Here is a 134,289-nt window from a genome sequence, read left to right on the forward strand (position 1 = left end):
AAATAAATGAAGACTGAATAGCAACGAGAGGAAGACCGGACAAGCTGCTTATGTTACAGCACGGTACGACGTTGGTGCGTAAAGGGGAGTTTGATCGCGGTAACTTTTTTTCAAGCTGCCGAAGAGTCGGAGACTAGCCCGACGTTTGAGGCGAGACATCGGTCAGTTTCAAGGAACAAACGTTCAACAGCAATGCAACACTGTTGCCCGGTGCTCCATCAAACGAGAGGCCGATGCAGCTGCACCGGGCGGAAAAAAACGCCAAGCCGACTTCAACAAAGGAAGCTGTAGTAGCGTTCCCTAAAAACCTTCAGTGTGACAAGCTCGGGAAAGAACATGCACACTCCCCCCAGATGACGCGAGTACGGATGTGGCTCTGTCTGGTCAACAGGCAGAGATCCCTGAGAGCGTCGGTCGGCGTCAACGGTGCGGCACAAGGTAACTGGATCACGAGTGATCCTGAGAACTCGTGCATTATATACAAGCGTGGCCGCATTTGAGATTGTTGGCTGTGTCATGAATACGTAAAAACTTAACTCCTGGCGTCGTGTCGATCGGAAGCGGGGCTAGACCCTCAGCCCAGTCACGCGTCTCCTCTGCATCTCTGGTCGCGCGCCCCCAGGGAAGAAACACAAGTCTCCGTGAAGGCCATCACCCTCTCTAGCATGACCATTAGCGGAGCCAAGATTTGCAGCAGACTGTTCCACGGAACTAGCGGACGGGAAACCCTGCTGGCGCAGGGAAAGGCAGCAGCTGACACGCGGCGCGCAGAGTTGCGTGAAGATGGAAAAGATACAGGACCACCGAAGCGGGTACATCCAGGGTCATGTCCACGGAAAAACGATTGCATCCTTCACGTGATTCTCACCATAGAATGACAAGCTTCCAGATACTCGAAGATAACGTTGTGTACGGCCGCTCCCCCCTGGTGTGTGCCGCAGTCACGTCGGAAAAGCCTCGCCAGCGCATGCACAGGAGCAGCTAGAAAGCGCAGAGTCCGCCGTTCTTGGTCACAAAGGACTTCTTCCTGCTTTGGGAAGGCAGACTAATTTTTGCTAGTGACTCCTGACCGCAGATATCCAGGCGGCAGCGAGGGCAAGGACAAAAGAGTAACGGGGCAATGTTAGCAAGGAGCGCCAGCGGGACGCGCGAACGGGTTTGATACCCCGAGAAAATCAAGGGGCCGCATGCGGCCGGGAGACACTCGAGAACCTCTTGAAGGGTTGTGATTTGGTTGTCAGCTGTTCAGCTGGATGCTGAACAGTTGACAACAAAATGGGCAATAGCCGCTAACTGTGATCATGACACGCACAACACAATTCCACAAAGCGGTTTGCTGAGGATAAGCTACGCTGAAAGCGGTGTGTCTGTTCGAGCCACAGCGCATCCTCCCTCGGCGGCTGGCTTTCGTGAGCAGCTTCCTGGTGCATCCTGTCGGTACCTTTTCCCGTTGGCACATGCCAGGAGCAATGAATCCACCGATATCCGCTTCAACAGTCCACCCAGGCGTAGACGCAGACGATGTAAAATCTCCGTACACACACACACACATGTAGGACACCGGGAGGCGCTGACCCGTTTTCCGAGAACACATACTTCTGCGTAAAATCGGAACACAAGCAGCCACAAGCTCGTGCTTCGGTTCACAGGCGTCTCTGGTCAGTGTCACAAGACAGGGACACACTCCGTACAATTCTGTCCACGAAGTCAGACACAGGTGGTGCACCGAGGCCCCACCCCGGGCTTCTCCATCTGTGTCACGGGCTCGCAGATTTCTTCACGCAGAAGGCCTCCCTCAACGAAGCGTCTCATATCCGTGCACACAACCGGATTACTAGTCATCCTGGAGTATATGCTCGCCCATTGTAACGTGGTACGCTCTGATGGTTCGTTCGCTCGGTGGTTTAGGCCGTCCCCTTGTACGGACCGGCAAGCCAATAAAGAGACCTCGGAACTTCTGCCACTCCCGCCGTTCCAGACTCTCACCCGTGAGACCTTACAGAGCACTCTGACTGTTAAATCGAATTGCATGCACGTCTGTCATTAAGATAATTGTAGGCTCAGCTAGCAGCGCTCTCTCGTGGTGGCCTCTGCAGTGGCAGCACGATAAGCAGATACGCTCGATTTCAAAAGTTGCCCTCCTCGCGAAGCTTTTTCTAAGTAATTTTTGCTACATGATGCGATGAAAGAAATGTTTGCACACTGAGGTGTGCAGGTGTTGTTGCCTTCCCCTCTTGAGCGGATGTCACTGCTGCGAGTTCTTCGCAGCCATACTCTGCACAGCATATTTTTCCGATACATGTCCTCCACGAAGAATCGGTGAGGGTGAGTAGATACTGAATTCCGTAGTGCGTACGTCCCCGAAGCTCACTGAAGCTTCCAGCACAGCCTGAATTCAATACTGTTCCACAGTGACAGTTTTTCCTCGCTGATCCGGGATGAAGGATTATGTACGGTGGGAAACCACGATTTCTTCAGCGTTACCTTTTTGAGAACGCGAAATGTGAAGCACTGGGGAATCTTCCACGCACGACGGTAAGTCCTTGTCGTTTACATATTCCTACTAAAGATTAGCTGTATCAGGTTAGCTCACTGCGTACCTAAGCCTGGACCAGAATAGTTCAATAATGGTGCTAGGAAATAGGAGACCGTGCTAGTTCTTGGATAAACGATTCCAAACCACGACTGTACGCTGGCACAAGGAAGTTACCACATCCTCCGCACAAAGCAGGCAATCAGAACATAGATCGTAGCAAGGCCGCGTAACATTCCCGTCACATGGTAGGAAGATCTGTACAAATGATCCGCGGACTACAGCAACTAGTCTTGGAGTACAACAGACGCTTTTCTTGTTCCATTACCTGTCCAGAAGGCCGCCTCAGGAAAGTCTGGAGACAATTGGTTCCCTATGTACCATACTTGAGTTGTTAAATTACGAGCGCTCTTTTTGACTGAATTATCGCACCTAGGTAAATCCATACCTGGGAACGACAGAGCGACAAAGTCTGTTTGCCCGCCACGCATGCCTCACTAAAAAACAGTTCCCCCGAGCGAGAGTATGCGTTCCTTCAGGATGGATCTAATGCTGTAGTTTGTCCGCATAGTCTTCCCGTCTAAACACGCTTACCGGATCGAACACTTTCCACACTGCTACTGCTGGAGAGACCAAATGTAACCTCTTTCTCGCTGATTCACAGTGAATTTCCTGCGATACCGTTCATGCTGTGTTGCACTGACCAGCACACTCGGCGTTGGCTCCCGCGAGGCTGAAATACCATCGGGCCGGGTGGAACGAGACATGACTACCAGTGTTGGTGGTCAGCCGCTGAACCAGAAACCGCGAGCAGTACTTCTGCGTCCCATCTTGATATGGCAACGAGTCTGAAGTTACACCTGTCGACGAGAAAAGCCAACGCCTGCAAGCCCTCCTACCTTGCCCGCGCGATACACTCCACTAACCGCCCCCCCCCCTGCCCTAATAGGTAGTAATCGTAAACGTGAAAGCAACCGAAGTCAAGTAAAAATATTATCGTACTGAGGTTAACGCCCGAAATGAGAGGTCGGGCAATATCCTAAGGGGCAGCCACCGCAGGTCCAGTATTGATATACCTGAGGCTCTACGGTGTCGATTCCTAATGCACTATCGGAGTGAATCACCAGCAAGGTGGTAAGCACTATTCCTGACGTTTCTGAAAGTGCTATGGCAGCGGCGGCAGGATACCCCGCGACAGACGCGCGAAGGAAGTGAATCCCTCCGGCCTGCGACGCGGCAGATTCCCGTTGAACACATTAAACAACTAGGAAGATCTCCGGACGAAAGTTGAAAGAAAGGGTTCATATCCCACGTCTTGGTAAACACCGAGCACCTGAAAAAACGAATTTTCCAGTTCAACATTACGCAGTCATATGCAGTGGGACGGGATTGGCGTCCGTGAGCATAATGACACAAAAAAACACACCCCCATCGCCCGCGTCAGAGATTCCCCACACTGCTTCCCCGCTGCCACAAGAGGGGGACAATACATTTAGTATTCGTCACCGTAGCCCTCTTCCTCGCCTTCACCCTCGGCAGTTTCAATGCCGACCTCCTCGTAGTCCTTCTCGAGAGCAGCCAAATCTTCACGAGCCTCGGAGAACTCACCCTCTTCCATACCCTCACCCACGTACCAGTGGACGAAGGCCCTCTTCGCGTACATCAGATCGAACTTGTGGTCCATGCGGCTGAAGACCTCCGCGATGGCAGTGCTGTTGCTGATCATGCACACGGCGCGCATGACCTTGGCAAGATCACCACCAGGGACGACAGTGGGGGGCTGGTAGTTGATACCGCACTTGAAGCCAGTGGGGCACCAGTCGACGAACTGGATGGTGCGCTTGGTCTTGATGGTCGCGACAGCGGCGTTGACATCCTTGGGGACGACATCACCACGGTACATGAGGCAGCAAGCCATGTACTTGCCGTGACGGGGGTCGCACTTGGCCATCATGCTAGCCGGCTCGAAGGCGGAGTTTGTGATCTCTGCGACGGAGAGCTGCTCGTGGTAGGCCTTCTCTGCGCTGATGATGGGCGCGTAAGAAGAAAGCATAAAGTGGATACGGGGGTACGGCACCAAGTTGGTCTGGAACTCGGTGACGTCGACGTTGAGGGCACCGTCGAAGCGGAGGGAAGCAGTCAAAGACGAGATGACCTGTGCGATCAGCCTGTTCAGGTTGGTGTATGTCGGGCGCTCGATGTCTAGGTTGCGGCGGCAAATATCGTAGATGGCCTCGTTGTCGAGCATGACCGCGACGTCGGTGTGCTCAAGCAGGGAGTGCGTGGACAGCACCGAGTTGTACGGCTCGACGACGGCAGTGGACACCTGGGGCGAGGGCCACGAGCAGAAGTTGAGCTTGGACTTCTTGCCGTAGTCAACGGACAGACGCTCGAGGAGCAGGCAGCCGAGACCGGAACCGGTACCACCACCGACGGCATTGAACATCAGGAAACCCTGGAGACCCGTGCAATTGTCGGCTAACTTGCGAATGCGGTCGAGGGACAAGTCGACGATCTCCTTGCCAATGGTGTAGTGGCCGCGAGCAAAGTTGTTGGCAGCATCCTCCTTGCCGCTGATGAGCTGCTCAGGATGGAAGAGGTGGCGGTAGGTGCCAGTGCGGACCTCATCGACGACGGTAGGCTCCAAGTCCAAGAAGACGCAGCGGGGCACCTGCGAACGAGGAGGAGGCAGAGTAAGGAGATTTTTTAGAATCGGGAGAATATGCAAGATTCAGCTGAACATTTTCTACGTGTGTGTATGCGACTTACGTGCTTGCCCGCGCCAGTTTCGGAGAAGAAAGTGTTGAAGGCGTCATCTCCACCTCCGATGGTCTTGTCGGAGGGCATCTGCCCGTCCGGCTGGATGCCATGCTCGAGGCAGAAGAGCTCCCTGAAGAGAAAGAAGAGAACTAGATGACCACTTGGAATGAACATGTGGTGGACGTCGACAGGACAGTACAAACAGACCATCGCAAGACTCTAGAAAACGGCAATGGAAAAGCCTGACGCAGACGTGCGACCGAGAGCAGCCTGTGTAGGCGGCGCTTCCCGTCGGGCGTCTTCGGTTGAGGGTAGTGTCAACAGACACGCAGCAAGCATTCAGGAATGAACACCGGCGAAAAAATGAGAAAAAAGAAACCAGCGAGCAGTCTACACCGCAGAAGGACGTCGAAATGCTGGTCTACAAATGAGAGGCGTGACTGACGGGTGGCTGTCGAAACGTGGGCCAGGACACGATGCTGGGTGTGAGACATAGCCTTACCAGCAGGCGTTACCGATTTGGATACCGGCCTGGCCGACGTGAATGCTGATAACCTCCCTCATTTTGTCGAAAAAGAGGAATTAGAGCAGTAACTCGGAAAGAATTTTTCTTCCTCGGCAGGAAAGCCTTTCACACAACCGGGTGGTGGCGTCGCAGGGAGTGCCAGACGATGGTGTCTTCTGCGCACGGGGTGTAACTTGCGTCGTCGTCTTGGAAGACGATGTCGATTCCGTGAACGATTGAAAAAACGCGGAAACGGAAAAGAGCGAAAGGCAGGAGAGAATCCAACAAGGAGGATCCTCTGCTAATCTTCGCCTCTTTTGAAACACATCTGAAGTCTTCTTCAGAAAGAACAAACAAACAGTTTCTGACGCATCATCATCGCCTTGGTGCTCACGCATCTCCCACGGCCCAACCGCATCGCCACCAACTGCATCCGAACAGGCACCACCCATCCCAGTCACTGCGCGCGCTGCTGCCGGCGACCAGCGCGCGCAATGACTCACTCACGCATCTGGGTCAGCTGACGGGTCGGCTGCCCATCATCCCACTGTCTGAGACGATGATCCTTGAGCACCACTGCAACCACTGGGGTTGAGCCCCGACAGGGTTTCAACCGAGCAAAAGGAAACATTTCGCAGGCTAGAACTCCAGAGCTGAGCTGCTGGCAACGACATCAGGTGTGGGTCACCACCACCCAGATGCACAGCAGAATTCTCCGGGCGCCTTTTTTTCCGGCCTGAGGAGAGGAAGTCCGCCCCAGAGGGAAATGAGGAACCGCAACACAGTCGTTGGGTGTCCGGCGTTTTCGCCGACGTTTCGTCTGGAAGACGCCCCCCTCTACACAGGTGACGGTGACGTCCCTTGCTGTCTAAGGCGCTTTCGAGGAAAAGGGAGTGTGCATCACCTGCGGAGAGTCCACAGTAGCAACGAGCCAGCTGTTGCCTCATAGAACTGGTATCCGTTCGGCGCGCCTAGCCAGGCGCTCGGGAGCAGACACTTCCAACACTGGCAGAGGTCCCACGTTGCTTGGCGTTGCGAACTGAGATGAGTCAAGTTCGTTCTTCTGTAGGCGATGGCGCTGCTAGAGAAGACAGAAGCTGGCGAGGACTCCCGTGTTGCGGAAACGGAAAGGCTGTAGAAAAGGCGTGCACGTTCATAGTGGCTGAGGCACCCCCACCTGCATCTGCGATAGTCCCACATCAGCGCCGGACCACTATCACAGGTAGGGGAAATTGCACACAGAGGCAACGCAATCTCGAAACTGATGCTTATGAGCTGGCAGGGCATGCCTGACAATGACGCAGCTCAAAGCACATATTCGCTTTGGAGCGGATCGCAAAACACTAACTCCAGGAGTGTCCGGCTTTCGTTTACTCGCTAGTCTGAGCGCAAAGCCGATACTAGTATCTAAGTTGTCCATACCGTAACGTAACTCCTTTACGAGAGATTTGGTTCGAAATTTGAGTGCATACAATGGATCCACATTTTTTCTGGCTACCGTCTCCCTTGTACTGCACGTAGAATGCTAGCACTCTCGAGAACCTCATTCTCTGACTGAGAAATAAGCTGAACAACACTGTTGGCTTGGTGTCTGGGGCAGAGAGAAACGATGGATCCTCTGAGCGTTGAGATCATCGGTGATGATAACTGGTGGAAACCGTGAACTTGACTGCCTGTGGGCCTCGTGACAGCACATCGGGGTCACTCCAATCAGTCCTTGTGCATTATGACGATCGATCGCTGTGGAAATCTCATATTCTCGGACGGGCTATGTTCTTCATATGCCCGCCCCGGAACGACGTGGGAGCGTAGCCGCAGAGTTCCTTGGTCGCCGTGATCTTGATTTCTGTTTCCTCTGCAATTTGAACATCATTCCGCCATGTCCAACAGCACTCGTCGTCGTGTCGTGCGTCGTTCAGCTGGACCATTTTGCGTAGGCATTACTTGGCCAGACTAGAGCAGTACGCACACAATGGCAAACGATAGGTCATCGTCTTCCCCTGCCGTGGCGGGTGAAAAGCTAAAAACGGGTGTATATTCGCCCAAGCAGCAGGCGCTGTCGGATCCCTGCGGAGCAACTGGAAAGAACTATCAGCCTGACTGGAACAAACTGCAAGAGTTACTCACTTGCAAATACACACAGGACTTGGTGGATCGGCATGTCTCGACATTTAGTAAACTTTGCCGTGAGTACTTGCTGCACTACGGTGGACTACCTTGGACTGATTTAGTTCATCTCACGCCGCTTGTGCGCTCTCTGATTAAAAAATTCCACGCCGGAACGAAGGAGTACGCACCAGCATTGCACGATCTATGCAAGGTAGCAAGTCTCCCCTTTGTTTCTCGAGGTGCTTCAGAGCATCTTGTTCATGCTGACGCGGCTATTCGCTTCGTTCTCACTCTCAGTGATGCAGCTGTTCCCCGTGTCTGGTCTTCACATGTTGTAGCGGCTACCGGTGGAGCCGAAGATGCTGCCCGGGTACCCGGCAGAGATGACGGGCAGGTGTACCACGAGGCACTGCCTCCCTCCCAACCATCTGGGGTCGAGGCCAAAACGCTTTCGTCTGAAGACGTTACCTGCAAATCACGGTCCTCAGCATACCCCCTGTACTCCACTTCTTCCTCTCTTTCGAATCTGCCTCTATTTCTTATCCCTCCTGAAACACCACTGCAGTGCCACATGGCAGAAGACACGTCTAGCACTCAAACTGGGAGAACTACGGGAACGGGTTTCCCCAATGTGGACAGAAGAGAGGAGGCTCTCGAGCGTATCGTACCCCCCTTCAGTGGGTCTGGTGGCGTACATTTGCTGTCCGTGTGGGAAAAGCGGAGTAGTGATATGCCCGACAAGGTGCCAGCAAATGATGCGTCAGTGCTAGGGGGAGACCAGCGAAACCTTTCTCTGCATTCGGCTTGCGAGACTACTGCGGACGACAGACATTTGCTGAGGGCACCAGCGCTGCCTGCGAGTCCGGATGTAGAGGCGGAAACCGCCACAGCCCAGGGAAGTCCAGTTGCCTCCTCGAAGAGAGAGGTCATTCGTTCCCCTCTACTTCACCGTGGCAACGATGAGTGGCCCACACTCGCCGATTCTGTCAGCATCGCCTTCTTCGATTTCCTCACGGCTTTCGCTAAACAGTGGCAGCCTGCAGGTGGTCTGAACTCTGCAAGCGGCGATATAGCAGGACTGTAAGCGAAACTTGCTGGGATGAAAATTCCTCCTTGAAAACTACAAGCAACTGCAGGTCTCAAGACCGTACTGCTGACATGGTTAGGCCGAGAGGGATCACTACGCTGGTGCAGGCTGTGCTGTTTTGCCAGCTCTACGTTGCGTCGGCCTAGGAACAGCATTTTCCCAACACTCTTAGCAGCATCGCTTTTGAACACTGAAAGCAGCTTCATGTCTCAATCATGAACAGTCGCTTACGCACGAGAACTTGCGCGCACCAAGGGTGGCAAAGACAACATTCCAAACCACATGTGCCTTCAACGGGGAGAATCTCTCTGATATCGCAGAATGCTTATGCTGAGAGTCGACCGTCTTGCCGGAAGTATTTAGCACACGACGGACAGTGATGGCGCTGTAATTCAATAACCCTTCCGAGCGGGTTAACACAAGCCTCTGTTGTACCGAGAAGTTTCCCACCACCGTTCCGGTCGGTCGGAGTAGCTTCTGCCGGGTTCAGAGCTGCATGTGTCGCGTGCCTGTCAGGTCTTCCCAGCCTGCTGCGGGAGTGAAACCGTTCTTGCCGTTCGCGCTTCCCGAATTCCTCCCGGTTGTAAACCTCTTGAAGAACGTCTTTTTGGACCCGCGAACGTCCCGGACTGTCCGGTCTTCAATTGTGCAGGCGATGGCTCCACTGTCTGCGTGGCCGCTGGTCGCCAGTCACTTGTGCGAGTGCCGCGTCCTCACGTCCCTCCTAGGCGACGTACGGCTGGATGCTTCTAAGTATGCACTCCGGTGTGCAGCCCCAGGTGTCTCCGACGAGGATCGCATCGCGGTGATGGATGTACTCGTCAACCTGGCTGACAGCGGTGCTGGCGACGAAACTCTCGTATTCCCCGAAACGACGACCACAGAAGACGCGCGAGCTCTTGTAGAAAGTGCCGCAGTCTCGGCTAAGCAAGTTTTCGAATCACGAGCCTGTCCCCACCTCGAACAGACTACGAACAATCTACTCTGTGTGATCATGCTGCTGTCTACCCACAAACGCCTCCTGCCTCTTTTCGCCTCTTCTGGGCTGCTGCAACGAGTGGTCGAAGAATGCTGCGACCCCGTGAATGACACAACAAAGGAGACACGCGCCAAGCGCAGCTCATCCGCTTTTGAACAGAAACCGCCTGCACAGTCCACGAGCGCGAGAGAATACGCGCCGCCTTCATTGGCAGCAGACCAAGTTGAATCTCCTATTGTTCCTTCATGTCGAGGCCGCTCCGCGCACCAGGCATTCAAATCAGGAGTCCAGCAGAGCACAGCAGACTCCCCACCCTGCAAAGGAAGAATCCATTGCCCATCAGATTGCCTCGGCCAGTCGTCGAAGGTGAATCGTGGAGGTGCGGGCGACGGTGCTAATTTACGCCTTGACTCTGCATTGTTGCAAAGGAGCCAGTCACGCTGTCGCGCCCTGTCCACACCGTCATTCCCGTCCGAACGAATGGGAGATGTTGACACCACGGAGAGGCCGGTGAAGAATTGTGGAAGCCACGTCTTGCGGGAGAACCGTTCCCACTCCCTGTACCATGGAGCGCCAGGCCCGGGACTGCAAGAGGGAAACGATCGAAGCGGCGAGAACCCTGCACCGTGCAGAGATATTCTTTGCTGGCAGACTGGCGAAGAATGGGAGCTTACGTCATGTACGCAGCAGTCACGAGGCCACCTGTGTCGCGAAAGCGACGACGACGTGGAAAGACTTAAGCTCGGCTGGATTACGCTCGCAAACTGCCTCTCCGACCGAGACTGTCAAGAGGAAGTTCGAAAGTCACCTTTCCTCCGTACCGTTCTACATGTGTTGGAGGCCGAAGTAATACCCAGGCGGGTGAAGCAACATCAGTTGAGCCCACGACATCTCAGTGGTAAGGATGGTAAGGACGTCTTACTAATGACATACACATGCATATATAAAGACCCGCAGAGTCGATGCCCGCATTTCGGTCTTACTCGGCACATATACAAGCACGCATGGCCAGAGTACAGGGTAGTGATGAACGCGAACCCGATATATATAAATATATAAACATTATATGACCGTCACAGGCGACATGCAGGTGAGCCATGGGTCTCCTTTCTCACTCGCACAGCTGTCTGACCTGTTTTCCTCTTTCATTCAGTGGTGCTGGTCCGCGCCACCAATCCGTGAGAAAGTACTCTTGATCAAATGGATTCAAGGTGCGAGTCCACCCTTCCTGTGGAAACTACGGATAGATGAAGATGCACCGCGTGGCACTCAAAGATGCACACGGAGGATTGGTGCTGGCGGTGGCACTCCTGCAGCTACCTGCCTGAATTGTGGGGCCGAGGAGGCAGAACCAGCAAAATACTTTGGTTTTGCCAGCAGACAATGTGCCACACCGACCTTCAGAGAGGGAAGCTGAGGCACACAGAGAACACTTGCTTTGGCTGCCGTCCTTGTTCCGCGTTCTCTTTCTCTTCTTCATTCTCAGAAACACAGCATCGGATGCTTGTTGTCCATGCCGTTGAATGCCTCCGCGCGGCGCTAATGCACATGACAGCTGATTTTGTCAACTGTGGAGGCCTCTCTCTTCTGCTCCAGCTCACTAGCTGGAGGTGCTTCCCTAAGCTTACGAAGGATCTCCTTAATCTAATGCTATTCGTCTGCGTGACGAGCCCCGATGCTGCGAGGGCCTGCACCACCCTGTTACGACCGGCCGGAAGCCACGATATTCACAGTGGTGCTGTCGGCACCCTCGTCGACTGGCTTCGATATTGCTCCTCAAAGAAGGAAGCCTCGCATCTCTTTGAAGAGTTTGGAACGGAAGAAAGGTACAGCCTGAGTAGTCAGCACTCAGCTGTGCTTCTCATCGCAACCTTGGGAGCGAACAGCAGTGAAGCTCGTGCCCAGCTTCGCCACTCGGCTGGCCTTTGCCTGCTTGTTGACGAGTTCCACGCCATTTTTTCACTGCTTGGCTGCATCCAAGACTCCGTATCCCTGACCTACTTGCTCTGCCTCGTCCAGTGCATTTGGCTTGCGGTTGTTGGGGATGCTGACAACGAGGAGATCTTCCTTCAAAACAGTGGACTGGACATCATGTTAGAATTTCTCCAAACCGTACCACGGACTCTTCAGAGGCATGTAAGGATCCTGAGAATAAACCCCTTGTTGCCAGGAAACCGTTGCCGACTCTGAGTTTGACACAGACCGAACGCGGGAGAGGCTGTCTTCCCCCTGCGGCCCTCGTAGATCCAAACCATATACAAACCGCCATCCGCTTCAATGCAGAACCATCTTCCCATCTCGTTTCTCCGACTGCTGTCTGCAACTGAACTTGGAGCAGCGGCTCAAAAATCTACGGTCCCTTAGGGACCGACGCTAGCGACAGTTTCCAGTTTTTGCAATAATAGCATAGCAGGTATAACGAGGCGTCGGCTACAGGTGACTGTGCCAGATGAGGCATGCCTGGTCACAGGACCTCTGCCGGTAATTTTTCTGGCAAGCAGAGGAGGGATGACTACGTGCTTTATCATTCAAAGCACACGGACATTTCATTGCTCGTATCAAGTGGTTCCTGCCTCCCAAGGCATCGAGTGCGTCTTTCTCCATGTCTTGACGGTGTCTGCAGTTGCTCGGCTGCCTTACAGAGCTGCTTCAGAATTCCCACGCAGTTCACACTTGCCGGAAGTGGAGATCGAAGGCAACAGGCAAAACTGTTATGCAGATCCTTCTTCATATGTGGTTGCAAGAACAGCAACGGTTCTGTAGTATTACGGAAGGAGAAGCCGTTCAGGATATCAGGAGGCTGCTGAATCCTGGGATTCTGGCTCCAAACAGTCCGCTGGAAGGTGGTACTTTCGATTGTTCCCTTTCGGATGCCGAACCTTTCGACAGGGCACAAAGGAGGCTGGCGAAACAAGCCGGCTCACACCACATCTCCACGTGGTGTTCTTCCGCTCAAGGGCATTGCCAAGGTGCCTCCTTAGCCGCTCCGAAAAAAGAGCGCTCCGCGTCTTCTGGATGCTTCAGACACTCTCTGCGTGGCTTCGGCGGGATCGCGGCGCCACACCGTAGGCGCGTTCGCCAGCCTCTGGAGCTCCTGCATGAGAAACTCGATGAACAAGAGCCAAGGGTAGGTGCCCTGGGATACGTGAGGTTTCTCTTTGGCTATCTTTGGTCCTTCGGCGGAACAAGTAACGCTCGAATTCCAGGGGCACGTCGGGGACACAAAACAATAGTAGCGGAGTGGTGCAGGTATTCCTCAGCATCCGCGAGCAAATACTACCAATCTCATGTGGACAAGCGAATACGCAGACAGGCAGAGGGGTGGTTTTTGCGGAAGGCGACAGGTTGCACGAGTCACACGGACCGTCAGGCAGATTCAGCTTGAGGAATACAGACACTCAGTACTGCAAATTATGATACGCAGTGTCAGATTTCAATGATGTTGCTTTGTCTTTTTGACGCGGGGAGAGGGAGCTATTGAGGGCCAGCGAATGTGCTTTCACTAGAGTGTGCATGGGTGTGCCTAAGCATTCTGCACTTCTATCTGCCGAAACAGGTTTTGCCAGTCTTGTAAAACGGATGGGCCACATTGCTTAAGGAGGGAGAGGCACTGATCTGACATTTTGCGGCTGTAAATGCGCATCAGGACCTGAGGCTGGATCTCTACTCCATGGCCGCCGCCCTTTCGGATGACTTTCAGGTGTTAGACGAAGAGCTGACGGTGCTAGAAAAACAACAACTAGAATCGATGAGATGGTACCCCGAGTGCCGTCTTCTGGAGGCTTGGGGAGAAGTTAGAACCCGGCTGTCAGGTGCGTTGCACTGTAGACTGCTGTACATCAACGTGAGTCTTCGTCGGATGGGACCAGAGAGACCGAGGTGGAATATGGAAATCCTAAATTGCACTTGCAAATGGCCTCGTTGCAGACTCCTTTGAGCTTGCAGGTAGCACAACCTGTCATACCACCTAAAGGTCAGAACCATAGTGGTGAAACCGCTCAATTACCATGTGCGGGCAGCGTTCCACTCCCTTGCTGGACCACAGGATCACAAAACAGTGGGCAAGGCCAGCATATCCTACGAGCAGCGTAGGTGTCCCCCCAGATCCACACTCGACCAGAGGCACCGTAGTGAAACTTGGCCGTGAAAATGCGGCAGGCATGACTGCCCGCGCCTCTTAGCTCATGGACCTGTCACTACTGATGCCTGGGTGGATGCTCGAATATTTCTTCCGGGTTGTAGGACAAGATATTTGTCCGGTCGACTCTGACAAGAAATGGATGGAAACCTCAATTGACAACTTGGTTTCAATCTGCGTGGGAGCAAGAGAAAAGCAGGAGGCGTTGGCCAAGGCAGCAAATTCCAGCGGCTCTGCGCTACTTGATCGTGGCCTAGGAGATGATTTAACAACTACGAGCGCAGCGATGGCTACTACACAAATTCGAAACAGAGCCTGCCCCTCTTCACTCGCCTCTCGCGAGCCGAAAGAGAACATCTGCTCCGTCAACCAGACAAAAAAGCAGCAATAACAGGAAACGATCCAGCTAGATTTTCAGCCTTGCCCCGGTGAAGAACCGCGAAGCCGTCTCTTAATGACCGTTGCTGTGAAGCGCGGCTACCATTCACCTTTTATCTTCTTCGAAAATAAGTATGTAAGCGCATTTTCTGACGTAGCGTCGGTTCACGTGACGTGTGCCATGAATCCCTTGAAGTCTCGAGAGGGGACAGAGCAACTGCGGTCGACTACGCTAAACCAGCTTCAAAATATACTCTCAGGAGAAACCCAGCAACGCACTGCTTCTTACTGGAAGGATCACACCCTCATTGGCCAAATGAGGAACAGACGCCCCTCTCCGAGATCTAGTTCACACGTGCAACAACGACAGAAGGCGAGTGTCACATAAGGCCGGCCCCATCAGATCACTTCAGAAAAGCAAGTGGACTAGAAAGACATTCGATCCATACCTCGCAGCTGATGAGACGGTCACAAAAGCGCTTGCAGAACGCATCGTTACTCCTGGCATCATTTGCCATCCCGTGGAGCCCGCCGGCAGACAACACTGCAGGCCACCAATATGGCAACAGTAGTGCACGTGCGCCTTTTTTATGTGAACATATTCTCTCGAGCCACTAGGATTGCTGCCACTACTGCAGTGCGGTCTCCGGTATCTGCTGACAGCGAAGCTGTCACAAGGAAAGATGGAGAGGTCACAGTCCCGGTGCGGAGGACTCGAGAACTGTGTGTTGGCTGCGAAACCGACTGTATGCATACCCACAGAATACCGTGCCTGTAGAACTAATCTCAGACGTTGCCGACCTCCGGCTCCCGCAGGGCCCAAGTTAGGGCTTTCTAATTGCATGCTGCATTGTTTTGTACAAGCAACTTTTCCTTCTGACCGGAGACTGGTCACTACGCGAGTTCCGATCTAGGGTTCGTTTGCCCTCTCCCACACGAAGACAGAGAGCCGGGCGGGAGACGCCGCAAGAGTCTGTGCAAAGATTGCCTATTTTGAGTTGTCATACACAGACGCTCTTTACGACAAACGTCGGAAGAAGAAACCTTCTGCGACGTCTGGCAAAACAGTCAAATACATCTTGACAGAGTTCGGATACCAGAATGCGATTACCTGATCGGAGCAGCAAGAATACTGGATACCACGGCTGCATACTTTTTTCAGTGCTACTCAGTGCGAAGGAGCATGGGCAACTTCTAGCGTGGGGCCGACAGGCGTTTTTCGACTCAGCGGGAGACTCCGCAAGACTGTCGAAGGAAATGGTCGTGGTTCACCATGCCGCGCCATAGATCCTATCGCCGACCTGGCAGGCATCCAGGTCGTCGATGAAACCTATTCAATTCCCTCTCCTATGAGGTCGTAACAAAGTGTGGGGCGTGCCTGCGGGAGGTGTAAACAACGCACACATGAACTCTGAAAATGTACCACTGTAGATCCGACCCAGGTGCGATGCGTCACACTATTGAGTACGGCAACGTGGCCGCCTCTCCATCCCTTACCGTGCCCTCTACCCTTTTTCCAGCGACAGTGGGAAAACTCGTTGAAGAGGGGCCCGGCAACTTGCGTGAGCCGGAGGATGAGCGGGGCGGTGTGCAACGGCAGCCCCGGAATTATTAGACTGCTGACACAGGTTATCTGCAGGCCTTCGGAAAAATTGGACTGTGGAGCGTCCGATCTTCTGCAGTCCGTATTATAAGTCGTAGGAAAACAGACTACGCGGGAATGTAGAATGGCCCACCGCATGATGTAGTTCAGGCCCGCAGAGCACATGGGAGACTCGTGCTACATGTTGATGCTTCGGCAAACGAAATCTGTGCATACTGTTCCTACCCTAATGCGAGCCGTCGGATTGCCAAACTGCATACGGACAGAGCGCGATAACACGCTCAATGGACGCAATGGCAGGCATCGCAGACCGCCCGACGCAACGGGCTTCTTTGGCCTCGTCTATAGACAGCGCCCCTTCCAGAATTTTTCGAACGTCTTCCTCAAACGTCATGTCCAAAGGTCTACGAGCAAGCGATCTCAGAAAGCCGCGATTCTACTCGTATGAGATGTACGTGCCCACGAGGAAGCGGGTCCACGTAAAGGAAAACAAGTGGTCCGACCCCGCGACACAAGTGTGGCCACAGAACCTCTTTCTGTGCAAGTATCTGGAAATGCGAGCGGAGGGCAACGGCCTAGAAGCATTCCAAGGAACTACTGTTCTGGAACTGGGGTCCGGTACGACTCTTTAATTGCTGGAAAATGAGTAATCCGCAGGCAGCAGACTACGTGGCTGGATTTGTTTCCGGTTCCTTGGACAAGGGACCTTCAACAAACTCCCGCATAACGTCCTGAATTCGTTGCCTGCCGTGCTACGTGTACTTCTTTGCCTTTGAATTACGAGGAGGTCACCGGCGACCGGCACCTGCTGATATAGCACTCCCGTGGTTTACGTAGAAATGGAGGATAGTTCGTCCGGCAGTGGAAGTATCGGGATGCAGAAACGAACTAATACCGACCTGGCAGTGCTGAAGCCCTGGAAGGAATGGTTAGAAAAACACACCCAGGATAACCAGTACACAAATACACACTCTTACAAGGTGGACAGTTCGCCATGGACAGAAGCTAAAAAGCACACTATTTACTTCAACGAGGCATATCCACGACGACGTCGTGCAATTACGTTGAAATACACCATACGAGACGAAGTATCGCTTCCTCTGACCTTGAGTGTCCTTGTGACTGTCAAGTCGAATGCCCCACGGCAAGGCAGAGCATCTGAAACAGGTTAACTGCCCGGAGACCAGCAGGCCAAATTTTTGCGGGCGTAACCGTGGCTGCCGGCGTGCTCACCCGAGTCTCGCTCGGGGCGCCCAGCGGAGGATTCTAGATGACGTAACCCGTATGCACTGTTATACCCCCGTCATCAAGGGATCCTCAAGTCGTTGATCTCTGTTTACTTCCAGGTTGTGGACTGGTTGGGATGGTAGCGGCGCTCCTAGGAGCCTCGGTGACAGTCTCTGACTTGGGAAAAGGACTTCCATTGCTGCAACATAACGTTGAGGCTTTCAGAGCGGAGTGGAAAAACCAAGTGCAGGTCAGAGAAGTTCCCGTAGCATCGAGCTCTGGATTGCCGGACCCCTGATGGCCCTGCAGTTCTCACGTTGCACCGGGGTTCCTTTGACGAACCCAAAATCTGAAGGTGCGAAAACAGGAGAGCTGACACGCTGTAACGGCAGCACCACACCCCTCGAGTCCAAATCAGTGCAACGGTGGCTGGTGCCATTAATCACGTTGTAAACTCGTGACCGGAGCCTACTCGTCGCCGGACAAACGTTGATCGTTACGGCGAAGCTCGCATTTGAAATATGCGCCTATACTTAGACAACACGAGACGAAATGCACACGCTTGCCCAGCCTGCTCTTGGTTTGACACTTCAGGGGACTTTCTCGTAAGAAGCAAATGTCTCAGTGCAAGTCGCACCCGATCACCAGACCTTTAAATGTGCCCCGCCCGACCGCATAAAGATGGATGTGAGTACGGCTACGCGCAGGTGCAAACACACAAGCGTAGGAAACAGGAAAAGGGGACAACAGGACACCGTGAGGGAGGGGAGATTTACGCCGAATCCTCTTCTGTATCACACCGTGTAAACGTATTAGTTAGGTTTTGGCTGCCTGTATGCCTTTGCTTGCACTGGAACTGCAGATCGGCTGTGACGATACTGCCACAATGGAGTCAAGATTCTCCCTGGAGGAGAGCGGAAGAGGCCCTCCTTTCAATATCGTCATCTGCAGCGATGTCTGGGCAGAGCGAGAACTTCGGCGTTCTTTCCTGCTCCTCCTTCTCAAGGCCGTGGCGGCTGACTCTGTAGGAAAGCCCCTTGTCTCTTGGTTCTTAGAAGAACACTCGAGAACCACAGAACATGGGCGTCTTTTGCCAAGTCGCAGAGTCCACGTGTTCGCGGGCCGCTGTTGGCTTCTGTAGTACGCGTGTATGGCTTTCTCTCGTGCCCGAACGTGGACACGAGGCAAAAAGCCAGGACATCTCTACCTTCCACTCCACCAGGTCTACTGACAGATTAGTTCCTCCCTTCTTCAAACGTTACCGGCCCGAAATTGGAGAAAGAAACAGCGAATATTCTTTTGCTGCTCCGCTAGCCTGCCAATTAGACCGGCGGCGCATGCAATATGGTCCTACGGGACACAAGTACATCGAAGCCCATCCCAGAAAACGACGTATTCATGTAACCGCTTTTGTGTCCAGTGCTGTCTAGAGGGCCCTGAGCTTTGAGAGTCGCTTGTTCAACGACACATTCGCACGGGTCATCCATTCGAGGCGTGTGATTTCGTCCATATGACATGTGCACTGAGAATACTTAGTCGCCACGCAACAAAATTCGCTTATCTGCCTTGCCGCCCTGTTGGGCCTCGTCTACTCTCTCGATGACTGATCCGACCTGCGGTTTAAGCGCCGCAGCGGACCAATAGCTTCGTGCTCCCACAAGACGGCCTACTACAGCATAATCAGTTTCCTGCTCATGCATGCGATTCCGAGAACAGGCTGTGTTGTGGTGCTCTCTTTCTCGCAGGAGGTGCTGATGTGCCACACGTGGCGCAATCCAGACAGCAACAAAACCGGCCCTGGCTCGGCTGTGCAAGAGCAGAGGGATCTTATGACTCGCCTTTCACACATTTTTGACGTGGAGGAGATCGAGACAGAAGATACGATCAGGGCGTACTGTAGGCGATTGCACGGCGGGTCCTACTTCCTTCGCAGTCAGAGCACCATCGACATTCAAGAGTCATCCGACGCGGTCCGTGGGAACAGAACAGCACCGGTCGAAGGCATTGGCGCACCTTTATACGAGCGACACGCATGCACATAGTTTCTATATGCATCAATGTACGGCAACAAGACGAAGCACTCGCGTAGGGAGGCCGCATGCGGCAGTGCCATGGATCGCCCCCTCGGAACCGCATCTTCAGTGGTCTGCGATATGAGCAAAGACTCCACAAGCAGTTGATAACGCTCTGGCGCCACTACTGTGTTCGACGCTTGCCCTCTTCATTGAATCGACCCGCGCATGCCGTGGATACAATCCATCCTGGGTATCTCAGCACTAGCCACTCTCCTACAATGGCAAGACGTGCATCTATCCATTTAACTTTGCCTCGGGGTCGATGCATTCACACATACTGACGCAGTTAAATACTATGCTTACATACTTGCCGTATAAAGCCCGGCCGCCGCGTCGCTCCCTACGACACTATGCAGCACCTTGTAGGCAACGGCCAGTTTCGCAGGATTTTCATGGCAGCACTGCTGGGCGCACTGTACCACGCATCCCCACGCATCCCTTAATCTTTTGCTCCGGTCCAAGCTCGCTCAGGAAGGCCGCATCACCATACTACGCCTGACTTGTAGACAGGCGATAAAAGACAATCCTGCACTTCTAGAGGAGGAACTGAAGAGAGAGATTGCTCTGCACCGACAGAGGTCAAACACCGACAATAAACAAGACCAAGCGCGGCCTTCCATCGCCTCAGGTAAGCCAATGGAAAGACTGTTCGGACATTTTTACCACGCTTGCGTTACATGCTTCGGGGGCATTCAGCAGGGCAAGTAGCCGACCTCGAAGAAGGAGCCCTGTGCTGACCGGTCCTCGGGCGCCTGTAGGAGGACACTGCTGCGATTGTGGCTCATGAATAGGTGCCCTTCCTCAGCAGATCCTAGCGCCTTTACGAGAGAGCCGTCCCCCGACTCTTAAAACCCCGATCCAGTCTCCTCAAAAGTCGTGTAAAAGAGAGATGCAGTCTCAGTGGGCTCGAGACCTACTAGTGCGTTCGGGTTGTACGGCGCTGCTTCTGCGTGCTCCCCTTCCGGCTAGAAGTCCATACGGTTAGCCGGTTTGTCAGTACTCTGGTCCACACTCTTCTCTTGCTTAACTTCCACCGAATTCCGGAGCAGACAGAAAGCAGCTACGCACACAAAGGTGACGAGCTGACATATCGTGCACGTTAATCATGACGCCTATGACACCGAGTGTCCACGCCACGGTCTCGCATGGACGTTGCCATTCGCGAGATCAAACGGCGTCATACGCAGGCACACGCCGGCTGCCTTCAGGGCGAAGGTGCCAGTTGCTGCCGAAAAGTAGAAATGGCGGCTCCTAATTCTGTGCGTGCGGTTTTGCTGTGCTAGCGCCGGTCCCGGCTGGTCTCTGTACGACAGCCGCTCAGCTGGTGGAGGCAAAGAAAAGCGACAGAAGCGTGGACTCTAGTCCAGCTGGGACAGCTCTCCCGCAACTGCCAACGCAGAAACGCTTGCTCTCAGTGACTTACAGCAGCGATGACCCTACAAGGTCTGGACGTGGGCGTGTTCTCCGCCAGCGCGTGAGTTCCACGGTAAAGGCTCTGAGTGTGTCTTCGCGTGACATATCTACAAAAGGGGTACCCCCGACCGTGGCAGGCGGCCCTGGAGCGAAAAGGCCCGTAACTGCTTCATCTCTTCGGACGAAGACCAGTAGACCTTCAAGCAGCGTTCGGAAGTCAGTGGGTGGGAGTGGAGACTCTCAGTCCGGATCTTCCACAGCCCCCGCGAAAGAACCGCTGACATCGCTCTCCACGTCCAGTGTTGGAGGGGAACTGGCCATCGCATGCGCGCCATCACCACACCGCGCGGCGTCAAGGCAGCGAGCAGAACCTGACCGTGGAGAAACGAGGCTGCGACCTGCTTCAGGTGCTGGCTCCCCACAGCGACTCATGCAGCGGACTCCATCAGCAGCCTCTCGAGGGATTCCTTCGAACGCAACGGGGCCCCAGCGCAAAGTCGAAGGAAGACCGCCAACTGCGGTCACCAGCACGGACGCCACGCTCGTACCCTTTGCAAACGACGCAACGACTATCGCCAAGTCTCCAGTCGCTAGAAGAAGTCACCCACTTCCTCAAGGACGGCAAATTACAGCTGCTGGAGCTCGAGGCAAAGCGAGTGCTGACACGAATCTGCCTGGGCGTTCGCATGTAGCAGCTGGCGGGGACAGCTTGGGTGCGGCCGCCGACCACCAGAGACCTTCCCCCTCCTCCGCAGCAAGTCGATCTCTCTCAATCGCTTCCCTCGCTCCATCAACGGGGTCCGGAAGACGCTCATCTGTGGACCGATATGCAGCTGCCCTAGCCCAAAAGTGCACAGCAGGCGCAGGCGAGCAGAATGGGATCGCCCCAACCGCGGTGCAAAGTCCGCTTGCGATCCACCTGCCTCCGCGCAGTGGATCGCCCTCCGCAGGACTGACTCCTGCGCAGCGCACGTCTGCGCTCGGTGCACCTGACGCGGATACAGGACCGGATTCGGCCTGTCAACTGCAAGGCGCGCATGATCTGCCTGCCACGGGAATCGAGCACCGCTCAACCTCTAGCCGCAAGGTATCAGGACATCCTGCACTCGCGGCTCAAAAGCCAACCAAGACGGGACTCGTCGGCAGGCTGTCTTCGCTCCTCCGCCGCCCCGACAGAGCTGCAGCAGCCACAGGACGCGGATTCGGTGACGGCGCTGGCGCGGCAGGCGTGGAGACTGACAATGCAAAACTGAGGAGACGGAGCGCGAGCAGAACTGGGGGGCACCTAAAGAAACCTAGTAGCAGTACCAGTGCGCCGGCCAAGCCATGAACTTTTTTTTGTCGACCGAAACTTTGGTCAAGTGGCGCTCAGCGAACTCGCCGTTCCGTCTCCACTTGCGTCGAAGCGACACAAGACTGCCACAGATATCCAAACGCACCCAGACACCGTACGGGAGAACTGGGTCAAATCTTGGTGCAGCGACTACAGCCTATTGATCAGCATCGTTTTATACAGAAACGGATCAGCTCCTGTCCAACTCATCGTACGGCGTGCGTGGAAGGCCTTTAGATTATGTGCTTTGGACTACGCAGAGCCCACAAACAAGCAGAGTGGGAAACTCTGCCGTGATCGCGACTGAGCAGCACCACTTGCGTGTGTAGTCCCTGCAACGGGTGGAGACATCCAACCTTGTTCACCATTGTCCGCCCGTCGCTTGAGGAAATTTCCGCCTTGAGATCACCTATACTTGCATGAAATCAGACGGAAGAAGTCCGGTGTTACCTTGCAGACGTGGCTAGCGCGCGTATCGCCGACAGATAATCTCGAAGGGCAAGCGTACGCTCATGACTTCGATGGACCAAAAGAAGCGTGCGTGCTAACTCGAGTGCGACAATGCACACAACCTATCACAAAGTCTGCTAGACTCTGCAGACCCGTACTCGCGGCAACGAATGCCGCACTGCACTGCCTTGTGGGCAACACTGTGGCTTTTTCTCCAGAAAGAAGCCGTGCTTTCAACTGATAGAGCGAAACCCAAGACGAAGAGAGCTCGATCGCAGGCATACAGTAGTGGCTGGGAAAACACACCATCTTCAGAAAAAAAACGCCCGCTGCTGTTTCAAGAAAATAGGTTGGCACTGTGCGGTGACGCTGTAGCATTGCTGCGTTCTGGAACACACGCCGCGGCCGCGGTCCACTGCGAACTGCGAGTGACCTATCGTGCACGGAGCAGCAGGAGAGAAGGGCATCCATGCATCACATTCGCCCACTTACGCCCCCTTTTGTTGATGAAGTAATCTGCCAATCAAATCATGGCGCTATTTGCCGGCTGAGTGCCCCAGCACCAGGAAGATGACTTGCGAATTCGTAGTAGGTAAGCGAGGAGCCGCGCTGACGAACTGTACGACCCCGAGGCAGAGTTTTCGAGGTGAAACGAAAGAAAAAACACGTGAAAGAGGGTATGGACAGGAGAATTGACGTTTTAGTCCCATGACCGAATACCGAGAGAGACCCGCCGTTTCGGCGGGACAAACACCGGCACTTACTTGTTCCAGGACGGTCACGGCCCGTTTCAGAGTAACTCGAGACTCTACAGACCAGGAATACAACGCGAACAGCGCGTACGCCTAATACAGCACCGATCCGAAGACTCAATAAGACCCCAACTGAGTGACGCCCACACGCCCTTCTATACACATAGATGACAACTCGGAAGAACGGAAGTCGCCCTGCACTTTTACGTTGCGCAGCGACAACCGCGGGACAAAGTAGAACCCCGCAGCGGAAAACCAAATTATGCGTATACTGTCCGTTCTGGAAACACCGCTTGCACAGCAGAGCAACGCTTCGGAACTAAAACGCGGAGTGTACGCAGAGTAGCGCTACCACTAATAGGCTCAGTCCGCGTCTAATAAACCAATCAAACAGACACCAAACTATTATGATTACCTCAAAACGGTGCGGTTCGTCTGCCCGCCATGTTCCTTGCGCGTGACACTATACCGCGTGGGTGTTTATACGCATGCAATGCACTCAGCAACCTTTGCACGAAATGATGTACGATATATGTATACATCCGTTCACTTTCCCCTCGTACAATAATATGCGCGACCCCGTACACATATGCCAGTTGAACGTCCTTTTGCTTTCGCTGTGTTTTTCCACGAGACAGTTCGGTTCTGGAAAACCAGCGCATCTGTTTTCCTCTAGATCTGCAGAAAGCATCAACCTTGCAGAACTGGAGGACTACTTTTTCTTTTTACAATCCCGCAAACGGCAGACCGTCGTCCGCGCAGCTGTCACCGAGCTTGGCCGCCTCCCCGGTGCTGCGCGGTCCGCAGAAACTGCTCATACAGCGGAGGGACGGCGACGTGAGGTACGATGCCCACTGCAAGGCAGACAACCACACATCCCGGTCAACACATTTGCGTAGAATCTCCGAGTCTTCAGAAAGCTAGGATCACACAAGAGACTAGCGTTTTTACATCACTGCGTCCGCGCACAACTGCGTCGCATGCAGTCACGTGGGGCGGCATGTAGGCTCCAGGTGCCTGCGGCAGTGGGAGGCCCCGCCACCGCCAAAAGAACGTTGTCACCGACCGAGGGACAGGGGATCTCACACCGTGCCCTTCGCAGACTTACGATTGGAATGGAAGAAGCTGATGAGCTGAGGAACGATGCACGCACTGACGAGAGGCGGAGCGTACGTGGTCAGCGCGATGAACGGCTCCGCGTCCGCCCCCACACCCTGCAGACAGACACAAGACAGCGAACAAGACAGCGCCGCACACATGAAGGCGTCTGTCTCACTCGCGTACGCCTCCTCGGGTGTGCAGAACGAATGTGCTCATGACAGGGCGAGCTGGTGCATGGACGCGGAAAACAGCCAGAAGGTCCTGCTGAACTGGTACACAATATGTGGCGAACTCCGCTCCACAGGACCCATGGAGGTGACCGCAGTGACGGAGCGGTACTAACGGTGACACATCTTGCGCAGGCGAACTCAGTTCAGAGCCAAGCTCGGGAAGCACCGACACCCTGAGGCCCCTGTGCTGGCAGACGCAAGTGACCACTTCTTTCTCCTTGAAAGGCATCATGCTATACTCGACAGCGAAAAGACTGTCTCCTCTCAAAGTGTGAACACGTCCGAGACAGTCTTTGCTCGATAAGAGGGTCAGCTTTTACCAGCACTCAATACTCTCTGCAAACAGCCAAATCCCTTTACTGCACCTGGATTCCTTCCTGGACTGTAGCATCGATCGAAACCTGAAGACGTTTCCACTGAAACCACGAGGTGTCGTCATCAGCTTGGGAACAGTTTACCACAGGCGCGAGCCGGACATGCCGTTCCTCAGCAGGGGCTCGCCATGCTGACTTTCTCCAGCAAGCTTACCTTTACCAAGGCGATGCCTTTGCTGTTTTCTCCAGATCCTCGCCGACCGTAGACAAGAGGCGGCTGAAAACTGCGCAGAAGGCGGAACGCGCACAAAAGCAGCTCATACACGGAAGAGATAATCACCGACAGACTTGTGTTCCCAAGCTCTGCGCCATTACTAAACCGTAAACTGCCGGGAGGTGGGGGGGGGGGGGGGGCGGGGAGGGGTGGAGGGAGCGTCTCTTTTTTTTGTGGTTTCTAGAAAGCGTCTCACCAGTGAACTTCGTATCGCTCGCCCAGGAACAAGAGTCCCCTCCCGACAGCCGTGTCGCGGTCTGCCTCGAATAGAGCCACGAGGGCTCTGTAGCGCAACACCCGCACACATGAACGGAGCTTCATGGATGCATATATGTATATATTGAGATATGTATGCATGTACGCACGTATGTATATATGGGAGTGGATAACGCGGCGCACAAACGCGCAATCCATCGACGCCTTTCATCAAACAAATACTCGCTGAGCTTGCTGATAGCTCACGCCAGCTGAAACGTGAATATAACCACGCAAAAGGCGTCGCTCACGCTCGCAGGAACCTGCCGTTGCCGCGACTCAACGCTGAAGCTGCGAGACCAATTCAAGACAGTGAATTCACTCGCTACCCCGTCGCGAGCCGCACCGTCCTGCAAACAAAAGCGTTCTTCACCAATTCATTTACTCACTGGCTTTCTTCTGGGGTCAGTGGATGCGTCGCAGCAAGGACTGCCGCATCCCGTCCGCGCAGCACAGCGGATCGCTCCCAATCTGGCTGCTGCAGAAGCCTGCTTAGAAGCTCCTTTCCCGTGGGTCTAGCTGCAGGGACTTTGGCAGACGAAACTCGTGTGCCGTCGTGAGCGGTTCCGGACGTGTCTGAGCCAAGCACACTGAACGTCACGGCGGTAGACGATGCGGCTGACGGACTCGTAGCCGCAAGAGTGGCACTGAAGGCTGCCATGGGGAATGAGGGGAGTGACGGAGGGGGGGGGGTGTGCAGCGCGAAGGAAGTAGTCTGTGCAAACGGACACACTGGCGCCGAGCTCATTCGCCTTCGGTTGTCTGTCACTTAGGCGATGTCTTCGACCCTCATCACGCACTCCGTGGCTGTAGGGATCAGGGCAAAACCACCCTTCCGCTTCAAAAGAGATTCGCGGGGGTCCAATCCTCACGTCTCAGGACAAAGTCAAGACTCGCACGACAGGCGATGAACCGCCAGTGTTGTCCACGCCTTCTGAAAAACTCACGGAGCCTGCTCAAGACACGAGGCACGCCATTCGCCACCCTGGAACCACAGTCGTGACGCCGCCTCTTCTTCGAATCCGTTCGCTCTTCAGCGTGACTGGCATGTCTGCTTGCTTTGCACAGAGCATCGCATCTGGCCGTGCTGGCAGGGACAACTACGTCACTTCTTCCAGACGACACATGCGCACCCGTGGCGGCAGAAGAGTATGTAAGCCACTTGAAAATCAAACACAAAAGCAAAGATACACCAGTAACTTCCGGCTGCGCGCCAGTCGTACAGCGGCAGCGGGGAGAACTCGCCGCGACACTAAGTATCTCTGGCGAATCCCCAGGTCTCGCTGTCTGCGACTGGTACGCGGCAACGCACGCTTGCCGATGGTTAGTATCCTGCTTGACCCGGCACGCGAGCGGACGGACTCTGGACAACACGACAGTTGCTTGGCACCACCGCTGCTGCCCGTGTTCGGACGCATACACGGAGAATGGAGGGGGCGATTTCGTTTCAGAGAGAGCTCTACACCCAAAAAGCTGGCGCGGGCGCGGGCTACCCCGACTACGCCAGGAAAAAATGGTGCAGGAGCGTCGGGATTCCGACAGACACGCCAGCTGCGAACGGTTCCACAGCCAGCCAGTCCCATTCCTCCTCCGGAACAAAGGATGCGTAGTGCAACGGCGACAGGTTTCTTCGTAACGCGCTGAAGACACACAACACCCTGACGCGCCAGCACATCACCGCGCTCGCATGGTTAGCTGCTCTATTTCCAGCATCTGATGCATGTACGCGTGCATGCGCGCGTTGCTGTTTTTGCGCATTCACAGAACTGCGCCTTCACACAGCAAGTCATGTGGGGCCCACGGCAGAGTAAAAAGAATGGGCTTGCTTTCTTGACGCCGCCGGACGTAGAAGAGGACGCCTTCTTTCTTTCGGGCGCGCTGCCGTTGTGGCATTGTTTTTTGTCCGTAGGCCTCAATATTTTTTTCGTACAGTGGCTGACGGCGCTGGCGGGTCCTGGCTGCCAACATTCAAGGCTGTGGCCTGGTTGCTCGTCTCGCTGGAACCATGTGAAGCTGCGTTGAGATCTCGTCATCCGTCTGAATACATGATCGCTCTTGTTGCCAGGATCCTGGCTCTGCGAGTCAGCCTGCCCAGTCCGTAAAAGTTGTAAGGGCGAACGGGGGATGTGCGCAGGCACTCGCCATTTAGGACTGAGTTGCCCTTGCGCCTGGCAGGTCCAAACTGCATCTCCGGCCTTTTCCCTGGCTGATCCATCCAATCTCCCGGTACAGGGCTGCCATCGGATTTGCTAGAAGCTGCGCAACTGCCCCTGCCGGCGTTTGCCGTGACCTATTGACGGCCGCTCCAGCCTTTCCGTCGGTCGCCTGTGGACTTCCACACCTCTGTCCCTGCTTCAAAGGCGTCTCTCTGAGTCTTCTCCTCGTCACCTGTGTTTCCGCCGATCCTTGTCATTCTCTCTTGATTACCGCCTTCCTCCTTACATGCGGACACAGCTGTACGCTCCGGGATTCTGGGCTTTCCTTAGTTTTCCCCGCCGCATCCCCCGCGATATTGCGTCTGGTTCTTCCGCATGACAGCCAGGGAGTTGTGGTGCGTTTCTGAAGCCATGGCAGCAGAGGCGTGGAGTCCCGTCGCGGGACGGGTGCGCGTGAAGCGCGAACAGGCAGAAGAGCGGGCGCCAGCGAATGGCGCCGCCTCTCCGTCTGCGCAGTCCTGCCCAGGAGCGGGCGCCGCGGAGCCGCAGCAGAGCTGCCGGCGGCGCCGGATTCGAGAGTTGGCGGTGCACTTTGGTGGGGAACTGGATGAGCTGTTGGCGATGGTTCCATTCAGCGCTCTCTGCAGCGGCGAGGAGGAGGCCGAGCCCGTTGCCAACGAGCAGCCCGAGCCACAGAACAAGGCAGACGCCGCGGCGCGTTCGCGCGGAAAACAGAAGAAACAGCTTAGACAGAAGCGCTACCACCCACGCGTGCTGACGACGACGCCCCTGCGCCTGCAGGCGCACGTGGCGGCTGAAGAAGAACGATCGCGAAAACGGCAAGGACCGCGGCCAAGTCTTGCCCACGGGCAGCCGAAGCACGCGGGGCGCGCCCACGCCTCCTCTGGAGCCGTCAAGCCTGAAAAGGGAGACGCTGTGGGCGGTGCAGCAAACAGTCGCACCGAACTGCAGCAGCGTCTGCAGGCGAAGATCGAGGCGCTGCGCCGAGTGAAGAAGGAGGGGAAGCGGGAGAGGAAGAATCAGCGGAAGAAGGGACAGAACGAGCAAGCAAAGTCCCCCAAGGCTCACGCGTCCGAACACCAGGCGCAGGGAGGCCGTGGGGACTCCACGGAAGCCTCAAAGAACAAGCCAGGACGACGCGACGGCGAGGCAGACGCCGGAGACTATTTCGAGTACGGCGCCGTCACATGCCCGCGGGATCGACTCGAGGCGCCTCAGGCCAACCGCTCCGGATCCAAGAAACGCAAGCTGCGACGAGCAATGAAGTAAGCTTGAGCTGAACCGTCCGTTCATCTTTACCTCTGCCGCGGGACTACTGTCCGTGCGTGAGGCGATGCAAAACACGCTCTCTCCACCACCACAGCCTCGCACAGTGGCGCCTCTCGTCAGTCCTTTTCTATGAAGCACACGCGGATGCCTGCCCCTTGACTAACTGTATCAAGCGCTTGCGGATTCTGGGAAGCCTCTTAACTCGCGTAGTGTTCATTTAGTGGAGCCGTTGTGAGACGCGTCGTCGCAAGTCGTCCCCCCACTGAGCATGTAAGCACTGGGTTTACTTGTGCTCCACTTTGTGCGCGCGCATGCTGAGAGCATCCTACGTCTGCTAGAAGGGTGGCTTTCGCTGCGCGCCGTATTCTTGCACGTGACTGCATCTGCATTCGACGCCTGCGTTCTTTTCGGCGCGTGTGTTGAAACTTGCAGGGAGATAGAGGCCAACCGGGAAGTGTTGCAGAAGTGCCAGTCTGCGGCCGAGAGGCAGCAGATGCAGCTCCAACAGTCCATGGCGAAGGCCATGAAGAAACTCGACGGAGAAAAAGTTATGGTAAGGGGGAGGTTTCGGTGTGGGGATGGGTTGCCTTTCAGCCAATTCCCGCTTCAGCTGCAGTTTGATGAACGCGCAACACACAGTTCACCTTTCGTCCCGGAGCTCCACCGGGCGAGTCTGCGTTGGTACGCAACTGCGTGGCGTGGCAGTTCGGATTTTCGACAATGCGTCGCACAAACTCACGCGTGCGGACCGCGCAAGTCGTGCTTGCGAGTGTCGGAGACACAGAGTGCTTTCTGTGCCGAAGGGAGATGGATGGCTTCCTCTTGGTTCTAGTCTCGGCGCATGGGAGCTAGCTCGCTTTCCCCCTCAATGCTGCAGGACGACATGCAACGGTTGAAGAAGAAGCAAAAGCTGCTTGACAAAAAGAAGGAGAAGGCGGCGGAACAGTGGCAAAACCGACTCAAAGAGGCGAGGGAGAAACAGAGGGACGCAGTGGAAGTAAGCGAAGAGTTCGCGAGCAGTATCAACTACACGCGTGAGCGGAGAGGGAAAAATTAGACACAAGCAGACAAGTGCGACCACCATTGTGAGGCCGTAGCCACTTCCATCCGCGTACACGCGATTCTGTGGCGACCTGATGAGATTCTCTGCGACGACACTTCACTTTAATAACCTGCCGCAGTCCGGGCTACTTCCCGACACACAATCAATATGAGCGTTTTGCTGGCTGTATGCCCTCCACAGGCCAAGAAACGTGCAAAAGAGGAGCGTCAACGCGAACGTGAGAGACGGCAAGCGTGATACGGATCTTTTCACTGCTAAGCCTGGGAGCAACAGTTCAGCACCACCTGCCGTCATATCCTTTATTCTCCCATGATGACTCCCGCTAGCGCACAGATAATTTGCTTGTGTGCGAGGGTGTCCGTACCCAGGGCTTTTGGATTTATACCCACGGCGTCGGGATTCAGACAGATGCATTTTGAGTCGCAGCGCTCCGCATTCTGGTGCAAATCACTAATTCCATACAGAGCTCTCTTCTCGGCTCTAGTGACTGTGGTACCGACTATCGAATCAATGTGACGAATGCGTTTTCGACCCTGCCGCATCTCGCCTCCTATGGGAACATGTACTGCCGTGTACGAGGAAACTTTTTGCTGATTTCTGCGGAACTGTCTGACGGAGGAGGCGTTGCAGCAAGATGCAGCCTGTGCCTTCATTCCGAACTTGGCGAGGTGTGAAGTCAATAGACTATTGAGATTCAAACTTCACCACAGCCTAGCACAGCCCTGGAACTTGAAGCAGGAGCGGTCTAGCCTTTACGCTAGATGTCTGAATTCGAATTGTTTCAGCGCTTTATGTGATCAAGAGTTGGGGATGAAACACAAAAAACAAGACCGGAACGCTGGACAAGCAGAACAAAAAAACTTCGAATCGTACGCGCGTGCACCACAAGGCAGGCAGGTTTTGTTTGAAACAGGCACTCCGGAAGCAAGGCGTGCTTCGCAGACCTATCGACGTCGTCATGACTCCCTGCTGGTAGGTGTGCACCCTACACCGCTATACCTGCCAACAACTGATTTCGCGCCATGATCCGTTCAGTGGCACAATGGCCTGTCCACTTCCTCCGGTAGTGGGAACAGAAGCCGTCGTCCTCTAGACCCGGGGAACGCCGTAGGGGTATGCCGTGTACGGGTAGGCCTGGTTGTACATCTTGTGGGCGGATCCGTCGGCCGGCTCGAAGACGGCCTTCGGATACGGCAGCTTGTCCATTTGGAAGGTGCCATTGTCCTCCCCTGCGCACAAAGAAGAAAAAAGCCCAAGCGCCAGTGAACACATTGGCGACCAACGCCTTTGACTGCGACAACGAGTTCTGTGAATCCGACTGAGGTGGGGTCGCCTAAGTTTTCTGCTTGCTACAAACCCACAACCACGGATCCACGCTGCAGGTTAACCCCTCGAACGTGATTGAATCCCCGCCCCGCGCGGGGCGAGTCCGACTTACAGTTGAAGTTGTATGCCTGCGGCTTGAAGTTGGGGTCTGGCTCCCAGTGAGGGATCCAGGTGGGCGGGAACACAGAGACCTCCGGTCCGAGCAGGGGGTCGCGAGGGGGCTTCTCACCCTTGGTCAGAACGTACTTGCAGAGGCGTGGCTCATAACCCGGCAGCGAGGTGTGGAACGGACGGGGCAAGTCTGAGAAAAAAGCAGATCACGCAAGAATGCCTTATGCTAGGGGCCGTGCCGGGAAGCAAGTCGTGGCTTGAGAGGGTAGCAATACTACCTAGCCGGCGCGCTGACAGAACGACCTGTTTAACAATCGAAATCCCTCTGCCATGCACTTGTTTTGCCTCACTCGGGTCGTTCTTCTCGTAGGGCTGGACCATGGGGTCGGCGATTTCTTCGGCTGCCCACGTGCGAATGCTCGCTCGGCTCTGGAAGAACTGCGAGGGAAGTCCGAACATCTTGCTTGTTCCCTGACGCGACTTGAGGAAGTCCTTGGTGTCCAAGTGGGTGTAGTCGCCACTGCCAGCAGCTGACTCTCCAAAGCTCACCATGGACTTGACGCCAGTGAGCTTTCCGGTCATATCCTCGTCGGAACTCTTAGCTGACTTGGCGAAGGACACCTGGGACTTCATCGATGCGGGAGGAGTGCCCTTCTCCTCCTCTTCTGACTTGTCGGTCTTCTGGGGCTCTTCCTCTGCACTAGGCAGGGGCTTTTGCTGCTTCTCATCTCTTGAATCCATGTTGGCTGCGGAATGCTAGGAAGTCACGAAAATGAGGAAGTCACGAATGTTCCTGATGGCACGGACGCCTCCTTTGGCTTGCTGCCCCAGTTCACAACCGAAATCGTACGAGTGGTGAACCAGCAAGGGAGCCAGCGCTAGCAGTTGGCGGTGTGCGAAGGAAGTGAATGCAAAAAGAAGCGACAATGACGACAGAAAACCTATCGCGACACGACGGCAAAATGTCGACACTATGCTGGCCTTGGCGAGCCCTAGCTTTATCGAGCTGTACACGCACAGCAGCTGCACAAGGCACCGAGGGCCCCCGATTGGTGAAGCCTCGTTTTATAAGGCAGATCACGTCTGCAAAAATCGCGTTTTGCTCACGCATAAATGAAGTCAACAATTTGAAGAGGGAAAACACAACGATGAGTAAATGAAATGACGTCATGAGCTGTTGTTTTCGGCGTCGAGTCTCGATACAACCGTACTCGCAACTCGATTTCGACCCCGGGGCGGTGAGCGGCACGCCTCGCCGGTCTTCTGAACAGTCAGGCTGTCGAGCAGGACATGGCTACAAGACTTGCCCCACGGCGCACCCTGTGCCGCCTGACAGTTGCACAGCGGCCGCTTCAAGGCGGAAGAGGTGGTGGCGCGCCTGCAGCGATTGCGAGCCAGATCCCGCAAGACCACGCGACAGCTAGCGATTGCGAAGGCATATTGTGTCGCAGAAAATCTGCGACACCCCCTTCTCTCACCTAGCTCGCCCCCTCTCTCTACGCTCTCATCCCTCTCGGGAAGGCCGCACATGCCCGAGCCGCTATGTGACGCTTCGCCACCGCGCCCGGCCTCGAAAAAGACTGGAACGATCCGATTTATTGCTCAAAGGAGTGGAGGAGTGGACTTGTGTGCCTCCCGTCCCGGGTACGGGTAGGCAACCCCCCGCCCCCGGACGCGACGTTGCCAAATTACGAATTCCGGGACTTCTTACCCCGGCAGCGTGGATTGCTGCGCGTGGCAGCCGCTCGATGTGACCAAAGTCACTAAGCGCATACGCCAAGGAGCGGAGGCGGCGCTCTCTCGCCTCGCGCCGACTCGTCAGCTTCACAGTCGAAAAAAGCCTCATAATCACTCAAAAGGGTTGGCTCCCTGGTAAACACGGCTCCACAATGCGGCAGAAAAACGCGGAAATAAATAAAGCTCAGCTCACCCTACTGTGGCTTTCGCACGGTGTGCGTGGCGCCCAGTTCACGCGCACGAAATGCCACCCGCAGAACATGCGTAAGCGGTGAAAAACATGTAGTTCGCTTCTTCGCTGCCCGCAGAACAAATTGCTGTCGAACCTCGTCAGTACGGAGTGTTTCTTGATTGTTCACGTGTCTGGCCTCGTACATCCCCACATTCTGCATGGGTATTGTCTCTGTATACTGGGCAATCATGTCGCTCACAGCTTTGCTAGTCCCGGCACTGCGTTTGTCTGCCGCGCTGGCGGTGGCGCCAGTAGGCTTGACGCTGGAGACAGCCGCTCTTTCGGCGTCTCACCTTTCCCGTCGTACCGCATCCCGATTTTTGCACGTATTTCCCGCTCCTCTGTCGTCTTCCCTTGCTCAGAAGGCTGCACAGTGTGGAGCTACACACATGCGGTCGTCCTACACTTGCCTGCGGCACGCCCGGCCTTTTGCCTCCTCTGGCACAGCTGCCTTCGCCCTGCCTCCTCTTCCTTATTCTGAAGATGCATTAGCGCCCCACATTAGCGCAGAGACTCTCCGGTTTCACCATGGAAAGCACCACGCTGCTTACGTCAGCAAGCTGAATGGTACGAGGGGAAGCAGGCCAGACATGTGCTCCCCACTCCCTCGTGCCGCACACCAGCGGATTCGTACAGTGCTGGACGCGGCGTGACACGTTCGTATCAGATGGGATTGTCTCTTCGTCTCAGCACGAAGACTGTGTACAACTACGATACTCCCGCAGCTCAGGGGAAACCACCCGCAGCCAACCTGAGGAAGGGCGTGTAATAGCATGTGCGGTCCGATGCCTCATCCTGCTTCGTTCATGAGAGTATTGGCGTGGTGGTCCTTGCCTCACAGGCATTTGGCTCGTGTGTTGCCTGTATTGATTCAGGTTTCGTGGAGGGGACGCCTTTTGCCAATCAAACCCTCGAAGGTGAGCAACCACCTTCGAATCTGTTGTTTAGGTTTATTCACTCGCATGTGCGCATCTGTGGTAGGCCGCGTTGGCCAGGTCGTTCCGCTTCGTATGCGAACTGCTGCATGGTTAAATAGGGAAACGAGATACCTTTAGGCGTAGGTGGAGTATGTGTCTTTTACGCGGTCACACAGCACCGCAATGAAGTCATAGTAAAAAGCGCTTCAAGACACCTTTGCGCCAGGTCGCAGGGAATTTGCGCGTTGACGTTGGAGCCAGTCTGCTTTCTCAGGCTATCAAGACGGGTTGTCGCCGCGCTGCGAATAAACGAAGGGGGTGGCTCGTCCGCACGAACGGATTAGAAGCGCGCGGGGGGGTGGGGGGGGGGGGGGGGGGCGGGGCACCTTTTCGCTTACACACGAGCTCTCATTCGCCGCGCGCGCAGTGGCTCTGGGTGTGGACCTCCAGATATCGTCAGGGGTTCTTCGGGAGCATTGTTCAACAACGCGGCACAAGCGTGGAATCACGAGTTCTACTTCAAGTCCATGAAGCCCGTGTCTGCTGGCGGAGGGGGTGAACCTGAGGGGCGACTTATGGAGGAGATTGTAGCAGCCTTTTCCAGCTTTGCCCAGTTCAAGGACGAGTTCTCGAAGCTCGCAACGGGTCACTTCGGCTCGGGATGGGCGTGGCTTGTGTGGGACAAAGAGAAGAAAAGGCTAACCCTGGAACAGACGCACGACGCGGATACTCCCATAACAGACAAGAACAAGGTTCCCCTTCTTTGCTGTGACGTGTGGGAACATGCATATTACATCGACAGGAGGAACGACCGACCGGCATACGTTGATGGTAAGCCTGTGACAGTGTGGTGCTGTGCGGCTCCCCAAAGGGGGACAACGTTGTGACCCTGCGTCACTCGCATCACAAACGTTTCACTGGAGGGGGGAGATGTGCATTTCAGGGGTGTGTCGGCTGCGGTGTCAACCAAAAGCTTCGGAGGAGCTGCTGTCGTAAAATGATGCGCTACGGGCTGATTTTGTTATTTCCAGGATGGTGGAAGGTCGTCAACTGGAGCTTTGCAAGTGAAAACCTGGTGAAGGCCCAACAGACCAACTAAAGAAAAACAGACAGATTGGGAGCTACTCATAGGCGCTGTTTCCTCCCGGTGGTCACGGAACGTAAGGAGTACGGGCGCAAAGTCGTTGCTTCCTTGAAGATGAGTGGATCGCTTATGCGGTGTTGTCGGGGGGGTCGTCACACGCTCGTTCAGTACGTGTCGTACTTTGACCACACAGTGCGTCTCTCGCTGCTTGGATCTGGCAGCACCATTTCATGCTTTAGGCTGGCGACACGGGTTATCAAAGCGCGCAGAAAGTTTAGGCATTTTCCTATGGTTCCGACGGACATCCATTTGATGCTGTGCTTAGTTTCATGTTACAGAGTGGTGGCAATTTCGTTCTGCGATCGTGAATACGTTGCCCTTGATGGCCCGTCATGCTACCAGACACTGGTCAGCGTAACATCCTGGATTCCTCGACACTACGCGGTATGCCGATCTCCGAAGCCGCAAAGCCAAGAACGTGCACCGACGTCACACCTGTTCGTGGGACCATGACTGCGGCGCCGCAGTATCGTCGGAATTGCTATGAGCGAGGAGAAACCGAACTGCGTGCTGCTCTCCATGCTGAATGTATGACGAAGTCATGAAATTTAGAGTACCCGCCTCGACGTCTTGCCGCAGCCGACGCGGCAGAGAAAAACACGTCGCTGCGGCGGAAAGGTCTCGGCATCCTTAGATGGGCAAACATCGGAGGCACCAAAGGCAGTCTGTGAATTCCGGAATGTGATGATTCATGCGGTCGCTGCCGCGATTCTACCACAGCCTTGATCAGATTCTTGCCAGATATGCGCACACGAATGGGTTTTCATGCGTCCGTCGGTAAAGAGGCGGCCTGTTTTCAATTACGATCACCAGTTAGCTTCGGGTACTTCAGGCAACAGGAGCAAGCTGAATCGACTGGAGGTTTGACAGGCAGAGCACGGAGACCGCGAGAAGGCATTGCTGCCGTTCTAGCTATACGAAGTCACATGTGAACCATGTGCTCAGTGAGAATCAGGGATCGGTACGCTCCACCTTCTTCTGTCATAAGTGAATCGTGATTTCCTTGCTGCACAACCACGCCGCGCTCTACGACGTAGATTCGGTCACAGACCTTGGCGGTTTCCAGACTGCAGGGATATACACGGCGGTCGCCACATACGCGTGCGCGAGAAAACCATGACACACGGGAGCACGCGGAGGCGGCGGCAGGCTACCTACCAACCAACCCCCCACAGCGGTGAAACTCGCACTCTGCGGCTTCCTGAACGTGCCTCTATGCGAATACAACGGTGAGCACAGAATTGCTTCTCAAGATGGTATGGATATGTTGAATACGCGCATATTATACCGCTATTTCTCGGAACAGCAACTTCCTGTTGCGAAGAGTGTTTCTGAGCTGACTAGAGAGATGCTTGCGAGAGATACAGAGTGATTCCCTTCTAGCACTGACATTTTCTTATTACGTTGTGGTGGCCATGAACTGCAATAGGACAAGCTTCTCGTGGACGTCCGTCACCCACGATTGCTTTTTCCTGGAGGCTGCGCAATTGGTCATGCTCAAACGCACCTGCGGACTATCACCACTATCGTAACGTTGCCTCTCAGGGCCTTCAACACATCCTGTAACGATGTGTCGCCTGCTGCAGCGCCCAGTTGTTTTAAGGGGTCGTCGACAAGTAGAACACGCGGCTGCCGGTTGAGGACACGAGCGAGCGCCAGCCTGCAACACGCCATCCCGGACATCGTACACAATTGCCCTTTTCGCGACGACGCCGCCATGCCAGGGCAACACACTGGAGAAGAAGAATGTGCCTCAGGAGCAACGAAAGATTAGGGGAAATTGCGCGGAAAGAGACGGCTGAGTTTGCCCCCAGTTAGCGGTATGATCAAATGACGAATGCCAGTGTCGCGCAGCGCCGTGCGAGACACTCGGGGCACGCGCCGCTCTCTGATATCCCAACTATAGCACTCTTCCAGAGGGCACCTGAGTTTCAGCCTGAGCATGTTGAGCATACTCTGACTGACATGTTGCGAGAACTAAGAAGAAGCAGAGTACGGTATGCCGCACCCCAGCCAACCTGGACGTGTAGAGGGCGTTTGACGAACGGATGAAAAAATGGCCCACGGCAAGCAGATACTGCCAGCCATGTAGAACCCCGTGCTAAGCAAGTCAACGTACGATATCTACGCCGTACCTCACTCGTTGGCCGCAGCTCAGTTTACTGCCTTTGTCTCCCACTTCTGTGTCGTATCCTGCAGGGAACTGCGGGAACAACCACACGAACGATGCAACTGTGGTGCAGGAGTGCCCAGGACGCGTATGGGGGTAAGTTTACGCCGGCTGAGCTTCGAAAGGACAGAAACCTTCACCCATTATGTTCGGAAGGAAGTTCGCTCATGACGGTGCGTTGGCGTAACCGCCCACGAGAGAGGTATACGCTCGTCGGTGTACGCTTACATTTTCGGTGAATCGTAGCTCCTTCGCTTGCATACAAACCTCGCTGCTGTAGCATGGTAGCGGGGCCTGCGTTTCGACGCCGTAGTACAGGTTGTCGTTTATTGTCCCCGAAAAGACTTCAGGGTTTTGCCAGAGAACCCCAACTTGCCTGCCCAGAGCGAGACCCTCACGCCACCAAGCACAATGCCAAGAGAATAACCGTCGTGCTGGTGAACTGAGTGCGACTGATGTGTAAGGTATGCCCCAATGCAGACAGCTCCAAGGCAGATTATTTACGTTCCCGCAAAAGTCGAGCATATCGCTATCACGGTCTATAAAGTGAAGCAGAGTTGCTCTTGGCAGCCACAGATTCCCCTACACAGGTTGCAACGTGTTGCCGGGCTTTCACGGCCTCAGTCTACGGCTCGGCATTCGGTTCAGTGGATGCATACTTTCGCAGCCAGGTCGGATCGAGTTCCCGAATATCACTGCCGTCGAAAGCAACAACTCCTTGGTCAGCATGTACGAGACCCGCAATCAGCCGGAGGAGAGTCGTCTTGCCGCTGCCCGTTGCTCCAGCCACCCCCACAAACTGTAGCAAGGGTCCGAGACACGACCACAAACCCATGCTTTTCACAGGTTGTGCTGCGGTGGCTGTTCATGAGGAAGTAAATCACGGAAAACCGCCGGTTACTACGTTTGGTGTTGGAGTACTAGCCTAGCAGGCTCCTGCATAATTGGTCCCTCAAGTCTATCGTCGCTCAACCACAGTTATTTTTGTAAGAATTGCCCTGTATCCCCGCCCCAGCGGAGAATGGCAGTCTACAGATGCGCAGCGCCGCCACATTGATGAACATTTGAATGAGACCTGCGGTGACTGGTAACTGTCATGCCATTTCTATAGCGTTGGCGGGACGAACCTCTTTCGGAGCAACATGGAGACTAACACCGCTAAGGATAGGGACTGCTGGCCTGTCGGGGTAGGCGAAGGTTACGTTGTCGAGAGTTATGTCGCCTTTAACTTCAAGCGTGTCCCGCTGGGACTGCAGGTTGACATACGTATGCTCTTCAGCTCTGTCTTTTTCGTTTCTGTGGCATCCAGTACGTCTGACGGGCTCCATGTGTCGCCGTCTCTTGGAAGGCGACCGCTCATCGGAGCGTCGCAGTTCTCCCGAACTGGGCAGCGAATGAAGGAGGCAATGCTCTACCTCGGGGCGGACCCTAAGGAGAGCGATCACATATTGGGCGGCTCCAAATGCTTCCATAAAGGTGGAGTAGACGTTACCGACATTGGTAAACGCTGAAGCGAGCTGCTGTTGATAGAGCATGAACGTAACTAGAGTACCCGCCTGTACTCTGCCGTGTTTTACCAGTTGCTCTCCTGCCAGTAGTAGCACGATAGAGCACAGTTGCGGAATTGTTGTGACGAGCAATTGATTAAAGCCGTTGAGGAATGCTTTATGCTTTTCGATTGAAAAATATCTTCTGGTCCGGTCACCAAAACGCTGGAGCTCTTGGAATTCGCCCGTGTTGGTTTTCGTCGCCATTACGCTGCATAACCCAGATCGCAATGAGGTGGGGTTTCCGCATAATACCCAGCATTAAGAAAAGATACATTGCCTGGTCTCAGTGTGTGTATACCTGAATAAAGACACATCTTAATGAAAGAGAACCGCAACGAAGCATTTCGCATGGAGCTCATGGCCGAGTGCTTGTTCATGTTCCACAAGCCCTCTGTTGACCGAAGAAGGAAGGAACGCCTTGTATCACGGATACGCACTGACGGCGCCTAGACGCTCCTTCCCGCGCATGCATCTGCTATGAACACGATAGACGCGCGTACACCTCAATGTGCTTTTCGAAAGGGAGGAAGTGTGGCTATGCACATAGCGCCTACTTTGATAGAACATCTTGTACCACTTTGTTGGAGTCGGCAAGTCGTGCCTGTGCCAAAGTGGAGAGCCGCTGCGTGCGAATGCCAATCTGGTGGATTCCGAGAAAGAATAGGGGAAGACTGAAGATCACGACTGCCACCAGCTCCTTGCTCATTCCTGCCATGAACGCCAGAATACCTGAAACGGACTCCGGCAGCACAGAACCCTCGCAGGCTTTTTCCTTTAGCCCTTCCGGTGCCTTTATCCGTTTCCCACTAACGAGCGTAGTGTCGCAACCGCGACTCCAGAAACACCTCCGTTAGCATACGAAGTCTTCAAAACATCCAACAAAAACTCCTGTACAGTATGCCAACCAATAATAAAGAATAGCTGTATATGTATAGCAAATATGCAGTTTCAAAGCGGGGCCACGCCTAAGGGCGACGTAATAAACCTAAATCACGCGGCACCCCTAGGACAGTCACCCACAGGTGCACCTGTACATATATACACAAAGAAGGTGGTTGTCTTCGTACGAGGGTGCCTCCCTCCGCGACAATTTTTGGGCGCCTTGAGCCAATGAATACGGCAAAGCTGGGAAAACAAGGAGCTAGGACGGTGTAAGCGGGATGAGACACTTACGCGTATTCCGTACATTCGGCGCACAATACGGACAGGACAAATGCATCAAAAGTTATTTACCGACAATCTGCATAAGCGCTTTGAGGAATATGTTCAGATTCGTCAAAAAGATGTCGCAGACTTTCGAGCAATCGACACAAAGCCTCGCTGACAAGGTCCCCGTAGAATGCTGCTGCAAGAAGTTGAAATCCGCCAAGAGAAGACGCGAGAAAAGACGCTTTTGCAAGCGAAGCTTGGAGTTTACAAGAGCCAGGTGAAGCAGCCCCGCCCTTAGAGCGTTTAGCAGAACGTGGACAGATGCTGCAATGACGAGGCAGATGATGGAGTGTTTGACCTCTGCTTGACTTTCCGTGTCCACCACGATACCTACAAAATGCGGAATACAAACCTGCCAATCAAGTCACAAGGCAAAGGCACGAGCACATCTAAGGCAGCCAATTGTTACGTGACTTCTGGATTCCCTTGGGCAAGTGACAATTCATTCAGGCAGTCGGATCCTACGGAGAAGTACATAATAAAAGTAACACTCACGAGTTCAAGCCGTAGTTAGGCTATCGTGGACGAACTCTGGGTCTCACATCCTCGTTTACACGAGCTTCGTTTTCCAGGACTTAAAACAGGCGGAATTCATTGTACAATATGGGGGAAGACCGACCTTCTCTGGCGGTGCGTCCCTGCTGGGACCACAAGCATTGACGGAAAGACGTCGCTTATTTATTCCCTTGCGCGTTGCTGGCGCGCTACAGTTTGTAAGCATTTCAGTTAAATGACCACACTGTGCAGAGGTAACAGTCTGTCGAAGCACCTCAACAGCGTCCCGACGTACTTGCGCAGCGGCAGAAAAGACCATACAGAGTGCTGCAGTTGCAATAAGATGCCTGTCGGGCCCGGTGAACGCCCACAGCTGCTTCGCCAAGCTGATTTGGCGCCAAATCGTGGGCGCGGGTAAGGCATGAGCATCACTGAGTCTCGGAGGCGAGGTTGTGAGCTCTGCTTTTGAAGATGCTTGACCGTCGCCCGCAAGCAAGAGCTGCTCCGTCTGGCTGACGGCGAAAGAATCCCAAGCGTCCTCGTTCGATTCGCACGGCCACTCGATTCTGGTGGCAATGCCACCCTCGTGAGCGGAATCGGCTGAATCCTCGTTACTGTTCGGCCAGCTGTTCCAGCTGATACTTCCGATACTGGGACAGCGCGGCAGACGCACAGATGGATCCCAATAGGTTAGATGCCCCGTAGGGTGAACCTGGTTGAGGCTGGGGGACCGTCCTGCAGGCGTAGCGAACCCTGCGTCGAGATACACACCAGGCAAAACAGGCATGCTCTAGTGAAGAGTTGGACGCGTCCTTTCTTTTAATGTATCCCTTTTGATCACGTGCCGTTATTCAGGCACCTATCATATGCGAAATGTTTCTCTTCATCCATGTAAGGTTTGCCTCCGGCCACTTCACGTGCTGGTCGCGCTGCACACTGCAAACTACAAAACGCTTCAGTTTACTCGTTTGCGCGATTGGTCTGGGTAAAGCTCAGATACGGTCGCTGCGTAGCCACTAGTTAAAAAGGAGGCTATAAAACAGAGAGTAACAGGAGACCCAGGGTGTCGGTCTGTAGCAATGCACGAGGTGCACGGTCAGGCGGCCTTTTCGATGTGAACGGGATTACCGTGGAGCGAGCCGTGATAAAAGAGCAAGCAAGTATCATGGTATACCGTTTTCTTCCGGAGAACTGAACTCGTAGGTACGAGCACCTCGGTGAGTGGGTTCCGTACTGGCGAGTGTCAGGTCACGTTGGTAGCCTTCCTGGTTTCTTCTGTCTCTCTCGGATTTCATGTTTCCGTGCAAGGCCATCCCGGAGGCCACATCGGTGGCGTCCAGGGCCTGTGAGACGCCGCCGGACGAACGGTCGCTACCAGCCTCTGACCGTGGCGCGAGCCTGGAGTTACCAGGCTCACTCTTCCGGACAACGCCAGGGCTCTCTGTTCGGCAAATCGGAGTCCGACGGGCTTCGCTTGCAGGAGACAATCGAAATGTGGAGAAAGGGGGTCCGGCGGTTTCGCTTCGTCCTGTGAAGGCGATCCAGCTTTTGGTGCTGCCACCCCCATGGACCAAGTCAGAAAGGGATCCACACGGAGACTTGACGGAGCTAATACAGGAGCAGGAACTATCCGTTTCCCGCAGCTCTCCGAAGAGAGTTACATTAGCAGTAGTGGGGACTTCACGATACCTGCCCGTACCTTGATCATAGTCTGGGGAGGAAATCTTCGGCGGCATGTTGTTGTCCGCTAAGCATTGCTCTGAGACTGTCAGATTATCAACAGTCGGTTGAGGGCCCAACCACTCTCGTTTCTCAACTGAAGGACTGGTGCTAGGAAGAATGCCCACGTGAGAAGATTCGCTTTCGAGCCTGCCAGCGCCGCCACCGCGGCATCTGTGAGCGGCATGACGATAGAATGAGCTTTTAAGGGAAAGCGTATGCATTTTTAGAGGTGCCTTTTACTTCTCAGGGAACCATAGAGAACTCTACGTGAGAGGACAGCAGCCTGCCGCCTCGTACGTTCAACGCCGTGCAAACCGGCAAAGAAGAGTATATTCCCTACCACATCGGAGGAGATGCAGGTGCCCAGTCCTGAGAACGTGCTGGACATGATACACACCTATCCGCCAACAGCGGCATAGACGAGAATGAATACTCGTCAGGGACGAGATACGACGCAGAGTTAAGAGCACACTACTCAGCGGGACTGCTAGTCAACATATTTCTTTCTTGTGGACCGCGCTGGAAGGCTTCATCAGGAGAATCGCTCCCAAAATGGCTGCCAACGGGAAAAAAGTATCCAAGACGGGCACAACTTGCATGGAATTTTGTCGTGCAGGAAGTTTAGATCTCCGGCTCTGCGCCGCTACAGAGCCCACGTGGACCAAAAAGAAGGGTGATTGTGCGGAGAGCGCTACAGATCAAATCCATCCGATCACTATCGCAGGAAGCACCCCTGGGCTCGTCCTTCTTCTAGTTGCACTAGACAGATGGTACCTGCTCGGCGTGCAAAAAAACAAACGGCGCTACCGACCATACCCTTTTTACACTAAGCAGCTGTAACGCGTCCGTCAGATGCCTTCCGTCTCTCTGCCATGGGTCGATAGCCTGCGCGTGGGGCGGGGAGCGACCGGCCCGAGACAGCGCCAGGGCCGATCGAGTTTGTGACGGCTGTTCTGAACTGTATGCCGGACACTGAATCACACCTTCCAGAAGTGGCGGAAGAATCCAACCTCGATTGCCTCATGAGGCAACAGCAATGTCCTGCTGGTGACAGCTCGCGACACAAGTCTGCCACAGATGACGTGCAAGCCATGCTTCTTTTCTCTCATCCCCCGGTCGGAATGTCTTTTTTATTGTCGCAGGGCCGGATATCGCGGTCTATCCTGCTGGAAGGCTCTTCAGTGAAGTGCGAATCTTGGTTCATGATGCGTGTTTTGCTCTACTCAGCGGCAACCACCCAGCAACCCAAACGGTCTACCAGCCTTCCGACCGCTCGTAGGACTGTCGCTCAATAGGAAGCCTGTCATCGAAACCGATTAAACGGCCTCCCGCGTCTTTGGATCTGGTTAGTACTGCGGTGCAAACTAATAGAAACTAGTCATCGGCGTGGCCCACTGGCGCGAGACGCACAGGCTAACACATGAAGGTGGTGATGGTCGACGCGTCGGCACTCGGAAACTCGCACACCTCGGTATCAAACCGTTTGTGGGACCCTGAAACGCATGGCCAGCACAGCCAGCGTTTCCGCTCCACGTCAACAAAACAACAGTAGACCCATCCTGTCTCACCAGAGCATTGCACCTACCATGCCAGTGGGACAACCCCGCCGGAGTGTTGGCATCCAGCCGTTAAGTAAGTCTGCTGGTCGCATGACTAGCGTCCGTTTCTGAATTACTGCAGTCACTAGCCAGCAGCCACCGTATCTCCATTACAGAGGAGCTGGTACCACTTCTGATAGATCACATCTCCCCCTAACACTTGTTCACCGTTTCGGCTCAGTGAGGCAGTGACTCGCACGATTCGATGCCAGCCACCGTTGCCCCGCCCTCTCCCCCTCCCGTGCATCTCGACGAAAAACGCCTCCCCAGAATTGTTGACGGTGGGGTGCACTGTTCGGCCTCTCCGCAATGCGCGCAAAGCCAAGATCCTTCTGAGAGACTAGACTTTGGAATATGAGGGGTACTATCGTAGGACTCAACGTTTCCACCATGCAGGCACACAACGGTTAGGCTGCCTGCCGCCGCGTCAGGGGTGCTGCGCGTGTCTGCCCCGAAGGGCTCACGCTGCTCAACAGTGTGTCTCCTCCGGTCGTGTTGGCGCGAACCCAGCATCACCACCGATTCCTTGATGTAAATGACGCATCGGAAGAACGCTTTGTGACGTGCTAAACCAAATCGTACAGAGACGAAAAGCTACGAGACACTGGAGCGAGATTTACCGCGCATTCTTGCACTGTGCTGTGTTTCGTGACGTCTCCTTAGACATTTGGTACATCGTGTGTCACGCGGAACGACGCGTGAGCGGCAGCTACGTTTCCGTTGCTTTTCGTCTGCATCATTCGTTTATTTCTACACAATCATGGCGTTCACTCTCCCCCCTCTTCCGTACGCGTATGACGCGCTCACTCCCCACATTAGCGCGGAGACGCTCCAGTTCCACCACGACAAACATCATGCCGGCTATGTGACTAAGTTGAACGGTGAGAGCAAATTGACAGCCAAAGGTCACGCTCCAATTCACTCTTCTCCTGTGGCTTACCCATTTCCATTCGTGCCTGCCGACCGACGCGCGTATAAATGCTGACGCGACCATCTGTGTGCGCTCGCGACTCGTGCATTGAACTTGCCGGAATAGATTAAAACAGAGGCCTGCCGTGATGCGCTTGGGCACGGCTCGATGTTCACCCAACGCTTGCGTTGTTCACTTTCGTTATCTTTCACGAGGCGAAGACTTACAACGAAGAATGACCGACAAAGTAACACTTACTGCGTGCCGATGAGTGTGGTATTTGTTGTTTGCAGGTTTCGTCGAAGGCACCGCCTTCGCCGGGAAGTCTCTTGAAGGTGAGCTTCCCAGGAGTTTCCCCTGTGTTGAACTGCGTAAATATCAATGTGTTCCGGTTTGATCGTTGACGAATATGCCGCGCATCTGTGGTTGGGGTTCGCATGGGGTGCTCGCGCGTGTTGTTGTTGGGACTAGGCCTTGCGCCAGATTCTGTGTGCGGTGGGAATTTGAGGAGGACGACAAATCCTTTCGTATGAACGAATACGAGTTGAGTGTGCCGTATGTTGCGCTACGATGCGTTTATTGGTGCTCTGCTCAGACGTGGTACGCAGTTCTACTGGAGCTATTTTCAATAATGCCGCGCAGGCGTGGAACCATGCATTCTACTTCAATAGCATGAAACCGCCCACAGCAGCTGGTGGCGGAATGCCCACGGGGAGACTTCTAGAGGAGATCAACAAGGAGTTCATTTCTGTTGAGAAATTCAAGGAGGAGTTTTCGAAGGTTGCCGCTGGCCATTTTGGGTCAGGATGGGCGTGGCTTGTGTGGGACAAGCAGGGCAAGAAGGTTGGCATTGAGCAGACTCATGACGCTGGGACGCCTCTGACAGAGCCGACGAAAGCGCCCCTCCTCTGCTGTGATGTGTGGGAGCATGCCTACTATATCGACAGAAGAAACGACAGACCGGCGTACATCAAGGGTAAGTCTCAGCAGCGACGCGGGTGAAACGAGGCACCAGTCTATATGGCCGCACCCGAAAGGTAGTTTTTGCTACTCCAACGCGGGCTTCGCATATCTTGCTCCTGTGTGTATTGTATGCAGCGTGGTGGGAGGTCGTTAACTGGGACTTCGCGAGCAAGAACTTGGAGGAAGCTTTAAAATGAGTGCGCAGAAGTTACACTCGATGCGTGGTAACGGTGTGAACCGTGACCTCGCGACCGAGGGCTTCAAAGACATGCATGACGAGCAAATTACCCTTGAACTTCGAACGGAATTCATGTTCTGCGCCGGTGTCGACTTCCATGCAGTCTGTTGTGCGGCTGCACTGCCACCTTCGTTTTAAACTGCCACCGTCTTCAGTAGTGACGCGTGGTGCACCTCACTCCGTGTCAAACGTGTGAGCTCACATGCATGTTCAACACATCTATTTCCTCGGATTCTGGTGCAACCCTCAATTAACGCTTCTGAATCAAGGCTACTCCCCAAGCGAATACGACTACACACTCAGACAGGGCAAAAACGACTGTGACATCTTCGTGCAGCTGCCGGATGGCGTTATGGCTCTTACGGCATTCAACGAGCGACCACAGAAGAACGGCGTCGCGTGTGATGAGAAATTCATAAGGCAGTGCGTACATTTTTCGCCTGCACATATCCCTGGCGTTTTGCAACAGCCTCACCAGCAGACGCATGGCGGGCTCACACTCGTATCGGGGGTGAGATCTTGTAACTTTCGTTTCTTAGTTGCAGTTACCTTTGTACTCCAAATACTTACAGGTATCGCTTTAGCGTTGCGGTATACTTTTTGTGAAGCATCTTGTGCATTCGCAAGTTCCGATAACTAAGTCCAACCCCGCAGCAGCGGCTGCGATACAAGCTACTCCTCAGCAGACGTTTGACCAGAAGAGGAGTTCGAGCACCGCTGAAAAGCTTCAATACAAGAGCGGGTAATTACGTCGCCATATAGCTCAACTTTTCTGGGCACAAGTGCCTGCCCGAGCATGACACTCGGCGGCGCCAGGGTGACGGCGGGTCTGGAAGCCGCCGTCTGCAGCACAGACGCCCAGGTTGCAGTTTTGCGCTTGCTGCGGACGTCCAGCCGAACACCGTTTCCCTCGCTGTCGCCTTCACATGCATCCCCCGGCGTCTCACCTTTTGCGTCAGGCCCCTTGCAACACAGATGAAGACACAGCTTTTTGATCTCGCTATTTCCGAGAACGCACGATGCGTACACGCCGTTCTGGTGCGCCAGGGTCTTGGCGACTCGCTCGAGAGCGCCTCGTATGACTCGTGCGCGGCCCGCAAGAAACTCCGTCTTGCCCGATGCAGAAACACAGCACGCGTCTTCGCTGTCGCCGCCACCCCCTTTTCGCCCCTTCGAGTTCAAATGCTGGGCCTGTTGGACACTCGACCACGTGACAGGGCCGCAGTCAGTCCACCTGTTCAAAAAGGCGGGACTTCCACCGAGGATTCGCGCATCAATCCCGCGCAGAACATCCTCGGGACGACGATACTCTAATTCGCTAAGACACCGCCGCGCCTTGGAACTAAGTTGCAGATAGGAGTTCGTGCTATAGGGCGTGTGAGCAAATGTCTCCGTAAGATAGTCGAGGCAGACGAGGTTCACGAGGATGGCTTGGAGAGCGTCGGCGTCCGCAGGAACCGCAGGCAATCCAAAGTCCTTGCGCTTCAGCTTCTTCTTCCATTCTGTCTGCAACTGCAGCAGCGTCATCTTCGCAACATCGGTTTTTTCCTTTTTTCCGTCAGCCTCTTTGAGCACAACAAGAAGTAGCCGCACGGCTTCCTGTAAAGCCTCCACGTCCACTTTCTCAGCTACCTGGCGGATAGATAGGCTTCCCGCCGTCCGCCGTTTCTTGGTCATCTGTCTCGAGACCTCCGCGTCATGTGCAGATGCGCCCGTTTCTTCTGCGCCTGCCACAGACTCCGCGGCACACCGGTCGCACATGCGTTCGCATGGAACGTGTGGATCTCCGAAGTGATCTGAAATGGCCTCTCTTCGGCAGCTTCCACCGCGCCACGAACCGCCACCGAGTGGCGCTAGCCCCGTGCAAAAGCACACCATTTCGTACAGAAGCCGCAACCCAGACGGCTCCCAGTACACCATCACGGACTGCCGTGCAATGTCCGACGGCCGATAGAGAAGCAGACAGTGGGCTGGCTGTCCATCGCGCCCTGCGCGGCCGGTTTCTTGGTAGTAGTTATCCAGCGACTTGGGTAAAGAGTGATGCACGACGAACCGCACATCTGCTTTGTTGATGCCCATGCCGAATGCGACGGTCGCCACGACGACAGACACAGCGCCTGATGACCACTGCCTGTGTATCTGTGCGGCCACAGGCACACACACGTCGGGTGGAGGCGCATGCACACCGAGTCAAAACACAACCGCCCGCAAGGCCCTGGCAGTTTCAGTGCTGCATACGATTCTGGGCCGCTTTGCGCACTGCAGTCTTGAGACGGGCACAAGCAAATTATGGAACTAGATGCTTGGTTGTAGGAAACTTGCGACGTCCACCTCGCGCCTGCACCAGAAGCAAAAGTTGTCACTGCTGGTTTACGGCTCTCCATGTCGAATCCCCTCCACGGCATCCCAGTCCCATATAAAGGACTAAACAACACTGCTCTGACAGAGGAACGGGCGAGTGAACTGCACCCCGCGACGACTACCGCCTGCGCCTCGTGAAGCAGAGCACAGCACAAGAAGAGGATGCCGCATGGCCGCAACTGCTCGAGCGCACTTCAAACAAACTGACTGTCCATACCTCGAGACGGCTGCTTGCATCTAAGTCACCGTGGTAGAATGCGCACGGGATGCGGAAGTCACGCTTTAGCGCCACGCAAAGAGTCTCGGCCTCCTTCCTCGAAAGGCAGTAGAGAATGCCTGACTGCCCCTTGAAGGTGTTGATAAAGCCGGCAATCAGGCAGAACTGCTCCTCGCTCGTTTTCGGCTTGTGGACGACGTGATAAAACAGATTTGCCCGGTTCGTATGCGACCGGAACACCCGGCTGCGCGGGATGTGCAGCATCTTTTTAATGTCCTCGACAACCGGAGGGGTCGCAGTCGCCGTGAGGGCCAAGAGAGGCACGAGGGGGAACTGTGTTTTTAGCAAGATCAGCTGTCGGTAATCCTGCCTAAAAGAGTGGCCCCACTGCAGTGCGACAGCATGCATTGACAGCACACAAGCCGAGTTTCCGCGATTGGTAGAACGAATCTACACAAATGGCTGCTGCCCGCTCGAGGAGACGCTGTCTCAAGCCTCGAGGAGGGGGGGAGGGCACACGCGAACAAAATTGCGCCGCGACCTCACTTTTCGATGGGCAGAGACCCCTGCAAGAGGCGCCCCGTGAAGAGACGACTGTGGCGTCTTTGCACGGCTTAAATCTGTGACGGCCACGACTTGGCACCCAGCCCACTCGGTGATAAAACTCTGGAACGATGTAACAGAGGGCCAGCGGGTTCTCTGCTATTCCGTTGGTTGACAGTTTTCACGTCAGCCGTCCAAACCGTGCGTCGCACCTGCGTGGATGTCTGCTTCCACGACCGCTGGTCTGAACTGCTCACTTGAGAAGCGCAGTGGGCCTCGTCAACGACAAGCAGCGCAAGATTCTTTGCGGCGTAGATCTTTTCCAGCTGGGACATGAGTCTCTTGCTCTTTGCGATTCGCTCCGGAGTCACGTACAGAAATACCGCTCCAGGCTCGTGAGAGGACAACGGTGAGAGTGGAGCAGGGGTTTTCCCTTTTCGTCCCTCGGCTGACGGGCTGTCCGTCCGCTTTTCCTCCAGCCTCTTTAGCACCCTTTTCACCTCTTCGTTCTCTTCCTTCGAGCTGGTGGTGGCAAGGTAAAAGGCTTGGAGACGCAGCGCTCGCAGGGCTGCAACCTGAAAGACACCACAGCGGGGGGACCGTGCACACTCAGGAGTGGCCGCAACCCGTCAAGCGACAGGCACATCGCCCGGTAGCTCTGCAGTGAGCTGTCACAGACGCAGAGACTGTAGCGACTTGCAGGAAGCGGCGCCGCTGGCATGCAAGGTGCTCCGTTGCGCCTCTTCTGTCTGTGCTGTGGGCTGCTTGAAGCATGCACTGATCGTCGCATGCGCCGCTTCCGCCCATCCGTCGTGTCACGCAGAACACTTTCAGCCGTTCTTAAGGTTGCGGAAACTCGGTAAGACCCTAACAAACTGGGAGCACGAAGGCGACGCACCTGATCCGCCATGAGGGAAAGCAAGGGAGAGACAATGAGCGTAAGCCGGCTCGAGGTGCCTTGAATCAAGGCAGGGAGCTGGAAGCACAGACTCTTGCCTCCACCCGTGGGCATGATGAGTAGCGCGTCATGGGCAGAGAGAATCACATTCATCACTTCTCGTTGATTAAAGCGGAAGCTGTCGATCCCGAAAAACCGGAGCGCTGCATCTTCCATTGCGCGCGTCCAAGGGAAGTCTCTCGAAGACCAGTCCGTCTGTCGGGTGTTTTGCTCATCGAGTTCGACGTCGTCAAGCGCGCGCCCCTGCGTGCTGCTGCTTTTGAGCTGAGCCACAAGATCAGCTTCTTCTTCCCTCAATTGCACACGCTCCGCCTCCAGAATGGCGATATGAGACTCCACCTCTTCCAGCCTCTGCTGAATATCTTGCAGTCGCTGTTTAACGGATGCGACTGCGTCGCATCCTGATGCACCCTTTTCAGAAAGGTTTTCCTCACCTGCAGAAGACTTTCCCCCTTTATGTGCATCCCCTGCAAACTGCGTCGCTGGGCGCTTGACTTCAGTACTCCGTAGCTGCTCTGCTTCGCCATCGTCATCGACGAGAATAATACAGTCAGACCTGCGTCGTAGTGCAGAGCCAGCAGCTGCCATGGGGAAAGCTTTCCCTCGGCACGGCCCAGCTACGAAAAAAGATGGCTCTCCACGTGGCGATGACCGTACACAGTAAAGTATGAAAGTACAGCCACATGTGAACAATGCACACAACAGACGGATCCCTGCATGTGGACAGCAATAAATGTGCACGCGTGGAAAATCACCAGTGCATCAGATAACTCATAGCTCAAAACGAATCCTGCCTTATTTACAAGACGCAGTGGAACCAAACTTGTAGAGGACAGCCCCCGTGTACTGCCGCCCTGCGCAGCGAACTGTTGATTTGCTACGGTCGTGCCGCGGCAGAGAGGGCAAATGCTGCGAGGGTGACGAGAGCTTTAGGGTTCAGGGTCGGGCTCACGGCTAAAAACCGCCTTCATGCTGCCTGTGCGTCGGGCTTGACCATATAGTTGTGCAACGGGACAGGTCCAAAAGTTGTTGATACTGAAGGTAAGTATATGCACGAATTCCTGTCGCCAACACCTTCGTACGCGTGCTCGGCCTCTCGGCTATAGAAAATTGACAAGGAACAAAAACATCAGGTAACGGCTACAGGCTGCTTTCCCTTGCTGTCGAGTACCGTTATAGGGGGAACCCCAGCTCACATAAGAAGAAATATGTGCGTTTCTTTGCCTCGTTGTTAGCCGAAGTGTCTTTCATTACTCTTGAGTGTGGTAGCAGCAGTTCACATGCAGTACTCTGCATGCATGGACGATGAGTCCATCCAGCAATCTGGCGATGGTATGGAAAAACCCGTGACGAGAGAAAAGAGTTTCTCGTTTGACACCCTGCAAAGAGTATGGCAGAAGGGACACCGTTCGGGGAGGGAAGCGAGGGGTCTGCACACCGAACAGTGGGCGCGGAAAGGCATGCTGGAAGACAGCGGTGACGTGTTCCTGACCAAGGGACGCTATGAAAGGCGTCGGAATAGAACGCAACACCGGCGCGTCCTTCATATGTTTTTTTCCACGTTTTTTCTTGCTTCACGGTCCACTCTACATCATCTACAAATCCGTTTGCTCAAATGCGCGCTGAAATACAGCGGTGCCGCGAAGCAAGGGAGCGTTCTTCACTTTCCTTGACAAAGTTTCCGATGCAAATTAGGCCAGAACGGGCGCACACGGAGAGAACGGGTGGAGTGTTTCCACCGTGTAATGAAACGTACACCTGCGGTTTGGCCCGCTTTCTCGCCACTTTCAGCACCCCGTCTACTTTTTGCGGGATTGGTGCTTGCAGCGTTCCCGTTTCGTGCGCGGGTCCGCCCGTGCCACCCGAGTGCCTCGCGCTGTCAGCCCACAGAGAGTTTATGGTGCTATGCTCCGTGTGCGCCCTTCTGCTAGGAGGCAGTGCTGCATCCTACGGACATTTCGGCATGCCACATGGAACAGTATCCCACGTTTGCCCGCGGGCTTCGTGCCAGCTTCACCACAGTTCTGATGGCAGGTTTTGTGAGCAGCGGGCATACATGCAGACCTGATCGCGGTTCCGGGGATTCCGGAGTGGTCACATCACAGATGTAGTTCCCTCAGACTCGACGTGGCGCCACTCGCTGTCGTGAAGCTATAGCGACCCCCCGTCGCAACGGCGTGCGCATTCAGAAATGCGATAACGCTTCCTCGCGAGTGGAGGAGGGCGGGAAACTGCGACCACGGAAGTTGGGCGCCGGGCTTATCGGCAGAATAATGACACAGAAAATGGTATTGATAAGATACGTACTGCCAACGACGAATATCACGCACTGACTAACGGGTCGCTGCTTTCCGCTTCACTGAACGGACGGCGTGCGCCTTAGTGCTCCGGCATATATAGTCAAATTCCCGCTTTCCATATGCTGTGGCACTGAAGAGTTCCATAATACACAGGAACAGACACGAAGGACATACAACACTTCAACGATCTGCCTCCGACCACTTCAGTTTCTTTATCAAGAAGAACGGAAACTTGTTCCAAGCACGATACAGCCCGGCCGGCGACTCCGGAAGAGATTATGCCAAGTGCTAAATATCGTGAGCAGGACTACGCATGTTGACGCAGTAGCCGGTACACTATCATCACCACATTGTTGCGGGGGTCATCTGCCCAGCATGCCTTATATTCTTGCGCTTTCGTGCAGAGACGAAAGAACTATGCTCAGTATTCTGAACTCCTTCCTGAACAGAGCAAATCGGATCTGCGAATATGGATACACACTACGGTTTGCTTCACCTGTGCTTTTGCAGCTTCCCTTAATGTCTTCCCTTGATCTGCTCCTTCCTGTTCCTCTTTTCCGTGAGTAGAGGCTTCTAAGCTTATGTTATCATCTGTTGGAGTGGCAGCAGCTTTGGGTGCATTTGTGTTGTCTACGCCCTTCTGCATTAACACACACTAGCGTTATTTCCTGAAACTGCGTCCGTACGTCAGATAATCTTGCCTCGGCTTCCGCAGCGGGTGCACTGATAAGAGATACCGCCGACTGAGGGAGAATACAGCATCAGACGGCGTGGAAAGAGAAATAAGATGCTTAGTTCACTCACGCGGATACCTTGCAGTTCCCTCTCGACCATATTCTGACGGCCGAGCATGATAGTACGAGCTTGCTTGAGTCAGATAGAGAAACGGGCCTTACTAGTTCTCCTTCTATGGCTCTGCTCAACTTTTTCTCTCTGTCCAGCTTGGCAGATGCTTTCTGCAGCATTTGCTCGTCTACCTCGGAGACCTCTTGCTCTGCCCGCCTGTTGGCAGCAGTTACGTCGACCAGCTCTTTCTCAAGAGCTTGAACCTCCTGTGCAGAGCCAGCTACAGTACCAGCACAACAGGCAGACTTTCACCGGAAAGGCATACCGCTTCGGCCACCCTCGCATCTTTCCTCGCTTTTACTCCTGCGGCTTCGGACGCCGATCGTTCCGCCTGCTGCTGGGTCACGAGTTTTGCAATGGCCTTCTTCACATTCGCGGTGTCCGCAGCGTTTCTTATATCGACAACCTTCCTCAAAGTTTTGGCTAAAGAAAATTGGCCGATGAGCTCTCCAGGCGATAAGGTATCCTTCCTCACCTAGTTCTCCCTCAGCCTCTGCCTACCGCATGAAATAAAGTATAAATAATTCCCATCACGTTAGAGTGCTCTGCTCACCTGCTTCTTACTAGCCTCAGCGGTGGCAGCGCAACCGTCTTGCTCACTGGAAACTGGAATGACTGGGTCAGCTTCCTGTAACGGTACAGGAGGCCGATAGTCGCTTGCAGCGCTCTCCGCCTCCTGGCTTGCAACAAAAAGCGACCAAACAGTCACAACACCAATGATATCAAACAAAATTATGATTTTTTTCATTGTGGAAGCAGGCTTCGTCGGGGCTTGTTCTGTGGAACTACAGCGAAGCTGTCCGCTAACGCGCGAATGCGCCGGACATGTAGCTAGTGTCTGGCGGTGTTGCATACATGCCAACTGTAGCGACACGGCGTAGCGGTGGTACTTTGACTCTGGCGGGAAGCCGCAACTCACTTCATACAGTGATATTCCTCCATCTTCGTTTTTATGTATTTTGAGACTGTGAAACGCTGCTTTTTGAGCTTAGGCGCGCCGCTGCGCCTTTATAGAGCTGGGGATGACGGTTAACTATTGAGTGTCTTGTCTTGTTGAGTAAGAAATGGGAGAATAAACCAGCTGCGAGGGCGTCAAAGAAGATCGCTTCTTCAGAGATGAGATCTCCACCTGCTGCCGAGCTTGCCTCTGGTGCTCCCCTTCTTGGTAGCCAGCAAAATGGCGAAGAAGGAGCCTCCACCGAAAAAGAGCGAGCGCTTTCCTCGCAGAAGATAGAGCGGTTCACATGCGAGAACTTGTTCTGGTGCCCGGAAACCGGATACCACCCAGGTGGACGCAGAGCAGTCTTGTCTACTTACATCTACGCTGCAGTACATGGCGCCACAGATCAATTGCTTCCAGCAAGCTTCAAGTCTCTGGAGAGAGACCTGCGGCTATCGCCCGTGGAACTGGGGACAGCATCTTCATGCGCTCGTATAGCACATGCGGTCGCCTGCCCGTTATGGGGCTTGGCAGTTGATTGCTGTGGACGCCGCAGGATGTTCTCGTCCACCGCTCTCGGGTGGGGACTTACCAGTGCCTTGTTTTTTTTCATCTGGATGCCATGGCAAGTGATGCCACTCATGTGCTTCACTGGCCTATTTATGGCAGCAATGGGACCTCTTTCCCAAAAGGTCCTGGCTGACGAAGTGCCCACGGAGAGCCGTGGATCCAGTTTCGGGACCATGCACTTCTTCCAGTCCTTGGGTCGCATTGTCTCGCTTCAAGCCGCGACATCCGTCTCCGGCCTGTTCATTCTGGGTGCTGAAGGATGGAGATACGCTTTCGCCACTTGTGGACTGGTCTCGGTATTGCTCGCGATCTCCTTAGGGCTAAGCGTACCAGACTCCACGGAACAAGTAAAACTCCAACAGTCTCGTGGCATAAAGTGGTTCTCGCCCAAGGAGCTTTTGTACGTCATGTGGAACGGAAGCTTCTGGTCGATGCTTCTTGTGGTAAGTCTCCGTAACGGTCTGTGATGACGATAGAGCTGTTCCATTTTCTGTCGCGCCACGTGGTACACGAAAATCTGGGTGGATAATCATTTTGGTGAATGTCTGTGTGAATGTGTTTTTCCCCAGGGGATACTGAACGGGATACCCCGGTCTGCTTTAAACTTCTGCACGATGTGGTTCCAGTACTGCGGCCTCACGGACTGGTGGTCGTCGTTCATTGTATCGGCGAGTTGGATGGCCGCTATGTTTGTTGCACCTTTTGTCGGGTGCATGGGCGATTATGCGTCACGCCTCTCTCCTGACCATGGACGACCCCTCGTGGCACAGGTTTCCCTTCTTCTTCGATCCGGGTTGATGGCGGTCATGCTGACCTGTGTGCCCCTGCGCGCATCGTCTTTCTGGATCTTCCTGGTATTGGCAGTCTTAATCGGTTTTCTTGCCGGATGGCCAGGCGTCGGTGTCAATAGGCCAATACTCTCGGAAATAGTCAAGCCCCAGCACCGCGCGACGGTATTCGCCCTGGTAAGCATCGAGCGTTTAACTAGCTCATGGATATAGAGCACCTGAAGTGGCTTGGGCACAGAGCGCGTTCCCATTCCGTTGCAAAGGCGTCCCTCACAACCTGTGTATGCTTGTGTATGCGAATGTAGGTGTCAACATGCGAAGGGGTCGGAGCGGCACTTCTTGGCGCCCCTCTGGTTGGCTTTCTAAGTCAGCAGGTCTTCGGATACATAAAAGTGGATCATTCGCATAAGCTCGTCGAGCTGTCAGAGCTGCAGCGAGAAGGGAACGCAAGAGCGTTGTCGATGGCAATGCTCTGCATGACAACAGGACCGTGGATTGCGAACATGTTGGTCTACTGCATTCTTCATAAGACCTACAAAAAGGATAGGCACGTACAGACTCTCTCTCAGGGTAAGTTATTCGTCCAAATTTCCGCGGCGAAGCTCTCACGTGCGCGTAAAATGGTAGACCTCTTGTTGACACTTTGCGCGGAAAGACTCCTGTTGGCTCTGTGGTCTCCGCAGGTGCTTCGCTGCAGAGCAGTCCGCCATCCGCAGCGGACACTAACAATCGGGATTCAGGCCACTATGCCTAAACGACTCAAGAATACATCGCTGGCCATTTAGGAGCAAGGACAACTGCAGCACGTTATGACTGGTTGTGTGCTGTGTACCCGATGTGGCGTGAAGAGGCTGCTAAGCGTGAACTATCAACGCGTCCAAACACCATGTCTGGCAGTTGATTTCTCCGGGCTACGCCGTTTGCGCGACATCCCAGCCACAAGTGCGGAAAGGCGCACACAAAGGGCATGTCCATGGAAGAGTTGTCAGCATTCGTAATGTTGTTTGTCCGTCCTTTTTCCCAGCAACGAGGACTGCGGGGTGTCCCCGCCAATATCTTGAATTTTGTTTGTCCATCTTTCCGCCAACAAAGAACTGTGGTACTCAAGGATCGTATAAGAATTCACTGTGCGCGGGTCGCTCCGCATGGACGTGACTTGTTGAACTTCATCACGGAGAGGAGAGATGGCGAACCGATTGAGAAGATATCATACACCTTACCACAAACACGTGAGAAGTGGAACGGAACTTTCCAAAGATGTTGACACACTAGATGGACTAGTTTGACGCTGGACTACTCCCAGACCACACACAGCGGCAGGCCAGCCCGCTGTACGACGTCACAGGGTAGAGATAAGACAGGATGGACTTTTCCAATGCCCGGAACTGTCTGCATGAGACTCAGGGCTGCGATCCCAAAATAGGTGTGGAACACGTCACTGACGTCTCCTGGTCTATCTGCTATGCCACCTTCTTCGTCATCCTGCGCCTGGAGGATGAATTCGGTTAGTCCCTCAGTATCCACCCAGTCTAAGTAACCAATGATACATAGAGAGGCAAGAATCCAGAAGGAGTAACACACATCTGGGGCTTTTTCTGGCCGTCCATTGAAACCGCCACCCTCGACTTGTCTGTCGATGAGCCACACGGCGAGCTGCTCCTTATCGACACATCCGAGGCCTTCACACAGGGCCAGAGCGGCCAGACAGCAAAAAACAGATGCTGCATGCGATTCTCCACCAGGAATCCACCCGAAACCTCCATCCGAGTTTTTGCATTTCAACACATACAGCATCGTCTCCTTCGCTACTGTCCGGTCGAGTCTCTCCAGAAGAGTCAGAGACGCGACTCCACAATAAGCGAATCGTGTGTCGCACTCTCCACACTCGTCTCCCATGAACCCGCCCGCTGAAGTTCTGAGTCTTCTGACCCACGATGCCACTCGATCTTTGTCAACGAGGTGGAGTTTGTTCATGCCCACAAGAAGCAAGAGCGCATAATGCGTGCTGGTGATGTGCGGATCTTGCCCGGGACCTTGCGCGAAACCTCCAGATGCATGCTGACAGGACATGATCCACTTGCAAAGATCTTCCTCGCGTTTTAGAAATATCGATTCGCTGGTGGAAGCCGGAATCTTCGTCTCCGCTTCCTCGGCGTCAGCCGACGTTACGGCGCCGCTTCCTTTACCTAGAAGCCATAAGGCAGTTAGGGCCCAGTAGGCACCTCCCATCTTTAAGTGCTGCGTCATGAAAGACTCTAGAGAAAAGGGATCATCGTTCAGATGGAGCAGATACCTCTCATGCAACGACTGGTGGAAGACATAGCGACTGGCAAAACTCGTTTGAAGAGTTGAGGCACGCGGGTTACTAGGCCGCTCTCCATGCGTGGCACTGGCCGCGTCCGCGGCAGCTTTGGCCTCAGGCCCTTCTTGATTCTGCACAGCCTCCATGATGGTGAGAAGGATTTGAACACCAAGACTGCACTATCCTCACGCGCACCGGACCGCCGGCCTCTTGGTTTCCTTCATACTTTGAGTAGACAGTAACATTACAGTCGTGGTGACAGCCGTCGGTGCGCTCCGCCTACCACACACGCGCACCAGACGGCGGAGAAATTCGTATGTAGCTTTCGTGTCAATGTAAGAAGTAGGTCGCCTGAAAATCTTAAGTTGGCAGTCAGCAGAATGCACACCCCTCTACCAGACATGGGACAAACTGAGCTTCCGGTCCGCTTCCACTCATAAAAAAAAACAGGGGGCTTGCCCTTACCTGTGGGGGACGAAAAGACCACAGTCACAGTCCAGAAAATAGGTTCGGAATGGAAAAGATACCAATATTGAGCTCATGAATGCCGGACTGTTCGCTTACTGCTCCGCGCGGCTTTTCTCCTCTGCACATGCGTGAAGACCGAAATGGTGGGAGATGAAATGGTTTTCGAGACATGGTAGTATGCGCGCAGCGCTGGCGAGTCAAGACAGCCAGCGCTTTTGAGAAACGACCGCCTGGCGGCCGCTGCCTGTGCCAGCCAATTCGAAAGGGCCATCTTCCGCAGCTTCTTCTCTTCGAAAACCACTCCCGTGAAATAGTTGAGTGGTATTCATTGCTCGTGACTAGCTGTTGCCTTGTCTTGCTCTCTCAGGATCAAATACTGTCTTTACTTAGGTATGCAGCTCCTCTAAATCACCATCATCATGGACGCCGGACTCACCGTCGGCTAGCATTCAACTGGTAATGTCTTTCCCCCCCTTCAATGCTCCTCATAATGAGCTGTCACTTCTTCTTTTCACCGTTGCATATAGGGAAATGGACTCGTTATCTGGGGCGCTGTTGTGGGGTTCGCGGGGAAGACGTGACGCTTCGTTTCGGATGTACCTCATGCCAGTTCGACCAAAGGCCCCCGTGACCGACCGGGAGCCTACGTGCTCCTTAGTTTGTCGCCACGAGACTGTAAGACTCACCGGGAAACTCTTTCATGCTCTGCTCGTGTTTCTTCTCGTTTCTCACGTCTCGAGTCCGATCCCGGCCGTTGCAACCGTGTCACACCCTGGTTACCATCTGCAACACGGCCCGCGCCTCGGGCGGCCTCAAATATACGACGCGGCTCTCGGCCTTGATGAGTTGCAGGCTCGTCCGATTGATGCCTCACGTGACCGGATGAGTTCCCTTCCTCCGCATTTCTTGCATTCTCATTCACCCACATATCCCGCGGAGATCCTGCGTCGATCCGAATATCCGTTGTCTCCTCCCTTCGTGCGAGCGCCGGCGCCCAAGACGGTCCGGGCTCGGCTTCCCGGGAAAGCGGAATTTGCGTCTCTAACTACTGGGCAACGAGCACAGAGGAGAACGACATTCGGGACGCGCAACAGTGGCAGCTCAGGAGCCAGGGAAGAGTTGGTGCAGCGCGGCGTGAGTGAAACGCCTTTGGAGCGGACGCCGCGGGGGGATGGCGAACGCGGAGGAAGCCGACTTACCGGACTTGAGGACTCCGCACACACGACTCTGCAGCCGTTGTCTGGGATGTCCTACACTGAGCTGGGCTCGATGAGCACGACTGAGCGACATGATGCTACGACTGATTACTCTGACGCCCCCCTCAAGCAGCAGGCGTCGCATGGCGCCACTGCCACAACAGACTATGCAGCAACGTCTCTTTTCAAGGGCCACACGCCAAGCGAGCTTCTCTCTTTGTTACATGCGTCAGCACAGACTCAGCTCACCCAGTTTTTCTCCACATCCGTGGCGCCGTTTACGAGGGCGATCGCCGATACGTGCCTGTCCACAACTGCCGTCATTGCTTTCATCGTGCTGATTGTGTACCTGTATTTCATGGTGCGGGTCTTTACACTCTGCCGGGCTTTAGCGCCGCGCTCAACACCGGACACTCGCAAATGCTCCCCTCCTTCTCTGAGTTGTCACCACAACCCGAAGGCCAGTGAAGCTACCAAGAAGGAAACACTGTTGTCTGTTGATGGGACATTTGAACCGGAGTGGTTTTTGAGGGGTTGGCACGGCGCAGCGCTGACAGCTTTGAGCGGTTTTGGCGAGCCGTGGGAACATGTTATTGCGAAGGCAACGACTGCCCGGAAAGGAAAACAAACGCTACAGGCAGCTGAACATCTGCCTCTGGGAGAGCTGTCCGACTTTCCAACTCCTGCAGCAAGTGGAAAAGAGAAACGAGCCACAGGTATCCGCGGTGTGGACACACACACTCCCGGACATGTCAATCTTTTTAGAGGGAGGGATAGTATCCACTCAACGCGTGGAAATGATTTTTGCTGTGAGGCGAATACAGCTGCGCGGCACAGCCATCGGTTGCGACTGTTGCCAATCCATTCGGGCGCTGCCGAAGCTCGTGAATCCTTTCCGTGTGGCTCCTTGCCACAGCAACAGGAACTCCCGTGTTCTTACACCACTCACTATCCGGCAAAGCCCCTGAATACTCCGGCGGTTGATCCTTGTGAGGAAGAACCCGCGTTCCAGCTCGCGGCGGCCTACATGCAAGACCGAGCGTTCAGGTGGTGGGCCGCCTACTTTGCGGCCTCTTCTGGATTCATTTTCCTCGTTTTTCTAGCGGCCTTGGAGTCCGAACAGCATCTGTTGTCCAGTGCGTTCCAATCGCTCTGCGGAATTCCGCTGCAGCTCCCGCCCTGGTGGGGGGTCATCGCAGCCGTGCAGTGGCTTACTGCGACCTGTCTACTCTACGGCATTTTGAGCGATTATGCCTACGCAACCAACGGGGCGTTCCAGAGCAGGCACAAAGTCCGCCTCCACTTGGCAGTGGGGGTCCTCTCCCTTATTTTTCTCTCGCTCATCTTCGCCCGTGGATCTTCCTACCCAGCGGACTGCCTCGTTTGGCAAGGCTCTGCGCCGCCGCTTGCGACCGTGGCGGGCGCGCCCGCTTCGGAAGGGCCGTCGCCCTCACGCCAGTCTCCCGGTGGACCGCATCTGCGGCCGATTTCGCCGAACAGAAAGGATGTAGCGCCACCCCTGTTCGGCTCCCACCTTGCGTCTGAAGCCGGAACGGTCTTGGATCCCTACACCCACGGCCGAGCGACACAACAGCCGTCTGCGCGCGGACACTATCCTCGAGGAGGCGAGCCGGCTGGTTGTGCGTCCTCCGCTAGATTCTCGGCGTACTGGCTCGGCCTTTCTGTCGCCTGCTACCTCTTCTTACGGCTTCTTTGTCTGGGTCTGGTGCTATCTCTCGCGTCCAACGAAGACACATTCCTGCAGAAAAGAGACTCCGAAGCAACTGTGTCTTTCTCTTGGATGGTAAGCACAAGTACAGCGCGCATGGACCTCTCAAACGCCTGCACCAAACAAAGCCTACCTTCTTACATAACCCGAAACCTCATTTATCATCGTCCTGAATCGCTCAGCGTTCTGTTGGATGTGAGCTCGTGGAAGCAGATTTCAGTGTTTGGTGCCGCGCACCCACCACAGGATTGGCATGGCAATGCTGAGGCCAAAACGCTTTTCTCTGAGGGCAGGGCGTCTCCCCATTATATTCCGGCTCCTCCTTTTCAGACTGAGTGAGAGCAGCATTGAATCTCTGCAACCGGCGGGCGCAGTGAGTCGCGGTGTTGTTGATCGACCAGCTGTGAACCTTCCATCGATGAGGCAATCCTGTGGAATTCCGTGACGCCGTCAGCGCACATGTGCGTTACCTTGCTGCCTTACTGTCTGTGCGCAGGTTGCGGGAGTCTCTTTCGCACTAGTCGACCTGTTTCCGTTCCCGCTGCTCGCGCTGCTGTCCGGCGGGCCGCTGGCTCACTGGTTTCCGCTGCGAGGCGTGGACATTCTCCTGTGCACTCAGTGCCTATACAGTTGGTTTTTCTTCAGACACGTCCAACGGGAGCTTTTCTACGCGACCCACTCTTCCGTCACACGAGCTATCCGCAAGATCCAGGAGACCTTCCAGCTCAGGACGTTCAACTAAGCAACACAAGGTGCACGATAACTCAGTACCTTTGCAGGCGCTTCTGCTGTACGACATCAGCCCCAAAGTATCTCGCAAAGCAGCGAGCACCCCGAGACTCGGTTAGTCTGCTCTGGAGTCCCGCCGTGGACTTCCGGAAAGTGAACCCGATAGCTTTCTTCTGTGAAGCTAAACGCGGCCGCGCCCCTTGAAGCCCTGTCCTCTAAAAGAGTCCCCGTGCGCATCCGCCAAACGCTATGGAGCTCTTTTCCCACGTTCGAGTGCTCAACGCGGGTCAATAACAGGGTAACCCTCGTAACGTGATTGTTGTGCACCCGAGTTTCGTATCTGTTGTCTACTGCATCGTCTGCCACTCCTGTGCGACTTCGCGGTCGTCGGACTCGAAAAACCTGGGTTGCGATTACCCGTACCGTTCTGGCTACCTGGCGTGAGCGCGCCAACTCACTCAGCTGCGCGACAAGGGCTCCCACTGTCGTCTACACCCTAGCCCATCCCAATTGGTGACCTACTCTTGAACAGATGCGGACCAGCTGCCCATAACAGATGGAGAATGGCCATGCGCGCACAGAGTAGCATGAGCACGTGGATCCAACACTCAAGTTGCAGGGGGCTGCTTTAGAATGAGCAAGCCACGGCGTATTCCATAGGGCCTGTGGTGACGCCCCGAGAAGCTTCTGTCCGTGGAAGAAACACTGCAGGAAGGCTGACCACGGCGTCAGCAGGCCATGGTAAGCAACTCCGTTCAGAAGAAAGCTCCACGGCGCGCGAGGACAACCACGCAGGCTGACGCTGCAGACTTGAGCGCAAGTGTTTTCATACACACGAGACGGAGACGACCTATCCACAACTCGCTGGGCAAACCCACGTTTGTGAACATACGACACCCCTCAGGTTTTTCGTCAGCGCATACATTCGCTCGGAAATGCGGCTCTTTAATCACATACACCTCACACAAACCGATGCACGCTGCCCCGTTGGTAGCCTCGCGTCTGTCCCGTGTCTGTGCACGCAGGATCCTTCCTGCCTTGCCACATATTCAGGTCAGCTTCACGTGCGAAGTCCGCGAGGCTCCACGGCGACGGCGACTCCTGATCGAAACAACTCTTCAGTGGACCGCGCCCGTGAGCAGGCTGTTGTACCTTTCTTGGTCAATCTTTCCCGTGCGCAGGAGTTTGTTCAGATGCATTTTGTAGAAAAGGCCAGGCTTCGTGAATCTCTCCGAGTAGTCCTTCCGCGCGCTGTAAGCGACCAGGCCCGTTCCCCAGGCGAAAGACGCACCGATGTACTGAAAGTAGCACTTGCATTTGTCGCGCGCGAAGCCAGGAAACAGCTTCCAGAAAAGACCCATAGACACGAACGGCAACATTTTGTCCACCGAAAAGCAAGACGGCGGCACAGAAACGAAGCTGCAGGAGGACGGTGCACAGCGGCGCACAAACAAGACGGCGAGACAGAGCCCAGAAATGATCGCCTGTCCGTGAAAATATGGTGAACCGCTAGTGGTCGGCTGCGAGAATCCGGACAGCAAGGGCGGTGGCAAGGATGGGATCGGAGATATCTCCCTTTCTCCGCCGAAGGCGTCTTCCCTCTCGAAGGAACATCGGAACAATGACGGTGACAGGTTGTCTATTTCATACTAAATGTTGCATCCGCTTCCCCCTTGCTTTCGGAACGTCGTTTTCCTCAACGGGTCTCCCAGCCGGACAGAAAATCGGGTGCGCATGCACTTTGATATATTCTTTACGCGTCAGGGTGGTTCGCCGTAGCGGGTGAGCGCGCAGAACAGCGATGCCCAGTTCAATCGGCGGTTTCCCCTGCAGTCGTGTCTCCCGCGAGACTCAAGTTCGACGCGTCTCACAGCGACGGGGTAAAATTTTCCTCAAGCTCGCCGCTGCATGACTGTCTGCAAATGCGGAATCGTGATTCTGCGCCGCTCACTACCCCAACATACGGGGAAAACAGAGGAAATGCGTCAACTCTCACGGCTAGAATCGGGATTCTGCGACCTTAAAAAGCAGGATGCCACCGCCATACGCGAGAGTCGCTACATTGCCAAGACCTCCGTCTCTTATTTCTCCTCTGCTCGATAAGGACAACGGATCCATTTCGGATCTAGTTCATGTGTGTGGGAGTTTGTTGTCGACTTTGTTTGACTACCCAAGTCACCGCACACGTGCCAGATCTCAGCAGGGGCTCTGTTGAGAAACTGGTCAAGCGCGGCAGTGCCGTTCTTTGGGTCGCGAGGGCTGGTCGGGTCTCGGCCCTGGAACTCTCGCAGCAGCCATCTGTGTGTAATAGGCGCTGCGTAGTTCCTCGATGTTTTACTTCAGGGTCGCTGTCGTCATGTGTGCGTGATCGGACGCGCTGCAGGGGTAAATTCTGAGCTTCCTCTCTTGCGAGGCGACCGTTTCTTCTCGACACGTGATGAGGCTCGCTGCGCTGTTGTGGCGCTCTGGCCTGGCGCCAGCGGCGTGCGCCGCGCTGGCTATTTTTTCCGTGCCGACGCGAATCGCAGCAGGAGGAGCCGTGGCAACAGAGATGGCGGAGGATAGCCTGGCGACGACGAGTCCTGAGGGAGGCGAATTGGAGCGCGGAGCGTCCCCCCGACGTCTCATGGCTGAAGGCCTGTCGATCATGGCCATGCAGTACATCATGGTTCCTGAGATGCGCGATTCGCTGGTCGAGCTTGGGACTCGTAGCATGGAGATTTTCAAGGGATTGCCCACGTACGACCTTCAGCTGGACTACTACCATGACCCGCAGGACTGTGTGGTGGTTTTTGACACACTCAACGACGGCACCACGTTCGGCCTCATGAGAGAGGACGAAGTGACCGTCACATACAGCCACGTGCAACACCAGGGCCTCCTGGACTATGTAGAGAGGAGACGCGAGACTGTCGAAGTGCTCAAGGGGAAACAGCGCCATCTGCAAAAGTTCAATCTGCCGAGAGGGTGCATTGCCGACGAGACGTCTTACTGGGTCGCCTACTGCCGCAGCCAATCACAGCCGTGTTACGTAGGGCGCATCGACATCCATCTGACCAAGGGCTCGCCTTCCGAGAAGCCGATGCCGCTTGAGCCCATCTCTTATGAGGCATTCGCCGAACAGCTGGTGGACAAGGAAGGCATGAACTTCTACGATGTAGAAGACATTTTTGAGGCTGAAACACCTCCGAATCGCCTCACGTGGGACACCGAGAAATGCCTCCTTCACTACCGATACTCCACCAATGACATTTCTGCAACTTCCTATTACTGGATGCGCACGCGGCATGCATTTCGAATCGACGTAAAGGACACGGACGGCAAGTTCATCAGGAAAATGTCCGCGATGATTCCGGATTGTGGTGGCGAAGGCCCTGAAGATTTCACTGTCACCTACAAGGAAATCAGCGATGGGACGATCAAAGCCGTCTTCCGTGCGCGCCGCCTCAAAGAGTTTGAGCCTCACTACCACGACACCATAACGCTGAAAAAACTAGCTCCGCATATCCCAGTGCAGAACTGGGATCCGGAGGATGCCGAGGTTATGGACTTCGTCGACCTTTTTCCGGAGACTGACGTCATTGCGCTCGACATGCTCACCAGGGACTAGTCAGTGATCCAGGAACAGATTCTCTGCTGCCGGAGAGTTAAATGCGCGGTGTAAGGTTTTGGAACGTGTCTCAAGGCGGGTAGCTCAGTGTGCTCCACCCTCGGTGTATGCATCCAAAGTGTGGGTTTACGTACTTGGGCATCCGAGTCTGCGCCAGAGATGGGCACTTTCTGGTGAACTCAGATGGCTGCTCTGTGGCGTTTCCGCCATTTCTTACCGCCTGTAGAAACCGTCTGTGTAGCGAGGTTTCCGACGGCCGTCGAATTGTGAAAGGTTTCCCCTCCGACTGAGGCAGGCGGAGGAGCGGAGTAAGGACAGGTGGGCGATGTTTCACAGCAGCCAGACGGAAGAGTCGCGCGTCGTGACACGTTGTCGGGTTACCAAACAGATGAACGGATTCGTTGATGAATTTCGTACTCTGTTCCTGAGACGAGGGCGCGCAACTCTTCAGACAGGCTCGGTAGGGAAGTCGGAGCCCGTCAAACTGTGACGTCCCCGGAAGCGGTGCGGGGGAGCGTCGTTTGTATTTATGCTTCTTGAAGGTATGCAGAATTGCTGAACAACCGTCGTCGTACAGATACGAGCAGGTCAAATGCTATGGCATTGGTGATGAGGCGGGCTTTCTACCTGCGTGACGCGCTCGTTGTAGACACTCGTATAAAAAAATCTTCGTGAGTTTCTGCGGATTTCCTGCCTCAGGCCCGCAAGCCAGAGGTATGTGAAGAATTTGCCCCAAGCATGACTAGACGTTGTCTCTATCCCTTCTCAGGACTCGAACTTTGTGGCGTGCAAGAGCATTACATGTATGCGCGTGAATTTCACAATCCTGTGCGCATAATTACGTTGAAAAAATGTGAGTGTGCGGAGACGGGTTCAAGAGAAACAAATCTTTGAGAAAAGTCCTATTCGACCTTGCTTCCCGTGCCCCTCGAGATCGACTCTGCTTCCCTAGCATCGACCTGACCGCTACGGTGCTTACCCATGCGGGGTGAGTCGGAATTTCCCGACATGCAGTCTGGCGTGCGTACGAAGGCTTTCAGTGTCCTGGTCCGAGTACTTAGTACATCCCTTCCGAGATGAAGTCATCCTGACATTCGATCCTGTCTTCTACCCTTCCAAAGAAAAAGTTTCAGTACATGACTCGAAAATACCTTGTTGGACATATGGCTATCGCCTCATCTTACTGCGCCACAAGTCGTTACAAGACCGCGCGACTCTGGGGATGCAGACACAGAGGGAGCGACACGGTGCGTTCCCGCCTTATCGGGGCTCCAGCACTGCATGTGTGCCGCTTATTGGTTCACCGATGGCAGTCGCGTGTGTCTCAGTTGACTGTCATCGGGCCGAGTCGACAGCTGCGCACGAGTATGCTAATGCACACTTCCTTGCGGACATGCTTGATAAGGCTTCCGGTTCTGAGCAGTAGCATCTACGCAGATTTCAGATTCGCATACGGAACCACAAACACATATTACCATGCACCAGCCCCTACGCTACCTCTTGAGAGGATGAAGCTCCAACGTGTAGAGATCACGCACGACACGCCCCAGACACCAAATTTTCCCAGGGGTGGATCTATGGTTGACTCGCTGCCTTGCAGCCATTTCCTGTGGCGGCGGCGTTCGCCCTGGGACATGAAAAAGCGCTCCCTCACCCACTGCCAGTAGTTTGGCATGACGCAAGGCAGAGGCGCCCAGCGTGCACTTTCGACTTCGTCGTAGGTTTTGTCAAATTCCGTCTTCGTCTACTCTGCGTGGGCCCGACCGAGGCGGCCCTCTACGGAACGTGAAGGACGGAACACGTCACATGAAATTCTCTGCGGTAGCCACATGTGCGATCAGCTGCACAGGTGCAACGAATGATGCGATACCACGGGTTAAGTTACTGGATTCGCCGGGTGAAATCTGTAGACCCCAGATGGCTCTTCCTGCCGGCTTCGCTGCAGCTGCCTGGTCTTGCGCCGTCCTACATAACTACGCAGCAGGCAGCTGTGGTGTCGCTGCTAGATACGCGCCATTACACGGCACCCGAAGACGCCGCGCGCCCTCCCCTCTGTCTACTGCTGCGTCGATCGGTCCTACATCTCACGGGCGTTTCGCCTTTGGCGCCTCATTGTCTTTCCGAAACGCTGCTCACAAGAAAGTAGGGAACCCGAAAGCGTCCCTCGAACAATGCCAGTTACACCACAGAGTTACATCATGCACTGTACGCCACCGCGCCGTGCGCCGTGTCTCACAAGCTCTCACGTCGGACGAGATCTGCGTCACTCTGGTCGGCGACGCGACCGAGACACAGAACGTAGCAGGCGCGAATGGGGGACGCATCTCCGGCGATGGAAATGTCTACTGTGATGCAGCACGCCGCGACGTGTTGGAGCGCCCACGCCTTCGGCCGCACGCGGATCCTGAGACAGACGGAGTTGCCCTTTCTGGCCAAAACGATCGTGGGGTCGTCGTCGACGCGGAGCTCGCCAACCTCGTCGTTGAACTCCTCCAGCATTTCATCGTACGGATCGACAGCGACTTCGAAATCCTTCGTGAAGATGTCCAGCGTCTGCCAGTTCTTCCTGACCGCCATGAACCCCGCGTCCTCGTCGCCCACGCCGCCCGGCCCCTTGCGTCCCCTGGGAGAGCCGTACCCAGGGTCGTAAACGGCCGCCCCGGGCGACAGGCAGTGCCTGCCGTCGCCCTCCGGGTCCTCCTCGGGCGCGCCGTGGTTCACGTGGACTTTGAGAAGCATCGGGAGCTCCGCCGGGTTGACAACGCCGATTTCGACGTCGGTGATCTTTCCCAGAAGAACTGCGCTGTCGCGGATTCGCGGATACATCAAGGGCAGCAGCAGCGCCGCAGCTGAGTTGAGGCGGAGGGGAGGGACGGCATTCGGACTCACTTGGGTCTTCACGACGTACTTTTGGCAAGTTCGACAGCGCTTCGACTGACGCGTGAGCAGCCGCTTGCGGACCGGCTGCAGCAAAGTCCCACTCATTTCAGGAACCACGAGAGAATTTGGATTGCGAATCCTCTGCTCCACGGTTGGAAACTCGCCGACAATGGCTTCGTCCATCACCTCCGCGTCGTTGTCTTCGCGGCGCTTCCCCGGGCGGCCCCAGACGTCCTGCGGAATCTTCACAGGCGCCACGTCCGGCGTCCGTCGATCGAGAAGCACTTGGTCGGCGCTGAGCGGTTCCAGCGCCTTCGCCTCCTCGGGCGTGAAGTCCTCTTCGTCCTCCTCGGCGTCTCCTCGTGCTGTTTCGCCGAGCAGATCTTGCTGCAGCTTGCGACTCCAGTCGAGCTCCGAGACGATCTCGCGCGCTGGACTCAGGTGCTTTCCCGCGAGGAGCTCCGCGAGGCCGACGCGCGGCGGCGCATGTGGAATGTCGCGGCGGAAGCTCGCCCAGATGTCTGTCTCGCCCATCTGCTTGGCACGTCGCTCAAGCATCTCCTCGACGTCCGCCAGGCGCCACGTTTTGTCCTGCTGCAGGCGGGCAAAGGGACCTCCGCTGCTCCCAGGCAGGCCGCCGGCTGCGGCTGCCGCGAAGAGCAGCGCGACGGCCTTGTGCTTCACGCGGGCCTGCAGCTGCCGCGCGCGCTCGCGCTCCTGGGCAGAAGCCTGCAGGCTGTCAAACAGCGGGGTGAAGCACCGCCGGATGCGCCCCCCGCGCTCGTCCGCCGTCGCCGCGGCCTGGAGCACCGCGGACACCCGACTGACCATACCCAGCGACCGCGAATTCCATTTGCAGTACGGACACGCAAAAAAGTACTCGAACCTCTCGCCGTCGCCCGCTTCCGCACCTCCTCCTCCCTGCTCGGGCGACGCCGCCGCGCCCTCCTTCGCGCCCTCACCCAGAGGGGCTTCGCCGCCGTGCAGACTCTGCCGAGCCGACGCGCGGCGCCCGCTGCCGGACGCCTTCTCCGCCGCGTCCGCGTCGCTCCCGCCTTCGTCCTCTTGGCTCGAAATTGAGAGCAAACTGTCGCAGCGCTGCGGCCCGAGGCCCTCGGAGGGACTTGCGCCCTTCTCCACGAGCGCCTCAGCCGCGCGGAGCGCCGCCTCCTCCGACTCGTCTGCGGCGGCCCCTGCCGCTGCGGCGGCGTCGGGCGCCGAGAGCGGCTCGCGCACGACGCCCAGCGTGGCGAAGCACCGCGGACAGTCAAAGCACTTCGTGCATCGGCAACTGCACGCGAGCGCCTCAGTCTGCGGCAGCGCGTCGAGACACGCCGGACAGAAGTAGGACTCGATCTCGATGGAGAGGTCTTCAGGCCCCCGCACCACGCGGCAGGTGTCGCACACGTAGGCGCGCGCGATCGGCACCACGGCGTTCCCCGAGTGAGGAAGCAAAAACATCTCAGGCTTCTTCGTCTCTGAGAGCGCGCCCAGCGACACGGGCACGCGAGGCAGCGGCGGCGGCACCGGCAGCACCGGCAGCTCGCGCTGCTGAGACAGCGAGCTGCTTCCATCGCTCTCCGCGTCCGACATCGTGGTAATTGCTGTGTAAATATGGGGATATATGTAGATAATTGTTTAGATATATGCAGGGATAGAAGTTTCGGTCTAGGGCGAACTCCGCAACAGGCAGAACGCTGATCCTCCGGTTGTCTCGAGACAGTGGTGCTGCTCGAGTCCTCGAACAAACCCGTCGCCGACACGCAACAGTCGCGACCCGCCACTGGAGCCCGCGAGGCCCAGAAACAGAGACAACTGAGAAGGGAAGGCTGCGATTTGCGCGCGGGAAAACCCAAGAGAGACGCGCTGCAGACACCAGTCGCAGAGCCCCACGCAGGCGGATGACAGCGAGGCTCACACACACTTTGCAGCCGCGGCGACGAGAAACGAAGATCGCAGGACTTTCTCAACCGCAGGAGACGAATGCTAGGTTGAGGATTTAGCGTTGAAAATCCGCGGAACGGCGACGTGCTTAAGAAAATCTGAGAGACGCGTCTGAGCCCGCTTTTCGCCCACCTCGAGCCTCTAGAGGGGACAGCACAGCGGCTGAGTAAAGAAACCTTATCGCGGCGCCACTGCTTCCGCTGCTGACGGCTGCGCGGAGCCTGCGCCGAGGGACTTGGAGAGCGCCCTGTCGACGGAGGACGCCGAGCTGTGAACCGAACTGCTTGCGGAAGACGCCACGCGACTCGAGGCGAAGACGCTCCGGGCAGGCGAGAGAGGCGCGGCGACCTGCGCCCGTAGGGCAGCCAGGGGGCTGCAGAAGGGACGGTGCGAGGCCTTGGAGGCGCTCGGCGGCTGAGAGGAGAGCGCCGCGCGCGAGCTGCTTTCGCGGGCGAGCTCCAGAGACACCTCGTCAACCAGCTGCAGGCACGGGGTCACCCGGTGAATCCCAGTCCATGGCGTCCGCTCCATTTTCGAAAAAAAAACTCAAGTCACGCGCCACGAAACGACGCAAGCACGGAGGCGAGAAGAGAACACATTTGCAAGCAGTGGCGCACCGCGACGCTTGCTTCAAGGAACACATGACCGCCAGCCAAACCAGTCCTCCCTGCACTTCGCCGTGGCGTCTGCAACGTACACCCACCCGAGCCCGCGATGAATCATAGAGTTCTTAACAGCGTCGCTTCCTCATTTACAAAAAAAAAAAACACACACTTGTCAAGCTCCCTCTGTTATCCATATCTATCTGTCTGCCTACCTATCTATATCTATCTATCTACTTAAATCTCCCTCCTATCTATTATATCTATCTGATGAAGTGGCGTGCATGTGTCTCGCCACAGCGACCCTCAACGACGCGGAAACAGCGCGCCTCCGCCTTTCCAGCTGTACCTGGAGAATCTGTTGAACCCGAGAGGCCTCCGCGGCGCAGTCGACGGCGAAAACCGCTTGAAGAGTGCTTCCGACTTCCAGGCCGTCTGCCACACAGCAGCTAAAGACACCTCCGGAGGCTCCACAGGAGAGAAGAGAAGGCGCCGCGCACCAACGACAGAAGAGGCAGACGCCGCAGCGGGCACATGCCGCGCGCACGCCTCCCGCGAGCCGATGGGCGGCAAGTGCACCAAGCCTCAGTCTCGAGGCCGCACAGCGGCGAGAGCTAGCACCACTCAACTTCACTAGACCGATAGGTAGAAGCGGATTTTTGGGTAGCACAGACAAATAGATAGAAGCAGACAGACAGGTACATAATACATATCGGTAGATAGATACAGATAGGTAGATATAGATACATGTAGACGACGGCTCGAGAGCGGAGCGCTGCCACTGGATCTAGCAGCCTCGCCTCCGTCTCGACGCCGCGGGTGTGAGGCCACCTCAGCAGCGGCCGCACACCCGCGGGCAGACGCCGATCGACCGCAGAGAGGGCAGCGCGCGCCTCCCTGCACAGAAGAGCTCCCCACAGGAACGGCCTACGAAACTTGAACGATGAGGAGCCACGCACCTGGCAGAAGCGCAGCCGGGACGTGAAGAGCCTGATAGTCGGAGGTGAGAAGTGTGACGCCGCCCTCGGTTACGCCCGCGACGACTAAGGAGTGCTGGCGCAGACTCCTCGCTCCTGTGCCGAATAGCCGAATACGCAACCTTCAAACGGCCAACTGCGTTTCGACCGAAAACGCGCCTCACACAACAACCCGACACTGGAGAAACGCAACAACACGAGGGCAGCGCAGGTAAATAATACAGACGCGCAGAGATAGAGATAGCTAGAGACAGATAGAGGTAGATATAGACAGAAAGATAGATAGAGGCGCGTCTCCGCGGAAAAGGACCCTCATGCGAGGCGACGCGAAACGACGGCCGCTTGCCTCTGCGTTTCACTCGCCTTTTCCTCCCTTCTACTCGCCAGCGCCCCTCTTGTTTCGCTGCGTCGGGAAAGCCAGACAGAGGAAAGGCAGCAAAAGAAAGACGCCCAGGAACCGCTTGAGCGGTGTTCATCTTTGCGCGGCTCCGCCTCTAGCCCAGAATCGGCCTCTATACCGACGCAGGGCGCCAAGCAACAGGAGAAGCGTCGCTCGCGTACCGTCGTGATCTGGTCTGAGCATCCTCTCGGCGCGACTGCAGCGAGGCAGTCCCTGACACTGCGTGCGTCCCGGACGAGTTCTGCGCCGAAAAATCCAAAAAGTTGAAGCGGCGGTGATCAGCGGGACGAAGGGGGACGGGGGGGGGGGAGGGGGGGAGAACGGGACAAGGTACTTGCGCCCGTCTGCGAAGGAGGTGCCTTGACCGAGGGGGGGCGAGAAGACGTATAAAATACGCCGGGAATCGCGCAGAAAAAGCGGCAAGTCCCCTGGCGACCGCGCGCTTGCTCCTTCCGGGCCTTGTGCGCTTGCCCTGTCGTGACTCTCGATGAGAGAGAGGCCCTCGCTGTCGAGCTAGCACGTCCTCGACAGGAAAAGAAGACGCAAAAGAGTCCTTCTGGGAGATGCAGCGGAGGCGACGGTTCGCCCGCGTAGATCAAGGGCGGAAAAAACGACGGCGTACGAGGCCCGCGCGCTATTCGAAGGGGCTTCCAGGCGGCACAGGCGGTTGGCAGAGCCAAAACTAAGGTGAGAAAGCCGCAGCAGGATGGTCTAGCAGCTTCTTGGCCCGCGCGGCAAATTGGAAAAGCGCCTAACACCGAGAAAACACCAAGGAAATAGAAAGCTTCGCACGCGGATACGACACACAACGAGAGGAGCCACGCTTCGGTGGAAAGCAGCGGCCGCTTTCTCCAGAAATATGTGTAGGAGAAGGGCGGCAGTCAGTGTAACAAATGAACAGACACAGTAAGATTTGCACCAGACGCCGACAGTAAGGAGGTCGGGCGAAATCGACCAGCGGATATACTCTGAGAAAACGGCAGCGAAGGCATCAGACTGCGCAGCTGCATGGGTTTTTCGATTTGCCGTTCGAGCCCCTCAAAGGCTGAACGGAAGTGAGGGGGGCTGGCGAGAAAAAACTGCACTCGAGGCGAGGAGAGGGTGTTCTAGAGATATTTTCCTGCGAATTCGGGACTTGGAACGGGGCTGCTGACGCAGCGTACATACAGTGCAAGTGCTCACACGCGCTTTCGCAGTCCTCGAGCCTAGCCCTCTTCACTCGCCGTTACTCTCTGCCCCCTGCGCGCGATTGCTTTCCTAGTCTTGCGTACTCTCGCTCGCGGAGCGCGCAGGCTTCTTTTCGGTTTCCCCGCTTCAGCTGTTTCGTTGAAACTTCCTCTCTCTCGTGGTGCTTAAGAGCGGCGGTCTTTCGAGAAGACGCCGGGTGTTTCCGAGCCTTGCTTCGCGGCTGTCTCTCGCTTCGCGGCTGTCTCTCTCCTCGCTCTCCGTGCCAGGAGCATGCCGAGCGGCAAAGGCGGACCGAAAGCGATTGCTGTCTGTCAGATGTGCAGCTGTGTGTTTGACGTCAAGCTGTCCTTCCTCGCAGCAGCGTTTTTGCAGGTCGTTCTGCCACACTCCCTCTGAGCTTATCCATTACGCGTACGTGTTTCTCCTTCGAACACCTCTTGGTCGTCCTCCCTCCCTGCAGCACAGCGTGAAAACCCCAAGCCTTTCCATCGCCAGCGAAAATCGCGGGCTCTCCGAGCCGCCTTCTATCGCTGACCAGCTCCCGCTGCCGCACAAAGGGACTTTCCATTCACGGCGAGTTAGCGAGAAACGAGGGCGGAGATTGGGGAGAGTGTCGCTCGTTCCTTGCGCCGGCTTTCCGCCGTTGTGGCGCTGGGCTTCGGCACATGGCTGTTGGCGGTTTTTCGCGCGCGTTGCGCCGCTCCCTCAACCCCTCTCGGGTCAAGAAACAGACAGCCGCGAGACTGTTTTTCGTTTATCTTGTGGCACCCATCCCCGCCTGCTTTTGTACAGCCGCCGCGCCTCCTTTGCGTGACTGCACTCTTCGTCTTGCCCGTTTCCTGCGGGCGCTGGAGCCTGAGCGGTCGGCGGAGCTTTGTCTTGTTGCGCGCGCGACTTCCACAGGAACGACGTGGGATAGCGCCGCCAACGAGGCTTGAGGGGGTGAGGCAGACACGGCCTCAAGTCTGCCTGCAGACCCCTCGCTCGTGCAGACGCGGAGAAGGGGGCAACGGTGCAGAGCAAAGTCCTCTGCGTGTCCTCTCACCCTTGCTGTCTCGCTACCTTCCCAGGCCCTTCTTCCTTCATTATCTGCATTTCTCTTCTCCTCTTCGCTTCCACGCGTGCAAAACTCAAGCGTCGTCGTACCTTTTCCGTCCTCCTTCCTCGCCCTGGGGCTCGCTCCGCCTACGCTCTGCGCTCGGCTCTTCCGAGTGCCAGTCCGCTGCTTGCTCTCTCTCTCTCTCGCGGTGGCGCTGCCTCTTCGCGGCCTCAGCTGTCCCTTGCAGCCGCAGACCGCCTCTGTCGCCCTGCACGTCGTGGCTGCCTGGCTTCGCGCCTTCCGCGTCAGTTTCCAAGATGGAGGCGTCGGCCCTGCTCTCTCCTCCTTTCACGTGTGACATACACCGCGATGCCCTCGTTCTCCGTTCGCTCTCTCTAGCGCCCTCGCAGCAACTCACCTTCTCGTACGCGTCGACGTCGCCCTCCGCCTCCCCAACTGTCTGCTTCTCCGTCGCCGCCGGCCCCGCTTCTGCGACCGCCTCTTTTTCTCCTTCTTCTTCTCCCTCTTCTTCTTCTCGTTCTGCGTTGGCGGCTGCGTCTCGTGCGCCGAGGGCGAGTGTGCCGTGCTACGGGGTCTTTGGCGTCACGCAGATCTTTGGCTGTGCGTACGTGATTTGCATCGAGTCCTGCCGACTACTGGGCTTCCTGGGGCAGGCGCCGCTGCTGCAGATCTCTTCGTTTCACCTCGTTCAGGTGCCGCCCGCGGGCGCCGCGTCCTCCGCGCTCTCCCGACGCACGCTCCGCCGGCGCCGCTTTCTCCAGACCAGCCGAAACTTCCTCGTCGGCGCCACTGTGACCGTGACCTCGCAGGCGAGCTCCGCGGCCGCGCGCATCGTCGCCAGCGAGGCGCAGCGCGAAGCAGACGCCACCACAGACGGCTCACTCCTCCTCTCCTCCACGCCTTCGCTCCCCGGCGCAGAGGGACGCGACATCCAAACGTGCGCAGACGCCGTTCGCACAGACGTCCTCGGCAAGAGACTCGAGCCGCCCGAGGCGCCCATCCGCCCTGCTCACACCTCCGCTTGCGCTGGGGACGCTGCAGGCGCGGCGGTCGCCAGCGATGACCCGCGGGCGCCGCCCCCGCCGGGTGTACGTACACCGTTGCAGGCGGTCGCGGAGCAGTGGCTGACGCTGCTTTGCGACGGGCTCTGCGAGGGCGCCTTCTACTTCTCGCCGGCGCTCGATCTGACCAAGAATCTCCAGACGCAGCTCGGCGGCGGCGCCTTCGCGGCAGCGCACGCGCTGCGACGCGGCGACAGCGAGAAGAAGCAAGAGGGACACTCGACTTCCGCCCCGATTCCGTCGCCGACCCGGAGCGCCGCAAAGGACGACGGCAGGGAGGGCGACGGGAGCGCCTGGACTGCGCGCTTCAGCGTTAACCGACACTTTTTGGAGCCCATCACCACGCAGACGCCGGAGGCCTTCCGCTTCTGCGCGCAAGTCATTCAAGGGTGAGGAACGCGAATGATTCGCCTTAGTGCCTCGTTAGTCCGCGCGGCTGCATCTGTGACCGACTCGACAGCGAGAGAGACAGGGAGGGAGACAGAGAGAGAGACACAGAGAGAGAGGGCGAGAAGAAAAAGAGAGAGGCCGCCCGCGCTCGAGGCCGGAAGCGCCTGCTCAGCGCACGAGCCGGGGCGGGGGGGGGGGGGGGGGGGGGGGAAGGAGAAAAAGTGAGGCGAACGTAGCGGGGCAGGTGTCGTGTCCAGCCGGCAGCAGAGCGCGCTCGCGGTTTCGTCGTGGTTCCACTTGGCTGATCTGTGAACTCGGGGGACGCGTTTTCTTGCGACCTTCGTTCACGAGCTTGTCGCCCCGACTTGCCTTCGCTCCGTCTTCTTTCTTCTGCAGCAGGCGCCGTCGTCTCCTCTGCCTCTCCTGCGTGCCTCCAGGGTTGGTTTCCTGCCTCTGACTCTCTCTTTGTTTCTCATTTTTGATTCTTGCGCATGCGCAGCTACGTGGGCATGGGCCTGCTCTCGTACTCGGTGGAGTCTTGCTCGCAGCTGTGCATAATCTCCCGCCGCGACAGCAGCCGCGCAGGCGTGCGCTTCCACAGCCGAGGCATCAACGCCGCAGGTTAGGCTCCAGGGGACCGGTCTAGGCCTGTTCCTCTCTGTTTCGGCTTCTTCTCAGAAATGCCCTTTTTCTCTGTTTACCTCCCGAGTTCTTCTCAGCGACCCGTCTCTCTGTCCCCTCGGCTCTCCTGCGGCTCGCGCTCAGGGTAGATCCTCAGGTTTTTTCCCTTTTTTCTCTCGGTTTTTCTCTTGCTTTGCTGCACGGCGCTGGCTGTCCGCGTCTGGGGCAGCTGCCTGGAGCCCAAACGCCTTTTTCGGGGCAGCGAAAGCCGCCGCCGTTTCCTCAAACTCGCAGCGTGACTAAGTGGACGTGCGTGGTTCCTGACTCTCGCCTCATCCCCGCCTGGCGCTTTTCGCAGGGGCTCCTTCTTACGCCTGTCTCTCCTTGCGCTAAGCCTTCTCCCTCTTCTTTACTCCAGCCTCCCCACCCTCCCCCCCGCCCCGTTTGTGTCGTGTCGTGTCTTCTTCGCTTTTGCCTCGCTGTCTCCGCCCCCTTTTTTCTCCGCGTTGAGTCTCGGTTTCGTCTGCGCGTTCGTGTGACGGCGTGTTTCTCTCAGGGAACGCGTCGAACCTGGTTGAGACTGAGCAGCTGCTCCTCGTATACACCTTCCGAGAGGCCGCGCCGCCGCCTCTCCTTCTCGGCGCTGGCGCGGCGCTGTCTTCCACAGCCCCTTTCTTCCCGCAGCCACACAATTCGCGGCAGAGCGCCGCGGCGCTGCGCGGGCGCGGGTACGCGCGTTTGGATGTCTTCGCCTTCCTGCAGATTCGAGGCTCGATTCCCCTCGTCTGGAAGCAAACGCCGACGCTCAAGTGAGTCCGCCAGAGTCGCATGCAACGAGACTCGCGATGCATCCGCAGCGTGTTTGCGATGCGGGATCAGTTGAAGCCAGAGATGGAGGCCGATGATAAACGCGTGTGGAGGCGAACCTCGAAAAGAGAGAGAGGGAAAGAAAGCGCTTCGCCTCTCGAGTTTTCGCGGCATCGCGTGCGTCTCCGGATCGCCGCGCGTGTGCAGCTCGAAGCGTGAACGCAGAACTTACAGAGACGGCAAGGCAGAAGCAGGAAAAAAGGATACCACCATCTGCAGGTCACACGCCCTCAGCCGGAGAGACAGCCGCGAAAACAGAGACTCGGGAGGAGGCGCGCCTCGGGACGCCTCCCTTTCATGCATTTCCGTTTGGCAGGCGCGAGAAAGAGGTGCTTGAAGCCGAGCGGAGAGAGGCTGTGACTGCGAACAAGGCTGCGTGTGCATGTCGAGGTACCTTCTGATTCTTGCACGTTGGGTCATTGCTGTCCTGCAGATGGGCGCCTGCGCCCAGTGTCATTGGATCTCCTGAGGAGAACTCCGCCGCTGCTTCGCGGCACTTTAGCGGCATTCTCAAGTGAGTCCGTCTGTCCCGCTGCCTCTCGCTCTTTTGTTCCGGTCCGACGTGGCTCTGTGCCGTCTTTTGGATGAGGAACTCTGGCGGTGTGTCTCGTCTTTTCTGCCTCTCGGTCGTCGCCCGCCGCGTGCTGCTCTGAGGAGGTGTGTGCCGCAGAAAACGACTCTCTCTAATCTCTCGCGGCAGTCGAGGCTCGCACGAGTCCCCGGTGCTGGCTTCGCTGTCTGCGCATCCGTGGCTGTGTCTGTTTTTTTTTGCGTCTTTCTGTGTGCTTCTGTGAGACCGCCCGCCAGTTTCCTCGCCACCGCTTGCCGCATGCGTGTCGCTCCTTTCGCGAGTCCTTCTTGTCGCTTCACCCCGACAAACTCTCGCAAATCTTTGCTTAAAAACGAGTTTTCTGCGCCTTCAGGAACTACGGCCCGATCACGGTCGTCAGCCTCGTGAACAAGAAGGGGAGAGAGAAGGTAGGTCGTAGCAGAGAGAGACAGAGCGGTGAACAGAGAGGGCGAGCGCTGACCCTGTCTTTTGTTGCTGATTCCTTCAATCGAGCGCTGTGTTTAGTTTACTCTGGGGCATGAGCTGCGCCTGCCTGCCTCTTGTGCCTTTTAGCTTGCCCTTTTCGCGGTGTCTTCCTCCCACTTCCTTCGCTCTGTCTCCTCCCTTCTTCGAGGCCTCTCCCAGCTGCCTCTTCATGGCGCTTCCGTCTTTCTATGCTCCAGTGGCGTGTCGCCTCCCGCTGCGAAGGCTGTGGCGCTCGTGCGTCTCTTGATTTTCGTCATTTCTGCAGGCGCTGGGAGACCTGTTTGAGCAGACGGTCATCGAGCAAAAAAGCAAAGATCTCTCCTTCGTGTGGTAGGGTTGCTGCTCTCTTTTTATGGGTTTTCCTGTTGCTTTGGCTTGTGCAGCGCGCCGCTCCATTGCGTGTTTTGGTCTCACTCCCGCCGCGCTGGCGTTTCCTCTCCTACGCGTGTCTCGTGCTGCTGTGCATGCCTCGTCTTTTCAGTTAGCGGCCGGCTGACTATCTCTGCGTCTGGCTCTGTGCATGCGAGTAACCTTTCTCGATTTGCGCCAGGCTCGTCGGGCACCGTGGGGACTGCAGAATAAAACTCGGCCGCGTGTAGCAGCTGCTCGGAGTCTGTCCCTTCATCCACGTATATATGTATAGACATCCGTACAGGCAAATGCAGATGTCTATTCTTATTCATTTACTTATATATATATATATATATATATATAGTGCACACCGCATATGAATAATAGGCTTTGAGTATAAGCGTTAAGCTCTGCTGAGGAGGACAATTACGGAGAGATGCTGACTTTTCTCCGTTCGATACGCTCGTGCCTTCCAGGAGTCGTTGCAGGTTCGTTTCTGCGCCATCTGATGCCTAGCTTTCGAAAGCAAAAACTGGCGCCTGCGGGGTCTTTCTGTCTTCGGCTTGGTTATTTCTCGTTTCGCCGGCATTCGCCGTCTTGCAGGTTCGACTTCCACCAAGAATGCTCCAGAATGCAGTGGAACAACCTGTCGCGGCTCCTCGCGCAGGTACACAAGCAGCTGAACCACCAGCACTACTTCCACGCTGTATGTACGCTGCCTGCCGAGGGCGACGCCGAGAGCTGGCCCGTCGGCGCGCCAGGCGCAGCCCCGACAGAAGAGCCTTTCTTCACCTGGCACAACCCGCTCAAGTTTTTGCCCGGATGGAGGAAAACTGAGGTGAGGAGAGAGCAGCTTGCTCCAACGTGTCTCGAGAAACGCTCGCTTGACAACGCTCCCCCGCCGCACGTGTCCCGCTCTGCCCGCGTGCGCTGTAGGTACACCCACATCTCCGCGCATGCCTCTCCTTTCGTCCACTCCTGTGAATGTAGTATCTGTCTATTTACCTGTTTCTGGCTGCACGCGTATCTGTCCATCTGTGTCCTCTCTATTTCCCGACCTCTGTAGATTGATACGACTCTGTCTTTCTCCTTGTGTATTTCCCTCTCTTCACCCGCCGCTGCTATATCCAGTTTGATGCGCAGATCTGAAGGCGGCAGCTCTCCTGTGTAGCGAGGAGGAGCGCCGCCCGTTTCCGTTGTTTGCTTCGAGGCGGTGGCGGTTGCTGCGCCCTGGCCGCACCTCCCCCCACCCTCACAAGACCCTCCGGAGCCTCGCCGCCTTCGGCTCTCTTAGCCTCCTCTCCCCCTCTCGTCTCTTTTAGCCTCTTTTCGCCCTGACTTCAGCGCTGTCGCGCTCTCCCTGCGTCGTATTTAGGTCCTCCGGCTGCAGCGCGGCCTGTTCCGTGTGAACTGCATCGACTGCCTCGACCGAACGAACGTGGTACAGAGCGTCTTCGGGAAGCGCGTGTTGGCGCAGCTCTTGACAGCTGTCGCCCAGAGGGACGCCGTTCCGCTCGCCAGCCAGGTAGAAGAAGAGATGAAACGCTCGCGCAAAAACGAGCAAAAAACAACCTTTCTAGCTTCCTCGAAGGCGACAATGAGACACACAGCGCCGAGGAGAGAGAGGGAGAAGCTGAGGCGGTGCGCCTCGTGAAGAGCTGAGCGCAGACTTCCAGGCAGCGCATGCAAAGGATTAAAAGCCGCTGGACGCTGAGGGATCGGGCTGCGAGGTGATGTCAAACAAACGTATTGGGGAAGAAGTGACAGAGCGGCAGCGAGTCACGATGCGAGGCACCCGTTCGCTGCTGCCGCGTCGTCATTGTCGCGCGTGGCGCCTTCTAGCTCGAGTTCCCCAGTTCCACCGAAGCTGAAGCTCCGCCGTTCATACCCTCTTCTGGTTAACAATGTAGACTACACCATATGTGCGGATGTGTCAATTCTTTCGTTGCTCCGCGCCAGACTGCGTGGACGTTTCTCTCTACCGGCTGTCCGACTTCTTCTATCTTTTTCGTTGCCTTTGCAGTCAGCGGAGGGCGCCTTGTCTCGGTCTTTGTCGCTCTCCTCGTCTTCACTGCCGTCCTTCCCGCGGCCGGCTGGCGCCCCGAGCGACTCTTCTTCGTCGAGCTCTTCGGTGTCTCCAGCGGCTGCGCCTGCGGCCGCGGCGCTCTCGGCGGAGGACGCTGCGACACGAGCGTCGCGGCTTCCCTCTTCGTTACTCTCGCACGGCTCCGCCTCGGTGGAGCGGTCAGACGCCCCGCTGCAGCGAACCGACTCAGAGAGAGAGAGAGGAAAGGAGAAAGCGACGAGTCTGCAGGCTACGACGGGGTTGCCGCCACTCGCCCCGCTGCCCTTCACGCCCGCCGAAGGCGATCAGCTCTTCCGCGACCTTTGGACGGACAACGCCGACGCACTCTCCCTTCTGTACTCCGGTGCGTCTTCGCGGGACGAGGGCATGCTCAAGATCTGCCGCGCATACCTCTGCAAGCCTCTCTGCGCCTCCGCATGTATCTCGCCCTGCGTGGAGTTCGCATCCGCAGTCTTCTACGAACTATACTGCCTTTGTTTATTAGCTTTGAGTCAACACATAAGGTCTTCGAATTTGACGATGTGCTCCGGGGAAGTAGCGGTACAGGCGCACGCGTCTGAAGACAAAGCGCATCGCGCCTCGCTCGACGGGACGCAGTCCCTCAAGTCATGCGCCTGCTCCCCGCTGCGACGGTCTGCTCGAGCGCGGATCTCTTTCCTTTGTAAACAAGCTGAATACGAATTTAGTGACGTTCACTTTGGCACTTTGGGAGTTGCTGTCTTGACGGTAATGAGAGGGGACACGACGGTTTGAGTGGAGATTCTGGCAAGCGACAATCGGCCGCGTTTTCGGCGCCTCTCACTCGCTTTCGGCTGAATTCATCCTAAGCTGCAAAGACGGGCTAGACCCTGCCGCTAGCGGCCTCTGGGGACACAGCGTCTCAGCGCCGGGAGCGTGTGAAAAGGGCGGGGAAACGTCCGAGTTGGAGGACGCAGACTTTTTGGCTCTTTTTTTGACCCGGTATTTTAGATGCTGTTTTATTCATTGATTCCTGCTCTGCTTCACAGGGACACCCGCGTTGAAGACGGATTTCACGCGAACGGGCGTTCGCAGCGCCTGGGGAGCGCTGAACGACGCCCGCAACTCTCTCGTTCGGTGAGGATATTTCCATCTCCTGTTTAATTGCGTCGCGCGACGCCTCGTTCCTCTGCAGACAGAGGAGCTCTCTCTTGGAGACGCCGCCGCGAGGGTCTGCTTCGACACCTCGAAGTCTGCCTGAGTTTGTCGGTGGTCTGTTTGTGTGGCTCAGGTATTTTCTGAATAATTTTTTCGACGGATACAAGCAGGACTGCTTCACCTTCTTCTTTCAAGCGGCCTGCTACCCCTGCGCGCCTTCGTCCCTGCTGCCCGCGAAGAAAACGTTGTCTCCGCCGCGGCCGCTGGACGGCGGACTCCGCCGAGTGTTCCTGGAAGCAGTTCTCCTCGTTTTCTCGCTGTTTTGCGTCTCGCCCTTCTTCGTCTCCAGCCTGTTCTCGGGTGTCTATACATCCGGCTACAGTGTGACCGGGGCTCTCCTCGCGCTCGCGACGCTCCCCTTCCGCCTCGTCTCATGGCCGCTTTCGTTCCTTCCGTCGCTGCAGCTTCTCAGGTCGCTACCCATGGTGCCCGCGCCCTTCTCTGCACCCGACGAGCCGTTCGGGTCGTCCTTCCTCTTCGGCGCCTCCGTGGCCTCGGTCGAGGGCCTCGCCGGCTGGGCGGAGCCGCTGAAAAGCGTCGGCGGCGTCCTCTGGATATTCACGTTCTCTCTCTTCTCCTTCGTCGCGTACATCTTCTTGCGGGCAGCCGCCGTCGTCTCGCTCCCGCAGCTGCTCCCCGATGTCTCTTAACTCCACACAGAAGCCTTCATAAATATGTTCACATATCTATCAATAAGTAGCTCATGCATATATTCATTTATATATGCTCATAGATACAAGTATGTATATATATATATATATATATATATATATATATATATATATATATGGATGTATGGATGCACGTATGCATGTGTCGACCACGAGGGAGCCTCTGAGACGAACCATTCAATGGACTAATAGAATGCGCGTCCGTCTGATTTCAAAGTTGTGATTCTGAGATACGAAACATGAGGCGGCCGCAGAGTGCGATGTGGGGGCCCTGGCCATATTGCTCGTTTTCTGATCGAGTTGCTTTACTGAATTGAGATTCTCGCTGAAAGAATTCCGTCGTCGCGACGGCGTATGAGGACGCCACCGCGTCGTTTTGCAAGGGACGCGCAATACTTTGCCCGATTCAGAGTGCCTAACGCCCGCTCCAGAAAGGGCACATGCCTCGCATGCCGCCTCATTTTCTTTTGCACGCGGCCTACGACGCAGCAGCGCTCCATGACGCGCTTTTCAGCCTCATCCAGACGCCTAGAGCACGAAACCAAAATGCTTGTTCCCAGTCGCCTCCAACCACTTTGACTGCATCACAGGCGGAGCTTTAGCACACTGGCCGCTGCGAGCGGAGTCTAACTAGTCTCACAAATACATGAACATATATATGTGTACCTATAGTGTATATGTATATATATGTGCTTGTAGATATATATATATACATGGTATATTTGTATATGCATTTATGTGTACCTGTAACGATATATATACATATATATGTTTGTATACATACGATTGCATGTGACCATGCAGACTGGCTAGCACGCCTAGATTCTCTTTCGATTAAATGTGCATCTTCTGTTCTTCGCACGCGTGACAGCGACGCGACGCTTCGGGCCTCGAACCGCCTGCCGCGGTCGTCTGCCGTCTTCGAAAGATTATTTCCGCGCTGAGGCGTCTCGTGTGCGTTGCCGGGCTTGCGCTGAGCCTAAACGGTGGAGCCCACAAACTTTTGCCGCTTCAAACGGGTGTCTCACAGAGAGTATGCTACCGCAGGATAGCTGGAGCGCCACAGAACACAGCTGCTGCGACGCACGACCGAGAGGCCAGCACGACAGAGTCGAGGGCCACTCGGCTCGCGACAGGCCGCTTCCATTGACTTTCATTCTCACAGCAGATCACGGAAACGGCCGTGAGACGAAACCACGACGGCCTCGGAGACTGAAATCGACTCCCGAAGATCGCAGCTCGCGGCCTTGCCTCGAGACAACTGCAAGGAGAAGGCGGACTCCTAAACGAGCCAAATCCGCTCGCCTGGAAGCGACTCACGTAACTTTACGCTAAAAAGACGAAAATTCGAGGCCCAGCGATCCTTTCGGAGCTAGATCAGGCACAAAAAACGCCGACCCTCCCAGTTTGAACGTCGCGTGCTTCCCACTCATACGTACTCTCCACGGTACAGACCGCGAGCACCGACGCCTGAGTTCGCGAAAAATCGCATAAAATGTATCTCGCGCTCCACGTCGCGAGTCGCTGCCTCTTTCTCCTAGACGACAAAGCTTTAAAAAAACTTACCGCGCGAAGGCTGCGCGCTGAGCCTCGGCCTGCGCCGCGCGCTCCTGCGCGCGCTGTTCGAGTTGTTTCTTTTGTCGGAGGAGGAATTCGAGATGCTGCGAGGGAGGCAGCTTTCGAAGCCGCTCTATCTTGAGCTGTCTGTACGCCGCAACTTTCTTCTCCATCGCAGCCAGCAACTTCGCCTCCGCCTCGCGCTGCGCTCCCCACCGCTTCTCGGCTTGACGCTTCCGCTCCTGAGGCACAAGAACGACAACCGAAAGCGCCACGCAGACACTCTAGAGACGACAAGACAACAGCAGGATGAAGCAGTCGCCATCCGCGAGGAAGACGCACCAGCGCTGCTACGAAGAAAGCATACAAGAAGTTGGGGGCGTTCAGAGGACCGGAAGCCACTTTAACATGCATGCAGCGGAGTGTTTTTCTACGTGGGGGAGACGCGAGCGGCGAATAAAGGGCACAGAAGGAGAATGCTGTGAAAGAGGAGCGGCGCTGCGTATGTTTCGTGGGTTTATCCACGAGCCAGTCTCATGCCCTTCCCCCTCCTCCGCCCCCCCCTCCCGCGTCTGTACATACAGCTGCAAGTATGACTTCGCACTCGAACAGGGTTGATAAGGATGCGCGATGCGCACAGAAAGGCACGCGAAAAGCTCCAACCTTCCCTGCCAAATTCGGAATAAATACTTGAACACTCTATGAGAGTCTGTCTGTAACAAAAAGCTTTGGTTCGTTTTTGGCAGGTGCGGAGAACCCTGCTTGAGAAAGGCCCCCAGACGTCAGCCGCGCGCTGACCATGAGGGCTGCGATTTCGGAGGTGAGGAGATTCTGCTCTTCGTGGAGGACGCGGACGGCGGGTTCGCATCCGGGCTTTTTGAAGACCTCATTGACGCAAAGACCTTCGTCTGGGTCACTTTCGGTGTCGCACGCTGCCTGGTGGCGGGCGCCGGCGCGGAGGTTCGTTCCCGAGTCTCGCCACGTGTATCCGTTTGCAAGGCTCCAGCGAGCGAGGCGGCCCTGTAGCACGTCGAAGCAACCCTCAAGGTGCCCCATCGCCGCAGCCATTTTCTGCTGGATGATGTCTGAGAGGGGGGGCACGCGGTAGATCTTCCCTGAGATGACGGCGTAGACGCGCAGCGGCACTGTGTGGATCGCGCCGTGCCGCGCAAGCTCGCGCTTCAGCAGCGTTATGTGGAACAGCGCCTGGCTGTTGAAGAAGGTGCAGCGCGCCGCGAAGTCCACCCCCAGCTCAGCAGCCCCTCCCTCGCCCTCCGCCGCCGAAGCGCCAGCCCCTGCGCCCGCCGCGCCAGCCCCTGCACCCGCCGCGCCAGCCCCTGCGCCCGCCGCGCCAGCTGCCCCAGGCACCTGCGAGCGAAGCACATCGAGATTCGAGTAGGTGACAGAGAAGAGCCGACCCTGGAGGTCTGACAGATTGCGTTCGCCGCGTCGCAGGCGCTCGTTGAGCGTTTCGCCGGCCATCTCGACGTAAAACGGCGACAAGTAAAAGTACTCCAGCGCCGCGCCCTCCGAGTCCAGTGCGTGCGAACACAGCCAGCGCCAGTCGGCGAACTCTAGCGCACACTCCCGCTGCAAGGCGCCTTGCCGGTACGCAGGAAACGGCGGACAAGAATGAGAAGAGGAAGGAGAAGAGGAAGACAGCGAGTGAGACGAAGCCTGCGCCGCGGCAGCCGGCGAGGCGGAGGCAGGCGGAGCAGACGCCGGCAGCATCTTGCGGAAAAGCCAGAAAACGGCGCTACGTCGGTCGACACATGGCTGTCTACGGTGGACGCGCCGGTGTACGTACACCGCAACTCTGCACGGAGACTGGCGACCCGCGCGGAGGGGAGATCGAAGAGCAGCTTTCCCCTCCTTTGGCTCGCCTTCCGCCCCCAGCAAGCTGACTCACTGGCCGCCCAGCCTCTTCTCTGAGTCGCCAGAACAAGCAAAACACGAGGATTGTCGCGGAGAAGAAGACTAGAAAGAGGTGAGACAAGCTGGCGGCGCTTCGCCTAGCTGCGACGGGGACTGCAGCGCGATCAGGCCCTCCCGCGTGAGGACTGAGGAAGGAGCAAAAGAGAGGAACAAAGGCAAAAGACAAATAAGCAAAGCAGTCGCTACCTCGAGGTGTGGATGTACGGAAGGCTGCCGCAGAATAGAAAAACGCTCACTTGATACGGAAACGTCTGTCAACTCGGCGGCGAACCGCCGCTCTCGTTTTGGAAGAGAAAGCCGGGCGCAACAGGGGGAAAACGAGGGCGGAACCGATAAGAAATGGAGAGAAGAATCCCGTTGTGAACAAGAAAAAAGATAACAGGGCCCGTCTACCTCGAGTCGAGCTCCTCCTGCAAGAGAAAGCGAACAAAAACCCCTGCGCATGCAGTTCTCAAATTTCGCTTTCTTGAGGCTATGGACATGCTATGGACATGCGGCGACGACATATACCCTCAAGCTAAGCGAGCCAAGCACGCAGGCGCTGAAGGCGCCGATTCGTCTTTCTCCTCTACAGTGACAAAGTACTTGTAGATTGCGCCCATCTGGAGTTCGTCCTGTGAAGTCATCTGGCTGTCCTCTCAAGTTTTTACCTTTTTTTTCGGAGTCGTGAAACGGTATCGCGCCTTCTCGCGGCGTCGCTTGCCGCTTCAGCTGAGCCTCGCAAAGCCTGCACTACTCGTTCGTTGCGTCTCCTCTTGCTCTTCTCCGCTGTCGTCTCTTCCTCGTTTCCGTCTTTCGCATTCCGCGCTTCTGGTATCTCCTGACGTTGTCTGCGCTAATACACCCGCTACCCTCCCCGTCGCGGGCGCCACAAGGGAACTTCTTGCGTGTCTCCTGAGCGAGCACAGGATTCCGTGCGCGCCGCATCCTTTCCTTCACTTTTGCTCTGCTCCGCGCGCTTTCTTCCTTCCCCTGCCCCCGTAGTCCTCGTCTGGTGCTTCTCTTCATGCTTCGCGCCCTCCTCTGCTCTCGTCGCCGCTGTACCATGGTTCCGCTCTGGGCAGGTCTGACTACACTGCAGCGCCGAGCTATGACTCCCATGAGGCAATTGTCTCATCTCTGCCGGCCCGGCTAGCGCTGAATTCTCTTCGCTACTGCGCCCTCTGGCAGTTATTCGGCAGTTACTACAGAATTCGCGAGACGCTCGGTCGCCTGAGTCTGCGGCGAATGCTGAAGCTGACGTCACCTCTGCGCTCTCTATACACTTTTTGGTGTCGCGGCGAAGCGCCTTGCTGCTACCTCGCCTTTATCTGGATTTCCTACGCGAGAGGAGACCTGCGCAGGCACACGGGGAGCATAGGAAGAGTTTCCCTTCAGCTGTGTCTGTCTCTTGCAGCCTTATCCAGTCTCGCGCGTGTCGCTAGGTTCTGTCGCTTCTTCGTTGTCGCTTGCGACTCCTTCGTCCTTTTGAATTTCGGGCGATGGATAGCTTGTCGGCGGCTGCAGCTTCTGCGGCCGCGCAGGCGGCAGAGGCGGCGGGTGCCGCGCTGACCACGGGGTCGTCCTCGTCGTCTCTTCTCGTCTTTGTGTTTCCCTTCCTCTTTCCGCCTTCGCTCTTTCTCCTTCTTCTGCTCACGTTCTTTGTCTTCTTCGCGGCTTCTGTTCTCCTCCGCTACCTAAAAATTCTTCACCTGCGGCGCCAACAGGAGCTCCTTCGCCTCGCGGCCTCGAGCGCCGCCGCCGGTGTACAGCCACCTGGCGCGGCGCCGGCGGTGTATCTGTCGGGGATCTCGGCGCTCTGCGCGCCTGCGGCCCCCTCCGCCGGCCGCTGGATTTCCTTCGAACACCTCGCGCTCCTTGCACTCCTCACGAAAGATGTACGTCTCTGGGAGACAGAAGAGTTGAGAGGCGATCAAAAGCTACAGAAGGCCGCCTGGCAGAGAACGCGGTCGGGTGGATGCACAGAAGTCCGCAGAGCGCAGAGGAGGGCCCTGTGCGGCAGAGAGATTCAGCTGCGCGATGGCGGCGTTCAAAGCCTTGAGTTGCTTGCACCCTTTTGAGTCTGCCGCACACCTCCTCCCGCCGAAAGATCTGAGTGTCTTTCTCCGTCCCTTTGTATTTCGTACTCCGATGTGCAGTAGAGTAGACCGTGGGGGGATCGGTGTCTCAATGTATGCGTGATTTTGCGCCTCCATCACAGTCGCTCGACTTATATATATACATATGCATATATACATACATACATGCATGCATACATACATACATAAATACATATGTACATATATACATGTATGCTTGTATGGACGTGTGGTGCAGACATTGAAATGTGGGTGCGTATCTCTGGAGGTCTTGTGGCTTTGCGCGCCCTCGTGGAGCCTCTTTTTTTGTATGACTTTCTTTGTTTCCTCCCTCTGCATGCAGGCTGCGTGGAACGTCCTGCGCAAGCTGGGGCTCGCCGCGTACGCGATTCTGTTTTTTTGCCTCTCTGGTGAAGAGCGCGGACTCGAGACTGCCCTGAAGCGGCAGCGCGTGTCTCTTGACACCGCGGACGCCATAGAGAGGCGAACGATTATCTTCATTCGGCACGGGTAAGCGCCGCAGAAAGAAGGCAGGACACCGAGATACGCTCACGCAGACTCCTGATCAGCTCGCACTGCGAGTAGTAGTTCCTCCTCCTGCTCGCATGCATGCATCGCGAGCCGCACGCCGTCTGTTGAGACGCCCTCAAATGCGCGAGTTGAAGAGAGAACGAGGTACCCTTGTCTCTTCGCAGCTGTCTGCACACTTAAAGGGAGTTCACGTTCTTGTGTCGAGGAACAAAACGAGGCAGAGAGGATAGGGGCAGGTTCTTCAACTGCAGGCGTGTCTGCAAGTTATTTTGCATTTTCTGGCAAAGCTAATGTCGGCAGCGGCCGCTCCGATTAGGTGCGCTCGACTGGAGCTCCTTCGAATCTTGAGAGGGTTGCGGGCGTCAAGCTTGAGTGAAGAATACGAGGATAGCTCCAACAATAACTGGCTGAAATGTAGACCAGTTAGGATGAAAAGCCAATTACCAGATGCATTATCATTAACGTACAGAGATTTGCGTTACCTGCCGCGGCGAGCGCAGAGCCGCCTAAGCACGACGCAAGAAATCTGCAAAACGCAGAGGGAGCGTCATAGGGAGGGAAGGCAAACGATGCAGGCGAAAGGCCAATACTCACCCAAGAAGTAGACACGCGCCGCGTGGAAGCCAACTGGGGGGGAGGGGGGGGGGCGGTCGGCAAGAGGTTGACAAGAGAAGGCACGCGGAACTCGAAAACCCTGGAGAGAGGAGAACCTCCTCGGTGCACCCCTCCTCCCATGTGAAAAAAGAGAGGAGTCGTGCCACAGTGGAAAAGAGAGCGTGTGTATGTGTGTTGTATTCATCCAAGTTGGGGCGATTTGAGTAGAATATGTATTGAATAATTTACGTACGAGAGCGAGTTTTGCGTGTGTGTCGTTTGCAGCGAGTCTGTCTGGAACGCGACGTTCAACCGGCCGATGCTCTCTTTCTTTTTCCCGCTGCGTTTCTGTCTTTTTTGGCTGTGGGAGCTCTTCCTGGCCCCGGAGCGCGATTCTGTGTTGTTCGATTCGCCGCTGAGCACCGTGGGCATCTGCCAGGCCGCAGAGCTTCGCACAGCCCTCCGCGGCTCGGCGCCTTCCTGTGTCCCGCCTTCCTCCTCTCCGTCGCTCCGAGGCCTCAGCAAAGGCGGCAGCGAGGTCGGGTGGCCTGCGCTGCTGACGGCCTGGACTGCGTCGGGGGCGGGGGGCGCCTTCGCCGGCGCGCCGCAGAGCTCCGTGGAGATGGAGACTCTCGGCGACTCCGCGGAAGGCGCCCGCGACGGCAGTGTAGGCGACCCCTGTCGCGCCGGGATGGCGGTGACGAGCGGGAAAGTGGAGCGCCGCTTCGTTGGCGTGGCGGCGAAGAAAACGGCGGCGGGGTGGAACGAGGACGCCGACGACGGCCAAGCGGAGCGGGCTCTGACCGCGAGTGACGGCGTACGTACACGGCAGGGGCAGTGCGGCGCGCCAGCTGCGACGTCGCTGAGTCTGGCGAAAGCCGAAGAGCGAGAAGAAGGCATGCGGAGTCGCGCGCGCTCGGTGGAGGACGCGTGTTGCGCGACGGCCGCAGGGCTGGGAGAAGGAAGGGATGGAGCGGAAGACAGCGTCTTGGGCGAAAGCACTGACACAAAGCGCGCGGCCGCGACGATTGAGAGCGCGGGGCTCCAAACTGCGAACGCCATTCAGGACAGCTTGGTCCTCGTCACGTCCAACTTGAGGTACGTTGAGAATGTGCAGCCTTTTTTGTGAACAGCGCCTGTGGCAGGCTGCGCAGGGGGGAGAGGCGCGCGCGCATGTGCACTGGAGCTCGGCAACGGGTCACAAGCACTCCGACTGCCGCACGGCGGGTTTCACAGTCGGTTTTTGTTCGCTGCGCACTTTTGGCAGGTACTTGCGGCGCTTTGTAGAATTCGTGTTTCGAGTGCCTGTTCCCACGTGGGAAGCAGGGAGGCAGTTTGCTATCAGTGCATGGTGCGGGGGCCACGAACTCGTTTTCTGGGCGCGTCACACGATCTACCTTTTTTTTCAGCATTTCTGAGGGCCGCACGAACGCCGCCGCTTGACCTGTAGGGGGCGAGGCGGGCGTATCTGCAGTGGAAGACACGGCTTTTTTTCCGCGGCTTTCGTCTTTTCTCAGGCGGGCGATTTCCACCCTCTTGATTGCCCTGGGTCCCTCCGTGCAAGTTCATTCGCAAACTGTTCAGATCCTTTCTTCTCTCCAGGTTCGCCTTTCTGCCTCGCGCTCTCTCTTGCAATCTCTCAACACCCCCCCCCTACCCCCTCCCCGCTCCCGGCGGCCTGCTCCTGGGGCCTTAAATGGGAAGGCGCGATTCACGACACGAGTTTTGCATGCGCGTGCGCAGATGTATTGCCGTGGGTGCTGGCGTGTCCGCCAGAGGTGCCTGTGTGCGCCAGAGGGGCGTGGTGTGTCGGCTCCACAACGTGTTGTCGCCGTTCTTTCCTGTGCACTTTTCTGCTCACAGGAATCGACGCGTTTCCCGGATGCGCTGTCGCTTTCGAGTTTTTCGTTTTCGCGCAAGTCGTCGCCGCCGCTGTCTCAGCTCGAAGAGGCGATCGTCGGCGCGTCTCTGGGGCAGCTGTATGCGAGTCACTTGGATCAGAAGTTCAACCGCGGCAACAAGCGGATCTACACGACGCTTGTGGGGCGTCTCTTTGCCTTCTCCGCGTGGCTCTTCGCGGAGGGATCTACGGAGCGCCAGGCCGTCGTCGTCGTTGGTCACTCCCGATGGCTGCGCTACTTCTTCCGCATGTTTCTCCCGGTAAGCGAAGCGGCTGCGCGAAGAGGAGGCGGCCGCACGCCGGGCGGCGCAGCGTGCCTCATCTGAACTTGGCGCAGCCCCCTGATTCGTGGCCTTGCAAGCGCTAGGTGGAGAGAGGGAAGGAAAACGAACGGCGGTGGGGGCGCGTCGCCTCTGTTTGCGGGGGGGAGGGGGGGAGGTGATTTCCCCGTGGCGTCTTCTCCGCGGAGTTTGTTTCCGCGCGTGAATCTGAGCGGGCGCTGTGCCGGGGCGTGTGCAGGCGGATCAGACGCACCCAGCGGCGGAGAAGAAGCTGTCAAACTGCGGCGTGCTCAAGTTCGACTTTCTTCAGCTGCGTCAAAAGGGCTCCGCGCGCACCGACTACCTCATCGACTCGCGGTCCTGTCAGCTCTTGCGAGGCGCCTTCGCCTCTTAGTCGGGTTCGCAGATGGCAACGGAACTTTTTGCTAGGGAAGAAGTTAAGATACCAAACTGTTCTGGACGCTGTGCCTTCAAAGGTAATGCGCACGCAAGCGCCCAGCGAACTTGGGGTCGTTGGAGTGGAGGACTCAGAAAACGCAGACGGGCGCTCGGCGGGCAAGGCACGCTATGTGTGCGACTTGTGTTTTTTTCAAGTGCACGCCGCAGTAAACAGCCCGTGTGGGCGTTTCGACTCAGTGTCAGTATCCGCGCGCAATTCCGCCGAGAAACGTGCGCGTGGCGGTTGCGAGAAAAAACTTGAGTGCAGGGCGATTTTCGCGCCTGGGGGCCGCTCTCATTGATGGTAACGGCGCTTCAGTCCACGTAGACGCACCTACACAGGCCTCGTTGAGGCGTCGTGAGGCTGAATCCGCGCAGTGGACAGCACGTTCTCGCACGGTTCACAGAAGAAAAGCGATTCTCATTGCAGTATAGCCAGCAACTTGCGCTTTTGAGCCCGCCTTCGCACCTTTTCTGCCGCACTACTCAGCAGTGGCTCTCTATAATCTACAAGCAATGAGCCTTTTCCGCTGTCAGCCGTCGCTTGCTCGGCAAGCTAAGCCAGAAACAGATGCGAAGACCATCGGCATGTGGCACGTAGTCGAGTTGGATTTTGCCGCGACCGAACTGGCTATCCTCCGCGGTAGGGGCTGTCTGGTTAATTCGCTCCGCGAGCGAGCTAGTGGCTGAGGAGTGTGTAGGAAACCGAGCCTCGACTCAAAATCAAGCCAGATCTCTGGCCTTCACGCTGACACTCAGGCTGGCGGGATGCTTGCGTGGAACTCTGGGGAAAACGGTTTTCCGCGCAGTTCATGCGGAGAGTGCGTTTTCGTTCTCGTGAGGGATGTGGAGCGGTGTAGACGGTCAGCGAACTCCACCGCCGTAGTCAGGCAACTAAGCGATGACGCGTGCTGGCGAAGCGCTAAAAACGGGCGGGAAGGGTGCCAGTTCGCGGTCGGTCTAGAAAGGAGTATCGAACGTGTACATCGAGGGCCTTCAAATGGCATAGGAGAGACTTTATCCATCGACATAATAGGCAGGAGAGCCCTTCTCCTCTCCCACAAAGGCACGCAGATGTTTTTCGCTCGTGAACTATTCTCAGAGTTTCGACCCCAGCACCTCCGCTGGAGCGCCTCTTGGCTGGCTCGCTGCGATTCAGTTTCCTCCACTCATTGCCTGCTCGACAGGCTCGGCGCGCATGGCTGCCTGGAGATTCTTGTTCGCGAAGTCCCAGTTCACCACGTTCCACCAGCCTGCGCAGACCAGCATCCACAGCAAATGTACCAGTGAGCACAGCGCCAGCGGACAAAGCGTGCGGCTGCTCAAAAGTATGGAGGCCGTCCCACGAGCGGGGAAATGCAGATATCTTACCTTTCATGTAGGAGCTTCGGTCGTTTTGAGTGTCGAGGTAGTACGCGTGTTCCCACACGTCGCACGTGAGGATAGGCCACTTATTGGCCGTGATCGGATTGCCGGCATCGTGGGTTTCGCGCAGTTCCAGCCGCTTGTTCTGATTGCACCACACAAGCCAGACCCAGCCGGAACCAAAGTGCTTCGCGGCCACTTCGTTGAACTGCGACTTGAAGTTGGAGAAGGACGAGAAAGCCTTGTCGAGCTCGTCCTTCACCAACCCCGAGGGCTGACCGCCTCCGTTCGGCTTCATCGAGTTCCAGTAGAACGTGTGGTTCCACACTTGGCCGGCATTGTTGAAAATGCTCCCGTCCGCGGTTCGGATGATGTCTGAACAGACACAGCCGAGGTAAACTACAGGGAAATGATGCGCGTCGCGTCTGATCCCCGTCTCTGCGATTCCGCAGGGCTGGACTGGCGCACACTGTACTCACCTTCGAGTTTCTTTTTCTCGAACTCGGTGCCCTTGATCAGCTTGTTCAGCGTCTGCACATATGTCGCGTGGTGCTTGTCGTGGTGGAACTGGAGCGTCTTGGCGCTGATGTGCGGTTCGAGCGCTTCGTAGCCGTAAGGCAACGGAGGCAACTCGAAAGTGCCGCTACCGAAGAGCGACATCATCGTGCGGACGTAGAAGGTATGAAACGCCGGAGCTAGAAACTTGGAGCGGAGAGTTTTGTTCTCGAAGGGCCTCCTTGAGCTTGCTAGCAGGAGTGAAACCGGCTGGATGGATGCCGACGCGAACATACTCTTGGCTGCATGTGCGGATCGCTCCTGTTCGAGGAGGCATCAACAACTGTCGAGCCAGTAATGCAAATAAACAGATTTGACACCCAGGCCGCTACGTGGTTACTCGTACGGCAGCCAGGTGAGCCAGTTGGCTACATTGGCATCCCGCGTCGTTAAACGGAGCAAGGTTCGCTGCTATGCGAGCCAACCGATTGCCACCCCGGTCATCCAGCGCGGCTAGTCCTGTGTTTTCGGGCGCTTCGAGAGGCTGCGCTCGCGTCGTAAGAAGCTCCGACCCGCACACCCGTGTTTGTGGTGAGTAGTAGGGAGCCTGTTCCTCGACTTTCACTCTGGGCATCCACCTGTAACAGCTTCTTCCCGACGTTCAGACAGCCCCAGCTCAGCGGGGGGCCTCTTTGATACAGCCATTTCTAGCCAAATGGCGAGTACGATTTCGTGGTGCCTGCCATCGTGGAAAACCGCTACGCACGTCTGGGTTCACGGACACGCTGTAAGACGTCTACAAGAAGTAGATCCAGTCAAGCTTGAGCGACACACCAGCACTGTCGCATCCCCTGCCATCCTCAATTCCACCCCCGTTGGTCTATAACCCATCTTTTTCTGGAGAAATATGTCCGAAGAACTAAAGCGATCAGCTTGTTCCAAGTGACATTACTCTTACGTGGAGTTTCTGGGTTTGTAGGAACTACCGTCTTTCTGGTAGTTTACACTAGAAGTTTGACTGCCTCTTGTTGCAGTAGCGGCTGCTCCATGCAGTAGTTTTTCCCATCATCAGCACATCATAAGCAGCTACTTCTGTGACTGGAGAACATTTCACGCCTCGACATGTAGCCAGGGGACAGCCGCCTGTAGGAGCGATTCTTGTAATCATCATCTACACTTGAAGGTTCTGGCACAACTGCCATGAAACGCTGCACCGGACTGAACCCTCTATGCGAAACAGCGTGTGCTACCTGCTAAAGCCTCGCTGTTTGCACGAGTGGGACAGTGAATTGCAAAACTCGGCGAGGACGGGGTTACGGTTTTCGGATTCCCTGTGCGTCGGGGTTCACGATGTGAAGACAGCTCCCTTTTCAACCAGATTCTTTCATACCACACTCTTCTCCCCTGCTGGACACCCAGGAAGAGCGAGTCCTCGAGGGGAAATTCTCTTCTGGAAGCGCGTCACTCAGCGACAAAGCAACTTCCGAATGTGCGAAACACTCCTTTCATTGGCGCCCTCCCGTGGGCAGCGTAATGACGCAGTGTGTCGCACAGGTAGGCGTTCCCTAGACAGACAAAGCACATGGAAAGCTGAGGTTCCTAAACCCTAACCGCTTCCTTGCTAGTTAGGAGAGACGTGAGCGCTAATCGGCCAAGAGGAAGTCGCCGTCGGGCAGTTGCCACCCCCTCAGACGTGGATATCGCAGCACCCTTTTTCACCACCCAAATGCACTCTTGAGGTTCCTCTCGCATGCGGTCCTTCCTTCCGACACCACATGCCGTTCGCTTCTCCTCTCTCAGAACGACACACTTTCACAGAGCATGCATGATGCTGGAGGTTGCTGCTCACATCCACAGTGCTTCATTAGGGCTCTCGCCGCACACCGCCAGAGAGCGCTAGGGGAAAGCCGGCTGCTGCGCAGATTAGAGGGAACCATTGGCTAATCTGACACGAAGCACCGCGCTTCGACGCACTCGCCCGGCGCGAGTGTCCCAACTCGACGCACTTTGTTTCATTCAGCACTCCATCCAACGCCCTTACTTGTCTCTTATCACACAGCGAAGAGCAAAATAAAACCAGAAGGTCTCTCGAGAGTAGCAGAAGTGGATGCTAGCCCTGCGTGTATAGGCCTTGCCGCGCACCTTCGCACAACCACTTCGGGAGTCGGTTAGGGCGCGCGAACTAAGCGATCGCTTCCTTTGCAAGCATGAACAAGCGGTGAAGGCGGACTTCCGGATAGTTGCGGTTCCTTATTTTCAATGAACTGAGAGAGAGGAAGACTCAGGTTGTCGCATAAGCACTATACGCATACAGTGCGCATGCAGAAGTTCGCGCGGGGGCCATAAATATCCAAGCTAACAGGCAATTACATGCGATCGGCATGTCTTCTTCTTTTACAGGCCTGTGCAACCACCTTAGATTCGCTCCTCTTTTTCTCTTTAGTCATCCACCCCGTCTCTCCACCTCTTTTCACACGTCTGGTGGGTCACTGTCGAGAGGCTTTCCTGTGATCGGACGCGCGTCCCTTCATCACTCGAACTCGCGACACACTGAGCACGAGCTGCTCTCTCGCCTTATTCGCCCTGAGCGTCGTCGTTCTTTCATTCTGCCGCGTTACTTGCCTGTCTACAGCCGCTCATCATCCAGACGGCTGTGGCCCTGGGCGCGGCCGCACCTCACGCGCCTCTCCCCTTTTTTCCATGGAGTCGTCGGGCGCTCCTCTCCTCGCCTGCTGCTGCTTCTTTCGTTCGCTCGTTGGCATCTCCCGCGCGCGTAAATAGGCGCCAGCGCACTGACTCTCTCCTTCCTGTCGGCTCGTCTGAGTTGCAGCCAGTTCCTGCGGGCGTTGGAGCCTCCTGCATCCTGGCGTTGTGTTTTGTCTCTGTGCCGCGTCTGCGTGTGCGCGTCGGTGGTGACGCGTCGTCGCCGTTCATCTGTGACCTCGAGCCTTCTTTTCCGCTCATTCAGCAGCATGCGACCTCCCGCAGGCGCGTCGCAGGGCGCGTTGCCGCCGAGCGGGCGCGGCAGGAACATGTTTGCCCGCGCGGATAATCGCCCGCACTGGATGCGCGCGGCCGCGGAGGGCGCGTCCCCCTCTTTTGCCGGTGCATGTCCCGACGCGGCTTCTGCGGCGCCACCTGCCGCAGGGTCACAGTCGCCCTCCCTTCCGCCGTCCCCCGCCTCTGCCTCTGTCTCTGCGTTCTCTGCGCCCAGCGGGGCGTCGCCACGCGTGTTTGGCAAGGTCGGCGCGCCTCTCGCCCTGCGCGAGGGCTTTCCGCGCCCGCCGCAGCCCTGGCCTGCTTCCGGGCCGCCTGCCTCCGGCTTCCCACGGGACGCAGGTTTCGCTGGCGGCCAGACAAGCCCCGTGCGCGGAAACCCGTTCTGCTCGCCCTTCCACGCGCCAGAGGGCGACCGCGGCGGGCCGGGCGGCGCGGCCTTCCCCTGGTCAGCAGCGGCGCCGCCGTTCGCCGCCGGCGGCGCCGCTGGTGGGGCGGCCTCCTCTGCGGCTGTACGTACACCGGAAGTGCTGGCCGCGCCCGGCATCGGCATGCAGCCTGGAGCCGCGGCGGACGCGGTGGGCGCCGGCGGAGGCAAGTCGCTGCAGGAGATGCAGAAGATGATTGAAGAGCAGATGCGCATCCAGCAGAAGGAGATTCTGCAGCAGATCATGCACCAGATGCAGGCACAGCGAGACGCGCCACAGTCCGCAGCCGGCGGCCAGACTCAGCCCGCCTCGTCCGCCGACAAAGTTGGAAAGCCTGAGTGCTACGAGGCGATCGGCTCGACTTTGTGGTAGGCTGCACTGAACTAACCGTCTTTCTCTATTTGGCACACACACGCGCCGAGCTTGGCGCGAAACGGAGTCTTGGCGTCGGTACCACGCATTTCCTCTTCACGCGGACTGCGACGCGGGGGCTGGCAGGAGGTCGCCCTTACACACGAGATATAGACGCCGAGCCGAGACGGGCTGTCTGTGCTTTGTTTCTCCGTCTCTCACTCTTCCCTTCTGGAGGCGTGCGGGTAAAACCCGCGGCGCCCATTTCGTTTCCTGCCTGCCTCACTCCACCCTCTTCGCAGGTACCGTGTCGAAACGACAACAGGGCTAAAGTATTTTTACCATAAGAAGACCAAGCAGGTAGGACCTCGCGCGAAAGCCACGAAGTCGCTCAGCGACCTTCAGATACCTCCTTCCAAAGGGGGGGGGAAAGGGGGGGAGGGGGAAGGGGGGAGGCAGGCGTAGCTGAGAGTCTTGCAGAGAGAATCCGCTTTGCCCTGTTGGTTCACTCTATCCATGTACGTTTCGCCGTGGCTGCCCAGGACATCTTTCCTCTGTCTTTCCCTGACACGCTAGATGAGCTTTTCTTTCTATCGACCTCTCCTTTCGCCGGTCTGGGTCGCCGCCTGCCTCCTCAGGCGTCACTCGCTGTAAACCCTAAACCATCGCCCGCAACCCTTTCAGCGCGCGTCGTATCTGCGTGCACCGCCGCGCCTTTTGTCGTGAAGCGTCTTTGATTTATGTGTCTGATGTGTTTCGCTGCGCTCGCCTGCAGGCGACGTGGACGTGCCCTCCGGAGATCGCGGATCTGGTGCACGCCATCGACGCCCGCATGGGGGGCGGCGGTGGCGCGGCGGCTTCCTCGGCTTCCTCTTCTTCTTCCACGTCCTCATTTTGGTCCTGCGCGCCGTCGACGGAGTCGGCCTCCGCTGCGCCGGAGAGCAGTCAGAAGGCAAGCGCCGAGACGAACGGGAAGCGGAAGCGCGAAAGCGAGGAGGAGGAAGACTCCTCGTCGGAGTCGTCAGACTCGAGTGACGAAAAAGAGTCTGAGGAGATGAAGCAGCTCAAGATGCAGATGGCGCGCTATGAGGCCTTCAAACAAATGCTGCGTGAGAAGAACCTCGGGCAGTTCGCCCACTACGAAAAGGTAAGAAAGAATTTAGAAACAGAGAGGGTGAAGAAGGAGGGCGACACATGAGGGGTTCCTCTGCTTGAGCCGCGGCTTCAAGAGGCCGTTTGAAAGAAAATACGCGGCCTTCGTTCGCTTTCGCTGCTGGACTGAATGCCCTAGCGCTGCGCCTTTTCCTGCCTCCGCCGTCTCGTGTAGTTTTGGTCAACGGTTCCAGCAAAAATCCGACACAACAGAGGCCCTCCAAGAAAGCGCGAATGCGGCGCGAGGTCAGTTCTATCAGAACTGCGCGTCTGGTGTTTGCCGTCTCTTGGTCGTTTTTGTCTCTTCGCCGCTCCTTCGGGCCCTTCGCCAGGCGCTCCCAAAGCTCCTCTTTGACCCGCGGTTCGCGGCCATTCCGGCTGAGCAACGCAAGCGCCTCTTTGATAAGTGTCTCAAGGAGGTCATCGCGGAAACGCGCCAAGGCCAGAAGGAGGTGAGTTGCGATTCCTTTCCGCGAGGCGATGTCTCGGTGATCTCTCTCGATTCGTCGCTCCGCCGGGCCGCATATCCACGGTCTTTTGCGTATCTGTCGGACTCGCAGTCGGGGCTGGCGTGAGGAGTTGACCTCGGCGCTCAAAAGGGCAACACGCAGCTTGCATCTCCGCACACGGCAGCTGTCCATACAGTCGCGCGCATGCAGCATTTTTCGCGTCGAGGCAGATAAAACTGCGACACGCTTGAGGGCCGCAGAGCGCCGCCCCCCAAGCCCTCTCTTCCCGCGGCTGTCCGCCCCCCTCTATCTCCGACTAAGACCTATAAATACTATTTACATGTATGGATACATACATTTATACATATATACATTTGGATGGATGCGTATAGGGTTTAGGGATATATATTTATATATATGTATATGTATGTATGCAAATATATATATATATATGTATATATCCGTGGGTATTACGGCGTCCGTGCAGAGAGCGTATGTTAATATTTTTGGTTTCGGTGCGGCTGGGGGGTTGCCTGTTCAGCTGATCGATGCGTTCCGCGAGTTGATGAACGAGCTCTACGAAAGCGGCCACATCCACGCGTCGTCGACCGTCGAGACCCTCGAGAAGCGCTGCGGGCAAGATCCGCGCTGGCTGCCCGCGGGCGTCTCCGCCTCGGACTGGGCGCAGATTCGCAAGCGCCTCGTGGAGGAGACTGTCGAGAAGCGCCGACAGGAGAAGACTCTGCAGAAAAACAACATCAAGAGAGATTTCAAGAGACTCATGCGGTACGCATCGCGCCCGTGAAAGGAGCAGTCCCTCCCACGAAGCGAATGGATGCACGTAGCCCTAGAGGCAGATCCACGTGCATTCATTCGCCCCTGCGTTTTTTTACATATGCGGAGGCACTCGATGCTTCAAAGCACATCGCGGAAGGCGCGGCGGTCCAAAGGGGGGGGTGGCTTGCGCGTATGTTGTGCTCAGATTCGAGTTTTCGTGTGTATTTTTTTTCTGCGCGGCGTTGTTTCTAGAGAAAAGATGGCGGAACGGCCGAGCGACGAGTGGGCTGCGCTGCGCAAGGAGCTGCGGTCGCATCCGCAGTATCTGCTGCTGGTAAGTCACCACGAGAGGGAAACGAGGCTCCGCGCCGGAACCTGAGTGGAGGCAGCGTCTACCGGCGTCGTTCGTATTCTACTCGCGCGCCTTGCGTCGACGCCGCGGTGTTCAGCTGGGGGATGGGAGGCAGCGCCGCTGGGAAGGCCGGTGTGTCGGCGGCATCACCCTGGCAAGGCTGCGGAGAGACAGAAATATCGCAAACCAGGCCGCAGAGAGGGAGACAGAGGGCGACACTGACTTTGCACAAGACGCCAGGCGGCCAGGATCAATGCATCTGCCAACTGCAGCGAGCGGACATTTTGGCCGTTGAGCGCGCAGCGTTTTCCAGGGCAGAAAGCGGCGCAGTGAGGAGCTGTGGATATCCGAGGTCGCCCTGCGGAGAATGTACGTTTCGCAGGGGTCGGCGAGCGAGCGAGAGCGAATCTTCCAGCAAGTCTGTGAGGAGTTGACCTTCCTGAACGAGGAGAAAAAACGCTCTGCGGACAACGCCGTGGAAGACGCGGAAACCAAGCGTGTGAACCTGATGAAGACCGAGGCCGCCGCTGCCTTCATGTGAGGAACACTGGAGCTCGGGAAACTTCGGCGTGTCGGGTTGATCTCCGAAATCCATCTTCTTCCCCACAATCGATTCTTCTTCTCTCGTAGCGACTTGGCCTGGTTTTCACGCTTCTGTCCGGCGCGCGACTCGCAACTTTTTGCGTTTCCGCGTGCGTATCGTCCTTCTTGTCTGTCTCCGCCTACGTGCGCGTCTGCGCCTCTGAAGGCGGCTACTGCTTCGCAGGTTTCCTCGCGGCTTTGAAGTTTTTGGCGCCTTTTGTTTCTTTTTGTGCATGCAGGAACATGTTGGTAGAGCGCGTGAAGAATCCATTTGCTCAGGGGTGAGAAAACCAACGTCGCACACGGTTCGTGGCTGTCAAGATGACTTCTGGCATATGACCTCCACACTGACAGAGACTGCATATTCAAAGCTGCCATGTAATTTTTGAGCAACGTGCAAACTTGTGGCCGGCATCTCTCTGTGCAAATATATATGTATATGTATATATATGTATGAGCGTCCGTGTCTCTGTCTCTCTTTTATCTCTTCCGAAGGTATTTTTTTCGGTGTCCGTCTATCTGGTGATCAGAAGTAGCGCTGTGTAGCTTCTTCGTTGTGTTCACTTTGTGTTTTCTTTTTCTGTTTCGTCGTGGATCGCTTTTGCTTCTAGGTGAGTCCTCAGCCGCTTATCGTCTCTGCTGTATGGGGTGCCTGCCCGTTATCGCGTGCGCGCGTTTTTTCGTCGATTTTTTTTTCACTTTTCAGCGAATTTGGCGGCAAAAGTATCCCAGTCGACCTCGTCAAAGCGGACAGTCGCTTCAACACCGACGTCCTGAGCGAGTCTGAAAAACACACGCTCTACGTTTCCTTCGTCGAGTAAGTCTTTTTCGCGAGCCCCTGGAGGACAGATAGGCGCGTCGCTTTGTGGTATCACTAGATTTATCCATATATATATATATATATATATATATATATATATATATATATATATATATATATATATATATATATATATATATATGCGTTCGCCTTCACACATCTACGGACCTGGGACTGCCTACATACGGAGTCATGCGTGGCCACGTCTGCTTCCTGATCTCCCGCCTGGTGAAGATTTTCATTTTTTTTTTCGTTACGTATCGCACGGTTTCTGCTCTCTTCAGGGAATTCACCACGGGCCGCGTGCGCCTGTTCATGACGAAGCTGAACACGCTCCCCTACGAAAAACTGAAAGCCTCGTTCGAAGAGGTATACCCTGGAGGAATGAACTTCGCAAATAAATGCGAATTCCACATCACCGAGATGAACGAGATCGCGTGTGTATACATTCACTCGCATCCACATACTTGCTTCTCGTGTGCACACACGAGGCACCGTCGTCGCGTCGATCTGTCTCCCTGAACGTGGGGATTGCATCCCTGTATCTCTACATAACCGTACATATATATATATATATATATATATCTGTGGTGCCTGCCTGTATCTCTGTCTGTCGCCCGCTGCCTCATAGTGTTTGGTCTGCATGCGGTCACGCCGGCCTTCGCCTTGTTGAGACGGTTGACTTTTTTTCTCCATTTTTCTTTAGGTTCTCGAGGAGTTGCAGACGAATAAGAGACTCTTCGAGGGCATGCCGCAGGCGGAGCTTGTCGCGAACTTTGAACGATGGAAGCGAGACAAGGTGGAGCAGTGGGGCGATGAGGCGCCATAGAAAATGCATCCGCGCGCGTGTGTTTGTGTGCCGAGAAATGATTTGAGGCCGAAAAAGCAAATGCGCCTTGCGCACACTCGCAGGCGGCGAAGCGCACGCCCCCCCGGCGTGCCGCTCCGCCGCGCCTCTGGCTCATCCAGATCTCCTTCGATGTGTAAATACATATATTTTATATGTACATACATATGTGTACATGCGTATACGTGCGTGTATCCTTTAAAGAAGAACACACACACAAATGTGCATAAATGTATGCACCGGCGCGCCCCGATTTTCTTACGACACCGGAGGCGTGTCAGTTTCCGTTTGTGAATGCATTCTACGCTGCCCTTCTCCTTTGCGCTTTTCAGACAAACGAGCTGAAGGAGGCGTTCGTCTTGTGGCTGCGGCAAAATCCGGATATCTGTCGCGGGTGCGACGAGCAAGGCGAGAAGTTCGCCAAGCTCATCGAGAGACTCGAGACCGACATTCGGTGAGGCCACAAGAGACAAGAGATCGCAAAGTTTCAAAGAGGGCAGAAACTGGCGACGGAGTCTGAAAGCCTTCCTCTAGGGCTATCACACCTCTCGTGCGTGCGCCTTCCTTCGGATATGTGTCTACCGAGCCTGTTTGCTCTAGAATCTGAACGGCGCCTTTTCCACGCTGTCTCTACGCGCACACATCTGTATGGGTCGGGCTGGTGTCAGTTTAGGAGCGTGTGTATCCGGGGAGAGCGCTGCATCAGAAACTCAGATCGCACACACAGAGCGTCGTAGGTCTTAGAATACTGAAGAAGATTGTTGCACATGGGCCCTGAACCGCGGCCTGGGCTTCTGTGCTTTTCTCTATGCGCAGGTACAACCGACTGGACTACATTCCGGAGGAGCGCGAGGAGCTCGTTCGCCAGCGTATCCGGTAAGTTTGTGTCGGGTTCAGATATGTCGCATCTAGATTTAGACCGCCGTCGCTCGAGTTCTGCGCAGAGCGACCTTTCCTTGTTCCTCTTTCTCAGTGTTCAGGGTTTTTTGCGGCCTGTGCGACGGAGGGGGAGCTGATTTCCAGATAAGGAAACGGTCTACCTCAATCTGGTCGTGCATGCCACATGCTCGACGCTACACATGGGGACGCCCCTGTGGCAAGTTGGATCACATTTCTGCGTCCTCTGTTCGAGTTAAACTGCGGACAGTCTGGTCGCTTGGAGAGCTCTCAGCGCTATGTCCTCAGGCCCTGCGGACTTCGCATTAATTTTTGGCGCTTGCTTGTTTCTCGCGCTGCTTTTCGCTCAGGGAGGTCAACCTCGAGTTCGTTCGAAAGCCTCCCATTGCAACCAAAGCGCAGCGCCTGCCGCAGTGAGCGCCGCAAATCACGGCAGAAACTCGTATCCGGTCGAGCTGTACATACACGTAGATGTTCAAGCACACTTCTCTACAGAACGCCCTTCTCTCTTGCAAACGACGACAACGGCTGGGAGGGCATCGCCTTTCTGCCTCTTTCTGCGGGGCCGCAAAACGATCCTCAGGCACCGCGGCGCCTGCGCAAGTTCTTCCCCTACGCATGCGTTGCGGGCCGCGCCGCGGCCGTGCTAGTCTCGTTTCCTCGCGACCGCGTGCCTCTCTTCTTGTTGCCATTTATCAGCTTTCCGTCGCATTCTTCGCGTCGCAAACTTAATTCTTCCCTCTCTTGTTCAAACGAACGCGTGCGAAATTAAGAATTCACCCGCTCGCGCTACACCCATGCCGAAGCCCGAAAGGGCGGGAGCGGTGTACGTACACCCCACCAGGCCGCCCGCGCCGCACAAAGCGCCCGCGGAGCGAATGCACACCCCTGCGCTGTCGAGGAGGGGAACTCGGCTTGTGGACTAGCGCCCGTTTTTTGCAAACACTCCGAGTGCAGACGGAAAACCGCAAAGGGCCACTGCGAGCCTATTCGCAGCAAGCCTGCTGAAGGACCCAAGTCACAAGTCGCCCGACGACGCACACATTTACGTATACCTAGAGTAATTCCTCGGTAAGTTGACGAGAAGCTGCACGCTATTTGAAACAGCGGCTCTTCGCTCGCCCTGGAGCACATATATATATATATATATATATCAGTATATATTTATATGTAGATGGGGGCACACGCGCGTATCTAAACCTGCAAGACGCGCGCGCATGCAGCCAACAGGCCAGTTCTGTACGTCGGAGGCGCGGCTGAAGCTTAGAAAAATAAAATATTTCCCCTGAGGCGCTCGCCCTGCGTCAAGAAACACGCGACTGTCCCCGTCAACGCGCACTCTGCGTGCAAACATATAGCTATTCGAACTTCGCTTGCGAGAAGTGGCTAGCCCGTGGCTCCGCCTGCACACGCAGGGCTGGCCTCTCCGAGCCGTTCGAGTTTGAGGCGGAGACGCGCGTGCAGAAGTTTTTGAATGGCGATGGCGCGGGAGAGAAGGCGCAGCTGCTGATACACCTGGAGTCGCTCCTCTCCGCCGGCGCCGGTCGATAGCAGCAGGAGCAACTCAAGAAGCAGCTCCGCGATTCGCTCGCGGAAGTGCAGCCCTGAACACAAGAGCCACGGGCCGCTGAACGCCTCATCAGGTGACGACAAAAGACGGGGAGAAGGCCCAGACGTAGACGCCGCAACCGGAGTCGTTCGCGAGACGGGATGCGGAGCACGAGAGGAGCCATAGGCACCTGACGAGCTCAGGGCTTCCTCGGAGAAGTTCTTTTTGCCAAGAGAGAAGAGCGCGAAAGTCAGCTGCTCGGCGTTGACCGCGAGGAGCTGCTTGACGCGCGCAACCGCCAAGGAGGCCGCGTGGAGCGCAGGCAGGCGAGGGCTTAGCGCCTTGGGCGAGAAGGGAAGAAACGAGCTCAATAGCGGAGACTCACCCCCTGAGGCGGATGCGGGGGAGGAGTGAAACGACGCGAATGCAGCCTCAGCAGCTGAATCAGAAGATGGATACGTGTGCGAAGTGAGACAATTTGCGAAAGAAGGCAAGAGGAAAGTCGGCGAAGCATCCAGAGACGCAGCAGGCAGAGAACTCCAGCAGAATGTGCATTGGCAGCCTTTGTCCCGGTGTTCCCCGAGAGGTACAACCTCTCTCTCTTCTTCGTGACCGCGTAAGTCTTGGTTTCTTTCATCTTCTTCTTGTGCGTCGCTGCTTCCTTGTCCGGTTCTGCCTCCTTCGTAGTCTGTGCACGCCCTCCTCTCGCCCTCCGCGGCCTGCGCCTTCGCCGCTTCGCCGCCCGCGCGCGGAGCTCCCTGCCGTCCTGTCGAGAGGCCGCGGCCGCAGGCCTCGTCTCCGCGCACTCTAGCCCGAGGGCCCTCAGTCCGTTCTGCGTCTCCGCCTTCTCCGCCCTCTGCGTCTGCCTTGCCAGCTGCCTTCTTCGCCTTGGTCCTTTCAGCTTGCCGCCCTTCCTCCCCTGTTTCGCCCATCGCCGCGGCTTCCACGGGCTCGCTGTCTGCGTCTCTCGCGCCGCTAAAACCCGCCGCGTCGCCGACGCCGTGTTTTTCCTCAGCGTCGTCTGCTGCCGCAGTCGCCTCGCCGGAATCGCTCGCCGCGCTTTCGAGAGACGCCGCGAGCAGAGACTCTGAGCCGACAGAAGTGCGCGCCTGGGGCGAGAGGGACTTCGCGCCGCCCGCGAGAGAAAACCCGAGAGAAGAGAACGACACTCGGCGCGCGCTGGTCGATTTCGCGTGCGCGCCGGGCGTCGCCAGACAAGAGACACGTCGCGGCAACACGAAAGACAGAGGAAGCGGCCACGGTGGGGACTGCGGGGGCGTGAGCGAGGCGGGCAAGAAGAGGGGCGTCACGACCGCCCCGAGGGGCCCAGGCGGAGATCCCGAAACGCCGAGGCCGTCGCCTGCGACCAGAGACGCAGGCAAGACTTGCGGCGAGCGGAGTGTTGGCGGCGGCAACGGGGAGAAGGCGGGCGACACGGAAGGCGGTTGCCCGCGCGACAGCCGTCTCGAGGAGACTGGCGACGCGCCGCCAGAGAAGGGCGACGACGGCGACAGCGAGGCGAGTGCGGGCGCGAGGCGGTAGCCGCCCTGGAGCCCTGGGCGCATCACCGAGAAGACAGGGACTGGAACCAGCGGAAGGCCCGACTGCGCCGACAACAGAGCGCCCGACGGCGACCGCGAAAACGTCGCTGGCGGCGGGAAGGATAAGGGGGACGCCGCCGGCTCATGCGACGCGCCGGCAGAGGCCGCGCAGAGTTCGCAAGCGGCTGCGCGAGATACCGATCCTGTGCGCTCACGAGGGCCTCCGCCTCCTCGCGGCTCCTCGACAGCCCACGCGGGAGACGAGATCTCCGAAGGAGGCGAGGCACAAACCGAGCCCTGAAAACACGTGCGACATGTGGGCGGTGGGGTACTGCAAGCATGAAGAAGTTAGCTGTCTGTGTCTCATAATCGGAGTCACCTTCAGTTGTCCAGGTACGACAGTGTCTTTTTATTCGACTGAAGTTACACAGTTATGAATCGCGGCCAAAAATCTCTTCCTTTAGAGGGGCGCTTGCGCACGCATCGACACACGCCCGGCCGCGGCGATCCCGCGGCCTCTATGAGCCGACGCGCACTTCCTGTCTGAAACAGCTTAAAAACACGTGAGTATTTATATGCGTATTCATATGTCTGTTTTTCTATATATGTGCAAATGTATATTCGTACGTAAGTATGTATCCATCTATATCCGTCTATGTCTATCTCTATCTATCTCTATGAGTCCATCTATCTATCTCTTTCTGTCTACCTATCTATATCTGTCTATATACATCTACCTATCTACATCTATCCATACCAATCTATCTATATCTATCTCTATGTATTTGTCATCACACGTTGGGCGCTGAGGCAGACTTGGGCGACTCCGCATCGTTCCCGGGCGGCGATGAAGGAGCCAGGCAGCTAAGTCTCCCCACGCGCTTCAAATCACAACGGAACAGATCGAAGTGCGCTAGCGCCAAAATTCGACCCTGAAGTCTGCAGATGCTCGCCTGAGAGGCCGCAGCGCCCAATTTCCTTCTTGCCGCACCTGCCCGCCTGCACTCCGCGCGGCGCAGAGACTCCAGCGGCCGAGGGCGAGAGTGTCGCGGAAGACTTGCAGCAGAGTCGACCGCACTGAACGCAGACAGCAAAAGCCGCAAAGCAAAAGACAGTGGGTAAGCGCACATGCAGATAAACGAAAAACAAGTCGAAGAAGACGATCAACGAATACGAAGGCCCGTGACCTCGAAGACGCGAAAATGTGTGGACGCGCAACTCACAAACTGAAGACTTTGAGCGCGGAAAGGGAACAAGAGGAGTAACAGAAACCCTGAGCAGCTTCACCCAGGACAGGCAAACCACAACAACGCAACCTGCCCGCAGAGCGCGTCACTCGACAGAAATCATAGTTGCATCTGAGTCGTAGGCTGAGACGGGTGACGCCTCGAAGACAGGTGCGACACGGACAAGAGTGGACACGCCAACTGCAAACCGAGACACATAAAAGTCCTCAGGAGAGTCGATGCAAATGTGCGAGGAGAAAAGGAGAGACAATGACTACAGATGCCGACCCGAAGAGTCGGTAAGCTGAGGAGGAAATGCCGAGGCCGCGGAAGCGCGGAAAGAGAAACGAAACGAACGAGAAGAGGACTGGAGTGACTGCTTCACACCTGCGAACCGGGCGAAGCAACCCGAAACAGCGAAAAAAACTGAGAAACCTAAGGCGGGAGCACACGCCTGATCACAAACTAGAACCAGAAAGAAACCTTCAAAACATTTCTTTGTCACCTCACTTCTTCGGTCGGTATTCACCGCAAGGGCCTTCTCCAACAGCCGCAGCGCTGGCACGACAAGGCCCAGCGCTCCGCAAGCGAGTCGCGCCGCAGTTGCTTCTACTTCTCCTCCCTCTTCTTCTTCTCCTTCGTCCTCTTCTTCTTTTCCTTCTTCTTCATCTTTTTCGCGTTCTTCGTGTCGGATCGCATGTCCCAATTTGCCAGTTTCGCCTTTAGAGCTGACTCTGAGCTCTTGCCTTGAGTCCACTTGCAGCCATTCCTCTTTTGAAGCGGCTGCATTCGTCTGCCTCGTTGCAGGCTTTCCGTGGCAGTCACAGAGAAGGACTGAATCGCGCACACCCCAAGCGGCCATCACATTTGTCGCGTTCGATTGACTGCTCGCCTTCTCGCCTGCGTTTGCTTCATCCTCTGGGTTATCCGCTGCTGCTGAGGCTCCCTCGGAACTCGCTTCCCGGCCTTTCCTCCGCTTTTCGCTTCCACTTCTCGCTTCGCCCCTGCTGCTTTCCTCTGTGTCGTCTTCTCCGCTCCGCGCCTCGCAATGGTGCGCCTGCTTTCCAAGCTCCTCCGCGTCTCGTGGGATGTCTGTTGTCACCTCGCCCGCTGGCGGCCTCCGCGCGTCTCGTTCTCCCTCGGCGTCGCTCAGGTCAAGCGGCGCCTGTGCGTCTGCAGCGTCCGCACCTTCCGCCCTCGCGTCCAGCCTTCTCAACTCTGCCTTCGCTGCGTTTGCCGGCGCGCGGGCGCGTCTGTCGTCGAGTCTGCGCCGCGCCTCTCGGCACCGCTGTAGCGCCGCCGCCTGCGCGAGGCCCTGCGCGAGGAAAAAAACATCCGCGGCCACCGCCAGCAGGTTTCCCACGTGAGTCGACAGAAGCGATGCCTCCTGCAGAGCAGCCCATTCGCCCCTGGCGCTTCCTCGACCCCCAGCGCCGCCGCCAAGAGCCGAACACCCCGAAGTCCCTGGCGCCGCTGGCGGTCGCGGCGCCCCCACAGGCGCGGCAGAAGAAGGCGCAGCCGCGGCGCGTGCCAGCGCAGCCGAGGAGGCAGCCGCGAACGCGGAAGAGAAGAAGAGTGGAGGGGCTGCAGACGCAGGCATCGCCGGCGCAGGAGAAGGACGAGCAGGTGAAGACTTCGAAGAAAGCGGCTGCGGAGAGGGAGCTGCCGACCAAGAAACGGGATGAGAGGGAGGAAGCACGGCCGGAGGGCCGCGCTGTCCTGTCAAGGGCGACTCTTCGCCAGCTGCAGAGGTCGGGCCCGTCCGCGCCTGCCGCGGCGATCCACGCTGAACATCTTCTGTTTCGGAAGGTGCGTCCCTGTCCAACTCTCGCAACGAGGCGAACACGCAGCGGCCGCGAGACGCTCCGCCCCGCCCGCTGGCAGTCTCGCCTCCGGTTGGGTCTGCCACGGCCTCGTCGCTCCTAGGCGTCTGCCGCCCTACCGCACGCCGCAGTTCACTCTCATCCGCAGTTCTCCCTGTATCATCCCCGCCGCCCTCTCCGCTGTCGCCGCGCCTCGCGTCGCCGCGCGCGGCTGAGGGCGGCGTTGCTCGCTCGCGCAGCAGCGTCAGTTCTCCGCGGCGCTTTCTCTCCGTCTCGCTGTCGCAGGCGCCGCGGCCTCCGCATGCCACGACCTCGGCCTCGAGGCTACAGGCTTCCAGCCGCGCACACCCGCCCCGCGTCTCAGCCTCCTGCGACGCGTGGGCATCGCAGGCCGCGTCCAGTCTGCCGCGTTGCTCCTGCCCGTCACGGCGCGCGTCAGCGGGTCCTCGAGCGACCTCCGCTGCCTCGCCGTGCGCGCTGGCTGGCGCAGCGGCGTGGCCCATCTCACGCGGAGCGCCTTTCGCCTCGACGCAGGCCCTGGCGTCGCACAAGCCACGCCTGCGCGACGCCGAGGGGTAGGCGCTTCTCGCGCGATCGCCCTCGGCTCGCCTCGGCCCCGTCCCCTCCCCAGCCCCACCGCCGAGTGCCGGCGCAGGTCGTGGCGACGCGGAGGCGTCTGAATAGGAGACCGGCGGAGAGGAAAATGCGGGAACTGCACCGGAATACGACGCTGAGGCGGCCGCCGAAGAGCCCACGTGAGGGTGGGCGAACGCCCGCGCCGATCCGAGGGGAGCATGCACGCTCGAGATCGCGCCAACCTCCTCTTCGCGTCTCCCCGTCTGCGCGTCTCTCTCCACGCGTCCGCCGCACCCGCGACCCCCCTCCCACGCGCGTGGCAGCTCAGCGGCCCCCCCTGAGGGCGAGGTGCGTGGCTCGCTTGGCCTTGAGACCGACGGCAGACGCGGCGGCGGTTCGGAGATCTCGCTGCCTCGATACGCCGTCCACGACCTGCGCACACTGTCTGCGAAGGATGCGAGTCCGGCGGAGAAGCGCCGCTCCACGTTCTCTGCCCCCGGCGGCGGCCTGGCCTTCGTCACGAAGCTTCGAGAGGGCGTCGCGTCGGCCGCGGAGAGACAGCTGCCGTGCAAAAGGCACGCCACGGAGCCCTTGAGGGGCGAGGCCATCGCCGCCCGATAGGCTTGCGGATCTGCGGGCGACGTCAGCGAGCGGGAAATTGGAAGCGACCGCGGAACCTCCTCAGCGAGGACTAGCACGTAGTCGCCGGTGTCGTCGTCTTCGTCTGATTCAGCGTGGTGCCCAGCCGCTGGGGCCTGCGCCTCGCAAGCCCCTGCATCGCCTGCCGGGGCGCGGCGTCCGGCGTCACGCGCGCCGCCTCCAAGCGCCTCTGCGACGGCAAACGAGGAGACCGGTGCCCAAGTGGAGGGCCCTTTCTTCAGTCGAGCCGAGCCTCCCGCTGCCGAGGCTGGCTCAGGAACAGGAGGCAAGCAACCGGCGGCGCAAGCCGCCTGAGAGGCGCAGCCCTGACGAGCGGTGTACGAGGAAGATGAGCGAGACGCCGAAGAGGCGGCAGACGACGACGCACAAGAAGACGAGGCAAACACGTGCCACAAAAATGGCAATCCGACGCCAGAAGAGGACGCCGGAAAGCGAGGCGAAACCGAGGGGAGAAGCGAGTCTTCGGTCTCCTCGTAAGGCCGAAAAAAAGACGCACGGGACGGCTCCGCGGCGCCGGGCAAATGCGGGAGAGGCGCAGACTGGAGGCCAGCTCTTGCAGACTCCTCCGCACTGCATGCAGGAAGACGAGCAGACCAAAACTCGCCTACTCGTCTTTGTGCATGTCGTCCCTGACTGATCACGTCCCTTGCCGCGGCTGCGTATCTCGCCTCTCCCCGAGCCAGCTGCACACGTTCATTCTTCTCCCTTGAATACCTTAGCGCTTGGTGCCCTGCTTCCGCTCTCCTCCGCGCTTGGAGCGGTGCCTCGAGATCTCTTCGCTCTTTGCCTTCCACGTTCTGCGCGCCTGTCGCTCGCGCTCGCCCGCCTCCGTCTGCCGCGCGAGCCGACAGGGGCGCGGACTGCGCAGCAGAATGGCCGCTAGCATCTGCTAAAGATGAAGTGGAGGCGACAAATATTGAGGGCTCTGCTTCCCGCGCGGCGCGTTGCGCACCGTCCAGGGCCCCCTCCGGCGCGCTGAGGAATGAGCCCGCGTCCTGCCAGCAGAGACGCGTAACAGACGGCGACGAGGTAGATTCCTCGCACCCTCGCTCTCCACGCAGCTCGCGCCGCTCATGCGCCTTCACGCGGAGGCCTTCGAAAGGGTCTGCCTCGCCCCAGAAGGCTCCGCTGCGCGCCTCTTCGCCTAGTGCTTCGACCGAGGGCTCGCTCTTCCCCACAGGCGCCTCCGCGGTCGGGGGAGGGTCTACGTTTGCGCCTGGGACCGACTCCGGAGAAGACAGACGCAGCCCTGCGCGGGTGGTGGGGCCCTGGCTTCTTCTGCGTTGGCGGCCGTTTGCGACGAGCGTTTCCTCTGCGCCCTGCGCCGGTCGCGAGTCGCTGAATGCAGGTACACTGTAACGGCCCTCCACGGCCGGCTCGCACTCGGCTGCCACGGTTTGAAAGAGGGCACGAGAGGATGAGGACGAAGCAGAGGAAGACAAAGCAGCCGCACCCGAGCAAGACGCCGCAGAGGCCGCAGACAGGCGCTGGTGAGCGAACCCTTGAGGAAGCGCTTCTTGCGGGAGACTCTGCACATGCAGAATCTGAAAGAGAGGCGCGCGTCGTTTGTGCTCTCTACAGGGAGGGACGTCTCTCGGGCTTTCCGCCCCTTCGCTCGGCTGAGGCCTGTCTGACGAAAGCGGCGCTTCACAATCGGGCGGAGCCCTCGCCTCAGCCCTTGAGTCTGCTTTCGCGTTTTCTATCGTCTGCGGCTCCAGTTCGTCTTCCCTCCCTTTTCTCTCTGTTTGCAGTGCAGCGACAGCCTCATCCTCCTTGTCGCGCGATTCGACGCCTTTGCCGCGTCCTGCATCGACGGGGTTTCGTGCCTCGCTGCCTCCTGCGGCTGCTGTCTCAGGTGCTTGTTCGCTCGCAGCTGAGTCACGCCGACACGCCTGTCCTTCATCTCGGATTCGCGCAGACGCGTTTTGGCGGGTGTGGCTCTGGTTTGGAAAGCGTCTTCTGCGGCGCTCTTCATCGCTCGAGGGTTTGGGCTCCCCGCTCTCTGAAGCCTCGCGGCCCTCCGGGGCTTCGGCTCTGTCTGCGCCCGCTTGCGTTTCGCCTTTTCTCAAAGTCGCTTCGTGCTTCCCTTCTCGAGATCCACGCCAGGTCTGCGGCGCAGCAAGAGCTGTCATTACAGGCAGGCGCGGAGTCGCTCCCGGGGCGGCCTCGCCAGCGACATACGGGTGAGAGAAGAAGTCCTCTGGGCTCATTCGCTCCAGGGGGTTAGCGCGGAGGAGGCGCCTGAGCAGGTCTCGGCAGCTGGGGCTGAGCGGCACGCGCGCCGAGAAGGGCGGACCCGCCTGGGAGGCGCGCTCGATGTTCTTGAGGAGCTGCAGCGGGTTTTGCCCCGAGAAGGGCGGGCGTCCGTGTAGGATTTCGAAGAAAATCGCGCCGACCGACCACAGATCTGCCTTCGCGTCGTAATACTGGTGCTGCAGGATCTCGGGAGCCATATACAGCGGCGAGCCGCAGACCGTCGCAGCCAGGTCCCAGGGCTGGAGCGAGCGCGCGAAGCCAAAGTCCGCGATCTTCAGCGTCGCCTCGTGGGGCGACACCGACGAAAGCAGCAGATTCTGCGGCTTCAAGTCGCGGTGTATGTAGCTCCGGCGGTGAATCTCCAAGAGACCGGCGGCCATCTGCTGAAGCAGGCGCCGCGCGACGGCCTCGCCGACGCGCCCGCCATGTTGACGCAGCAAACTCGCGACGTCGCCGCCCGAGCAGAACTCCAAAACCAAGTAGTAGTGGTACTGGCTCTTCTGAATACATCGCAGGAGACAGAGATGCGCAGACGCAACGAATACGGGAAACACGACAAAGACAAACTGCCTCGCGGCCACAGGCCTACGAGCCGACGCGCTCCGGCTAGACACGCACGCGTGTGTGATTCGAGAGGCAGCGCTGAGGTTTCTGGCTCATCAGCGTGCGAGATACCTTGAGTGAAAGTTAGGCACGGTGCAGAGAAAGAGCGACTGGGTGACTAGCTCCACTAGCCGCACCTGAGGCCACTAGCGAAGACGGCGCGCGTACCTTCAAATCGATGAACCGAACGATGTTTGGGTGCTGCAGCTGTTTGAGAATCGCGACTTCCTGGTTCAGTTGCGTGGCCTCGTAGACGGTGTGGCGCGAAATGACTTTGACCGCCACCGCTTCCTTCGTTTGCTCAATGTGACCCTTCCACACGGCGGCAAACGACCCCCTGCCAATCCGCTCGTCAAGAATGTACCCGCCGATTTTCTTTTTCGACATGGTGGTCGCTGGGGGTAGACTGCGCCGCAACAAGCAAGGGAGCTCCGCGCGTCTAGCTCATGAGGCCTGCGTCAGCACCGTGAGCTCCCTCGAAAGCCCGTTCCCAAGACGGGACGAAGGGCAAGAGCCCTGCCAGCGGAAACAGGACGCGCTCAACGGGGTTCGCGAGCGACGTCTCGGGGAAGCCCATCCCGAGCGGCGTTCACGGAAACTTGGGAAACCAGATATTGGACGAGCGCAGAAGGAACGCACTCGCGCGGATTCGCGTGAAGAGAGGCGCTTGATAGCTCGCCGAGTCTTACGAAGCGCATTCTACGAAGCGGAACCCCACGACCTCACAAACCGGAGGTGAAACCACAGGCCGGCCTTCGAGGAATGACAGAAAAAACTCACCATGCGTCGAAAAGGCGCCGCGAAAAAGGGTCAAGGCCATGGGAAGTCAAACTGGATGTTGTCTATAGGTCCGCGGAAGGACCTCCCTGTGACAAAGACAAGAAAGCAGCTACCACCCAGGGAGTTCCTCACAAAACAAAACGCTTCTCTGACCCCGCAGACGCCCGGGCTGACCGAAGGCGAGGGAAGAAAAGGCGCGCAAAACAGAAATAAGGTTAACTGCGTTTTGGTTTGCGCGCGGGGTGAGACGAGACACGACGGCCGATGAATCGGGTGATTCTCTGCTGCGCAGCAAGCTACCCCGTCGGGGAGGTTTTACAAGCTTGCCTGCTAGACGCAGCGCCAAGGAACCAGTCTCAATTGTCTAATTATCGCGCAGACAGAGCTTTTTTCTGCTGGGATACTCGCTGGAGCAGGGGCAAGAGCACCTTTTGTGGAGAATCCGGCAACGCTGACGGCGTCGAAAGGAGAGCGGTGAGTAAGCCGAGACACCGCGAGGTGACCGGCTGGCTGCGCGCTTGCCTTTCCCATCATTAAAACTCACGCATGCTGTAGGTCGAACATCGAATTCCGTCTCATTCAGTGGAAACTACCGGACAAATATGGAATGCTGTTGCTGGAATTCAGCAAGCGTCGGCGGCGTACCAGCAGATATTCTGACGCAGAACAAAAGGTCAGAACTCTTACCTTCCGGAACAGTTCCCCCCTGCAATCTCAGCCGCTTACAGTTGCGCTTTCGGAGCTGTTGGAGGCCTCTACCAGCCAAGCGATCACCTGAAATCGATTCAGACCGAAGAGAGCGGCTGAGGTCGCCCTTCGAAGTCTTACCCCCCGCTTAATTATGCGGAGACACAGCTTCCCCGTTGCACTACGGTATTCCGCGGGTTAAGGGGCTCGGCGCCGTAAAGACTCTAGTGAAGCTGCGCCTGTTTCTGCCGCAGCAATCCCCAGAGGTTGTGGCGCAACCTATTAAGTGTTCTGAACCCCACTCGGCGCGAGTTTCGACTTCCTGCACCGGGTGCAATCAAAGAAACGCATGATATGCATTCACTTCACAGCCGCTTCTATGCATGAGGGAGCTGAGAGCTAGCTGAAAGTAGACGTCACAAACTCCCAAACATATATCAGCACAGTCGGTGTTTACCGCATCCGTGGCCAAGTGGACATTTTGCGGCCTACAGAGTATGACGCCCAAAACTGGAAGCCCCATCCTTGCCTGCTACCAGCGAGGACAACACTAATGTAAGGAAACTTTATTTCTCAATGCACCCCTTTGCTTCCGTGGCGCATAGCAAAAGCCGCCTAGAGAGCACCAGCGAGAAAGCGGACGCTGACCGGCACGTCACCCTCAGGGTTGTGCGCCAGCATACAGTTTATATCGTGGGTGAGACTGTCAGCTCCCGGAGATGCGAATCCAGTTTCAGGCTGGCTTGGTGTTTGACGCTGTGGAGCCAGCTCGACACGACCGTCTGACTGACACGCTGAATCGATGGCCTAATGAAGAATGGCCTAGGATATCAACAAGAAGCACATTTGCTTCCTGGGTGAATAGGAGCTTCACGGAACCATCCAGACGAATTCCCACCACAGTGCTCATCTGGTCGGCGGCCGTGTATAAATCCTAAGCACAACGTGTATGTTCGCTGGATGGCAACCCCTGCATTACCAGACTGATTTGGTGGTTCGTTTTGTTGTGCTATTGGCAGGAACAACAAATGGTGACTGTGTCAGATGCCTCACTTTCGCCTGACTGCGTTAACTGTACGCGCATCGCCGCTCAACATACCACATGCATTCCGCGCGAGAGCTTGACTTTCACCTGTCAAGCGGATGCAGGGAAGCTCATTCCCCCCACTGAACTGAGAATCCACCGTTTTTCTCCCCCGGCTGAAGCCACTAGAGCTGCGTTACCTGGTTGGCACGGATCAGTTGCCAAAGAGGCGTGCCTCTGCTAAACGATGGTGAGGCAGTGCCCCGAAAGCCTCACGCAAGTATGAGGGTAGGCACAACAAGACACGCCACAAAGGCAGGCGCAGATGCGTCGCTTGTAGAAGGATTCTTCACCAGGTTTCTCGCACGGGACTTCGCGCAAAATGACCAATCAACCGGGGTGCTGGAAGACTGAGAAAGTGAGCGACTCCGGGCCTTAGAGCCACCCTGCGAAAAGCGGGCGCATGCGCGGCAGCAGCAAAAGAGTACGCAGCTTCTCAAAGTCCGCATGTTCAGAATCACAGGCGGTAGCACTCTACAGCCACCCAACGCCGCTGTCCTGCATTTTAGAGAATCACTCGCCGATGGCGTCGGTGATGATCAACCACTCATTCGTACCAGGGCTCATTTTTTAGTGCTCGCAGGTCGCGCAGCTCCCAGCGAGTCTCGGGGCAGCACACGCGATTGGAGTATACTGTTTTTTCGTCACTTTCATTCTGTTTGCTGCCTCTGCATCTCTGTATACCATCCAACTGAGGCCTCCGTTTACAGACTGAGAACTTCCCTGCCTTAGAGACGTTGTGGTTCTGGCGTCGTGTGCGAACGACGACTCTGCCTGAAGTGTATGCATGTTACTCGTGTGGGCTGGAGGAGACCTCACGCATCGCCGTGCGTCACGGATCGATTTCGCCTCCGTTACTTAATTTCCTCTTGTCTTCGTCACCATGGCTGGCTGGTGAGTGGGCACGGTGAAGGGACTGCTAGCTGCGACTGCATGTTGTCCGCACTGAGTCGCGCAAAATCACAGGTCACGGAATCAATTGACGTCCAGAGCTCCCCAACTGTGGATCTGACGCCCGAAGGACCGCTGCAGAACAGAGAGGGAGATTTGGACTGCCGTGTGTGCGGCGCGGCCGCTATCCCTTCCCGCCCCCGATGATCATCTGAGGTCTGTCGTTTCTTCGTCGTTTTCGTTGCTGACGTTCGCTCCAGTAGCGGATGAGTCCAAGACGAATTTCCCTCGAAAACGCGGCTCGGAATCAGGATAAAACGTCGCTTCTTTCGGCATTTTTCTTCCCGCAGGTGGCCGTTCGGGGGCGGCTCGTCTGCCTCGAGCAACGCGACGGCGGCGACAACTCTGCCGAAAAGCGAATTCGATGAATTCGTCCCTCCGCCGCCTGCTGGTGGGGCCGTCGCGCCTCCTCGTAAGTCCGGCGCGCTGACAAAAACTCGTTTCTTCATGTAGGCACCTTGCCAGCGTCGCTTCCGCCGAGGCCGAATAGAATGCAGGCCTCATGGGCGCGCCTGTTAAACGCGGCCATGCACGACGAACACTCTCCGTCTGTCTGAGAAAAGCAGCTTAGGGTGACACAGAGCCACGCCGGGCAATAAAGATCGTGCCCATGCTTTCTGTGCCGATAACTCGCAGCGGTGTCGCAGACTGTTCCGAGTGAAGCACGCTTGTGTCTCTGCGGAACTTGTATTTTCCGCGTTCTGTCGCATGTCGTTTCTTCTCAGCCCCTCCCAAGGCACTGGGCGCCACAACGGTGGACGTCAACGCGCCCTTCAAGTCCTTTACCCCTCCGCCGCCTGCGCCACCAGGTGAGTTTCGTCAGTTGAACGCTGAAGCCAAGACGCAATTCCCGCTCTGCCACGTCTGACCCGAGCTCTGTTCATCCCTGCCTTGGGCGCTGCGGTTCTCTAACTCTGGATGGGGAGTCGTAAGACTACAGGGGGCATCTCGCGCGCTCTGCTGCGGCAAAGGCACCTTTCTCATTCTTTTCTAGTCGCAGGTCTCAGTCGTCCTTTTGTAAGCCGCTTTCCAGTCGTCCTTTGGTGCGCTCTCGCGTGTGTGTCTTTGCGGCTCGTGCGGACAGTGTCGTCTACGTTTTGCTGCAATGCATGCGTCGCAGTTCCCTCGTCTGCGCCGTCCTCTTCGGATCGTGCCTCCTCCTCCGCTTCCTCTTCTTCTCTCTTCTCCATGCCCTCGCTGAATGTCGGCAAGTCTGAGGACTACTACGCCAAAGAAGACTTTTCGAAATACTCGTAAGAAACGCCGTGCTCTTCCAGGATCGCCTCTGCAGTCCCGACTCTCTCATGTACAAGTTCTTTCGTTCGACCTTGTTTGTGGCTTTCCTCCTCCTTAGTCCACATATAAATATGTATATTTATGCATTTCTGTATATATATATATGTATCTACATGCAGCCGAGAGGCTCTTGTACCTCTGCAGGGGCGTGACCGACCGTCTGCCGACTTTGTGCGTCATGCCATCAGCACGCGAATCCGAGTATACAAGAAAATATATACATATTTATATATGTATGTAGTTGTGTCCCTGTGTGTGTGTTCGTCTGTTTGAACACATGCGCCCCGGCCTTTCTTTTTAACGTGAGGCGAGCGGAGGTTGCAAATCCTTCGGCTTTGAGCGCGTGCGAGTCTGCGTTCTTCAGATCGCCGTACTCAGAATCGCCCGGCGTGTATGACCGCGAATACGTCGAGGAGGAGCGCCGGCGCCTGCAGGGAGGCCGCGAGGTCTCCTTTCTCGATCGCCACGTGAAGAACCCGAGGATGCGGAACTGCCTCGAGGGCGTCAAAACGGGCATGAAGATGGTGAGTGAAGGCGAGCGCGCGACCAGAAAGGCTGACGTGGTTGAGGTGTCTCCGTGGGCGGATTCAGACGCAAGTGCGGGCGGCACGCCGCCCTTCGCGGCGCTCTCTCATTTGTGTTTTTCTCTCTCTGTTGCGCGTTTTGGCTGCTTGTTCAGGGAGCAGCTGTCGGCGGCATTTTCGGGTTTCTGACTGGCGGATACGCGGCTGTCGTGAACAGAAACCTCCTAATTCTCCCCGTCTCAGTGGTAGGTGACAGCCGCGCACTACGGCGCAATGCTCCTCTGCAGCCTCTCCTTGTCTGCGTGTCTATTTCATTTAGGATTTGTGGTGCATGGCCTGCTGTTTGGCGTCTTGGCTTCGTGGTAGCGGCGCGCGCCTCGCGGCGAATCAGGAACGCGTTTCAAAGACGAAAGGACGGTTGTTTAGCTGAACATTCGTGTTTGCAAGCGTTTCAGACTGAGCACTGTCGAATGATGGCTGCGTTGAAGGCGTGCGTTTGCAGCATTAGTCGCGAGAGTCAGGAGGGATCCAGAAGTGCAAGGTCGTGGGAGCGTGTTCCTTTTTGCATTTTGATGTGATGCAGGTGGGCGGCGCCGTGAGTTTCGGCTTTTTCCTCGGCTGCGGCATGGTGATCCGATGCGATGAAGCCTCGAGCTCGTCTGCGTCGTCTGCGGCGCGCTTGGCGAACGACAAGCGCTTCCGCTTCCCTGTCAAGGCTCTGCACAGCAACGCAGCCGCTATGCCGCGGTTCCCCGAGACTACGTGCCGCTTTCCCGCTCTCGAGCGCCGATTCCGATAAGCGCGCGGTGTGCATATACCGCAAGACGGCTGCAGACCAGGCAGGAGTAACGGTTTCTTCGTACGCGTGCGTGCGAGGCTCTGAGTTCGTCCGGCATCCGGGGTTTCGTGCGTGGCTTCGAGATGCTTCAAGCGAGGCAGGCGTAACTGTGGAGGGCGGTTTGCGCCGGCCGCCCAGCGTCTCGGATGCGTGAGACTGCGGCACGCGGCCTAGAAGGGTCGACGAGACGGTGTTTGCGGAGCTATTCCATCTCGCCTGTTGAGGACATCCGCATATGTCTGATGCTAGCTCGGGTCCTCCCCTTTCCTGTGCGGAGTTGGTCTGTTCCGAATTTCCGTGTTTCTGTGGCGACAGCTTCGGCCTTTTGCCGTCGGCGGCCTCTCAGCCGTCTCACCTCCTGTCTGCATCGCGGCGATGCTTCTCTGTTCGTTTCTGTAGACTAACACGCTAATCCTTTGTTTGCGTCCATACCGCAGGCTTCGCCGCGCCTCCCGCACGCACGTGAATCTCTCGGTTGCGTTGTAAAAACAAAAACCGACAGCCCCCCTACGACGAAGCGCAGGGGAGAGCTGTTTTTCGTTTCCCTGAATCGTCACCGACACGCGGACCAAAGTTGCGCTTGTCTCTTGAGAGCAGCACGCGTGGCTGCCCAGGAGCGAGTCGGTCGAGAGGGCGCGTAGCGCGCCCTTTTTTCTCGCAGTTGCTGGGCTGCGGTGGAGCACGCAGTGTGGTCGACGTGGCACGGATCGTTGACTGGGCCCAATTTACGCAAAGCGAAGCCGGAGGCTCGCTTCAAGTTTGGGGAGACACGACGCAGACACCTTGAGCGAAACACAAAATCAGCCGCTTGCATCTCCAGCCGCGCACTGAGACACTCTTCACGTTCCTTCGCAGACTCGCCAGCGCAGACTTCCACGAGAGAAGCGCGTCCTCAGCGTGCTGCGGCGGCACCTTTCCTTTGTTTCCCATGAAATCCGTTTAGAAGAAGAGGCTGTTCCTAAGCGCCAGGTATTCTTGGGCATTGAATCCATGAGCGCGAACACGCGAGCACGCTTCCACAAATTTGATGCGGGACAACAGAGCTCTGAACTTATCCGACCCTCGCTCGTTCGGTACGCTTGCCGGCCGACTGAGGAGAGGCGGCAACCTGGAAGGCGTCGAACGTGAACAATCGAGACAAGACCTGTCGATATCTATGTTTAGAAAACACAGGTGGCAGTGCGAAAAGACGGCACACGCACGCGCCTGACGCAAACCTCAGGGCCGCGGGGCATGCCGCTGCCCTCCCCCCCCGTCCCCCTAAATCGAGCCGTGAGACATCTTCTCAGCGCCTCAAAGCATCATGTCGTCTTGCCTTGCGGCGTTGAGGACGTCGGCGGCCTGTGCGCGTCTGACGAAGTATTTGAGCTCGAATTCTTGTTTGCGCCGAGCGTCCTCGATGTGCTTCAGCTGCTGCTTCGCGGCCTTGTCGTTTTTCCACCAGCTCCAGAGTTTGCTGCCGCCGGCATAGAGCGCCACGAATCCCGCGAGCCACGCGAGATTCTTCACGAGCGAGTTGTGCGACTGCCGCTGGGGCTCCGCGACGGTCGCCTGGTAGATGCTGCGAACCGCGCCGGGCGCGTACTCCTGCTGGCTGCTGTCTGAGAAGGCGTCGCTGCCTCGGGGCGCGGAGAGCTTGAATTCAAACACGGAGGGGTCCGCCCCTCCGGAGACGCGGTGCTTCAGCTGAGCTTGGTCTCGGCTGCTGAGTTTGCCGACGTCGACGGAGACTTGCAGCGCGTCTGGCGAGCCGTGGAAGCTGAAAGGCGAGTTCAGGTCGCCGGCGTCCGCGGCGTAGTCCCACAGGGCTTCGTGAGACAGCCGCGACAGGACCGCGCGTTCTGCAGCGCTCGCCGCCGGCGCCCCAAAGTCCGACTGCAAGTTCAGCAGCGCCGGAGGAGGCGATCCAGCCGCAGACGCATCGACGCCCACGAGCCCCTCGAACGTCGCGGCGTTTCGGCGCGGACCCAGTAAGTGATTGGAGACACTCAGACCCACGAACGGCGCCAGGGCTTTCATCAGCTGCTTGTGCGCTGAATACAGACATCCGCGCGGCCAGACACGAGGCACCGCATGCACTAAGGGGCCGCTCGCTTGCGCAGCACTGCGCGACGCAAAAACATGCGTCCACGCGGGACATCATCCAGCAGTCTATCCATCTGGTTCTGTTCTACAATGACTCTCGAGTCACGCCGAACTCTTCACGGGGCTGAATCCCGAGATCTACTTGTCCACATATGCATCTACATAGACTTATCCAGTCGCTTAAGCCATATACACACATAATTATATACTCTTTATGGACACATCTATATGTGTACTTATTTGTATATACATTCTTGTCGAGCCGCTCGGCTCAGACATTTGGACAGCACGCGGGCAGAGACGCGGAGAAGGCCGTGGACGGACGCAGAGGACGTGACTCGCGCGTGAGCCTCACCAGACGCCTTCGATTTTTGCGGTTTCGTCTGCCACATGGAGCAGTCGAGCTTGGCTGCGCTGCGGTAGGCCGCGGGGCGCTCGAGCCTGCAGAGGGCCTGCGCGCGCAGCGCGGCGGTATCTGCCGCTCCGGAGCCTGCAGCGTCTGCGGCCTCAGCGGCCGCCGCAGCAGCGGCCGCCAACTCCAGTTGGAGAAGCGTGTCGAGAGAGGCGACGACGCTCAGCGGAAGGGGAATGCGCGGCTGCGCGGGCACCGTGACAGCGACGTTGTCCAAGACCTCCAGCTCGTAGGACCGCCCAAACGCCGCCAGCGGGTTCACCCGCGACCGCACGACGACTGTGACGCCCCAAGGCCCTGGCTGCTGCTCTGCGCACATAAAACGCGCAAATAAAGATGTCGCAAGTCAGTCACACGCTTCAACACAGATAGGGATACATGCGCACATCAACTTCTATATATCCGTAGACGAGTTTGGTTGTGTGTATATCGTGTAGGAGCAGCGCGCGGGCGTTGGAGAGTCACTAGAAGAAAAGCCAACGTGGACGCTAGACCCAGCTCCCCGCATGTGGTCGCATGCGGGATTCCGCGATGAACTGCTTCGTGGATGCCGGTGCTGTGAGCTGTTTGCTTCTCAGGAGATGAGGCTAGCGACTCCGGCATTCGGGGCTTCACCTAAAACGACGACGCTCGGCGCCAAGGCGGCGCGAGCCTGTCCCTCCACGGGTGTCTTCAGAGGCCCGCAGAGGCGCGTCTTACCTACGACGCCGCGACGCAGACTTTTTCACACATGGCTCGAGGGGGTCGCGCCGTCGCGCCTTTGACTCACCAGTCACGTCTTCGTCCTCTGTGTCTTCTGGAATGAACTGCGGCGGCTGACCGTCCTGGGTGCAGAGGATGGAGGCGCGCGATCCAGTTTGAGGCTCGAGGTCAGGCGCGCCTTCGGTGAAGACTTTGTTGTTTGGCGTGAGAGGCAGAGTCGTTGGGAGTGGTGCGTCTCGCGCGCCAGCCTCAGTCTCGTCTCCATCGTCCTCGCTGCCGCCCCTAAGGTAGCGGACATCTGCAAGGTAATATTTGACATGTTGCCGAGTTGTCGCCTCGCGAACCGCGTCGATGACGGCGACCGCCAGCCAGGGGGCGTGCGCGCAGGTGAGCAAGCCGTTGGCGGCCTTTTTCAGACCGAAGGCGGCGTTGAAGCCCTGGGGCAGCTGCTTGCCGAGGTCGCGGAACACTTGCTCGTCGGCGATGCGGTCGCGGTCGCGCGAAAAACCCCTAAACTTGAGAGACTGTTGCGGCGCGACGCTGATGACATAAGGCGAGTCCTCGTCGAGTTCCTCCAGAGTCTCCACGGGCACCCACTCGCGGCGCTTCGCCTCCTCCGCCAGAAGCTTTAGAAAGCTCTTTCGCAGCTTGCGCCACGTCCCAGACGACCGCACGGTCGCGTGAGCAGGCCTCACGCGGATTGCAGGCTCGCCGGCGGCTTGCTGAAGAGGGCAAAGCCCCGCGAAAAAACAAACGAGAAAGACGAACAGAGGCGCCTTGACGGGCAGCCGGAGTCGCCTACTGGACCGCGAAGGAGCCGGTTGCATGGTGAAAACTTTTTGTTTGAAACGCTGTGAAGCAAAACAAACTGTCGCCGACTGCGGACCCTGAAGTGGAGTCCACGCCCCCAGGGCCTTCTCCGCTGAAATGGTGGGGGAGAGGGAGAAAGCTCCTCCAACGTGAACCAGTTGAGCGCGCAGGCTTCTGCGAGCGGCGTCAGACGCTGCACATGGTCGGCTGTCCGTTGCGCGTAGTTCCCGTCAGACCGCGCGGTCATCCCGCTGCTCCATTTCCACTGACGGCTGGCTCGCGAACGGTGTCCGTTGGAGGTTTTGGAGTTCGAGGACCGACTGTCTCCCAGCCGCTCACGACGCGGCCGAAGGCGTCAATGCGAGACGGCGTTCTGCGAAGAAGCAGTCGACTCGCGGAGCCTCAAAAAAGCTCTCAACGGGGCCGAAAAAGCGGCTGGGAGCCAGTCATCCGGAGTTGAAGACACTCATAAGATCTCAGAGAGGAGAGAACTACTGAGAAGAGGTTCTCAAACAAGTGACACGCGGACAGGCGTGTTTTAGTCTCTCGCTCGCGGGCGCGGGTGGAGTCTGGTGCGCTGAGACCTGGGGCCTTTAGTAGGGGTTAGGTAAAGGCGGGGCGAACAGAACAAATGTGGCAGCTCGCGACGAAATCGACGCCGTGAGAGGAAACCAGCAGGAAAAAGATAAATATGGGAACTGCACTGTACCCTCGGGACTGAATCAAGAAGGATCGCGACCCAGTCTCTGCATGTTAAACGCGGCTGCATCGCCGCAGAGGTGCCGCCTTGCACGTGTTTGACGCCTCAGCGTTGATGAGAGGCTCTCTGTTTCCTCGCGTTTCGCTCTCGAGGCCGAAACAGTACACGCATTTGAGTTCCGCGGAGGCTCAGATTCGGGTTTGGTGGCGTTTTCTCAACGAGGGTGGCCTTTTTGCGGGCAAAATTCGCCTAAGTCGTGTGTGCTCGCCTGCGCGACCCGCGAGCCGCGCAGTCCCGCGCCCGCCGCCTCGTGCGGCTCCGCGGCGCGTCCGAGAGAGAGAAGGGAGACAGGGCGCGCGCTGGTTTCGGGGCGAGTCGCAGACCGCCAGACTCCGAGGCGTGGAACAAAGCTGCAACCAGGCGCAGGTTCACTCCACAGAAAAGGGGGAGGGGGAGGGGAAAGGGAACCGAATTTGACACGACGGCGGCAAGGAAGTCTTTACGCCGGAGTGAGGGTATCCAGCAAGGCGAGGCCGTCGAGGCTCAGCGGGTCGCCGCCCAGGCGAGGAAACCGAAACGATAGAAGACTTCCACGTCACCGATGCAGCCATCGATGAGCAAATGAAGCATTCGCATCCCTCCAGAGTGCCTGGTGGCTCTACGGGACACCACGTCAGAGCTGCGAGAGAGGCAGACCACAGAAATCAGGAAGGCGCATTCGCATGACGCGTGTCTCACGGGAAGGTGTAATGAACACAAGGCAGTTATAAAAAAAAAAAACAGCCTTCAGGTGTGGTTTTACTGATTCGGCACTTGCTTTGTGCTGCGTCCACTGGTAAAATAGTGACGCATACTTGATGCCCAGCAGTGTGGGAGTTTAGGAGTCACTTCAAGGGCGATATTGAACTCTGTGGGGGACTGTGTGTCAGAGGCGCGCTCTCCTCTGCGCGGCCTCGCAGTGGAAAGTTTAGACCTCTCTCGTGATCCAGACTCCTCCCTCGCAGCCTGAGCGTTCCACGTATCGCACACGACGACCTTCTGGGTAGTGACCTCCGCGCTTTGATGCCAAAGCGCGGAGGTCCGCTCACACCGACCCCAGGACCCTCAGGTCGCCGCGACAGAGGGATCCGCCTCTGAAGAGACTGTGACGATTCAGCAGATTTTCCTCAGCCGATAAACTAACGGTACGAGCTCCTGTTCTGTTGAGGAGACTGCGACGATGCAGCTCCACCTGAGAATGGGCGAAAGACACACAACGCCTGTCGGCCGGAGAATACGAAGACCAAATCTCGACGCGTAGACTACACGTTTAGCACACACATGTATTTTCATATATTCATATATATTGATAGGTAGGCCCCCTTTTTTTGGTCAGCTGTAGACTCAGCTACAAGGGCTACTGTATTCGTATGATAGATTAGAAAATTAGAGATACTTGTGCACACAAATCTGTACCTCTATCTATCTGTCTGCCTATTTATCTGTCTGGCTCTATAAGTAGATAGATACGTATACGCTGCCACGCTGTACGCGCTTCACGTGGCGTTCGATTTCGATCTCGAGCTCTTCACTCGGCGAAGGCGAACCAGCGAATCTGTGCGAGACTTGCCGACTGACTCGGTCAAATCTAGTGAGAGCTCCTGAGTGAAGGCTGCCGATTTGTGAGAGAGCGAGGCATCACCCATTAGTGCTCGCACAAGTCCCCATCGGCCGGCCGACAGACTGTCGAATGGCAGCACCGCTCACGAGCGTGTTGACTGCGTTTCAAATAAGGGCGCTTGAAAAGTTAAAAACGCGAGTTGCCAGGAAAGCGGACTGAAGCGCGTACCCAACCGCCACCTCCTTCTATCTTCGAGGCAAACGCGTGCGCTGCAGGAACACCCGTCCAGCCTCCCCGAATTCGCCCTCCAGGTGCAGAATAGTGCGCTCTGCCACCTACACATATACAGAGACAGATATATACAAGGATATATAGATATGAAAGTATAGGCTTGATTTCGGGTCGTCCCCTCCTGTGTTGCAGAGGCTTCACTTTGGTAGAAAAGCTTTTCAGCCTCGGCGCCTCCACTCCTCGAGTTGCTCGCGCATGACGCGCTCCCTGTCTGCACGGTGAGCCTCGACGCCGGCGCGCATCGTCTCGGCAAGCAGCTCCAGGCCCTGTCCCTTCCGCGCGCTAACGGCGACGACCTGAATCTTCTGTCTTCTTCCGCCCTCACTCCTTTTTGCCTCGCTCGCGCGCGGCTCCAACGCTCTGCACTCCCTCTCTGGGCGCGTGCTCCGCGCTGCGTCTTGCGCGACACCTGCGTCGCGGCTTTCTGCTCTTTCTTCTGTCTCTTCCGCGCCTCTCAGGGGGGCCTGCAGGTCGCGTTCAGCCCTCAGGCGCGCGCGCGCTTCGCCCCGTGTGTCTCCTCCGGCGGGCGCTGGGGGGCCGTGGCGCTCGAGCGCGAGCTGCCGGAGGCGGGCGAGGCGCCGCTGCTGCTCGGGGCTGTTCAGTTCCCTCCACAGCCGATCGACGCTTCGGAGCGTCGCTGCTGGGCGCACGTCGCACTTGGTCGCGGCGAGGATGAAGGGCCGTGTCGCCAGACTCGCGCTGTACAGACAGACCTCGCGGTAGAGCGCGAAGAACGCCTTGAGGGGGTCGCGCGGGATTCGAGGCATGTCCGCAATCCATCTCCGGCTGTCGCCAGGCAGCGCGCAGAAAGGCTCGTCCGCGCTGTCCGCCCGCGCGTCGGCGCCGCCCTGCGCGCCGTCTGCCTCGGCGTCTGCGACGACCTCGGTGGCTGACTCGCCGCTGACGTCGACGACGTAGACGAGGAGGTTGGTTCGCTCGCAGTGTCTGAGGAAGGCGTGACCCATGCCCTCGTTCAGATGCGCGTGCTCCACGAGGCCAGGCAAGTCGGCGACCGTCAGCGTCTCGCCGGTGAGGAAGTCGATCTGCCCTACATTCGGCGCCGTCGTCGTGAAGGGGAACGCCGCCACGCGAGCTGCGCAGCGCGAGAGCGCCGCGAGAATCGAGGACTTGCCTGCGTTGGGAAAGCCGACCAAGCCCACGTCGGCGATGCACTTCAACTCAACCTCAAGCAGTCGCTCCTCCCCAGGCTCGCCGCGTTCGGCCTTGTGCGGGTCCGCGCGCGAGTTGCCGCGGCCGCCCCGCCCGCCGCGAGCCACGACCAGAGGCGCCGATGAGGCCACCAACTCGCCCAAAAACACGCGATCGTAGGCTACAGGCGCCGTTCCACCCCCGTCCCCACTGCCTTCAGCGTCTTCCATCTCCGCCGCGTCCTCTGTGTCCTCGGCCCCTTCGCACGGAGAGGCAGGCCGCGCTGCGTGGGCTTCGGAGCGACGTCTCCTTCGCGGCCTAAGCTCCCAAGCAACGGTTCCAGGCGGCACGTGAAGAATCGTGTCGCGGCCGTTTCTACCGGGGCGATGCATCTTGCCGCCGCCCTCGCCGTCCTCGCCGCGCGCCCAGCCCGGGAGGCTGCCCAGGCCCCCCGAGGCGCTCGCCGCGGAGAAGACGACCTTCGCCTCCCGCTCAGACTTCTTCGTCAGCGAAAAAACCGGCGGCCTCCGCGCGCCCGACTCCCCCTCGAAGGTGTGGAAGGCCGGCGATGATGCGGAGGCAAACGACAGAGAAGACAGCGAGGCAGAAGCCGAGGAAGAAGGCGAGCAGGAAGACGCGTGAGACGAGGGCTCGTCGCCGGCGACGGTAGCGGCTTTGCGAGTGGGCAGCACGCGAAGAATCACGCTGCCGCCATCGCCGCCCTTTCCGCCGGAGGGAACTCCTGGACCGACCAGGATCTGCTTCGCGTGCTTCGTGTAGCTGCAGGAGCCCGCGCCGCCGTCGCCGCCATACACGCGGACGACGCGCGAGTCCACGAAGGCAGACGAAGAGAAAGGGCGCGAAGGAAAGCCAGCAAACGCTCCGAAAAGGTGAGGACGCGGCCTCCGCGAAGGGCGAAACAAAGCAAGCGAACCCAGCGAAGCTGCGTGCGCAGGGCGCGGCGGAGACGGTCGACAAGATGCGGCAGAAGCTACGTAGCGAGGGAGCCCGCTGAGCGGGGAGGGAGAGGACGGAGAGTAAGATGAGCGCTGCGAGTCAACCGCTGAAAAACGGCGGGGTGGAGGACGAGAAACGTCAAACGCGTCATTCAGGAGAAAACAGGACGAAGAAAAAAAAGGGAAAACAGACGGAGAAAGAGACGAAGAACAGGACGAGGGTCCAGGAGAGTTTGCAGGCGAGTTTGCCCAAGGAAAGAAATGAACAGATACGTGACAAGAGCGCGAAGGAGGCCGAGGCAAGGCAGCGGTGGAAGTGACAGTCACTGCAGAAGGAGCAACACACGCGGCAGTCGAATACCAAGCGAGAAAAGAGCGTAACCTCGCACAGCACGGAGGAGAAGCCAGAGGCCCGCTGAAAGAGGAGAGAAGACGAGAAAAAGAGGTGTTTAGAGGCGCCGCATCCGGCGGAGAGGAAGACGAAGAGGCAAGTCTGAGTGTGGCTTTGCGAGTTCTGTCTTCTTTTTGTGCGTAGCAAAGCGTTCTTCCGCCTCGACGACTCAGAAGCGGCACAGGCTTGAAGCGGAAAGTCGCCGCCCTCATTTTCTGTTAAAACGAAAAACGGAACGCGCCAAAAGAAACCTGAACATCTTCGGCATCCAGAGCATATAGCGAGGTGGCGGGGTCCGGTGGAGGGAGAGGCTGCCGGATAGGCAAGCAATCTACTCGACTGGAGCGAGGCGACGGAGGAAGCAGCGCAGTGGGTGATAAAGCGCGTTTGAGGGGGACGAGAAAAACAATTTTCTTGAGACATGTGCAGTTTCTCGCGTCGCCTCAGTTCACTGAGGGCTTGGGATCACGCCAAACGGCTAGAAAGCAGAGCTGAAGGCCGATGCCTGCAGCAGATGCAGCAAAGAAAAGAGCTCTCGCTAGAAATACCGACTCCGCTTGGTGTGCAGGCACTGCTGAGAAATGACGAGAAGGCCGTTCGCTCCTTCCTCCGGCCTCCGCATCGGGGCATGTTTTGAGTGTGAGTAAACGAAAGAAAGCGAGATGAATAGCTAGTCAGGTCGATCGGCAAAGACGAAACCGACTCAATTTCAGCAAGCATTTTCACCGCATGCAGCTGCAGCTGTGCATACACACATGCAGTCGCGGTGTCTTTGTGTGTCGTGTTGCGTTCGCCGTTTCAACTCGCTGCAAACACAACTGTTATTCCGTTTCCAAACCCAGAGAGCAGGTCAAAATCTCTCAAACAGTCAGAGACAGGGGCTAAAGGGCTTCCTCCTCTTGCTCTTCCGTCTTGCTCCTGCCCTCGTCTCGCGGCGCATGCTGCGCAGCCCCGTTGCTCTGCACCGGCGTCTGCAGTTTGCGAAGGCCAGAAAAAGGAGAGGAGGCCGACTCCAGGGAATGCATCATTTGAGCAATGATAAAAGAGGAAACAGTAGGAGATGACACCTGAGAGATAGAGAAGAGAGGAGAGCGATGCGGCTTCGCCTTGCTCGACGAGACAGCGGCTGCAGCGTCGGCTCCCTCCTCCTCGTGCTCAATCCGCAGGTTCCGTCGTATTTGTCTCTCTTTTCGTTCTCGGCGCCTCGGCTCGGCCTTCTGTTTCCGGCTTTCCCGCATTCTCCGCTGGCGTGATCGCGATCTCGACCCGTTTTTTCTCAATTTTGCGAGCTTTTTCCTCAGAGTAGACCCCATGGGTCGACCGCCGGCCGCCGGGCCCTGTGAAGCCCCCGGTCTTCCGGCGATTCGTTCTTCGCCTCCTTCCGCTTCCCGCTCCGCCTCGCCCGCCGTTTCGTGTCACTCGCGCCGCCAGTCTTCTTCGCGAGCTCCGCCCCCTTCTTCCCGCTGTCCGCCGTCGTCTGACAGCTCGTCTCCGCTTTCCGCGGCGCCTGAATGGTTCTCTCGCCTCTCATCTTCCTCAGCGTCTGGCTTGCCTCCGCGGGGCGTTTCTGCGACTCTCTTCTCTCCTGCGTCGCCTCCAAATCCCTCCGCAGCCCGCGCTTCGTCTGCCTCCTGTTCCTCTGCCGCGGCGCGGCTCTCTCCTTCGCCGTTTGGTCGTTCTGACTCTCACGTCCCCCTTGTCTGTTTTCATTCCTGGCCTTCTGGCTGCTCTTCTCTGCCGCGGAGAGCTTCCGTCTCGTCTTCCTCCTCGGCGAGGAGAGGCGACCTCCGGCCGTTCGCGCGTCATCCTCTTCTCGTTGCTCGTTTGTTTCTTGCGCTGCAGTGTTTGGGCGCAGCTGCCTTCTCGGTTCAGTCTCGCGGCAGGGCGGCTCTGCATGCGACGCCCGTCTCTCCCACTTCCTCCTTCGCTGCTGCGTCCTTCTCGGCTCGGGCGTCATTTGCGTCCTTGTCTCCTCTTGCATCTCCGTGGGCGCAGCAAAGCAGAGACGCGCCTCTGCCAGGCTTCACGCGCTGTGACGCGTTTGCGTTCGCTTTCGCCACCTCTGCAGCTTCGCGCCTGTCGGCTTCATCCCTACGCGCCCGTGTGTCGCTCTCGGCGGCGCGCACCGCGTCTCTGCGTCTCTGCACTGTTCAGCGAGAGACGCGTTCTCCCGCTTCGCCGTTGTGCGTCGTCGCTGACGGCGCGCCAGGCAGCAGTTCGTCCGCGGCGCGGCTCATCGGCGGCTGCGCGCGAGGTGAGCCAGAGACGTCTCTTTGCGCCGCGAAGCGCGCGCGGAGTGCGGGCGCGGAAAGCGCTTTTCCGAGTTTCGGCGCGAGCGACGGCGCTCCCGAGCGAGGCGACGCGCCCGCGCCGCCAGCAGCAGAGCAGAGCTCCGGGGAGGCCGTCGCGGGGGGCGGAGGGGAGGATGAAGGCGAGGCGCAGGTCGCGGAGGCAGCACCCGTCGACGAAGAGGACGGGGAAGAGAGGGCGAAGGCCATCGTGGAGGCGGAAAAACGCCTGAGGCCTTCCAAGGCGCTGGGGAGCGTCCTCTCGGCGGAGAGCCTCGAGGTGCAGACCCTGCTGAACGAGTCGAACAGCGGGGCTGGAGCCCAACACGCCTGGGAAGCAGACTACGAGGATCTCGAGCCTTCCGGAGTGAGTCGCCAGAGGCCGTATTGGCCTCGCTGATGTGTGCTAGACGGTAACTTCCCCCACGCTAAACTTTGACTTACTGAACCAACGTGGTATCATGAAAGGACAATGCAGACGCTGCTTGCAGCTTCGACACCGGCCTCCGCGGCTGAGCTTCCTAACCCGCCTCGGCCTCCTCCCGCGCCTCTGTGCGACTTCTGCGCATCTGAGCCAATCGTGTCGAGTCTCCCTACCCTCTTCTGTCTGTAGCAGGAATTCTGCGTCATCTTTCTGCGAGTATGTATTTTTTTTCAACAGCCTTTTCAGCAGGCTTTCCTAAAGGCACACTACCGGAAGAACTTCCGCATGCACGAAGCGGACTGCGGAAGCGAAGCGTTCCAAGTCGCCTCGCTGACGGCGCGCATCAATTACCTCACGCAGCATCTTCTTCTGCACCGAAAAGACCTCTCGGCCGTCCGCGGCCTGCGCGCGCTCGTTGTCAGGAGACGAAAGTGAGAAAACAGAGAGAAGCGCATGGGTAGATCCTGAAAGTCTAGTTTCGTGCCTACATCCACGCGCGCGATTCCAGCGATCCCGAGTCTTACATGCCCAGAGCGGTTAGTACCGTCTATGCATGCGCCTCTCTCTCCATATATATATATATATATATATATATATATATATATATATATATATATATATCCATATCTGTCTATCTGTCTATCTATATTTGTATATGTATATATATTTATATGCGGGGCCGGTCACGGCTGTCGAAGAACTATCGCGAGAACGCGGGTGTATATATACATATATGTTGATGAATGCGTCGAAGGATAAATTTTTTTATTGGCACTGTGAGAAGGTTGTCGTCGACTGGGTGAAACAGCTCGCTCGCGTCAGATGCTCGAGCGAAGACATTCCTACAATTTCTTCCCTACTTTTTCCCGTCCTTTTTTTGATCGTGTGAATCTTCTCTATGCGAGAGATGCTGGCAACTGGAGACTCTGAGACGCGCGAGGAGGGCGCACTCAGAAGCTTCGCAACTTTTTTTCCTCGCTTTCGTCTCTGTTTGCCCGCGGCTATTTGGAGACGGTCGTACCCAACCCTAAACCCTAACCTCATTCCTTTCCTCTCCACTCGAGGTCGCGTTTTTTCAGAGTTTTTGAGGTCTCCGCTCTCTCTGATTTTCTCGCGCTTGCAGACACCTGCAGTATCTCGCACGAACCAAGCCTGGCGTCTACTACCACCTCCTCCGCGCGCTTAACTTGAAGCCCGTAGTCGTTCCTGGTGCGTGACCGCCATGCAAGCAACTGAATCGTTTTGCCGCACTCCTTCTTTGCCTCGTGCTGTTTCGCATGCGGAAATCAACTCCGCCTCCGCCAGCTGCGTCACCGTGCTGCATTGTCTGTCTCCTCTCCCGTCCTCGCCCTCTGTGTGTGCGCAGCCTACGAGCCTCGCGTCGTGTCTGGGGTCTGGCGTTTCGTGTTGTAGCCGAGCTTGATTTCTCCGCCCTGTAGGATGCGGCCTTCGCTTCGGCCTCGCAGACACGCTGCGGCAGTGTGTGGCTCTCGTTTCATAACGGCCGTCTCCGCGCGTTTTCGCTGCAGGAACGACGGAGAAATTTGACAAGCGGCTGCAATACGCGTGCTTTCGATCTGTCAAGCGCGGCCCGAAGCTGAAGGCGCGGAAGCAGCGGGAGCGACGCGCGGCCGCCGCGGCCTTCGAGGAACGACAGCGCAGAAGGCAAGTTGGAAATGAAGGGAATTCGCTCTCAAAGCAGATACGCTTTCGGCGTTGAGCCGGCGCGCGTCCTGGTTTAGGGTTTAGGGTGGGGGGGGGGGGGGGGGGAAGGGGGGGGGAAGGGGCGGTTCTCTAACGCGCAGAGGGCTGCTGGCGAGGCTGATAGACTTCCTCTTATATCTGCGAATGCCTTGAGGAAGCGAAGAACCTTGATGTTGAGCTTCAGGGCACGCGTGGCGGCGGAGGCCTCTCCCCCCATGGGTTGAGAGCCGAGAGAGGAGAAGACGTCTTCACGTGGACGCTGTGTTTCGTTTGGTTTCTCAGGGAGGCAGCGGCTGCAGAGACTTCGCGTGCGTTCGCGGCGTCTCTTAAGGTAGCCCGCGCC

General features: G+C 57.0%; 29 protein-coding genes across 29 annotated transcripts in view; 14 read left to right on the forward strand and 15 right to left on the reverse strand.

The window, feature by feature from the left end:
- Positions 1 to 4,025: 4,025 nt before the first annotated feature.
- Positions 4,026 to 5,857, reverse strand: BESB_078340 (alpha tubulin TUBA1; the record flags this gene model as incomplete). The annotated part of the gene is made up of 3 exons (XM_029366196.1): positions 4,026 to 5,204; positions 5,303 to 5,423; positions 5,796 to 5,857. The coding sequence occupies 3 exons, from the start codon at positions 5,855 to 5,857 to the stop codon at positions 4,026 to 4,028; spliced, it is 1,362 nt and encodes a 453-aa protein (XP_029217627.1).
- Positions 5,858 to 7,770: 1,913 nt separating this feature from the next.
- On the forward strand, positions 7,771 to 14,502 carry BESB_078350 (uncharacterized protein; the record flags this gene model as incomplete). Its single annotated transcript, XM_029366197.1, has 6 exons — positions 7,771 to 8,987; positions 9,511 to 10,871; positions 11,460 to 12,109; positions 12,597 to 13,100; positions 13,620 to 13,785; positions 14,216 to 14,502. The coding sequence occupies 6 exons, from the start codon at positions 7,771 to 7,773 to the stop codon at positions 14,500 to 14,502; spliced, it is 4,185 nt and encodes a 1,394-aa protein (XP_029217628.1).
- A 1,982-nt stretch (positions 14,503 to 16,484) lies between these two features.
- BESB_078360 (uncharacterized protein) lies at positions 16,485 to 22,137 on the forward strand (the record flags this gene model as incomplete). Its single annotated transcript, XM_029366198.1, has 6 exons — positions 16,485 to 16,710; positions 17,439 to 17,569; positions 18,182 to 18,343; positions 19,065 to 19,289; positions 19,866 to 20,022; positions 20,708 to 22,137. 6 exons carry the CDS (start codon positions 16,485 to 16,487, stop codon positions 22,135 to 22,137), a joined length of 2,331 nt encoding a protein of 776 aa, XP_029217629.1.
- Positions 22,138 to 24,107: 1,970 nt separating this feature from the next.
- BESB_078370 (uncharacterized protein) lies at positions 24,108 to 26,264 on the reverse strand (the record flags this gene model as incomplete). Its single annotated transcript, XM_029366199.1, has 5 exons — positions 24,108 to 24,196; positions 24,451 to 24,556; positions 25,202 to 25,271; positions 25,458 to 25,544; positions 25,906 to 26,264. The coding sequence occupies 5 exons, from the start codon at positions 26,262 to 26,264 to the stop codon at positions 24,108 to 24,110; spliced, it is 711 nt and encodes a 236-aa protein (XP_029217630.1).
- Positions 26,265 to 28,083: 1,819 nt separating this feature from the next.
- Positions 28,084 to 30,019, forward strand: BESB_078380 (uncharacterized protein; the record flags this gene model as incomplete). The annotated part of the gene is made up of 3 exons (XM_029366200.1): positions 28,084 to 28,958; positions 29,395 to 29,515; positions 29,840 to 30,019. 3 exons carry the CDS (start codon positions 28,084 to 28,086, stop codon positions 30,017 to 30,019), a joined length of 1,176 nt encoding a protein of 391 aa, XP_029217631.1.
- A 1,095-nt stretch (positions 30,020 to 31,114) lies between these two features.
- BESB_078390 (uncharacterized protein) lies at positions 31,115 to 32,203 on the reverse strand (the record flags this gene model as incomplete). The annotated part of the gene is made up of 3 exons (XM_029366201.1): positions 31,115 to 31,254; positions 31,464 to 31,652; positions 31,813 to 32,203. 3 exons carry the CDS (start codon positions 32,201 to 32,203, stop codon positions 31,115 to 31,117), a joined length of 720 nt encoding a protein of 239 aa, XP_029217632.1.
- Positions 32,204 to 33,619: 1,416 nt separating this feature from the next.
- BESB_078400 (superoxide dismutase SOD2) lies at positions 33,620 to 35,447 on the forward strand (the record flags this gene model as incomplete). The annotated part of the gene is made up of 4 exons (XM_029366202.1): positions 33,620 to 33,998; positions 34,307 to 34,348; positions 34,799 to 35,179; positions 35,380 to 35,447. The coding sequence occupies 4 exons, from the start codon at positions 33,620 to 33,622 to the stop codon at positions 35,445 to 35,447; spliced, it is 870 nt and encodes a 289-aa protein (XP_029217633.1).
- A 967-nt stretch (positions 35,448 to 36,414) lies between these two features.
- BESB_078410 (ABC transporter transmembrane region domain-containing protein) lies at positions 36,415 to 42,859 on the reverse strand (the record flags this gene model as incomplete). The annotated part of the gene is made up of 10 exons (XM_029366203.1): positions 36,415 to 36,559; positions 37,000 to 37,152; positions 37,628 to 37,695; positions 37,891 to 38,038; positions 38,322 to 38,461; positions 38,790 to 39,420; positions 39,767 to 39,941; positions 40,446 to 40,773; positions 41,212 to 41,669; positions 42,616 to 42,859. The coding sequence occupies 10 exons, from the start codon at positions 42,857 to 42,859 to the stop codon at positions 36,415 to 36,417; spliced, it is 2,490 nt and encodes an 829-aa protein (XP_029217634.1).
- A 2,137-nt stretch (positions 42,860 to 44,996) lies between these two features.
- Positions 44,997 to 46,306, forward strand: BESB_078420 (superoxide dismutase; the record flags this gene model as incomplete). The annotated part of the gene is made up of 4 exons (XM_029366204.1): positions 44,997 to 45,117; positions 45,440 to 45,481; positions 45,742 to 46,122; positions 46,245 to 46,306. The coding sequence occupies 4 exons, from the start codon at positions 44,997 to 44,999 to the stop codon at positions 46,304 to 46,306; spliced, it is 606 nt and encodes a 201-aa protein (XP_029217635.1).
- A 713-nt stretch (positions 46,307 to 47,019) lies between these two features.
- BESB_078430 (ATP-dependent DNA helicase, RecQ family protein) lies at positions 47,020 to 51,014 on the reverse strand (the record flags this gene model as incomplete). Its single annotated transcript, XM_029366205.1, has 4 exons — positions 47,020 to 48,486; positions 48,926 to 49,312; positions 49,726 to 50,043; positions 50,367 to 51,014. 4 exons carry the CDS (start codon positions 51,012 to 51,014, stop codon positions 47,020 to 47,022), a joined length of 2,820 nt encoding a protein of 939 aa, XP_029217636.1.
- A 3,674-nt stretch (positions 51,015 to 54,688) lies between these two features.
- On the forward strand, positions 54,689 to 56,624 carry BESB_078440 (transporter, major facilitator family protein; the record flags this gene model as incomplete). The annotated part of the gene is made up of 4 exons (XM_029366206.1): positions 54,689 to 55,525; positions 55,652 to 56,047; positions 56,176 to 56,440; positions 56,554 to 56,624. The coding sequence occupies 4 exons, from the start codon at positions 54,689 to 54,691 to the stop codon at positions 56,622 to 56,624; spliced, it is 1,569 nt and encodes a 522-aa protein (XP_029217637.1).
- Positions 56,625 to 57,163: 539 nt separating this feature from the next.
- BESB_078450 (putative Rab geranylgeranyl transferase type II beta subunit) lies at positions 57,164 to 58,318 on the reverse strand (the record flags this gene model as incomplete). Its single annotated transcript, XM_029366207.1, has 1 exon — positions 57,164 to 58,318. One exon carries the CDS (start codon positions 58,316 to 58,318, stop codon positions 57,164 to 57,166), a length of 1,155 nt encoding a protein of 384 aa, XP_029217638.1.
- A 916-nt stretch (positions 58,319 to 59,234) lies between these two features.
- BESB_078460 (uncharacterized protein) lies at positions 59,235 to 62,307 on the forward strand (the record flags this gene model as incomplete). The annotated part of the gene is made up of 2 exons (XM_029366208.1): positions 59,235 to 61,640; positions 62,062 to 62,307. The coding sequence occupies 2 exons, from the start codon at positions 59,235 to 59,237 to the stop codon at positions 62,305 to 62,307; spliced, it is 2,652 nt and encodes an 883-aa protein (XP_029217639.1).
- Positions 62,308 to 63,412: 1,105 nt separating this feature from the next.
- Positions 63,413 to 63,673, reverse strand: BESB_078470 (uncharacterized protein; the record flags this gene model as incomplete). The annotated part of the gene is made up of 1 exon (XM_029366209.1): positions 63,413 to 63,673. One exon carries the CDS (start codon positions 63,671 to 63,673, stop codon positions 63,413 to 63,415), a length of 261 nt encoding a protein of 86 aa, XP_029217640.1.
- Positions 63,674 to 64,731: 1,058 nt separating this feature from the next.
- On the forward strand, positions 64,732 to 65,904 carry BESB_078480 (uncharacterized protein; the record flags this gene model as incomplete). The annotated part of the gene is made up of 1 exon (XM_029366210.1): positions 64,732 to 65,904. The coding sequence occupies one exon, from the start codon at positions 64,732 to 64,734 to the stop codon at positions 65,902 to 65,904; it is 1,173 nt and encodes a 390-aa protein (XP_029217641.1).
- Positions 65,905 to 68,136: 2,232 nt separating this feature from the next.
- Positions 68,137 to 70,377, reverse strand: BESB_078490 (uncharacterized protein; the record flags this gene model as incomplete). Its single annotated transcript, XM_029366211.1, has 2 exons — positions 68,137 to 69,686; positions 69,774 to 70,377. The coding sequence occupies 2 exons, from the start codon at positions 70,375 to 70,377 to the stop codon at positions 68,137 to 68,139; spliced, it is 2,154 nt and encodes a 717-aa protein (XP_029217642.1).
- A 528-nt stretch (positions 70,378 to 70,905) lies between these two features.
- BESB_078500 (uncharacterized protein) lies at positions 70,906 to 74,463 on the reverse strand (the record flags this gene model as incomplete). Its single annotated transcript, XM_029366212.1, has 5 exons — positions 70,906 to 71,208; positions 71,680 to 71,765; positions 72,290 to 72,429; positions 72,869 to 72,948; positions 74,311 to 74,463. 5 exons carry the CDS (start codon positions 74,461 to 74,463, stop codon positions 70,906 to 70,908), a joined length of 762 nt encoding a protein of 253 aa, XP_029217643.1.
- Positions 74,464 to 75,251: 788 nt separating this feature from the next.
- Positions 75,252 to 83,193, forward strand: BESB_078510 (putative SAC1 phosphoinositide phosphatase; the record flags this gene model as incomplete). Its single annotated transcript, XM_029366213.1, has 11 exons — positions 75,252 to 76,405; positions 76,906 to 77,027; positions 77,584 to 77,836; positions 78,328 to 78,408; positions 78,818 to 78,872; positions 79,196 to 79,260; positions 79,885 to 80,119; positions 80,657 to 80,806; positions 81,305 to 81,710; positions 82,375 to 82,462; positions 82,617 to 83,193. The coding sequence occupies 11 exons, from the start codon at positions 75,252 to 75,254 to the stop codon at positions 83,191 to 83,193; spliced, it is 3,186 nt and encodes a 1,061-aa protein (XP_029217644.1).
- A 1,583-nt stretch (positions 83,194 to 84,776) lies between these two features.
- Positions 84,777 to 86,502, reverse strand: BESB_078520 (mediator complex subunit MED6; the record flags this gene model as incomplete). The annotated part of the gene is made up of 2 exons (XM_029366214.1): positions 84,777 to 85,013; positions 85,570 to 86,502. The coding sequence occupies 2 exons, from the start codon at positions 86,500 to 86,502 to the stop codon at positions 84,777 to 84,779; spliced, it is 1,170 nt and encodes a 389-aa protein (XP_029217645.1).
- Positions 86,503 to 88,187: 1,685 nt separating this feature from the next.
- On the forward strand, positions 88,188 to 92,484 carry BESB_078530 (phosphoglycerate mutase family protein; the record flags this gene model as incomplete). The annotated part of the gene is made up of 6 exons (XM_029366215.1): positions 88,188 to 88,583; positions 89,128 to 89,294; positions 90,195 to 91,007; positions 91,427 to 91,511; positions 91,773 to 92,069; positions 92,329 to 92,484. The coding sequence occupies 6 exons, from the start codon at positions 88,188 to 88,190 to the stop codon at positions 92,482 to 92,484; spliced, it is 1,914 nt and encodes a 637-aa protein (XP_029217646.1).
- A 1,199-nt stretch (positions 92,485 to 93,683) lies between these two features.
- Positions 93,684 to 94,556, reverse strand: BESB_078540 (superoxide dismutase SOD3; the record flags this gene model as incomplete). Its single annotated transcript, XM_029366216.1, has 3 exons — positions 93,684 to 93,781; positions 93,900 to 94,268; positions 94,373 to 94,556. The coding sequence occupies 3 exons, from the start codon at positions 94,554 to 94,556 to the stop codon at positions 93,684 to 93,686; spliced, it is 651 nt and encodes a 216-aa protein (XP_029217647.1).
- A 2,804-nt stretch (positions 94,557 to 97,360) lies between these two features.
- Positions 97,361 to 104,457, forward strand: BESB_078550 (uncharacterized protein; the record flags this gene model as incomplete). The annotated part of the gene is made up of 14 exons (XM_029366217.1): positions 97,361 to 98,181; positions 98,467 to 98,524; positions 98,940 to 99,311; positions 99,649 to 99,768; positions 100,307 to 100,551; positions 100,795 to 100,876; positions 101,277 to 101,431; positions 101,716 to 101,757; positions 102,183 to 102,293; positions 102,581 to 102,665; positions 103,003 to 103,095; positions 103,476 to 103,597; positions 103,960 to 104,019; positions 104,391 to 104,457. The coding sequence occupies 14 exons, from the start codon at positions 97,361 to 97,363 to the stop codon at positions 104,455 to 104,457; spliced, it is 2,433 nt and encodes an 810-aa protein (XP_029217648.1).
- A 969-nt stretch (positions 104,458 to 105,426) lies between these two features.
- Positions 105,427 to 114,661, reverse strand: BESB_078560 (uncharacterized protein; the record flags this gene model as incomplete). Its single annotated transcript, XM_029366218.1, has 4 exons — positions 105,427 to 107,427; positions 108,122 to 108,207; positions 108,867 to 114,171; positions 114,443 to 114,661. 4 exons carry the CDS (start codon positions 114,659 to 114,661, stop codon positions 105,427 to 105,429), a joined length of 7,611 nt encoding a protein of 2,536 aa, XP_029217649.1.
- Positions 114,662 to 117,708: 3,047 nt separating this feature from the next.
- On the forward strand, positions 117,709 to 118,644 carry BESB_078570 (uncharacterized protein; the record flags this gene model as incomplete). The annotated part of the gene is made up of 3 exons (XM_029366219.1): positions 117,709 to 117,719; positions 118,067 to 118,188; positions 118,502 to 118,644. The coding sequence occupies 3 exons, from the start codon at positions 117,709 to 117,711 to the stop codon at positions 118,642 to 118,644; spliced, it is 276 nt and encodes a 91-aa protein (XP_029217650.1).
- A 320-nt stretch (positions 118,645 to 118,964) lies between these two features.
- Positions 118,965 to 120,395, forward strand: BESB_078580 (uncharacterized protein; the record flags this gene model as incomplete). The annotated part of the gene is made up of 4 exons (XM_029366220.1): positions 118,965 to 119,029; positions 119,437 to 119,596; positions 119,752 to 119,841; positions 120,180 to 120,395. 4 exons carry the CDS (start codon positions 118,965 to 118,967, stop codon positions 120,393 to 120,395), a joined length of 531 nt encoding a protein of 176 aa, XP_029217651.1.
- A 1,332-nt stretch (positions 120,396 to 121,727) lies between these two features.
- Positions 121,728 to 124,460, reverse strand: BESB_078590 (uncharacterized protein; the record flags this gene model as incomplete). The annotated part of the gene is made up of 3 exons (XM_029366221.1): positions 121,728 to 122,467; positions 122,875 to 123,240; positions 123,701 to 124,460. The coding sequence occupies 3 exons, from the start codon at positions 124,458 to 124,460 to the stop codon at positions 121,728 to 121,730; spliced, it is 1,866 nt and encodes a 621-aa protein (XP_029217652.1).
- Positions 124,461 to 127,192: 2,732 nt separating this feature from the next.
- Positions 127,193 to 129,742, reverse strand: BESB_078600 (uncharacterized protein; the record flags this gene model as incomplete). Its single annotated transcript, XM_029366222.1, has 1 exon — positions 127,193 to 129,742. One exon carries the CDS (start codon positions 129,740 to 129,742, stop codon positions 127,193 to 127,195), a length of 2,550 nt encoding a protein of 849 aa, XP_029217653.1.
- Positions 129,743 to 130,841: 1,099 nt separating this feature from the next.
- On the forward strand, positions 130,842 to 133,459 carry BESB_078610 (ribosomal protein RPS15; the record flags this gene model as incomplete). The annotated part of the gene is made up of 3 exons (XM_029366223.1): positions 130,842 to 132,185; positions 132,480 to 132,673; positions 133,366 to 133,459. The coding sequence occupies 3 exons, from the start codon at positions 130,842 to 130,844 to the stop codon at positions 133,457 to 133,459; spliced, it is 1,632 nt and encodes a 543-aa protein (XP_029217654.1).
- Positions 133,460 to 133,980: 521 nt separating this feature from the next.
- The window catches only part of BESB_078620 (uncharacterized protein), a gene marked incomplete at both ends in the record, with an annotated part of 312 nt that continues 3 nt past the window's right edge, over positions 133,981 to 134,289 (reverse strand). Inside the window, one exon of the mRNA XM_029366224.1 lies at positions 133,981 to 134,289. This exon is cut by the window's right edge and continues 3 nt beyond it. Coding sequence (XP_029217655.1) covers positions 133,981 to 134,289 — 309 coding nt within the window.

Source organism: Besnoitia besnoiti, chromosome VII, assembly GCF_002563875.1.
Source record: "Besnoitia besnoiti strain Bb-Ger1 chromosome VII, whole genome shotgun sequence".
Lineage (NCBI taxonomy): Eukaryota > Apicomplexa > Conoidasida > Eucoccidiorida > Sarcocystidae > Besnoitia > Besnoitia besnoiti.